The sequence below is a fragment of the Leptinotarsa decemlineata genome, unplaced genomic scaffold (genome assembly GCF_025532065.1).
Source record: "Leptinotarsa decemlineata unplaced genomic scaffold, Ldec_3_MD MMD2_tig00001621_RagTag_RagTag, whole genome shotgun sequence".
Classification (NCBI taxonomy): Eukaryota; Metazoa; Arthropoda; class Insecta; order Coleoptera; family Chrysomelidae; genus Leptinotarsa; species Leptinotarsa decemlineata.
Window position 1 is genome coordinate 816,119 of NW_027412566.1, and position 103,716 is coordinate 919,834.

Below are 103,716 nucleotides of genomic sequence, written 5' to 3' on the forward strand. Positions count from 1 at the left end.
AACTGGAAATATTGTGCTTTAACATGGAACGCCATCACTTACCATTGGCTGAGATGATTAGAGCTTCTTCAAGGTGGCATGCGACAAAATGATGTAGCTCTTCGTTTGGGGGTCTCCCAAAGTGTTATCAGTCGATTGTGGCGGCGTTTCCGTGAAACTGGCAGTCCAGCCGAACAACATCCAGGGCGAGGACGCTCTACAACTGCAGTTCAAGACCGATTTTTGATCTTAACCGCAAGAAGACAACCGACAATAACAGCACCTGAGTTGGTTAACGTGTTGCAGCAGACGCACCAGGTAACCATTGGTCGTGATACTGTCAGAAATCGACTGCATGAAGCAGATCTCCACAACAGAAGGCCACTTAGATGTCCACCTTTGTCGAGAGGCAATCGCGGTAGAAGATTAGAGTGGTGTCAAGAACATCAAAACTGGGATGCAAATGATTGGGCCACAGTTTTGTTTACAGACGAATCCAGATTTGGATTTCATCCAGATTCTCGTCGAGTAAGACTGTGGAGATGACCTGGAAATAATGAACGTTTGAGACACGTCCAGGAAGTCCACATATACAGAGGTGGTACAGTAATGCTATGGGGCGGAATCATGATCGGCGGCAGAACCGATCTCGTTTTTCCAAATCGCTCCCTCATAGCTCGACAGTACCTCGACACCATTCTTCTACCTATCGTCCGACCGTTTGCTGGTGCTGTTGGTGAAAACTTCCACCTAATGCACGATAATGCTCGTCCACATGTCGCGCGTCTAGTGACTGACTGGCTCACCAACGAAGGAGTTGATGTATTGCCATGGCCAGCACAATCACCGGACCTGAATCCCATCGAGCATGTATGGGACATGCTTCAACGAAGAATTACTCCGCATATGGGGAACATTCACACAACGTTTCAATTGAGAGAGCTTTTAATCGCTGAATGGGCAAATGTACCTCAACAAGACATTGACAATCTCATTTGGTCGATGCACGATAGATGTAGGGCCGTAATAAACCAGCGTGGAGGCCATACTTTGTACTGATTCCATTTTTTTTTGTAATATGATTTTTTTTCGGGGTGCCAAAGAAGAGCCATATTTTTTTTTTAGTTTTGCTTATATGCGCACTCAGGATTTTTGACCATTTAATAAATTTTGTTGTAAGTTACATTCGTTTAATAATCACCCGTCAACTTTTTTTCCCTAAAGCGATCGAAAAAAAATTATTGCCATTTTTAAAAATATCCCTAGACTTTTCCAAAGTGTGTATATATATATATATATATATATATATATATATATATATATATATATATATATATATATATGACTTCCATAAAATAATTGATCATTGCATAGTTCATCATCATGCAGATGACACTCAGTTATATTATTGATTTCCTCCAAGTAACTGGCAGGTGGCAATGGAAAATATTAACAGCGATCTACAAAAGTTACTGGATCTATCTATAGCCCATAACCTGAAATTAAATTCTGAAGAGTTTCAGCTGATACTTTTTGGGCCGAAATACAAAAGGTGAAAAATTGAAGAAAGAAAAATTTGGACAAGACTTACTACAAATAATTACAGAAAGCGAGAACTTGGGTTTGTGGCTAGATGCTGATCTGAGATTTCTCAAACATATAAATTCATTTTTTCGTAGCTCGTACAGTATCTTACGTCAACTCTATCAAAGTAGAGATATTATGACTTACAAATTGAAGTGGAAACTTTGTGAAACCCTCATATTGTCTAGATTAGCATATTGCGATATAATCTACGGGCCTGCTTTGATACAATTTGATGTAAATCGCTCACAAAAAATACAAAACAATTGCATTCGTCTTTCTTATGATGTCTGAAAATTCGACCATATATCCCCCAAGTTCGAGGAGGCAGGTTGGTTACCGATTGCTAAAACCTGGCAGTTCGACCTACTCGTCAATACACATAAGTTCCTCATTTACTAAAAGGCAAATTATATTTATGAAAGATATAAAACTTTCAAATCTCAGGTTAAGTTGTGAAACAAATTAGGCTGAATTTCGCCCTTTCATTGATTTTGTATCTACTTCTTCTTTATAAACAATGTATGTCAATGAATAAAGCTCATTCATGTTCACTATTATTATAAATATGCTCTGCGTTTTGAATTTATCCAGAATAACTTTATTTGCGCTAAACCAGCTCATAATACCATTCATCATTCTTTGTGATAAATGAGTTAGTGATTGAAGGTTTGAGTCATGGGCAATTAAACTGGCAAAGGGAGAAAAGGATAATTGGGAAAGTTCCACACAATATCGTTGAAGTTGATGGGAAATGACGTAGGACCAAGAAAAGAACCCTGCGGAACCCCTTCCTTCACATATGCCTTGCCTGAGTAATAATTCATTATACTATTATTTTGAATAGCTTTCAATTTAACTTGCATCCTTCTTTGGTCGAAATGAGTTTTTACCAATTTGAGAGAATCCCTAATGCCATGATAGCCAAGTTTGGTGAAGAGAATGGCAATCAAATGCCTTAGATAGATCGCAAACTATCGCCAGGAATTTCTACTGGTTTCTATCAACTTAGAGCAAATGTGGCATTCGTTTTGTTTCGATTCTGATGGAACCCAAACTACGAGTCTATGAGAATATTCCGTTCCATGAGACGCGTCAAAACTTGTTTATTTACGATCCATTCCAGGAGTTCTGAGGAACTGGGTAGTAGTAAGATGGCTTTCCAATAAAATTGTTGAGCTTTTTTTGTGAATAGGCGATACAATGGAAGTTTTAAATAAATCCAGGAACGTTCTTGTGGATAGAGATTTATTAAATAATGTTGTTGAAGTGTCCATATCATTTTTATGAGTGTCATTGGTATTTCATCAGTTCCGCTAGGTTTTTTGGGTTCGTGAGCAAATTTTCACATCGATTTCTGTTTCCGGTTCTGAGTAAAGAGAGTTAACAAAGTTAAGATTCATTTCTCTCAAAAAATAATGACTACTTCTTACATTATTAGAGTGTACATCAGTATCTAGAGTGACTGAAGAAAAGAAGTATTCAAATTCTCCAGATATTTGTTGAGGGTCTTCAATTAATATTTCATTTTCATTACCGAAAGTATATCTTACACATTACGATTGATTTATTAATGTTCGAAGACAATCAAAGATAGTACTTTCACCTTGCAATACTTCTCAACCCTGTGCCAAATGAACAGCTCGTTATCATATACTTAGACGAATTTTTCGCGAACCGAACTTCATGCAGCGAATTTGCGAAGTTTACGCTTTCATCCGATGAAAGACTTCCGTAAGTTATGAAAACCTTCTTGAATTAACGATTTCTCTCTTTCATATTTTCCCTCTCAGATATAATGGTCTACTTCCCGGCGGATTGAAATATACTTCAAGACATACTAAGACGTTTTCAAGGCAAATCATTATTATTTTTTAATTTAACCGACTTTCATATCACGAACACAATGAGGAAAGTGAATTCTGGCTATATATCCAAATTACGAACCAAAATTAGAATAAATATAAACAGAAGTTGAAACATTTCAATTGTTACATGGGAATGTCATCATGAATAATGAATCCAAACAGAATTGTTTCTCTGTATATAACTGGTAATGCAAAAAAGAGATCGCACGTCAGAAGGTGAGACATTGTTAATCTCTATCTCTCCAACTACCAGCTTTCATCTGTGGATGATGTTTGCATATGACGAACAATATTTTTTATCAATAAAAACCATCGAATGTGATAGGCTCAGTATAAAAATGATCTTATTGTGTTGTAATTTCATTCTTCCTTATTAAAGGCATCATCAAGTTTTGTGAAGACTTTTTCCGACTGTGTGGAAAGCAGCATTGGTAACTCCAATACCAAAAAATAATAATCCAGTTGAATTGAAAGATCTGCGGGCCATCAGCATACTTCCTGCTCACTCTAAAATAATAGTAAAAATCATAGAACAACAGCTTCCTGGAACATACGTCCTGGATGAATTCAAAACTAGAGTCCCCAAAAAGTATATAATAAGTTAATCTACATTTCAAAATAAATTCACATTCAGAATATTTCAATTTTCTTCCACTGTGTGAAAAACAGATACACTCAAAAGTATATCCTCTTCTATTGAGTCCACTTCGGATTTGCGTGAATCATGATTTTAACAGGGTTTCCGATGCGATCTCTGGCAGTTTCAAACGCTTTCACGGTATCTTCCAACCGGAAATGATGTGTGATAAGCGGTTTCACATTCACCCTGCCTGTTCTCACCATCTCTATCGCTTGCTGATAGTCGTTCGCGTACCTGAAAGATCCCTTGAGCTTAACCTCTTTGAACATCGCTGCTGTTAGTGGTAGAGTCATTTCCGTCTCACCCATACCGACAATAACTACTACACCGCCAGCTCTAGCAACATTCAGCGCGATGCGGCAACACATTTGATTGCCAGTACAGTCGAAGCAAGCGTGAGGTTCATCACCAAGGCATTGCTTGATTTTATCGCTGATGGAATCCTCGGACATGCCGGTGTCCACTTTGAGCGTAGAGTCAGCTCCCATCTGCTTGGCCAGCTGCAGTCTTTCCTCGCGAACATCTAAAATCATGACTTTGGAGGCTCCCATAGCTTTGGCTGTCACTAGAGTCGAGAGCCCAATGGGCCCCGACCCGAAAATCAAGCACACATCACCTATCTTCACCTCAGCCTGCTTACAAGCGTGTACGCCCACCGCTAGAGGCTCCATGAGCGTGCCTTCTTCCAAATCCATATTGCAAGGGAGTTTGAAACAAAAGTCTTCATCCTGGCAGTAAAACCTGCTGAGGTTTCCGTCAATTGGGGGAGTGGCGCAGAATTTCATGTCGGGGCATAGATGGTACTTTCCAATTTTGCAGAGATAACACTGGCGGCAGGGGACACCGGGTTCTATAGCGACTCTGTCTCCTGGTTTGAGAGTCTTCACGTTCTCGCCACATTTAACTACGGTTCCGGAAGCTTCGTGGCCGATCACCATGGGGTTCTCTACGACGAAGGGTCCGACTTTACCGTGTTCGTAGTAATGCACGTCGGAGCCACATATCCCGACAACTTCCATCTGTAGAAGGACTTGATTGCACTTTGGTTCGGGTATGGGTCTTTGCTCTAATCGTATGTCGTTGATTTTATATAGAACAGCGGTGAGATTATCCCCGGTAGTCATTTCGTCAGTTTTTCTAATATATACTTAGAGTATCACCATAGAAGATGTGGTATGTTAACTGGAATTTTGCTTGTAACCCAAAAATATTATTTGAGTCAATTTGACATTTCAGTGCTTGGATAATATACACTTCATTCTTGACACTTAGTATTGTCATATTTCAATTCTTGGTTAACCAATAGTTCATGATTCATAACTAATGCAGGACCATAGGTAGGTGCTGGACAGATGTGCCTCCTTCAAAAGAATTTTGACAAGGTTTTCCATATGAATATTTTTCAAAATTTAGGTTGAAAGAAGAGTATCCGAGTATCCGTCATTGAGACATATTAGGTTGCAAAACTTAGATAATAAGAAGGATAAAATGTAATATAATATATACCTTTTCATCGGTGGGGGAAGCAGCTATAGATTTTCAAATATGTAAAATAATACTGTTGCATGGGCATACTCATATGCGTCAGATATTGATAGCATCAATGTCCTAGATATTTTTAATAATGTTGGTATGTTAATCTGATCGTTTGCATAATTTAAGGGTTAAAAGTGAAAAGAAAAAAAATTTAATCGAGCACGTCAGATTTTCTAAGGGGGTGTTAAGTGGAACAAAAAAAAGGTCTCATTCAATGATCTGACGATTTCGATCTGACGCAAACACGCGGCCTTATTATAATGTGCAAAAAAAATCAACATTTTGAAATACTCAAGCGCGTCAGATTAAGATATGTATGGTTTATCTTTGTGTTTTAGACGTGCTGTTTCATAACCTGACGATTATCAAGAGGGATTCGCTTAATCTGACAAAATCAATATTTTTTTTTGATTTTTTTTTCAATTCATTGAACCTAATTATTTGAAAAGCTCAGGAAATAGCATGCAGATAAATAAGTGTATGTTTTTTTAAGTAGAATACTTGTATTTATGAAAAAATATTTTTTTTAAAATGCTCAAAAAATTCATAATCGATTGATTAATTAATGAAGAAAAGAGAAATGAAACTTCTTATGTTTTTAACCACTTTTATTTGTAACTAACGTAACTGCAATTTCATCCTATGACATTTTCAAACTTATATATTGTATAAGTTTGAAAATGTCCTAAATAGGACGAAATTTAAGTTACAAATAAAAGTGTTAAAAACATAATTTATCTTTTCTTCATTATGATTTCCTACCACGTAGTAACGGCTACATCCATCAATTAATTGATTAATTAATCATCATCTTCATCACGAACGAGTCTCTGTGATCAGCTGTGATGGCGTCATGGCAACAGAATTCAGAGTGGGGACGGCAGCCTCATATTTGGTGCAGGTACTCAACCGGGTACAAGGTATCCCCCTGTATATTAATCTGCCGTGCTTTAGTAAATCCTGAAATCCCGCTTGGGCTCCCCTGTTATTAAGGACGAAACACAAGCACTATTCTGTAAGGCGCTATTAGAGCAGTGCCTGTGCAAAAGTAACGATTCATATTGGATTTGAATCGCTGGAGAAAGTTTATTCCACATAAACGCAGTTCAAACGATGAGCAGCCACAGTCCGTCGCGTATTTCTGATATATACCGCTCTTGGTGGAATCAAATGTGCCAAGTCACTTGAACACCTCCCGTGAAAGAATTTATAAAAGAAACGCAATTATCCAACCTTTCTTCGATGTTCCAGGCTATCAAGGTTGCACGAGATGTTCGCGTGTCCAATCAGACGGATGGCTCTTTTCTGGATGGGATCCAGCAACTTCAGGGTGTGTTTGAGGGCAGAGCTCCATACATGAGAACAATACTGCAAAGAAAGTCTGATCTGAGCTTTATAAAGCATCAAAAGTTGCTGAGGTGTGTACAGATTTCTGGTTCGGAACAGTATTCCAAACTTTTGAGAAGCAGTCTTTGCAATTCCAGCGACATGATTGTGCTAACCCCCAACCCCCAACAAACCAACAAACCCCCAACAAACTTATCGAAGCAGAAAGCAGGATTGTCTGACCTGACATTATTATATCCGTTTCGGAGACATTTATCTTCTTGGGGAAAACCGATGCCTGGGTTTTTGTAGCATTGAATTGAACCTGGTTACTTTCACCCCAATTCGATCCTCATTAAGATATGCAACCTCCTGCTGCCGGTGAAGATGTGCCTCCGGGGCCAATGTCCTGGAATCAGCAAAGCAATATATTGTATTAATGGTTTTCTCCAATAAGTCGTTGATATACAATAAAAAGAGGGTTGGAGACAATATGGATCTCTCAGAAACACCAGTGTAGATGGTGAAAGAATTCGTGACTATAAAAGGACTTTAAAAGGATTCTTCACTATTATTTCTCTACCTCTTTCTCTCTCTCTTTCTGGTGATCTTCGATATCTTGAAATGTCAGTGGTTATTAAATCGATGATTGTTAAATTAGTGGTTCCTACAGAACCCTCTGTTTGTTCAAGACTATTTAATTTTTATTACATTCAATGTAGAAGATATGACTCAATCTGAATATGCATTTGAGAAGAATGCGTTAAGCACCGCTCCATCGAAATATACCTATTGATTTCGCTATTTTTTGCTGTCATTGACATCGACTACATTGTTCATTAGCATCGATGTCCTGAATAGGCAATATTAATAATTTCCCGAGCCACCTAAGGAGCATCATGGCTATTAGCAGTCCATCAGCCATATAACGTTGCAGAATTATCCCAGCTTCAATTAGACAAATTCTCTCGAGAAAAATATCTGGTCGTGGTTGGGATCGAACTCACGACCTTCCGGTCGTGAGTCGGGCGCACTACCCCAATTTACCGCTGGTTTCTCTATGTTGATGACACTTTTGTTATTTGGAGTCACGTGGAACAAGAATTAGAACAGTTTCTACAACACATCAACTCCGTTCATCCTAGCTTCCAGTTTATCATGGAAAAGGCAAACAAAGAAAAGATACCATTTTTGGGTGTACTGATCAACAGAAAAACTGACGAAAAACTAGGTCACAAGTTCATCGCAAACCCACTCATACTGATCGATATCTCAGTAAGAACTCAAATGCTCAAATTTGTGAGCCACATCTTCTTGTTGAAGAAGAACTTCGTCATCTAGATCAAGCTCTACAGATATATGGTTTCGAGAAATCAAACGTGCTCTACATCTTAAAAGAAAAGATATTTCAACTTTGACCACGACACGGTCTCCAGTGATTTTTCCTTACGGAAACAAAGCCACGGACTACATCGAGAAATTGGTTGAGAGCCACAACCTCAAGACCATTGACAAACCAACTAATGAACTACGAACACTATTAGAGTCGCCAAGGACAAAAGAGAGCATCTTGCATCCGCTAGTGTTTACAGAATTCATTGTTCCTGTAGCTCAGTTAACATCGGAACTACCAAACACAGCATCAACACCAGGATACAAGAACACAGGGGTAACCGCCGCTCCACACAACCCTAATTGGAGAATATTTCCTTGTAGAAACTAGTCACGTGGTGGAATTCGAAGAAACTTCCCAATCAAAAAATATCCTAGTATCGGTGCAGACCAATCACAATGACCCAGCAAAGGTACGGACCAATCAGGAGTGAAAAGTTAGCTCGCTAGTCTGTCGTTGCTGAAACTTCGATAAATAATCTTTGTCCTCGCAGTCAACGCGCATACCACTGATGGTGTCTGAAGCAGTAGCAGAAGAAACGTTCGTTACTTCAGATTCCATTCGACCACGGACTGACAGCACGAAATCGAATCAGTTATGTTTTTATTTCGGAATTCTCTAAAGGATTGCAAACAAAAAGTCGTAATTGAGTGTTTTTTCTTATAATGTTATCCGTATTTGCTACCGTATGTTTGGAATAGAGAAAAGTGTTTTTAGAACAATTCAATCCTAACTCTGCTAACTTGCTGTAGTTCATCCCGTGTTAGGAATCACACTCAAAAGGTAAGACCTCGTTAGCCCTCAGCTCACACAAGTTTCGACTTCTGAGGGTTATCGTTCGTAGGGGTGCGACAGCTGGTTAACGAAAAAACATATTTTGAACCTAATATTCAAACATATTCAAGGTAAAAAAGATTATAATAATAAAAATAGCGTTTATAAGCCAACAGTTTCCCAGCAAATGTTAGCAATTCAATTATACATATCAGAACACTATTTCTGTCAGATACAAAAGAAAATGAATATCATATAAAACAAAAAATAAAATGAAAATGAAGTATAAATCATCAATAATTTTCCATAACTCACAAATGTGCACGATATTTATTTTTCAGCTCGCATATACTTCAATAAAAGATATAACATGTTGTAGACAGCTGATTTGCAGTACTGCACTTCAAATTCACTGATGATTTCAACAATAAATTGGTTTAAGCTCTTTTGCACAAAAAAGTGGTATAATTTCTTAATGTTGCTCTTGGTACAAGAAAATCTATTGCAAAAAGTTATTCTGGAGAATCAATTCTACCATTAAATTAAAAAAAGAGAGGCTTATTTTTTCTTTTTTCAAGAGACACGAGATTAAATATTCGCAATAGTTCAGTTCTGGTACAGTTATCTTAATCGCTAACAGAGGGGTATAACTTCAAATCATCTGCAACATTAATCTAATGCAATATAATGTGTTACATAAATCATTTATCAAAAGTACGGAGAGTAATGGTCCAAGAATAGATCCTTGAGGGACTCCAACATTGGCAAAATGAATATTTGAAGTGAAACCATCATAGTAAACAAAATGCTTCCTTTGATCAAGATATGATTCCAAAAGATGAATATACATTTTATTGAAACCCACACTGCAAAAATAAAAGTGTCAAATTACATAAAAAAACGCTGAAAACGTTGTCAACGTTATATTATGTACGTTATATTATGTGTGATACAAACTTGATGTGAATTTTGTTACATGATAATTTATGTGAAAATACTCATCAAACTCGCAATATCATAAAATTACGTAAGTTTTCATGGGATTACACAAAAAATATGAATTTACGAATAGAATTTCATTGTAAGGGGTTGAATTTTGTATAAGTACATTATAAATGTTTGAATTTCAAAAATTTCAGTTTGATATGTAATTTTACTTTCTCCTACTGAAGTTCTATTAAACACAAAAGGAGTAAAATTTTCATAACTTTCATTGAGTGTCCATCAACTGGAGAAACTGATTCCTACTTCTCAACTTCTAAAATGAGATTTAATATAGAAATGCTATTAAAAAACCAACAGGATCTTCATTCCACTGTTTAATCGATAATGATAAAATATTCAACTAACCTTTAATAGAATTAACCTAGAAAAACAGCATGAAGTATATTACATCCAGTAAGGCAATATACATTTCAAAATGTATTTTGGAAGTTTTTATATTTTTATCGCTTTTCAATAAAAAAATCATTGGGCCGCAAAAAATCTTCATTATGGCATGAAAATATTTGCAAACTCAATAAATCACGAAGAATGTGTGAATTTACACAAAAAAAACATCATATATACAGATAGCATAAATAAGTACAATGTAAAATGAAAATATTGAGCGAAATTCTTTCTTCCTTTTTTCTATAAATATCAGAATAAAATCGGGAATTTCTAGTAATTCCGTAGATATACACATAATTTTTCATGTTCGATAATAAAAAAGTACATGAAATATCAGTGAATATAACATTATAAAATATGTAATGATTGTGTAATTTTAAACAATTTTTTTTCAGTGCATACCAGAAAGTTCATGAATGAGAATCGCATGACAGATCACATGATCCTTCTACAAAAACTCCACCATTTTGGTTTCTATAATTCAGCGGTGCTTTTCATTAAATCCTACTTACTTCAACGCGAACAGCTATAAGGGCTATGATTCTTTCTATTACAATCCGACATCTGGAGTACCTCAGGGGTCGAATCTCGGACCACTTCTGTTCTTATTATTCATTAATGACCTCAGTAATTATGTCCATTGTAATAAGTTATTTTTTGCAGATGATTTGAAAATATATTTACCTGTCGAAACTGTTGAATACTGTAATAAATTACAACGACAGTTAGAAAATATACAGACTTGGTTGAAGTAAACAAACTATATGCTTCCAAATGTAAAATAGTGTCTTATAGTAGAAAAATGTCAGTCATCGAGTACATTTATCGAGTAGATACCATTTCACTGTCACTGGTGTATATTTTGATCAAAATTTGTCTTTTTCCAACCATATTAGATCGAAAGTAAGTGGAGCTTTGAGAGTTGATGGCTTCATAGTTCGCAATTGTAGATCTTTTTCAAACATATCTGCTCTATTGACTCCTTAGGTAGCCTACGTAAGGTCAAAATTAGAATATGGCTCTGTTTTATGGTCTCCATTCTACAATTGCTATAATACATTAATTGAAAAAGTTCAACGTCGTTTCCTGAAGTACAAAAATTTTTTACAGTCGACTGGCCAGAAATAATTTGTATCTCAAGTCACCTATCTTTAGCATTCGCAATAATTTCAATTTAATTTCAAATGTGTGTGATATCAATTATGATTCCTTAGAATATATTGTTAACACTGCATCTCAGTATTTCATGGAGAATTTTTAATTTTCTGGTATAAGTAGTTTTTTTTTTCTATTTTATTTTATTATATTATAATATTCATTCATTTTCTCAAATTGTAACTTTGTAATTATAAGGATCGATATAATTCTTTTAACATACCTAGTTAAACCTGTAAATGGTTTTTAACTGTTGGGTAATAAATGCTATTATTATTATTATTATTATTATTATGACTAATTTCATCGAAAGCTTTGAAGAAGTATGTTCACCAGTTTCGCTCTGGCTGCGTAATCTACCACTTGTGGTGCTTTTAGTTATTGCCAATTCGAAAAATGGCTTTATGATTTCACGCGCTTTTCATCGGCAGCTGTTCCACGCCGCCGTCATGAATTTTTCATGAGAAGCACTCTGTTGCAGGAGTGTTTCTATTTTCCACTCAGGAAGCCAACGTGTTATTACTTCATAGCAAAGTTTGTACTAAGCTACTAATTCCCGGTTCATTTATCCATTTGCTGAATTATGAATATGTTTCGGCTCCCCGAAATATGTTATTCATGAAATGAAAATTCCTTCAAAATAAGCAGCTGAGCTGCAGAAATAACAGAACTATCACATGAGCTGAAAAGTCCCGGGATTAAGGAAGAAAACGCGGTTTTTTGTGGTTCAAAATTGGCTCAAATCTCCAACATGATCTCCACAAAGAGCCACACAGTCATTACAGGGCTGCTTTAACATTTCCATACCACTTTTGTAGAATGAAATTTCTTACCGGTGAGCATTTTCTTGAGGTCTGAGAATAGCAAAAAGTCGCTGAGAGGCAGATCTGGAGAATACGGTGGTTGCGGAAGCAATTCTAAGCTCAATTCATGCAATGAGCAGCCACAGTCCGTCGCGTATTGCTGATAGGTACCGTTCTTGGTGGAATCAAATGTGCCAAGTCACTTGAACACCTCTCGTGGAAGTATCAATAGAAGAGAGACAAATCTTCAACTTGTATTCGATGTTTCAGGCTATCAAGGATGCACGTTAAGTTCTCGTCTCCAATCAGGCTGATGCCTCTTTTCTGGATGGAATCCAACAGCTTCAGGACATGTGTGTCCAGTTTTCTGATTCGGAACAGTGTTTCAAGGTTTTGAGAAGCAGCTTTTGCAATTCCAGCGACATTGCGCCAAAACATATAATAATAATAATAATTCATTCACAGCAATATAGAGTACAGATTGTGAATAAAGTAACACCACGGAAGCAGTACTGCTTGTGTGTGGATATACATACATATATGAGACTAATTTAAAGTAATATAACAATATAAACATTCAGAGTAATATTAGAGGTCAAAATATAAAACAGAAAATCTAAAATTAAATCATATGTATAGAATGTATATACATGTTCAAGTAACAATATAAAAATAACCATTGAAATTCCAATCTGAAAATGTATATATAAATTGTAGGACTGGTAGAGAACTTGGTAATTATTGAAGGTATCATAAACCTATTTGAAGTTGATAATAACAATATACAATATGGCTGGTGAAGGATGAAGAACGAATATAAAAGAATTTATAATATTATTACGCTTAAATAAATGTGTACGTGTAAGAATAGTATCAGTATGTATTGAAAATGTGATTTTTTCATCATGGGAAATTATGATGAACAATCAATATAGTAATTTATGAAATTATTGTTTTTCAATTTTTTTTTAGTTTTCAATTAGTGCACGAGTCTCATATCGATCAGATTGTTTCGTGAAGAATCTTATTCCTTCCTTGAATCTGAATTTGGAAGTCTCGTTTTTCAATTCTTTAGTAAGTATATTAAATGCCTTTGGAGCTAGGACTCTGTAACAGTTTTGACCAATTGATTTGGATGCGAAGGGTATTGAGAAGTTACCAATTTGCCGCGTTGTATAAGCATGAGATGGTTTCTGGAGTTCATTTTCATTTAAGAACTGCGTTGTAGTTATGCTAATAAAAATTAATTGTCTCAGATCAAACATATTAGACTCTTCATAAAGACCGTCGCTTGAATATCTATTATTTCTGTCTAGAATCATTCCCAAAAAACGTTTTTGTGCCATTTCAAGATGTTTAAGGTGACTTTCAGAGATTCCTACCCATCCTATAATCCCGTAGTTCAAATGAGATTCTACTAAACTCATATACATATATAATTTCAAGTTGTTTTGTATCGAATATTCCTGAAAGTTTTTGGAATCTGTACAAAATGCATCGGAGTTTTTTTACCAGATATTCTACCTGCGAGTTCCATTGACGTTTTAAATCATTTATGTAATCGTTGATAAAATAAACGAATATTATTATTATTTTTATTATTATTGTCATATGACAGATCATACGGTGCGCATACGCTAATTCAATTTCCGTTTCCGCTTATTTATTGTTATTCTTCGTGAAAGAAGTGTTTGTGAACATAAATTGCTTCAATTATTACGATGTCATCCTCTGGAAGTGATAATGATCCAGAATGGAAGCCAGTGGAAGTGACAAGAAACGTTTCTCGTATATCAATCAGTTCATGTGAGCAGGTAAATTGGCATAAGATTGAACTTATTGCTCATGACACGAGAAAATGACATTCTTGGGCAAAGAGAAACCTACTTCATGGTTCATGGTTCAGGAACCATCGCGTTTTCACGAATTTTTTTATCAATAACAAATATTGTGGACAATTTAGATGCCCACGAGAGGAAAGAACTTCCACGCGTACTGGTTAGGTTATATACGGTTAGATAAGGTTAGGTTAGGTAAGGTTAGATGTGGTTAGGTTAGGTTAGGTTAGGTTACGTTAGGTTAGGTTACGTTAGGTTAGGTTAGGTTAGGTTAGGTTAGTTAGCACGGAGTTGTCAGGCGAATCCGGAGGAAATTGAAGCATACGAAGCCGAATACAAAAACAACCGAAAACAACTGAGGAAAGACATTGATAAATCGCAAAAGGAGGAATGGAGGACCATGTGCGACATGCTGGAGGAAAACCCATGGGGACAAAAGTACAAGATTTTGACCAAAGGAATCAAACATATGAGACCCTCATACGACCTTGGACAGGAAAGAAAAATAACAATCATCAAGGAACTTTTCCCTCCTCATAATGACAATAGTATTCGAACTCTTAACCTAGAGGAACCTTTGAATTCGCCGCCCCTATTCAACACAGAGGAGATGGGTAAAACCATCTCCAAATTAAAAAATGGAAAATCTCCAGGGCCTGATGGAATAATTCCCGAAGCTGTAAAACTGGCAGCCGAAATAATACCAGAAACAATGATTAGAATTATGAATGACCATTTGATAACACGATCCTTTCCTGAGACCTGGAAATCTGCCAAAGAAGTACTTATACCAAAAGGCGCCGCAGAAGATTTAGCTCTCAAAGCAAGACCGATCTGTCTCCTAGATGACTCAGGAAAGCTTTACGAGTATTTACTAAAACTCAGGCTGGAAGCGGAACTGAGCGAAAATGCTGGGATTTCAACTAGGCAATTCGGCTTCAGACCCAAAAAATCCACGGTCATGGCGATCAAATATGTCGTAGGCACGGCTACCAAGACACGGGAAACCTGGGGAACCGTTATATTGGTCGACATAAAAAATGCGTTCAATACAGCTAAATGGCATATTATAATCGACCGTCTACAAAATACTGGAATAAGTGCCTATCTAGTTCGAATCGTAAGAGACTAACTCTCGAACAGAAACCTGATATCTGGGAAGTACAAACAAGAAATGTCGCAAGGACTCCCACAAGGGTCTGTTCTAGGGCCCACCCTGTGGAACGTCCTATATAACGGTGTGCTGGAAGAACTAAAATTACCACCAAGCTGCGAATCAGTCGCCTATGCCGACGATCTGGCCCTGATTGTGAGGACAAATAAAAAAGAAGAACTGATACAAAAATGTAATGCCACCCTCGAACAAGTTGGGAGATGGGTAACAGAAAATGGCCTAGAGATCGCACCCAGTAAGACCGAGGCAATAATCCTCAAAGGGCCGAGGAAGAGAGAAGGCATAGCCTTCGAACTGGCGGGAACACAAATCAAGCGAAAAAAATATGTTAAATACCTCGCCGTCTGGCTCGACGACAAAATAATATTTAACGAGCATATAAAGAGAACTTGCCAAAGGGTTGATAGGCAGACGGCGGCCTTAACGAAGATCCTGCCAAACATACGAGGACCCACAACAGGCAAGCGTCGTATACTGTACGGAGTGGTGCAGTCAGTCCTTCTTTACACGGCACCGGTATGGGAGCGCGTGATGAGAGTGGACATGATGGCTGCGACACAAAGAAAAATGCTATTGAGAGTCGCGGCGGGATACGGGACGATTTCCGCTGCAGCTGTCAACGTCATAACGGGTGTCCCGCCGATAGAGATGTTAGTCAGGGAGAGAGGCAGACTGGATGCCCTTGACCAGGTAACGGAGACAGACAAGCGGCTACAGAGATGTAGGACAATTGAGGAATGGCAAACCTCATGGGAGGATAACACCAGAATGGCTCAGTGGACAAAAAAGCTTATCCCAAACCTGAGACCGTAGCTAGAGTGCGACTTTAAGTACACCAGCTATTGTATAACCCAGGCTTTGAGCGGACATGGCTCCTTTAAGACCTACACATGTAGAATTGGAAAGGCCGGTGATGAGGTGTGTCTATATTGCCAAGAAATAGATAGCCCAGAACACACATTGTTCTCGTGTAATAGATGGCAGCGTGAGAGAAACCGGTATGAGGCTGCAACAGGAGAAAAAATGTCCTCCGAAAATTTAATCAACAACATGATGAAGAGTAGAGAGAATTGGAAGTGGGTAGCAACCTTCATACATGATGTTATGGAACAAAAGGAGAACGAAGAGAGAGAACACCAACAGCTGGATAGAAATTGAGCTTGAAATGCGACTTGCATCCTGATGAAATGTCCACAAGATAGTTCCAGGTGCAAGAAGCGCCGAGGTGGTTTTTAGTGGGTAAAAGGTCACGACCGGAGTCCTACATACCCAGGGAAGGGAGGAATCTGTACCTGGCGATTCATAAAGAATTTTCCACCCGCCAAAAAAAAAAAAGTTTAGGTTAGGTTAGGTTAGGTTTCTAATGCTTTCCTAGCCATTTTATTAGTTTGTTATCAGGAACTTCCAAAAAAGAATTAACCCTTTCGCTCCTTCAGAACATTTTTTTTTGATTCATCAATCTGTATCATGGTTTGAACTAGTTTCGACCATGGTGTCACAAGGAACTTTTACCTTCGAAACACTTATTATTGATATTTAACACTCAACAACGTTCCAAAATTTTTCATTTGCCAGCCGTTGTAATTAACGATACGAAATTACAATTTTGAAGCTTAACCTCCGTACACGGATCCAACAGAAAAGATATTTGATAAGAAATGTGAAAGTGAGGCAGGAAGGAATTCCCGTTGCCGCCTCTCACAAATGGAGGGTTCGGTAGATGCCCAGAACGATGAATAGAGTTAAATATAGCAAACTAGGGCAAAGCAACAGATCGGTGAAGGTCTACAAACCTGATCCTGAGCAACCTGTAGCGTCTGCTCGCGACGTTGCCGTCTTGGGGAAATTTCCCCCGACGATTGTTTCACCACATTTCCAGGCGTTTTCCAATATAACTTCTTTCCCCAATTGAGTGTAGATATCAAAGTATGCCGTATGAAACTGACATACTGGGATGTAGTACAGGGAGCTCAGAAACGAAGCAGCAAACAACGTACGCGCCACAGTTGAACACAATGGATGATAATGGGAAAATCGATTGAGATATTTTCCCGAGGGCCTAGCTGAATCGGGCTCCGAAATTAATCAGATTGTTTTTATGAGAGTGCTGTTGCACAAACAGGGAAACAATGTTGAACTCGCAATTGTTAATTGATTTATTGTTTCAATCTGGAGAGATATTGACTCTATAAAGTTCTGAAACGTATCGTATTTTCGAAGGAAAATGTCATTACGAACGAATCACGGGAACAAGACAAACTGTATTGAAGAGAAAATCGGTGGAATATCAGTTGTGGAGAAAGAAATAATGAAGAGATGGATTGATTACTTATAAAACGAGTTGGTGTTGCAAAAATTTCAAGTTCTGACCATGCATCCAACCAAATATTTCGAAATCAATTTTGAAATATTAATCTCTCCCAACTATCTACACAGTAGGGTCTGGTAAACGTCTGTCGGAAAACAACTACTTCCCCGGCTAAAACCACGCTGGATACTGAATTATATCCGACAAACATTTATACAAGATTCCTCACAGAGGCTAGTCTTGTAGATGTTTCTCGTTTATCCAGCAGCAGGACCATAATGACCAGACCCTACTATGTAGGTAGTTGGGAGATATTAATATTTTGAAATTGATTTCGAAGTATTTATTTCCTGATACGTATGTATCTCTCCTCGATAGCTTTCACTTTTGATATCCCTCTCAATTTGAACGGTTGCCCTTTTCCCTTTATGATCCGTCTTCGGTCCGATCCTGTCATAAAAGCGTAGAAAATCAGTGTAGTGATATGCGAAAGCAATCAGCAATGTCCTATAAAGATTCGCTATCAAACAGGTCACCCACTTTACATATTCATGAAGGATAACCGCTTCAGCATATTCTAATCACAACATTCAGGTTATCGGATACTAAATACTACCCTTACAGCACCGCAACGCTGGTCAAAAATCTTATGGAAACCCTTAGGTGATTTTCCGACCATAAAGATTACGGGAATATTTCAAAACCGGGGTTTTCAGCAGACCGTATACAACGCTGAAGGGCTTAAAATGTGGGGAGAACAGAATACACTTCTCCACTGAGCGGAGTTGCCGTTGTGGAGGTAAATATTCCAACACGAATTTCTGTGAAAAAACAAAGATTATTTAGGAAAATAACTCTTGTCAATTTCTACTAGATTTTCAAATGGTACGAGCGTTGTCGTGGAGCAGAATTGGACCTCTTCTGTTGACCAGTGCCGACTGCTGCTGACGGAATTTACGGCAACCTGAACGGGCTCTACGTAGCCCGTTCAGGGCTCTCCGTTCTTCATTGCTGATGTTAGATGTTGGAACTGGTTCTCGATCTAGCTGTTCTCTGATTTTCCATCTGAATTCTACTGCCTCGATCTGATCGATGAGGGAACTGAAGGATTCCACTGCAGTTATTATTTCCAAAGTGGGCACAGATGTTGGTGCAATGGCAAAATTTAGACCTTTCCTCAACAAGGAACTCATGTCGATGACGTTGGCGACTTCAAAGTTGTCCTGTTTTCGGTCTGCATTTGGGCATTGTTTCCTCACCAACTTTCCCCATTTCCTGTTGTGGGTATTCTCTATATCTTACCGGATCTACAAGGAGGTGCTTTCAATCTTGGCAAAGATTGGTCCATGATCCTCGTTCAAGGTCTGTCTTCCTATTTCTTCAAATTGTTCTGTGGCATCCTGCATCAGAGTTGACCTCTTTCAACGGTGGTAACTAATTTGAGACCTTATCTTTTTGATTTTTTGGTTGTTCTTGTATTTCATTTCATTGTAATTTCAGTTTTTTCACTCAATATAATTGTTATTTTTCAGCTAATCTCTTTTTTAATTCTTTACAAATTCTTTCAGGTATTTCAAATTAATTTATATCATATTAGGCAATGGAAATCTGAACTAATGAAAGGACTATGCTATGATGGATTGGCCCGGTTACAGAAAGTTATGGAGAATCACACCAATCCAACATACAGTAACACAAAAGTGAGACAAAGAAAAAACCATATGAGCAAGGCATTACATGAATCTATTGACTATCCAGAAGACTTTAGATATGTTTTCAACTTTTTCTTGAAATTATATATGGAGTAGTGTCTAAATTCACTGGGCAGAGCGTTATATTGTTTGATAGAGTTGTAAATAAAACCACGAGAAAAGCAGACTGTCGAGTGTTTTGAAATAATAAAAGTGTGACGGTTTCGTGTCCTCAAATTATTCTGAGATTTGAAAGTTTTGTATCTTTCATATATATAATTTGGCTTTTTGTAAATGAGGAATTTATGTATATTGACGAGTAGGTGGAACTGCCAGGTTTCAGCAATCGGTAACCAACCTGACTCCTCGAACATGGGGGATATATGGTCGAATTTTCTCACACCATAAGAAAGACGAATTCAATTGTTTTGTATTTTTTGTAAGCGATTTACATTAATTTGTATCAAAGCAGGCCCGTAAATTATATTGAAATATGCTAATCTACAAAATATGATGGGTTTCGTAAAGTTTCAACTTCAATTTGAAAGTCATAATATCTCTACTTTGATAGAGTTGTCGTAAGATACTGTACGAGCTACGACAAAGTGAATTTATATGTTTGTGAAATCTCAGATCAGCTCTAGACACAAACCCAAGTTCTTGCTTTCTGTAATTATTTGTAGTAAATCTTGTCAAAGTTGGATTTCAATTCTTCCTTCAATTTCCCACCTTTTGTGTTTAGGGCCAAAAAGTATCAGCTGAGATTTTTTAGAATTCAATTTCAGTTTATGGGCTACAGATAGATCCAGTAACTTTTGTAGATCACTGTTAATTTTCTCCATTACCACCTGCCAGTCACTTGGATGAAATAAATAAAACTAAGTATCGTCTGTATAATGATGAACTGCGCAATGATTAATTATTTTATGAAAGTCAGAAATATATATATAGAGATAACAGAATGGGGCCAAGGATAGAGCCCTGAGGTACTCCATAATCAACAGGTAAAGCACTAGAACACTTTCCATAAAGACATACTGTCTAAGTCCGATTTCTAAGGTAACTTTTCAATAGATCTACAGTCCCTTCACTGTCCCTTCACAGTCCCAAATTCAGAAATGACATTTTCCTACACAGAATATTGTGGTCTTATGTATCGAATGCTTAACCGGCTCTGTATCAGCTGCAAAAATTATTTTTGAGTAGTTTAATGTGAGAAACATTATTCAAGTAGGTTCCGAATAAACTGTTTTCATCAGCTCCTCAGAAGGTCAGCTGTTATATTAGCATACTATCTTTTAGACATGACTTTCCCTAAAAAATTCAACAGAGATGTGGTTAATTAATAATTTGTTATAATACTTTTTTTTTCGTTTTCATAGATTATAATAACTCTAATTTAAAATGGTGAAAAAAAGTCCCTCTTCCAGTTATTTATTTACGATAAAATTGGCTTTCAACTGCCCATTCAGAGAATATTTCATAATTTTGATGGAGATTTTAGGGTACCTATGAGCACAGATCTCAGAAAAAAAAACATGAAACTTTGACTTCTGAAAAATGTTCGTTTTACGATGGTTTGAAAGGACCACCGAAGAGAAACGCACCATACTGACTCTCCCGGTACACTGACTGAGGGAGAGTTTTTGCCAGTCTCCTTCATATGCCCGAATACGTTTATTGAATTAGTCGTTTTCCTTTCGCAAACTCCATCTATACCTGAAATCAAGCGTCTCAGTTATCCTTTGATGAAAACTCGAAGGACGAACCGCTTTCAGTAGGAGTACCTCGCTTATTCTACATCACCTCTACTGTATTGAACAATTCAATTACCTGTATTTTGCTGGATGGAAATGATGTAGTAAAAATTGGAAGAAGGTGATAGACGGATAGTAAATTATGTTTTCCAATATCGAATACTACAATTTCAATACTGTATTCAATATAGTCTTTCCGAAAAATGGATACAGTAGAAACTACCATTTGTACAAAGAGAGCCACAACTGTCAATACCTATATTTTTCTCTGCAAATAGCTGCTTATATGAATTGCTCGGTCCTAGTTTGAACACATATCTAATGGCTCACTTTTGCAGTTTAAGTACTGAATCTAACAGACTAGAGTTACATACCCCCCAGAAAGGAATGGCATATCTCAGTTGAGATTCAAGTAATGCATAATATACGTTCATAGCCGTGGCAGTACCAAGTTCCCTTGAAATAATTCTCATTGCATAGCACCCTGAGGAGATTTTATTCTTCAATTGGTTGACGTGTGCTTCAAACTTCAATTTACTATCAATATGAAGGCCCAAAAATGTTGTGCAATCTTCATTTTCAATCTTCGCATTTTCTAGAGGCATATCTTCTAGAGTACATTTGAAAGTTACTATATTTGTTTTTTTATATTAAAATAGAGAAGATTCGAGTCGCACCAAGACTTGATTACATTTATGTCTCTGATTATCTTATTATTCAGATCTTCAACAGTTTTACTATGCCATAAAATGGTTGTGTCGTCTGCAAATAAGGTAATTTTTCGAGAAGTGTTTATACACAGTAAATCATTTACCTATATCATTTTATTAAAATTTCTTACCTCCTAAAACAAAAACGGAGTCAAATAGTCATATTAGAAATTTTTCACCCAGAAAACACTTGAAATTCAATAACAAAATAAAGAGGCAATAAGGCAAGTCCACCATTGAGGATGACAGTGTTCCATGTAAATGAAACTTTACTTCTTTCATATAGTATATTTTGCAGAAATCCTGTGAATGATATCTGATTCAATTCCATAACAAATCTTTGAAGCACAAACTGAATAGGAAAAAGTGTTTTTTATATAATTCAATGTTCGCATAAATATATACCCCTTTCAATTTAAAAAACAAGTTAAAACCTTCCATGGTCGATAGTCTCGGTTAGACTGTGACAATCATCGCAAATCTCCATTTTACGCGCGGCGTGTGTCACAGTCTCATTACCTACTCATAAGTCTCGAAAGTAAATCGACTACAGACATATAAAACAAAACCGAGTAACATTTGTCTGGGCGCTTGTTACCTGCATATTGATTTGCGGAAAAGGTTCGTTGTGGATTCGCACCGTTTAATAATCTGACTCAGTTTCGTACATTGTGCGTCCAGGGGTTCCAGATAATTGTGAATTAAAACGCCACGGTGCAAAATATGTAGATATACAGGTGTTTCCTAAATGTCATATAAATATCTGGATGACTGTAAGATGCCACACAATGTTTTCGAAAATTTTGTGGCAGTGAATTTCGTTCCAAAATTGCTGAATTTTGACCAAAAAAAACCGTCGCATAAGCATCGCTCATAACTCAGCCACCGTAATCACCAGACTTGCACCCCAGCGACTTTTTCCTGTTCCCAAGACTGAAGAGACCCATGGAAGAATGGCGTTTTACGACGATCGAGAAACTAAAAACCGATACTACTCAGATACCTTACACATACCTCAAGGAGTTCCGCAAGGGTCGATCCTGGGACCATTTCTCTATGTAGTTTATGCAAATGACCTCATAAGATATCTCAACATGACTAACAACTTTAATATACATATGGTGTGTTATGCCGATGATACTAATGAATTAGTAGCCCAGAACAATCTGAATGATTGAAAATTGTAGCCGAAAATACTCTGGCACATGTGCTGAAGTGGTCGAAAGTGGTTTAAAACCATCAAAGACTAATGCTATGTTAATTACTCTGCGTGGGCACAATCTAAACTGCAGACTTTTTGATGGTACCCCCAGTGAAATAGAAATGTCAACATCGGTTTGACGCAAACTTAATCTGGACCCCACATATTGAAAATCTATGTACAAAACTGAGAAAATCATTGTAGTGAAGAGATGCTGCTGATCCTGTATCATGCTAATTTCTACTCCCACCTGAAATATGGCATTTTAAACTGGGGAAATTGCTCCTCTGTAAATAGAGTGTTTACTCTACAGCAATATGCCATACGAATACAGGCAAAACTAGGCTCTAGAAATTCGTACAGACATTTTTTTAAAGAATTAAACATTTTTAAAGTGGCAGGGAGCTATATCCTAGAAGCCTGTGTGTACGTTTTTAAACAAAGATCTCGCAATATGGCTGAACGTTTACATAACTATAACAATAGAGGAAAACAGTTGCTACCACCAGTACGCCATCGTACTGCCCTCTTTCTCAAAAGTTATGAAGTGAATGGATGCATTTTTTTTATATTTTACCCGAGACTGAAAAATTGTAAAAACATATATGTGTTTAAAAAAATGACAAAACAATTCATATTACACTTTTTAAGAATTCCTCAACTAGAACTTTTCAATCTGTGTGACTGTTTATAAATCATTTATTTATTACTTATTGTGTATATACAGCTATATACAGTGTCATCATTAAAGTGCGCACCATATGGTAAACTTTTTTTTCGAAAAGTTTCAATGAAGTTTAACTTCGGCACTTGTTTGTGCTTTAAATTTAACTCAAAATGCGACCCACTGACGTTCAGTGTTTGTTAAATTCAATTTTTTTTTTGAAAAATATTGAAAAAGTGCATTTCTAGATCGAATTTAACAAAAAGTTACTTGAAAAAGTTGTGTCTACGGCAAATAGGATAAAGTTAACGCTTTGCTTATTTTTGACAGATATCCCCTTTATTTTAAAAAACAAGTTCGGTTAATTGTCATCAATTCATCTATACATAACAAACTCATCACGGAGTTTAACTTTTCTGATACATTTTACTTATACGAACATTTTTAGAGAGAAATTAAAAATGTGCTAGAATAATTTTGACATGACTGGTGCAAAGTTTCAATCACTTGGCTATTTTTTCAAACAAACCTTTGATTTTGAAAGAGCAGAGGCAACTAAAAAAAAATACAAATAATTTCGATAGAACTATTATTATTATTATAAATTTTAAACAACACTAATATTATAGAAAATACAAATGGGTACAAAAAATAACTTATTGATCTAAATGTGGTTGTCAAACACTTATAGCCTACATTTCAGTATGTCGTCCTCCACGTTCAATACAAATTATGGTCCTTCTACTGACATCTGTAACTGGATTTTTAATAAATCGTGTTTTTATATTTGCACAGCACTCGCGAATGCTATTTTCCAGATGTTGTATGTCAGTAAATGGTCTACTTCGATACACTTTTTGTTTCAGGTAACCCCACAAGAAAAAGTCTAAAGGCGTCAAGCCGGGTGATCTAGGTGGCCAATAATGTTCCCAGTTACGTCCAATAACTTTGCCTCTGAACATTTGTTGAAGGAACTGTTTTACAGCAACCGTGTGATGTATTGGTGCGCCATCAAGCTGATACCATAGGTCGTATTTAATATTTAAGGGCATATTATCTAAAACTTCACTAAACTCATTATTCAAAAGGGTGAAATAACTGACGGATGATAAATTTTTCCTAAAAAAAATGTCCTAATTATTCGGTCGTTAAGTATCCCACACCATAGATTAGTTTTAAAGGAATACTGATCACCACATTCAACTGTGAAATTGGAATTTTCTTGGGCCCACCATCGGCAATTTTGAGAACTTACCGTTCCATTTGAAGAGAACGTTATTAAATTTTATACGGTAACTTTACATTTTCTTCTCTCTCTCCTTGAAACCAGAATGAAAACCCCAAACGGACATCAAAATCTCGTTCTTTTAATGTGTTGATCAATTTTGGCTTGTAAGGCCAAAATTTATTCTTTAATAAAATTTTTCTAACACTTTTTCTCTTGTAATCGGTATTTTTTATAATATCGGTTATGCTCGTTTGCCCGTGTTCAATAACTTTCAAACGAATGTTAAGTTGGGCCTCCTCATCATATTTACTTGGAGTGTGCTTTTTCTAAAATTAATTTGCTACGGATCCTGTTTCTCTGAATTTCAACATTATCCTTGACACAGTAGTATATTGAACATTTTTTCCTGGATGCCGTTCATTAAAAATGTTAGCTACTTGCCTGTATGGTGTTTTCTAACCACATATTAAAACTATTTCTATTCTTTCCTGAAGAGACAACATTATTGCAACAATAACTGTTAAAAATTTGACAAGTAAATCAACAACTTGACACTACCATAGCATGCATTTTGTTTGTCAAGACCTACTTAAAAATTTTATTCAACGTGATTAAGCATCCTTACCGCCCTAGTTAGTGTTTATAAATAATCTGTAAATACTGAATATTGAAATTTTAATGTAATTTCAACTCTAGTAATTTTATTAATACTTATTGCAGTTTTCGAATTGTGTCTGCTTTTTCAAAATTGAAGGTACTGACGTTTGTTCAAGAAAATAGCCAAGTGATTGAAACTTTGCACCAGTCATGTTAAAATTTTTATAGCACATTTTCAATTTCTCTCTAAAAATATCCGTATGAGTAAAATTTTATCAGAAAAGTTAAACTCCATGATGAGTTTGTTATGTATACATGAATTGATGACAATTAACCGAACTTGTTTTTTAAAATAAGGGAATATCTGTCAAAAATAAGCAAAACGTTAACTTTATCCTAGTTGCATAAAATTTGGCATATGGATATAAAATTGCCGTAGACACAACTTTTTCAAGTAACTTTTTGTTAAATTCGATCTAGAAATGCACTTCTTCAGTTTTTTTCAAAATAAAGTTGAATTTGACAAACACTGAACGTCAGTGGGTCGCAGTTGGCCGCATCATTTTAAGTTAAATTTAAAGCACAAACAAGTGCCGAAGTTAAACTTCATTGAAACTTTTCGAAAAAATAGTTTCCCATATGGTGCGCACTTTAATGGTGACACTGTATAATATATTATGTAATGCGCCCATTGATGTCTTTCACAATAATTTTGTGTACACAATAATTTTGTGTACATTTAACCCATTTGTATCATTGTATACAACCTTATTGATTGAAATAAACTGGTTTTATTTTTTTTTTTTCACCGTAGTGTGCGCTGGTCAGGCCCTATCCTCCGAAGCCCCGATATATTCGGAAGGGCGCGCCAGCATTATCAACCAATGACCACCCCCCACACCGTGGGGTAAGTGATCATTGGGTCCGGGAATCATGTGCCGTGAGCAAGCGCAGAGAGCCAAGAATGACAGCCTTCTGCATCTGTGCGGCTAAGATTTCTGCCATAGTGCGGCAAGCCGGTATCATTTTGAGATTCGAGAGTAGAGAAGGCATCATTCCATGAAGGACTCCAATAATCAGAACAACCATCTTGACAGAGTGATCTGGATAGAGTCTGCGGAGTTCGAAGAGAAAATCTCAATATTTTATCCGTTTTTCCTCCTCTGTTCTGGCGATATTTGTCTCGCCAGGAGCTGAAAACTCCACGAAAAATATCGTTTTGCTCTGGTGGTCGAGAAGGATTACATCAGGCTTATTATTATTATTAATCGCTGAGAAAGTTCAAGAACATACCAAAAAGTGCATATCAGAACTGTTTAGAGGATTGGAAAAACCGCTGGCGGAAGCGTATTATATCTGAGGGAGACTACTTTGATGGGAACAAAATACGAATTGATGAATGGATGAATATTTTTCGAGAAAAATTAAAATTCACCTTATTTTTAGAACAGATAGCGTACGTTTCCCGTTGTTTCTTGAGCTCTGAAGAAGCAAAAAATATAATCGCGAAACGTTAACAAAGACGTTGCTTGTCCAATATTCAGCAATTTCTCTACAAAGTGGGCTATGAAGTTGAAGCAAAGTAACCAAATCACAACTAATTTACGGAAACACGTATGCGGTTGATAACTACCACAAAAATCTAAAATTCAAATCAGCTCATTTGCTAACGGGGCAAGAGTGCGAAGCATTTGTCGATTATATCGTTAGAATTGCAACGTGATGAAGATAATGGTTTGTGGCGTGGAAAAGACGAGTAGTTTGGAAACCTAATTGGAGTTATGTGATGAAACAAAGTTTATGGTCTGCTACAATGCTACAAATAAAGACAGTTTGAAAGAGAACTTGAAAATTTTACAATTTTTGCAAGTAAAGTGAGGAAATATACATAATTTATTAAGCGCTTTCTACCTCTAAATTTAAATTAAACAATGTGGGTGTGAGATAACATCGACATTTTTTTATTCATTTTGAAAACCTATTGGTGTCATCATGGTGGAATATAACATCTTTCAAATTTCCGCCACAGCTTCCCTGGGAGGAGCGCATCCGAAACGTCCAATTTTCCATGGCTAAATTTGACTGATGACTAGGATTATGTTGACTTTGAGAACCGCTGTCGTTTGTGGTATATTCGCATACAACTTCAACTTAGGAAAACACTACAAAAAAAGTCTGCGATAACACTGAACACTGTTAGATCCCATATGAATTGGTATCGTCCCAGATTTGTCCATTTTTTTTGTTCACGTACCCATTCAGAAATGGCTGAAGATGCTTCTTCGTTGAAAATTAGGGTCCGTCACCAACTGCTCCACACGTCGTTGTCTACGATCGTTTACCTTCAGTTCCTAATGTAATAACTGCCATTGCGATGGTTAACGTAAAATATTATTTCATTCATAGAGATCGAGGTCGATCACCCGGTTCTTCGGTGTCGATATTTTTCCAGTTGAAAAAAGCGCTTGAACTACTTTATGACTGTCGGACCTTCGAGCGTCATTGTGGTCATATTCAAGTTGGGCTAGACTAAACAAATGAATAACTATATTACATCCTGCCGATGATAATACGCTTGGGAAGGTTGAAAAATGCTGAGATGAGATGTTTGTGGCTAGCGTTGCTGACGCGAGGGCTTGGGAGTTTTTAGGTGAGTCAGAAAAAGTCAGTCACCGGATGCCGTCGAGACGAGATCGGGGGGCTCATCCTTCAGCCTTCGAGGCTGAGAGAGGTGGCCTAAATAGGGGAGGTATTTTATTTGTAAGCGCATGGTGCGAAATTTAAGGAAAATCTGTAGTGAAATCATAAACCGGTAATGGGTACAATGGAGTTTGAAATAAAAGTGTTGGTATTGAAGACACAGAGGTTCAACAGAATCTATGGTTTACCATGAACCACCCAAAGAGGCCACTTCTTCTACAGTACGAAGTCTGAGTTCGTACTCTTCGTAGAGTGGAACACAGCAAACATAGAACTAGTAACGAGACTTGGGGACAAGGGTGATTACGACCTTGTCCTCTTTCGTTTGATCGACGTAGGGGTGTTGGTCGATATTTTACTGAACCAGTGGATTAAAATTCATCCACCGCATTGCGAATAGTACTCTCGTTAGGACGATTATGGCGACCGTGAAATTAGCGAAGCGCACAGAAAACGTGTTGTGTTGTTGTTGAATGCAATATCCATCCATGGTAAGTTGGCCAAACAGACTGAACAAATGATAATCAATTGTTATCAATCATCAAAGATCGTGAATCCCTGTTGGAAGACCCTTCACCTTGGCCTTATATACTTGTTCCTCTCGTGGAATCTAGGGTGGTCCCTATTCAGAGCATCATGAAGATCACGCAGCGCTGGATTAAAGTGTGTTTGGAGATGTTCTCAGCGTGGTTTCTCAGGATGGCATCCACTACTGGGTACTAAGATCCAGGTTTCGGTAGATGTAGCCGTCGGGTATCTAGGAGCGTTCACGGCCATTCCCAAGCAGACGTTCATAAACATTTGGATCTGGAGTCTCTATATTTCTGCACACTGAAGGCATATATGATGATATGGAGTTGGATATTCTTAATTACAAACAGTTTCACTAGGAGATCCATTTTACTTCCGCGTACGATGATGGGGTTGTGTCTAGCTTTTGGCCCACCCAGCCTTTGTGTGATATGGGAACTGAATTTTACTTTCCTATCGAGAGTGACTCCCGGGTATCTTGCTGCGTTTTCCAAGGAATCCTCCGTTCGTTGAAAACACCGTTTTGGGTGTTCCTTCCTCCGCTTGAATAGTATCGACTCAGATTTCACAAATTATTGGCCCATTCCTCTAATCTGTCCCCTTTTGTTAAAGGTATTCTGTAACTAGCCCTTGGCCAATGGACCTTGAAGGCAGATCTGTGTCTTCCGCGTAGAAAACCGAATTGTAGAGGAAGGACTGCGAATTGTGGGACTCCTACTTCTAGAACTCGCCTGGTTGAGAATTCCGCGCTGAAATGAAAAGTTACAGTGTCAAGCGACATTTATGGATGAAATAACTTTCTCATGATGTGTCACATTATTTTCCATGTTTGGTATTCCAAAGGTGATAGTCACCAAGGGGCGGGGAAGGAGGTATAGCAGGTGAGTTTGAGAAATGTCCCAACAAATGTGTCGATATGTTTCGTTTTCGGGACCGCATACTGTATCTACATCATTTATTATTAAGAAACTTTGAAATTTCTGAACCCTGGCGTCAGTAATCAGGACATAAGATTTACTATTCATTGTGAATGAAACCTCGAAGAATGAAGAATGTCAATAAATTCAAATAATTCACCCATTTATGGTAAAACCACTCCGGCACTGGTAATTGTTTGGAGACATTTGCCTCACTTGAGTGGCCCATTATTTCAACTGATAGCAGTCGTTTGATAATTCCCACCATTTCGAAAACAAGAAATAACCGAGTGTTCCTCACATTGTTGATGACTCTAAAACGTTGGTGAATTGTTTTGTGATAGGCTGCCATCAAGAATGTAAGTGTTTTTTCTCAAACAAAAATTTTGCATCGCGCTGACGGATATTATTTCAAGGCGAGTACCAACGAAATGTGTTTTCATTTATATGAATTTGTGTCATGAATGTAAGAACTCATTGTGTGATTTCAAAATGGTATATTTTTTTCGAATATTCAATGAGAAATATGTTTTTTACACTTGTTTATAACTTTAAAATGTTTTCATAATTTGGCCTATCTTTGAATAATGAGAAAGTGGTTTTATAAACTGTGAATATTGTTATTGCTTAATCTTCTTCCTGAAGATGATCACTTGGTGATCGAAACAAATGTCAAGGTTTAAAATAACGGTTTGGTGTTGGGAAAAAACTTCAGTAATATTCATTACTTCACAAATTGTTAACCCAGTTCAACCAAAGTGTCAGTTGAATCATCTGAGCTATTTTCAGTTATAAACCGATTGAAGTATATCAAAAACTCAATGTTAAAGTGAGCCTTACCACAATGCATTAGTGGAAACTACACCCAAATCGGTTAGGCCGTTTTTGAGATTACCGCTCATAAATGCATAGAGAAACAGGCAGACAAAAGGTTAAAAAATATTGGTTTCGGATTTTATTGAATGTTTGTAATAAACCGTCTCAATTTTTTCAGATAAACCGGTAACATAGGTAACAAAGTATGACGTTAGCTGTAATAAGGTATATGTATATGTAACGTATTCTAAAAACACTTTATTGTGTGATTCTCACTAGATAGTTTTACAAAAACGCAACACGTGTTTCGCCATACAATGGCTTCCTCGGGCGTGTCTTAATAACTAATTCTACACATTAAATGCTATATATACCTTATTCTACAATTTGAGGTACCTGAATTTCAAGTACCTGATTTTTTACCTAAGTTTGTAATGAATTTAATTACCTGAGCTTATGTTCCATTTTCCACATTTGAAAAAATATTCAGTAACGGAGAGTTATTTAATTCTAATTGATCATTCAGTAAATTACCCGAATTCCTGAATCTATTGATTTCTAAACATTCTAGAAGATTGAGTTTCAAACTCTTCTCTTCTAAATGTAACACATCGTATTCCTGATTGAAATCATGTCTTGCTGCTAATAGGTGGTTTGGTCTTTCTATTTATGAAACTGCTTCTATGCTCTTTAATTCTTTGGGAAAATGTTCTTCCAGTTTGGCCAATATACATATACAATATATATAATTCCATCATATATATGTATCCATCATATATATGTATCTATCTACCTATTTGATAGATAGATAGATAGATAGATATACAAAAATATGGCACAAAGTGCCCAAACTTTTCTCACAATAATCGTTATTGTTTTAAGCTTATATATTTTTTAATATTTTCAACTTTTTTGTTCGATGTTCTTTAAAAGCGTGTTTTTCAGTTTTTTTGAACTATATTTATTTATTTAAATTTTCTTTTGAACAACCTCAAGGAGGATAGGTACAGCGCCATCTGCCAGCGAATAGATCAAGAAATATCAAGGAACTTACGTACAGCGCCATCTGCCTGCGAATAGATCAAGCAATAATGCCAATAATTATGTCAATACAGATCCCAATAAATCCTTAGACAATGTTGAAAGTTACAAACAAACATACATACAAACAAACATACATACAGTTGAAGCTATTATAAAGCGTGTAAAAACTAACTTCATCGAGAGCTCTTTCTACAAACTGTTCTGGATACGCGTTTTCTTCCAAAACCGTTTGAATAATAGTTATTTTCTCATCAAAATACGACTGATTTTCAAACTGTCTGTTATGTATTCAAAGAGCAGATAGCTTCCTGATAATCCTTTATTTTATGATTCCACAAGATATTCTTCACATTTTACTCTCGACAACTACAAACTACTCTCTAGCTACCATTCCATATACAAAGCTACCATAATACATTATTTATATCTGTCAAATGTCTCTTTTGACAATTGACTGGGTTTGGGTTCGGATATCCACTTGCTCGGTCAATACTCCACACTGTCTTAGCCCTGTAATATAAATATCTGAATACCTTTTTTCACACCAAAAAGAAACATTGACTACTCCCCAAAACATGTCTTTTAAAGAACATTTTTTTGGTGATTTTGATACCGGAGAAAATGGGTCATTCGCTGTAAATAATACTGTTGCATATTCAAAATACATCTGAATCCTAGTATATAAATTATGTTATTGCTGCATATGTTGTTGGCGATACAATTGCATGATAAATTATGTTTTCATTTATCACAACAAACGAAGTGTTATCATAAACTTCGATAAATTTTCGGTTCCCAATCAAATATTGATTCTGATGTGTTACAACTATGTCCTATTAGTGGGAGTATATTGATTTATGTTGAAGGGGCTATAATTGAAGTGATTGCTTGTTTATGTTCATAAACAACGTTCACAAAGAGCTTCTAGAATATACAATAATAGTAACCATGGGTAATATTAAATTAGTGAGGGTAAATTTACGAATACCACACTGAGTGGAGTGGACAAACACGCCTCGTGTTCCTTTTTTTTTGAGAAAGCACACATATTTCCTTGAGAAAAACAAGCCTACAAAATGATATAAATGTATTAATATTAAACATAAATATTGATCCAATGCCAAAATTTCCAAGTTTATTTAAATATTCTCAGTTCAGCAGCTTCCTCGTGTTTTATAAATTCGTAACCAGAGTGGAAATCTTGTTGGTATGGTCATATCTTATGAGAACAAAAATCAGTTGTATATCCACCAGTTATAAAAATCTATCTCGAGTAAGGTCGACAGATTTCCGAACACTTACCAGTAATATCTGATGACAAATGAGACTTTGTCGAAACGTCGGTGAGATTGAACATAATATATATATATATATATATATATATATATATATATATATATATATATATATATATATATATATATATATATATATATATATATATATATATTATTTCATTCTTGATTTGTATCATACACACTCGATAAAATATCTATATATATATATATATATATATATATATATATATATATATATATATATATATATATATATATATATATATATATATGTGTGTGTCACCATTAAAGTGCGCACCATATGGGAAACTTTTTTTTCGAAAAGTTTCAATGAAGTTTAACCTCGGCACTTGTTTGTGCTTTACATTTAACTTAAAATGATTTGTCAAATTCAACTTTTTTTTTTGAAAAAAATTGAAAAAGTGCATTTCTAGAACGAATTTAACAAAAAGTTACTTGAAAAAGCTGTGTCTACGGCAATTTTATATCCATATGCCAAATTTTATGCAACTAGGATAAAGTTAACGTTTTGCTTATTTTTGACAGATATTTTAAAAAACAAGTTCGGTTAATTGTCATCAATTCATCTATACATAACAAACTCATCATGGAGTTTAACTTTTCTGATAAATTTTTACTTATACGGACATTTTTAGAGAGAAATTAAAAATGTGCTATAAAAATTTTAACATGACTGGTGCAAAGTTTCAATCACTTGACTATTTTCTTAAACAAACGTCAGTATCTTCAATTTTGAAAAAGCAGACACAACTCAAAAACTGTAATAAGTATTAATAAAATGACCAGAGTTGAAATTACATTAAAATTTCAATATTCAGTATTTACAGATTATTTATAAACACTAACTAGGGCGGTAAGGATGCTTAATCACGTTGAATAAAATTTTTAAGTAGGTCTTGACAAACAAAATGCATGCTATGGTGGTGTCAAGTTGTTGATTTACTTGTCAAATTTTTAACAGTTATTGTTGCAATAATGTTGTCTCTTCAGGAAAGAATAGAAATAGTTTTAATATGTGGTGAGAATACACCATACCGGCAAGTAACTAACATTTTTAATGAGCGGCATCCAGGAAAAAATGTTCAACATACTACTGTGTCAATGATAATGTCGAAATTCAGAGAAACAGGATCCGTAGCAAATCAATTTAAGAAAAAGCACACTCCAAGTAAATATGATGCGGACGCCCAACTTAACATTTGTTTAACGAGCATAACCGATATTATAAAAAATACCGATTACAAGAGAAAAAGTGATTGAAACTTCGCACCAGTCATGTTTAAATTTTTATAGCACATTTTTAATTTCTCTCTAAAAATGTCCGTATAAGTAAAATGTATCAGAAAAGTTAAACTCCGTGATGAGTTTGTTATGTATAGATGAATTGATGACAATTAACCGAACTTGTTTTTTAAAATAAAGGGGATATCTGTCAAAAATAAGCAAAATGTTAACTTTATCCTAGTTGCATAAAATTTGGCATTTGGATATAAAATTGCCGTAGACACAGCTTTTTCAAGTAACTTTTTGTTAAATTCGATCTAGAAATACACTTTTTCAATTTTTTTCAGAAGAAAAGTTGAATTTGACAAATACTGAACGTCAGTGGGTCGCAGTTAGCCGCATCATTTTAAGTTAAATTTAAAGCACAAACAAGTGCCGAAGTTAAACTTCATTGAAACTTTTCGAAAAAAAAGTTTCCCATATGGTGCGCACTTTAATGGTGTCACTGTATATATCGGGTGTCCCACATTTTATGTGACAGGCAATATCTGGTTTGTTGAAGGAGATACACAATAATGTTTCATACAAAAGTTTTAGGAGTTCATGAGAGCTATATTTTGATATAATTTTTAAATATACAGGGTGTTTGGCGTAGGTGCTACAGACCAAAATTCCATTTTTTAAAATAGAACGCCCTGTATATCATTACATATTCAGATGCTAACGTTAAATTCTGATATCATTTCATGTTTGGTTTTTGAAATTCGGTTACGGCGTTGTTGAGTTATTGCTTAAAATGTAAAGTCTTGAGAACGACTATTATTTTTAAAAATATCTCATACAATTATTCTCTCTGCATCAGATCACATGAAAATTAGTCAAAATTTTGGGTGTTCGAAGTAATGGTTTCAATTTTGAATTGTGGAATTCAGTCAGGAATCATTTTGAATATGAAACAATTGCGAAATTGAAAGAGGTGTATTCGAAAACAAATCTTTAATTAATAACAATGTAAATAATTTAACTTGATAAATCATTTCATAAGAATGGTAGGTACCTAGAAATGAGTCATAAAAATTGTTCAAAGTGATGCCCATTAGATATTATACAGGCTTCGAAACGTCGAATCACTTCTCTCGTACAAGTCGCTCTTATAATATCAGGCGTAATATCACTGCACGCTAGTCGAATTTTCATTTTCAGATCATCCACATTCAAAGGGGGAGTAGTGAAAACAATATCTTTTAAATAACCCCATAGGAAAAAATCAAGCGATGATAAATCTGAGGAACGAGCCGGCCACCGAATTGGACCCTTATTACCAATCCATCTATTTGGGTACGTTCTATCCAGATATTCAGTAACAACCTGTGAATTGTGAGGAGGAGCACCATCTTGTTGCCACCAAATTCCTTGTCGTTCTGCTATGGGAATATCTTCCATCAACTGGATCAAATCATTTTCTAAAAAATGTAAATATCGCAATCCATTGAGATTTTCATTGAAAAAGTAAGGTCCTATGATGCGGCCATTGAACAATCCACACCATACATTAATACCCCAAGTAGTTTGAAAATTACTTTCGCGGACCCAGTGGGGATTTTCTTGAGACCAATAGTGACTGTTATGTCGATTCACAACTCCATTAATGTGGAATCGCGATTCATCGCTCCACAAAATTTGACTGAATATGTTAGGACTTTCATGTAATATTACCTGAATATAAGCAATGAATTCAAGTCGTTCAAAGTCCATGGGTTTCAAACCTTGTACCAACTGAATTTTGAATGGGTGGTATTTATTTTCTTTCAGAATTCTCTGTACATTAGATTTACTCACACCGACTTCTTCTGCAAGAGTACGGATAGAAACCTGTGGATGAATAATAATATAAGCCAACACATTGATCTCTAAATCTTCAGTTCTAACAGATCTCGTATGATGACGATGCTTTATAGTAGAAGGAAATGACCCAGTTCGCAATTTTTCTACATCTCTCGAAAAAGTCATTCGTGACGGAATGGGTCTGTCTGGAAAACGTTCTTGGTATAGACGTTGTGCTTGACGGCAGTTTTTCTGACATTCCCCAAAAATTAATAACATATCAATGCAATCACTTGGACTAAACGCGAAAGGCATACTGGAGTTTTCGCACAAAGAACACAGTTACTGTTTTGCAAAGAATCACTGAATCGAACTGACAAGTAGATACAATTCAACAACATTTGTTACTATGGCATCAACAAGCATAAGCTACTTGATGAAATTGTGCAATATCAAGCAATTCACCCCCAAGTTAGTCACATTCTCAAGAATTTCAATATTATATTCAACTGATATCGATATCGTATCGTAGAGGTGAGAATAATGGTTTGTATTCAGTAGTAGTCTAGTTCAATTTAATAAAAGATATAGTATATTTAAGGAAAATATCACTCAACAACGCCGTAACTGAATTTCAAAAACCAAACATGAAATGATATCAGAATTTAACGTAGCATCTGAATATGTAATGATATACAGGGCGTTCTATTTTAAAAAATGGAATTTTGGTCTGTAGCACCTACACCAAACACCCTGTATATTTAAAAATTATATCAAAATATAGCTCTCGTGTACTCCTAAAACTTTTGTATGAAACATTTTTGTGTATCGCCTTCAACAAACCAGATAATGCCTGTCACATAAAATGTGTAACATGTTACACATAAAATGTGTAACATGCTCACAATTGCCTCTTTCCTCTCATGCAGACCTACGACTTTGTAGGTACGTGTGGTTGATTCCCATCAGAAAAACAACAACTAACCCAGCTAATGAGCTAATGCTGCGCAGAGAGTTGAAGTAAAACCATCAGGTACAACTCGGAAGATTCGTCACAAGTTATTTCCCACTATGAAAAGCGAAAATCAATTTCGTTCGTTCGATCCGACCAACCGATAGACCGGTTTCGGGGTTCAGAATGTACTAAGGATAACTAAACCGGGTTCAACTGAATGTTCACGTTTTTAAAGAATAGCAACTGAATTTGACTAATCATGTGAGAGGATTTAAAAAATACAAAAATTATTACAGTGAATTTTGAGTTGCAGACAATGAAAAAATCAACAATGTTGACAAATGTGCATATATATTTACATATCTGATTAAGTCTTCGCATAACAAGTTTCATGTATGATGATGCCTACATAAATATACATGTGGAAAACTTGAAATGCGATTAACAACGAACTTTAATAGTCTCTAGGCCAGGTTAATTGAAATACAGTTTTTGTTTCAGATTCAGTATGGCATTGAATGAAATTATATTCGTTGTTTCATTCTTGTTGGCAACATGTCGTCTAGAGACTACCCCTGCAAGACCTAATATTGTTTTCATCTTAGCAGATGATCTGGTAAGAGCTTTTTTCTTAGTCGTGACTTCCTCTCAGGATTTTTTCATAGATTACAAAGTAGCAGCATCATTACTGGATATATGTCAGCTGGTCTCGGCTTCCAAAATAGCTGAACTGAGTTTACCGTCCATTTATTTATCTTCAAATCTACCACTCAGTTTGTAGACTGCCAATATTTCCCGGACATTCTTTTGGAGGAATTAAGCTCTGGATTTTTCAGGATTCTAGGAGAGCACAAGCGGAGAAGCTCTCTTATGCTGTCTCTCCCTTGCTTTCCGATGTCCTAAAACATTTAATACTTTTGTTAATAGGTCTGTGAAGATTTCTTCAACTATTTTCAGGGATGGAATGACGTCGGATACCACGGTTCCAATCAAATACCGACCCCAAACATCGACGCACTGGCATATGCTGGCTTGATACTGAACAATTACTATGTATCAGCAATTTGCACTCCTTCTAGAAGTGCTCTCATGACGGGGAAACACCCCATACACACTGGGATGCAGCACACCGTATTGTATGGAGCAGAAGCCAGGGGTCTGCCGCTATCTGAAAAACTGTTACCCCAGTATCTCGAGGAGCTGGGGTATGTGAATCACATCGTCGGTAAATGGCATTTGGGATGTTACACGAAAGATTATACACCTTTGTACAGAGGATTCAAGTCCCATTTAGGTAATTAGTGAAAATATAGTGCAGCTTCTCATCTCATCAAATCATATATGCATTCAACAGCAACAATTTTAAGGTCTCAATCTTCGGCTTATCCAGTTTCTGCAGTGTGAAATAATTTTATTTCTGAAAAATCAAAAGTGTGTGAGAGAACGGACGAAAAATGTTCAAGATGTGACTTTAATTTTCATTACACCTAGTATACAGACAGGCCCAGACTAGTATTAGGATCCAAAATAAACAGAAATGAGTATTCCAAATATTCGAGTGATTTTTTGTGTCCAATGGAAAGTCCAAATTGAAAGGGGCATATGTTTAGGAGAGATTGATCTTTGAGAAAAAAAATTTTTGGCTTTCTGTATCAAAATAAACTCTATATAAAAGTGGTAGTTCATGCAAAGAAGTAACTTTCAGATACAAACTGGAAAAAAAATCCATTTCGAAACAACTACTTTTATTAAATGATATAGATATAGAAATGAATTACTTTGTCTAATTTCCACCCACTTAATGTATTGATATTAATACGACCAAGGTTTCGGTTTTTACACCATTCTCAAGTATTCTAACACTACTGACCTAAGAGAAATATCGGAGTATATATATCCAAGAGTAGGTAATGAGATATATACTTAAATTCATTAATACCAACTACATAAACTTCCAACTGTGATTAATTGCGTTGTCATCTTTATAAATTCAAAAGTGGAGACCTACACAAATCTGTTTGTTTGTTAAGGGGTCTAAATTTTGAGTTTTCAATTGATTTATTGATTTCCATGGCTTCCAACAAATTCATTTTCCTTCCTTTACTACATTTATGTAAGATTTTGAAATTTTCCTTACTTATTTTGTGGTTTTTTTCTTGTAGATGTTCGTACATAGAAGATTTTTTGTCGAAATCAACGTGTTCTCGCAGTCTTACTTTGAAATTTCTCCCGGTCTGGCCTGTATATACTGCAGAACATTCACTACATTCTATTCTATATATGCACTGCAGTATATACAGGCCAGACCTCCACTTCTGAATTTATAAAGATGACAACGCAATTAATCACAGTTGAAAGTTTATGTAGTTGGTATTAATGTATGTAGGTATATATTTCATTACCTACTCTCGGATATATATACACTTCGATATTTCTCTTAAGTCAGTAGAATACTTGAGAATGGTGTGAAAACCGAAACATTGGTCGTATCAATATCAATACATTTAGTAAGTGGAAAATAGACAAAGTATTTTATTTCTATATCTATATCATTTAATTGAAGATGAATTTCAACAAAATAAATAAGTGATCAATATCACAAACTACTTTTATGTAAACATTGAATTACAGGAAAGGAAATATACGTTTATAAGAACATTAAATCATACAAAAAAACTTTTTCTCGTGCAGTTCATACTCCAAAAATTCGATATTGAATTTTACCAGATATAATTCGCAGGATTGCTACACAACATAGTATATACACCAGGAATATTAGGAGTTTCACCTCAGAATGAGAGACAGTCAGCTATAAACTTGTATTAACCTTCATTATGACTCCCTCAAACTTGTCCCTAAACCTATTTATCGTAGGTCTGAAATTCGATTTTTTACACATTTATTACAAATATCTCGTTCAAATCATCTAAATGAACAATTCGTTCAAGACAGTCTCAACTCCCTACACTGTTGGTTAGTAAACAGACACCTATCAGAAAAATCTACTCCCTTGGCTAATACCACGAAAGACATTGGATTATATCCGGCATGTGACAGTGCACGTTCCTCACTGAAGTTATTCCTACATATGCTGTTAGCAATACAATTGCCGCTATAGATTTTCAGTTATTGAAACACACTTGCAGACCGATTTCGGACTGTTTAGCCATTCGTCAGTGCAAGGTAGTGTCTATCATCAGCATAAAGATAGATAATTGAAAATCGAATTCCTTCAGGGTATCATTTCTCGAACTAGGCTGAAGCGGACAACAGAAAACAGGTTTATCATCGACCCATCTGCCTGTGAACGAGGTAACCAACCGCATATGAGAAAAGAAAACTTTCCACATATAGTCAATGGGCATACTTGAAGACTAGCTATAAATCAAAGCATCTAAAGGAACAATTCTTTCAGGCCAGTCCATCAATCTACAGTGTAGGGAGTTGAGATTTTTTTATTTGATTTATAGCCAGTCTTCAAGTATGCCCACTGACTATATGTGAAAAATATCTCGTTTCCTATGGGTTTCATGCTATTTGCGTTCTTTATAAATATTGTAGAGGATTGAATTCCCTTCAACTTTTTTAATTTCATTTACATCTTGAACTATTTTCAAAATAGAGGTAGAGCACGCGCGGTGAGTATTAAGAGTATCATTCGAGGTCAATTTGTAGTCCAGATTGAAAACACGCCGTATAAAATTCATAAATTATTAATAAATATGTAATTCTTAATTATTTACATTTTTCATCAACTACTACGTAATAGTTGATAATTTTTTCAATAGTTCAGTATCTAATAATTTAATAACACCTGTTGATGTAATTTTAAAGTCATTAAAGGAAATTATTCAATGATTTATCATTTGTAATTTTATTTTTACTAATTACTTCCTAAGTAAATAAAAAGAAGAGAAATGAATCTTTGATGAATGTATTCATTGAAATATACCATTTCATACATGTATAACCGTTGAAATTCGAAAAATGTAATGAAAAATAAAAACTGCAAATTCTAATTTCAATTTTCTTCTCTTCATCATCGTCTTCCAGTCGCTATAAAATTTAAAATTCGTATGTGTTCTTGTCGGGGTCACAAGTACCTACCGTCTTTATTGATATCACTCTGGGGCGAAGCATTAAGACAAGCTTGCCCATTATACTGGCCTCAAGCTAAAAAGCACTGTAACCCCAATTTTCTGCATCCACATCGCGAACCACAACCATTCTGGCAGTTGCAGAATATTGTGTTAAGCAATTCATTCGGAACTGGTGGATTCATTATCATAACAGGTGCCAGAAATTCATCACGCATTATCCAAGCCCAATTATGGGGTTCCAAACCTAACCTAAACTAACCTAACCTAACCTAACCTAACCTCACCTAAACTAACCTAACCTAACCTTTTTTTTTAGTAGGGGGAGAAAGACCTTCGAATAACCGAGGACCGCCTCCTACGGTCAACTGGTGCATCGTTAGCCAGTAAAACTGCCCCCTCTTCGCCACGTATGGTTGACCTGGAATCGTCTTGAAAGGACATAGCATCGGGTCAACCAAGGCAAGTCTTAAATTCTTCCTTGAGCTTGGAAAATTCTTTCTTCTCTCTCTTTCTGACTCATAATATTCACAAGTATACGTGAGGCCCTCTTCCATATGTTTTCGTCTGATGTCATCAAACGTTTGAGGTTTTCCGGGGTGACTTCTCCGAGCAATATTTCTAGGTCCGCTCGGTCGGTGTTCCATCTAGGGCATCGGAAGATGGTAACCTAACCTAACCTAACATAACCTAACCTAACATAACATAACCTAACCAGATCTGAACTTGATAATAAACACGGTTGAAACGTTGGTGAGCTCCTACACTCGCTGGTGGAAGATTTGATTACTGCACAGGTTTATTCAATTTTGTTAACTTGATGAATTGTACACAGCAAAGACGATCGATATACTCCTCAGATTTTGGAGCATTATAGATGACCAATGCGCTCTGCCCTCTATCTCAAAAATGGTTCAAAATATAGAAAAAATGTTTAAACAGAAGTTGTAGAGACTTTAATCCTCTGCAATGTTCATAATTCATAAAATAAATTGAGTGATTCATATGTCCAGTGTTCGACAAGTAGAAAGACACGTCTAGTGGTGTAGAATAAAACTGTATTCTTTAGAAACATATCCAGATAAATAAAGAAGATCGTACATAGAAAATAGGGCAGTTCTGCTCTCCTCTCTCAATGCCTTGAGCTCAGTTAACTCCAAAGGTACCTGCAACCGACAGCAATCGAAAACATAGAGGGTGGTCAGTACATCACTCTCAAGTACAGACTTTTTTGCGCAGACGGTATCTCCTAACAACAAGTTTTCCATTGGTTAAAGCAAACAAACGACACAAAGCAACGACTGAGCTTTCGCAGATGATCCTGGGATATACCGGCTATATGGAGATGTAGCTAGGTTACTTTAAGTTCATCCATTCAGTATGAGAAAAATAATTCCCACTTGTTTCCCCCACATTATCTGCTAGTTATACTGTGAACTGAAGCAATTTCATACAAAGCGACTTCGTCATCTTAGGTTACTGGACGGGCCACCACGACTACTACGATCACACTGCGGTTGAAAATCCAGGCTGGGGACTTGATATGAGAAGGAACTTGGATGTAGCGTACGATCTTCATGGGCAATACTCCACTGACATTTTCACGGCAGAATCTGTCAAGTTGATCAACGAGCACAACAAGAGTCAGCCTTTGTTCCTCTATCTTGCTCACGCAGCGGTACACTCTGCAAACCCGTATACTCCTCTACCAGCATCCGATGAGGTGGTCGAGCAATTTTCCTACATCAGTGACTATAAGAGGAGACGTTTTGCAGGTATGTGTCCACATCAAAAATTGGGTTGTTGTTACAAAAGTTTCATCCATTTTCATGATTCTACTTTAAAGTAAAATATAATAATAATGAACACCATTTGTTTTGTATGGATGATCTCAAACTTTATACCTCTGGATAGAAGGATCTCCATCAGTCCTTGAGGGTGGTGGATGAGTACACGCATGTATACTCCTCAAAACATTAAAGGATCACCACTTTGTAATGATCGTGTACAAGAATAAGTTTTATGATAAATATAATAATGTTACCTTTGAGAGTGGAAAACATTGATAAGAAACAACAGAGGTTGTATGTACGTATGTATATAGTAGGGGGGGTATTGAGTGTATACAGCTCTTAAGCCACATGTGACCCATCGTACATCCTCCCTAGGAGTTGTCCTCCTAAGTCACTACGAAACATCTCCTTTATATTGGCAGGTGTAGTCCAAGACTCGCCTAACACACACTCTCTTTGTCAACCTTGAGGTATCTCATGGCGGCCTCCGCGAACGTTTTGAAAGGTGCAGCGACATTACTGTCGTTGCGCGGCTGCTTCAACCTTCCTGGGGTAACCCTTAAGGAGGTGTTCAAGTGAGGGCGCTTTCCTGTAAGGGTAGCCGGTTCCTTGCCTTTATTCAAGGCGGAAATCTTGGCGCCCGCCGCAGGAAGTGTCCTTGCTGTTGGAGGTAGAGTGGGGGAGGAGGAGGGTGCGCTTATAGTTGTTGCCACTCCTACTTCTTTCGCTCTCTTTCTCCTTTTGGCCTCGGCGCCGCTAATGCGCCGCCTTTGTATCACATCACGGGGTGATTTGCTTTGTCCAGCCATATTCCGAGCGGTAGATTGGGGTGGACATTTCTGTTCATCCCCAGCCACCGCCATAGATTGAGGTGAGCACTTCTGTCCAGCCTCTGGATTAGTTTTTGTTGTGTCTGCTTATTTGTTTCATATATGTGTGTTTCCACGAGTAGCAAGGGAAGAGTTTGTCACCTCTGGCAGAGCCCCGCTTTACCAGAGGAAGGCTGATCACAATGAGGTTTCGCCCGGATCCCCAACGAGATGGTTCGTAACCGCATATCATCCTGCGGCCATTCAGCTGTCGGCACGATTCCCTACACCTTAGCTTGGGTAGGCTGGTCCACGGTGGCATGTTTCGCAAAGGCTTTTGGATAGTTTCAGTTCCCCTCGCCCTACTTATTTCTGCCACTGGCCAGGAGTCCGGCGATTCCGTCCGTAAGGCCACATATTGGCTTCCCGGACAGGGCCCCCAGTCCCCTAGCCATTTCCCTATCCGCCACCTGGTGACGCGCCAGATAGATAGCCCATCCCACGGGAACAACAGAGGTTGTTTTAGTCCCTTGGCTCTGGATTAGTATAGATAATTTTTATCTTTCGCAAGAGAAATGGAAAAGAGCATGGTTCCAAGTACTAACCATCGAACTCACAAGGTGCATTTTACTCATTTTCTATTCGGTGCCTCCTGTTTACGTACCATGGCAGGTGTTAGAAAGTTTCTTTCTAACAATGATGTCACTAGGGCTGTCACATGGATTGAAAGTGGTGTTTCTCAACGTCAGGTGGATGGAAGATTAGGTAAGATTAGGTGTAAGATAATCAGTGGTTTCAAGACTTTGGAACCGCTACCAACAACTAGATACTGTTCACAAAAGGCCAGGTCAAGGCCGGCGGAGGTCCACTTCAGTTCAAGAGGACAGGTATTTATATCCAAGTGCCCTCAGACGCAGATTTTCAACAGCCAGGGAGCTACAAAATGAGCTGAGTCGAGCAACGGGGACCCAAATCGACTTCTGGAAGGTAGATTGAGATCTAGATGACTACTCCAGATACCTCTGTTTACAGCACGTCACAAAAGAGAATGTTGTTCGCTTGGAACTAAGGCATTGATGCCTTAGCTCTGCCAACGTCTGATGAGTCTAAAGTTACTCTTAGGTAATTACCAGGCCAGGGTATATAGAATAAGAAATGAACGTTTCATTTCCTGCTGCTCATCTTCAAGAGTCCCATTTGGAGTTGGATCAATAATAGTGTGAGGTGAATCAACACTCACTGATAGTACATACTTTGTAGTCATCCGCAACGGATTCCAGACCGCCCTAAGGTACGTTGATGAAGTGTTGTATGTCCAGATATGTCACAGAGCAGAAACAGAAGGATACAATTTAATTTTCATGAACGATGGGTCCGTCCCTACTCTACAAGAATCGTGCATTAGTACCTACAAGCCCTCCACTTTATTGTAGCCCGCTTGTAGTCCGGACCTAAATCCCATCAAACATGTCTGGGATCAACTGGGAAGAATCATCCGAACCCGTCAAAATCAACCCACCACTTTGGATGAGCTGGAAATCGCTCTTCGAGAAGAGTAGAAGCTTTTGCCTAAAGAAAACCTCAGGAGGCTCATAAGAACCATGCACCGGCGAATCCGTGCTGTGATTTCTGTCCGAGGAAGAAACACAAAATACTGAGCCATTGATTTCAACACAAAAACAACTTTTTGTTCGTTTTTGAGTTCAATAATCGAAGGGTTTTCATTTTGATAATGGCAGTTCTTTAATTTTCTTGCGTATATCGAATACCCAAAAAAAATTATTCAATAATACAGCATGGATTTGGTAGCCATCTGCATAGCCTTTTAATATAATATAACATATAATGAGTTTTTTAACTGTTAAAAAATTACAAGCTCATAAAGAAGTGATCCTTTGATTGTTTTGAGGAGTGTATATAATACAGTCCAAAAGTGTCTGATGAGGTAACTGTTTGCTAAACTGACAATTTTTCAAAAAAATCTTGATATACATTAATTTTTATCGAAATGAAATGACCTTGTTCAACATAAAAATGTAAACCCCTCATCAATCTCCTCGGAGTGACAGCTATTCCCCAAACAAAATGTATAAACCGATTGGCGAGCTGTAAAATATTTCGTTTGAAAGGTGTTCCTATTCCTCATACAGTCTCATAAGTTTTTGATTATTCAATCGAGAAAATGTATTAACAAATTTCAAAACCGCACTTCATCCTATATACACTCTTTGATATTTCCTCTCATCTTTGGAAAAGAGTCCAATGTATACGAGAAACATTTTATTGTGGGATTTTCACTAAACAGTTTCACAAAAAACGCAACAAAATGCACTTGAAACAGATATCATTCATACAAACGCTACTCAACGTTATTAATGAAAGAACATTAATATAAAATATCACACAGATGGAACACTGTTCATTACAGAACAATCATCATCAATGGTGTACTTCGAAGTTTCGGGACAAGACATTTGTGTTATCTCCGTTTTACAAAACGGGGCACCGATTTCTTTCACAGCATTTAAACTTTGTCGGAAGAGCCAACTCTGCTTTTGTCACGATGGCAGTTCGTTCAAACATTCATTCGATAAGTTAATTTCAGCCCAGCCATAGGAATTTCATTCAAATTGAAAAAGGAATTGAAATAAGTCTAAGACTGTATTGAGGAGAGATGCATACGTATAAGGTTGAGGCCTGCCGAAAAACAACCAACTTCTTCGGCTCATATCACGATGGACATTGAATTATATCCGACAGAAATGTATACCTCACAAAGATTAGTCTCGCAAATGTCTGCGAGATAAAGATTGTTGTGGCTTATTTGCATACACCTGCGACTTAAGAAAACCCCACAAAAAAGTTTAGAGGGGTCAAATCACGCGATCTCGGTGGCCAGTTCACATCACCAACACGTGAGATGACTATGCCCTCATGCTTCATTAGTTAGGGAAGCGATAGAATATGCTGTATACGACCCCTCCCGATACAGAAGGGCCCGACACTCTGTCGAATGAGGCCCTCATGTCCCCCGTTTTGTTAACAGAACAATTTTGCCATCCACTCACCCCAGCCAGGCAGGTATTCACCGTGAAGGGTGGCACCGATTTCTGAGGACATTTATGCCGCCATCCCAAACTCAGTTGTGAACCATTTGTCCCTCTAACGAACGTCAGCTAGGCTAGGCTCCATCCTGTCCTAACTTAAGATGATCGAAGAGATGTAGCTTCAACAAAATGATCGTTATCAATCGTCAGAGTTCAGAAGCCCCCGTTGGAAGATCCGTTGTTAGTTATCATTCCATTTTCCTTTTTACTCCACAGCAATGCTCAGCAGGTTAGACCATTCCGTTGGAGAGGTTACAAAAGCTTTGCAAGAAAACAACATGTTAGAGAATACCATAATAATATTCAGCACGGATAACGGAGGACCCGCATCAGGATTCAATCTCAACGCCGCCTCAAACTATCCTTTAAGGGGAGTGAAGAATACGCTATGGGAAGGGGGAGTGAGGGGAGCTGCCCTGATATGGAGTGCTCTCATAAATAAATCTCAGAGGGTCGCTGATCAGATGATGCACGTGTCCGATTGGTTGCCAACTCTGATAGAAGCTGCAGGAGGAGACGTCAGGTAAGAACAGAATCAGAAATAGACAGATCTTTATTTCCACCACTTTGAAAAACTTCTTTATTTGCAATAATTATTATTCAAAAAATGAAGGAAGAGGGAAAAAAACTTTCACATTCAATGGGTTGTGAAGTCGGTATCCAAAGGGTGTTGAATGACATTTGAATATTCTGGTCTTTCTCGGTCTTTTTCTGATGTAAATCATATGTTCTTTGGAACGAAATTTCATTCGTTTGGTCTGACCAATGTATCTTCAGTTTTTTCATAAATTCCAAACTTTTTCTGACCAACAAGATGTCTCAACTATAAAAAATGTCCAGGTTCGAGAATTTGATGTCAACAGGAAAAATTAAATATTCCTACTTTCAGATATATTTTTGGCAGTTCTCACCATTGTCTACAACAAAATTACACAAAAAGATACGATAATATAAAAAATGTTATCAAGGATATAGCTGGAAGAGAGGTTTCCTTCAAATATAATATATAAGGCAATTAGGATGCGAATTTAAAATTCTCGACTTTTCAAGAAGACAGTGAGCCGAATTTCATTTCTGTTCCAAGGCTACAACAGATTGAATTCATTTTTATAAAATTCGTAAAATTAGCTTCCAAATCAGCTGTTCACTTCTATAAATGTTAGATTACCTCAACAAAGTTGAAAAGTCTCATATTGATGAAATAAACTATGAGGGCTGCTACGAAAAGTATATTGTCCCAACTAAACGAGCTATTGAAATTCATTTCAAAGAACACACGGTTCATATCCGACTTTGGTAATTCGAAAAGTCTTGTGTTGCTCGATGTCTTGAGAAACGGTCATGGAATAAAGATACGCTACTATATTTGCACTTCCTTCGTGACAAACTCATATTTAAAAAGACAAGATAAATAGGTATATTAGAACGGACATTCAACAATTGAAACAAAATATTAACATATAACAACATATCCAGATTTCCGTGTTAGTACTTCAATATTATCAAATAACTGAGTTCTCAGCTGTTTTGCAGAGCAAGGAGCCCGAGAAGTGGGGATCACGTGATGTTTGTACGCGCAAAGAAGTTGCGCAGAAGCCTAATCATGACTGAGAAAATACATTTTTTTTACTAACAAACCGATTATTATTAAAAATACAAGATACGTAAAAATCATAAAAAATAGAGCACATTCAGTACTTTCATAAATATATTCGTGATTTAGGCACTCGAAAACATAAAAATTTGCAAAAATATCCAGGGCAAAAAAAAATTTTTTTTGTAGAGCTGTGTTATACGTTCAAGTACTTTTTGACTGTTATTCTGAATGGGGTGCACAGACTGAATAATATATTTTCGACCCTCAACGTCATGATAATGGAATGAATGATGAGGTTGAGTGTTCTAAAATATCAGATTTCTTAAACATCGGGCAGTTAATTTGAACGACTTTTCCTTTGAATGGCTTAGCTCTAGTTGACCTAAAATCATTACTGAAAGGTGATAAAGGTTCCCTTTTTCTACGAAAACCCATCTGTTTTGGTAGTCAATATTTAACGAAAAATAATATGTCCAACTTATTACACCTGCTCACTCGTCATTAATTGTTGGTGATTTTTTGGCCAAAAACAACACCGTAATCATGCCTCGGCCAACGTATTTACCAGATTTGGTCCCCAGTGTCTTTTCCCTATTCCCAAGATTGAAGAGACTTATAAATGGATAGCGTTTGGCGACGATTGAGAAGATAAAAACGGAATCGCTGAGAGCTCGAGGGCATATCAAAAAGTGCATATCAGGACGCCTTCGAAGATTAGAAAAACGTTGAGAGGGACAAAATAGAAATTGAAAATTCACCTCATTTTTTGAACAGTCCTCGTAAATAATTCCGTAGAATCGTTCAATAATGAAAACATTTCAATTTTCAGCAGCATATCTGATATTGACGGAATTTCAACGTGGACCGCTTTGTCCAATGATGAAAAATCCAATAGAACTGACGTCCTCCACAACATAGATGACATTTATGGAAATGCCGCTCTAACTGTAGGCCCGTGGAAACTGATCAAAGGTATTATTCGAAATTGAAATGCTTTGGGAAGAGAAACAATCACGAGTGGTGCTATTTTTAGACTCGGAACAACAAACAAAAATATTCGTTACTGAAAATTGTTTAATTGTAACGAAATTATTCACCGTATTGCTAGGAAATTATTGAAATTTGGAAATGAAGAATAGTGGAATGTGATCTTCTTCTTTCACAAAAAAGTATGTTTTGTGCAGGAGTCACTGTTTCTTAAACTATTTGGGATGTTCAACCTTCCACAATACGAGAAATTAATGATTCTAGATCATGAGTTAACCTGCTGAATCATGAATTTGGCACATCAAGTAATGAAGTAATGAAAAAATTTAATGTTATAGGAAAAATATAATTTGTAAACACTTCCAAAATACAAATCATGAAATTATAAAACAACAACAAAAATTAATTGGCGCTCCGGGGCGACTTCATCGATTCCAGTGGCGCATTTGCTTTTTCAGCTGAGGGAAAAATTAATTTAGCTTTTTTTATAACATAATAGAAATCAATCTCTTGTCTTTACCAAATTCAAATTCAACACCGAGAAGGTTTATAAGTGCAATTTATAATAACATATTAACGTTAATTAAGGATTGTGCCTAGTTGTGTCAATAACCAATGACAACTCCACGCTTTGAATTAGTGATCATTGGGTCCAAGAATTATGCGTCCTGGGAATACACAATGAGCAGCCTTCTCTCCTTCGTCAGTAGGGATGATATCGAACCACCAAGGACTCCAACAATTATATAGAACAATCATCTCAACAGTGGTCATGAGTAGAGAGAATCTGAATATTTCATTTGTTCTCTATCTTTTTCCAAATGAGACTCGTCTTATCCGGAGCTGAAAACTCTATCTTACTTTGATGGTCGAGGAGAATTACATCAGACCTATTAGGTAGCTTGTATCAGCCTGATAGCATGGAATTACTAGTTCCGTCATCGGTTTTCTTCAACCGGTCTCCGAACCGGATATAATATGTCAGGACAGATAATTCCACTTTCTGCTTCGATAAGTTTGTTGGGGGTTAACGTGGACACCAATATGTCTTGGCACAATCATGTTGCTGGAATTGCAAAGCCTGCTTCTCAAAAGCTTGGTATATTGTTCCGTACCAGAAAACTTTACACACCTCAGCAACGTTTGATGCTGTATAAAGTTCAGCCAATTTACAAAAACATATTTAACAAACTGTGAGGAACTACAAATTATTTTTGAATTCTCATGTCTGATGTCTATATTACAATTTACAATTTCACAAAACATTTAGCAAAGTGTGAAATACAAAATATTAATAAAACCTTATGTCTAGTGACTATATTACTAAAAGATGAAACAATTCTGGTACTTACAAGAAAACAGATGTAACAAATCTGGTACTCACAAAGAAAATTGTAAGGTTAAGAAAAGCTTCAAAAACGCTATAGCCTTTTCAATTGATTTTTAAAGACCTGAAGTGATACATTTAACAGATCTAAGTTATTATGATATTGATTTCCCAGCTTCAAAATACGAGATCGGTCTGTTCAAAGCATAATTGGTATGGAAAAAATTTATATGAAAAATGTATCTTTTTGTTTGATATGAAAAGTTATTAGTTGAAATAGTTCTGGGCAGTTTATCTCACTATTTATTAATTTGAAGAGGAAACTCAAGTTCATAGAAATTCTCCTATCTTCCAATGATTTTGTATTTAACTTGGTTAAGAGTTGACTGTACTGTTAGGTTAGGTTAGTTTAGTTTAGGTTAGGTTAGGTTAGGTTAGGTTAGGTTAGGTTAGGTTAGGTTAGGTTTGGTTAGGTTAGGTTAGGTTATATTAGGTTAGGTTGGGTTAGGTTAGGTTAGGATAGGTTTCATCAATTCAGCTGAACATTTCCGTTTCAATTTTTTTCATTTACCCACTATACTTTTCAAAATATATCCAACCCTCTAAAATCACAATCCCAAATGTTTAGGAACGACATACGATGGCACGTGGGACAGTTGGTACGGCCCAAGCGGCAGAGATTATAACTACAGCCTATCTCTGATTGAAAACTCGGCAGCAGGACAGGCCCTAAGGGCCATCAATAAATCAGCGTCTCGTTTGAAAATGGAAGCGTTACGAGGGGAGGCGACGATCGACTGTACGCCGCCAGTGAATTCCACCGGAAATTGCTACCCTCTGGAATCATCGTGTCTTTTCAATATTCTCACGGACCCATGTGAAACAAACAATTTGGCTAATGAGTAAGTTTTCGCCGCATATTATTCTTTGATGGGTACCTGTCTGAAAGCTGTCTCATGTCTATTTAAACCAGAAAAAAGCTTTCGTTTCGCTTAATACTTACTAGTCTGAGCTAGTCTAATATTATGAACAAGGTCGTAGCCAGAAAACAATTTCGGAGGGGGTTTGGTTTGGTGGAACAGTAGAAAAACATGAAATATAAAAATAACGAAAGAAAGAAAATGGTGTTACATGAAAATATATATTTATCAGAAAACCATTACAGAAATATTATTAACATCTATTTACAAAATCATATTTAGTTTTGTAGCTTTGTTTGCAGCAAACAAATCAAAATTACCTCCTCGGTGTCGATGTCAATTCTACGGTGGATTGACATTAACGCCAAACCGTATAGTCGTTCCTGGCTTGTGGAGTTTCTTAAATTAAATAAGTTTTGTGGTGTTTCAGAGAAGAGAAAATCATTTTAGGGGTATGTGGAAACAGGTAGTGTCGCCAAGATTTTTAAAAGTTTGTAGCACATTCTCGTAAGGTTTTCTCATTGTGTTTCGGAGATTTTTTTTCAATATTCTCTTTCAAGCACTTGGTTCGTTTTGCCAAGGACTTGATAAAATTTCTAACGGATTTTATAATTCCAATAGTATCTGTAGAGTAGGAAGGTTGAATAGGGGCCCACAGCACTTAGGCCACATGTGACCCATTGTACATCCTCCCAAGGAGTTGTCCTCCTAGGTCATCGTCCATCCTTTCTTTTCCAGGAAGGTGGACAGGTCAGTAGGATACATTTCCTTTATATCGGCAGGTGTAGGCCAAGACTCGCCGAACACACACTCTCTTATTGACGATAACTCCGGACACTCGTATAGGACAATCCTGACAGTTTCATCTTCCTGTTCACACATCCTGCATAGAGGTGTGTTCACTAGCCCCATATTGTGGAGGTGTTTCGTTAGTTGACAGTAGCCAGTCAGAAATCCTACTGTTGAGCATAGATTTTTTCTGTTCATCGCTAGATATTTTTCGGCGCCAGTTTCCCGGGGTCGCCCAGGGTGATCCTGGCAAGATAACATCCTTTGATTCCATCCCATCTCTTTAGGGATTGGTGTAACATTTGGCTACTTCCGCAATTGTTGAAGTCATCAGGCCGTATGTGCCACTGGGTCCTAAAATTCTTAGTCCAGCCGCTTCCTTGGCTAAAGAGTCGGCAATGCGATTACCTTTACTCATGTCATGCCCTTTAGTCCACCTCAGGATAATGTTATTATCTACCGAGGCTTTGGCTAAATCTTGGTGGCACTCTATTACTAGCCCAGAGGTAACACGTTGTCTGTTCAAGGCTAATAGGGCTTGTCTGCTATCAGTGCAGATTGTTATGTTTTTGTGGTAATTGAGATATCGCCAATTATATTTGAACCACGCTGGTATTCTTCCCCATTCCCCACTTAATCCTTAGGCTTAATGATCTGGAGTACACTTCACATCCTGAGCCTTATTTGGTTTTTGAGCCGTCTGTATACATGCGTGTTGCATATGTAGTATCTGACTTTGTGTTTTGTTTTATTTGAATTTTGTAATGTTTATCAAACACAAACCAGGGTTCAATTGCATCACTGGTTGCCTGCAGCAGAGGTTGCGCAGGCAACCAGTGATGCCTACTTCGAGGTTTACACCAGCCGTGCGCAATCGTAACATGGCCATTATCGCAACCTCCTTAACGTACAGGTCCAGAGGGGACAGACCAGTAATTACTTCCATTGCCACGGTTGGTGTTGTTCTCATGGCTCCTGTAACGTTTAAACAAGCCAATCGTCGTATTCGATATAATTTTAGGATGGCCGTTGCGTTGCTTGTAGAACTTTCGGACGGATCAATCCCCCTTGATCCCCCCCTGGCTACGGCCTTGATTATTAACTAGCGACCTGTCCCGACCCTGCACAGGTGCAGTGATGATACTAAATATACCTACTTATAAACGCGTGCGATCGCTGCTCATCATAAAATGCTCTAGGGCGAAGTGCGGCCTTCGACGCGCTATTTATAGCGCGTCGGCCAAAATTTAAAGGACTATTCCTTGGACTATTGACGGTTCTGTCCTTTGATGATTTTCTCTAGGGCGCTTTGTTTCGAAGATACGGGGCGAAAAAAAATTCGGCAATAACAATTTATTACCAAAAATTAAATGTGATGTTTCTTATTCTACAAAAACTGTTGAAAATGACTACCCCCTGCTCGGATGTAGGAATCCAATCTCCCCATCATTGACTCCTGAACTCTTTCAAAACACCAGGATCGTTTCTGATTGCCATACACCCAGCAATTATCCGATTTCTCAAATCTTCCACTGAAATCGGAATGTTGTTGATAGTTACCAACGGAATTGTTTGATTTTTTATTACTTGGTAGGTCCAGTGTAGTACACTATATTTTTATTTCGGCTACGTTAATAAATTTAAAATAACCAAATTTGTTATTGTCGAAATTATTTTTCACCCCGTATCTTCGAAACAAAGCATCCTATCAGGCGTCAGTGCAGTGCAGTGCAGGCGTCATAACTGTTTCTTTTCTGTAATAATAAACTTTCCTTCCCTATTTTTATTTGATACCCGTATCTCAATTTGTTACCTGTTTTCATTTTTAGATATCCCCATATTCTCCAAAGTATGGAAGGGGTTCTAGAACGATACAACAAAACAGCAGTACCACCAGGAAATCTACCTTTGGACCCGAGAGGAGATCCTAAAAATTGGGATTATGTTTGGACTAACTTTGGAGACTACACTGAATCAACAACAATGATAGATATATGAAGCATTGAAGATCATCAAAATTTTTATGAATATGTACTGAAAACAAATGTGTCAAAATCAAAGTAATAAGAACATTTTTAGGGGTGGGGTTCCAATGATGTCAGTAGTACTGATCTTAACCTTCATTCTTAAAGACAGAAAGTACCTATAGACTGATCCACTGGTAACTTTGCTATTACTGGAGTGCATTAATTAATTTATGTATCAAGGGAATTAGGAGGGCCTTAATTACCGATGGCAAAGTTTGCGTCCCGAGGGCCTCTGGCCCGAGGGACAGCAATTGCCTGAGGTTATTAAGGCTCATTAATTCCCGTGGTACATAGATAATTTTATTTCTGACCGATTTCAATAAAATTTTGTTCATTTTTGAAACGGAAAAATGTACCAATTCATTACCTTCCCGGTATATTTGAATCAGGTACCGTTGATTATAGTAGAGTTTTCTTGTTGCTAGGTTGTTGCTATGTTACTTGTTTATAAACAGAACTTTGTTATCAAGCTGTGTTTGCGGTGAAAACGTGTTTTCTACCCCAAATATAATGGAGGATATTTTGAAAAAAGCTGAACAAGCATTAATTCCATCGAAAAGTGAAGCCGTATACCAAAAAGAATACAAGATATATCTGGACTGGCTGACACGGAAAAATGTTATGCCAAAAGATGTCACTGAAACTGTATTTCTGGCATATTTTCAAGAACTGTTAAGGAATTTTCTATGTTTTTCGGTAGATTTGGTAGTAATTGTGTTTATTCGTTTCAGTCAGAAACGTATAGTCCGAATTCTTTATGGACTAAATGGTCAATGCTAAGTAGAGGGAATTATAAAATCTATAATGTCCCAAGGGAGTTATGACCCTCTTTATTGATAGCGTAACTATGACGATATAAGCTTATAATATCCCGATCAGAAATAAATAACTATTATTTCTTATATCGTCATAGTTACGCTATCAATAAAGAGGGTCATAACTCCCTTGGGACATTATAGATTTTATAATTCCCTCTACCTTTCACAAGTAAAAATAAATAGAAATGAAAACTGGAAAACAATTTCTTCTTTTGTATGGCTGGAGCTTCTGTTCACTACAGTCGAGGTACCTGCCTCTTCTGATGACAAAGTAGACAACATACCTTACCAGTTCTTGAAAATATGCCAGAAATACAGTTTCAGTGATATCCTTTGGCATAACATTTTTCCGTGTCAGCCAGTCCAGATATATCTTGTATTCTTTTTGGTATACGGCTTCACTTTTCGATGGAATTAGTGATTCTCTTGCTTGTTCAGCTTTTTTCAAAATATCCTCCATTATATTTGGGGTAGAAAACACGTTTTCACCGCAAACACAGCTTGATAACAAAGTTCTGTTTATAAACAAGTAACATAGCAACAACCTAGCAACAAGAAAACTCTACTATAATCAACGGTACCTGATTCAAATATACCGGGAAGGTAATGAATTGGTACATTTTTTCGTTTCAAAAATGAACAAAATTTTATTGAAATCGGTCAGAAATAAAATTATCTATGTACCACGGGAATTAATGAGCCTTAATAACCTCAGGCAATTGCTGTCGCTCGGGCCAGAGGCCCTCTGGACGCAAACTTTGCCATCGGTAATTAAGGCCCTCCTAATTCCCTTGATACATAAATAACTATAAGACGCAAAAACCAACAAACAGTAATCGCATTTTTACGACTGTATGCAACATTTTCTCTGGTTGAAAATTATATCTATTTCTATTTTCTATTAATTTGTTTATAAACTCTACAGATCATGGCCCAGTTACAGAGTAGGAAAGGTAAATATCACAAATGGATTTGTACATACAACAAAATGACAAAAAAGTTATTAAAAAATATTCAACAAGATTTATACAATTTCATACAACCTATTTCTAAAACTAGTAAGATTTTGGAAGAAGATATCACAGTCATTTTGTACATTATTATAGGCATTGCACATAGCATTTAATGGGGCATTTTGATAATAATTTGTTCTTGCAGATTCAATATAAAATGTGCGACAGGATCTAATTTCATAAGCAGGTACATTGAAATTGATTTTTGATAGAAGACAGGGATCGTCCACTTCACTATGTATCATCTTGTACAAGTATATTAAGTATGCAAATACTCTTGTTTTCTCGAGGGTTTGTAGGTATGTTGTACTTTTCAAGTAGCAATACTTTGGAAATATCAAGGTCATAGTTACCTGTTTCTATGAAGTGAAGATATCTCAGGAACAAGTGTATAGCATTGAACTCCTTCAATGCTATACTTGTGACAATTACATTGAAGACACCAGATAATGGAAGCATATTCCAAAATGCTTCTGATAAGAGTGATATACAAATGTTTGATGCAGGTAATACTGTTGAATTGCCTAGAGTTGCGAACTACAAACCCATACATCTTTGATGCCTTGTTTGTTATATTCAGTAAACAATGTGTCAATTTTAAAACTTACAATGGGCTATATCTCAATGCTATACTTGTGACAATTACATTGAAGACACCAGATAATGGAAGCATATTCCAAAATGCTTCTGATAAGAGTGATATACAAATGTTTGATGCAGTTAATACTGTTAAATTGCCTAGAGTTGCGAACTACAAACCCATACATCTTTGATGCCTTATTTGTTATATTCAGTAAACAGTGTGTCAATTTTAAAACTTACAATGGGTTATATCTCAATGCTATACTTGTGACAATTACATTGAAGACACCAGATAATGGAAGCATATTCCAAAATGCTTCTGATAAGAGTGATATACAAATGTTTGATTCAGGTAATACTGTTGAATTGCCTAGAGTTGCGAACTACAAACCCATACATCTTTGATGCCTTGTTTGTTATATTCAGTAAACAGTGTGTCAATTTTAAAACTTACAATGGGCTATATCTCACGAACGAAAGCTGATATCGAATCCCCGATCAACCCCCTAGGCCCCAAAACACAATAAGTTTAAATTCCAAACCCCTACTTGTGATACATCATTGAAAAGGCTATAAAAATGCTATCCAATGGTATAAATAATCATTTTAGAGGGTGAAGCAATAATTGTGAAACTTTGGCTTGAATGGAATATTTAATGAGGTTTTTGTTGAACTGCAAATTTATTAAAAATGTCAATTAAGTAAATGTTCAAAGTGGGTTCCGTTGTTTTGTAAACAATAATACAGCCTATATTCAAATATTTCACGAACTTTGGCAAATGTTCTAGTAATGGCGCGACATGCTTGCGTAATTCTTTCTCGCAATTCCCCAAGTGACGCAGCTTGAGTTTTATAAACAACTGACTTGAGGTGAGCCCACAGAAAAAAGTCAGGTGGCGCCAAGTCTGGTGACCTCGGTGGCCACTCAATGGGACATCTCCTTCCAATCCATTTGTTCGAATAATTAGTATCCAACCAGTGCTTAACTGGAGCTCCATAGTGAGGAGGTGCTCCATCTTGTTGGAAGTGCAGCAAATCTTCGTCTACAGCTAGGTTGCCTTGGTCGTCCATTTGGTTCTCTAATTCATGCACAATTAAAGGTTCGATGGTGTTTTCCAGCATATCGAGATAATTCTCGCCACTTAAATTTCCTGGTATGAACAAGGGACTAATTATAGCATCGCCTAATATTCCTGCCCAAACATTCAGTTTTTCAGGATATTGGGTACTTTGAGATCTACAAATTTGAACGTGGTGTTATGCTGAGCTACAAAATTCTTCACATCCGCCCATATTAACTCGATGGGATTGAGCTCGCAGTGGTATGGAGGCAGACAAAAGACAATTTTGTTTTGGCCTGCTGCCATCTCATCGACTATATATTTTTGATATTCAAGCTTGCGCTCCTTGACAATTTTTAGTAGCTGTACTCTTAGCATTGAGTCTTCAAAGCTAATATTCTTTGATCGCGGCCAATTTTGGATTTCAACCTTCTTTGAAGACGTTGTCGGAATCTTCTCTAACCGTCGCGAATGATAAGGTGCATTGTCCATTACAATCACAGCATTATCCTCCAGATGGGGTAGAACTTTGGAAAACCACTGTTCGAAAGATTCACCGTTCATTTCTTCGTGATAATCTCCAGTTTTCTTCGACTCGAAACACCACAGCCCTTCAGCAACAAACCCTTTCTCATTGCCGATGTGACAAATAATAAAACGTTTTCCTTTACCTGAAATTATGAAGAGGTAAGAACTAAATGAAACAAATACGAGGGTTACTTTTTATATATTGAGATTGAGGCAGGTCTTAATATAAATATAAGTTTACCTGATGGATTTGTTAATCCGGTGGATAGTCCATCTAGAAAGGCCCTCCTAGTTGAGGTCACAGTTTCATCGACCCATACTTTAGGGGTAGTGTGACCATCATTAACCCAGGTTTCATCCATATAATAAATTGTTCTCTGTTGTTCCCTATAATATTTAATTTTGGTGAAATACTCTCTCCTCCATAACACAATTTCCTCTCTATCCAATAATAAACTATTGCGTCCTCGTTTTTTCCATACAAAATTCAAATATTTCAATACTTTATGGAATGTTGACTGCTTGAAACTTGGCAATAAAACATCTTCATTTATTTCTGTGAGTACTTTGTCTATCTGGGTATTTCATTTCTGAAAAAATACTCATGCACTTTCCTCCTGATTGCATGTTTATCAGTATCATCTATTGATTTTATAATGGTATGACGATTTTGATTTGTATTCAGTTTGGAAAATGTATGATTTTGTTCATATTCCCGTAAAACATTGTAAATCGAAGCGCAACACACTCCAATTTTATCGGAAACTTTCGATACGACTTCGTCGACAATAGATGTCTCAATTTCTTCCATCTCTTTCTTGAACACATTTAAAATCACTTCTTTTATCTCAACACTCAAATGTCTTTTTTTTTATCGTTTCCTGGCTGGACTCATCATCTATTGATTTTATAATGGTATGACGATTTTGATTTGTATTCAGTTTGGAAAATGTATGATTTTGTTCATATTCCCGTAAAACATTGTAAATCGAAGCGCAACACACTCCAATTTTATCGGAAACTTTCGATACGACTTCGTCGACAATCGATGTCTCAATTTCTTCCATCTCTTTCTTGAACACATTTAAAATCACTTCTTTCATCTCAACACTCAAATGTCTTTTTTTATCGTTTCCTGGCTGGACTCAGAGGATAGCTCACAGTGTCATCAGCAGTGTCTGTACTAGACATCTTGGAAAACAATTTTAAACAATATACTACCCACGCCACACAAACACGCAAACGACTGATTACAACCGTGTGCTGGTATCGAACTCGTACCAAGAAGGCGAATTCACCAATAAACGCTGCCCTTTCCCTCTGACACTGGGCGATCACGTGAACATTACGCTTCGGCTTTGTTTTGTTTTACTCTATCTTGGATTGGATAGACTTTAGTTCTTGAAGAATTTGTGTTTTGTACGGGTGAAATTTATGTAATTTCAACACATTTCTAACCGACTCATGTGAAAGTCCTTTCACTGCAGATACTTGACGTGTTGATACAGTAGCTCCATTGCAAAATTTCCAAGGACCTCAATTTGGGTTGCTTCATTCAGTAAGTAATCTTTGGGCATTCCTTTTTTTATTTTGCACTGATCCCGTTTCTCTAAACTTTTCAACTAAATCGCGGACGCACACGTGACTTACATTTTTGTCCGGATGCCTTTCATGAAATATTTGAGCTGTTTTTAAATAACACTGGTTCTGGGAAATGAAAATTATCTCCACGCCCTCAGGTATAGTGTTAACCATCGTGACAACTACAGCTGAATGACAGTACAGATCGTACAAATGATGAAAACTAATGACATTTAAAAGTCTTAAACAAACCAAAAATTATTGACTCTGACAGAATCCAAATATCAGATCTTTCCAACTTGTTTTGCAAAAACGGCAAATTAAGTTTTTATTTAACAAAAAAGTATCGACAGACACCTATTATTCAAAATAATAGTCCGGAAGGTAGCATTACAAATAAAAGTCATAGTAAGCCGGCTGATATTAAAGTTCGGTGCAGACTTTGACAATAGGCTGTATTATTGTTTACAAAACAACGGAACCCACTTTGAACATTTACTTGACATTTTTAATAAATTTGTAGTTCAACAAAAAACTCATTAAATCTTCCATTTAAGCCAAAGTTTCACAATTATTGCTTCACCCTGTACAATTATTATTTATATCATTGGATAGCATTTTTTATAGTCTTTTCAATGATGTATCACAAGTAGGGGTTTGCAATTTAAACTTTTTGAGTTTTGGTGGGTGGGGCCTAGGGGGTTGATGGGGGTGAGTTCTTTTTCAAGTCACTTTAGTTCCCCCTTAGTATCCTAGAAACGGTTTCAAGAATTTTTCGATATCAGCTTTTGTTCGTGAGATATAGCCCATTGTAAGATTTAAAATACACTGTATGAGATCTAAATGAAGGAACTCACACAAGTAAATATTTTTTAATGTTTATGCATTTCATTCATTCAAGTGAAGAGATGCCAAGTCAGGAGACCTAAGAGCCCACTCTTTCTGTCGATTTCTCATTGAACAAAAACAAATTTTCCCTACAAATATGAGCAGGCACTGCATCTTTCTAGAAAAACACACTGTCGCTACTTATGAGGCAATTTCATAAAAAATGTTGTTTGAAATGACTTTTCAAGGAGCCATTCAAAATACACTATTTTTTCCAGCATCAACAGTAATTATCGACCAATGTTCGATAATCAGATATCTGGGAATATCTTTAAAAAAAAAATTTTAGACATCAATAATGAAAAACTCTATGATTTCATAATTGATGTGTTAATGTTTTTATTGGAAAGCAAGTGTCTTACCTTTTAATATAGTTGTTGAATGTTTTGAAGTACTTGAAATGAAACACAAAACAATTTTTGATGGGTATATAATAACTGAAATATTAAACTCAGATCAGATGAGAATTCTGATAATCAAATAGGGTATTACCACACAAATCTTTTTCTCATAAAAATAAATTTAAAATCGAAATACCCTTTTGAGAGCTATAACAAATGTAACAATCCTTATATTGATAAATCTATCCCATACTATCCTTAAATTATATCACAAACATCAAATAATAATTAAAAATAGATTATATGTATATATAAACATAACTTGTCATTGTATTTACAATAAATTACGTATTATTGACATCAGTTCACTATATACAATTTCATCCTGCAGAATTATTTGGCCGATATAAAGTTATTTTGTTCGGAGTGTTCATGTTCGTTATGTCCAATCTGAAATATAAAAAATTCAATCAAACCTGTACTGTATTCACACAAAAGCCACGAATAATTCATTATTAAGTAGAAAAAAAATTATTTATGGTTGAAAGTAATCAACATCATCCGCTATCTTTCGATAATGAAAAATCACAGCTCAAAAGTTTTTGGGTGTTGTCTACCAACTTAATCTCCCAACTTAACCTAATACCCAAAACGAGTAGATTCAACTGTTATAATGGGGAATGTTCCTCCTGACGAAAATCAAGTAGTTTTCATAAAAAAACTCTAAAACAACGCATTTCAAACTTATCATTTCAACCTTTTTCTTTAAAAAATTATTTAAATACTTAAATGCATTCAAAATTTAAAGGGATTCGTTTCTATTTCACCATTTGGCAACATCGGTTATAGCTAATAAAGGACAATGAATCTGTTATCTGTATGAGACAAACAAAGATGACATATTTCAGAGGCGTGCTGTTCTGTTTACTTATGTTCTGAGTTCCGAGACATTCTGTGATATATGACATTTTGTGCACCTAACCTTTCTTCCTCTATATAAATAAATAACAAAACAACTGTTGTTTATGTGGCTTGTGGAGGTGGTATTGAACTATAATTTATATTTTGCCTCAATTGTTGATTTATAAAGATAATTTTCCTTTTTTAAAGTAGAATATCTAGGTACGTATAAATTATTTCAACTTGATATAGGCGCTGTTGCCAATATGTGAATTATAAACAAATCCCTTTAGAAATCAAAACCCAACATTTGAAACATCAATTTGAATACTTTTCGAAGTGAATTTGAAAAACTCATGAATTAAACTCAACTTTATTTTGATCAAACTTGCATTTGCTGTAATAACCCAAATTGAGGAACATTCCCCATTGGTGGCAATGAATGCATAAAAATATTTCGATAGGCAAGCCTAAGCAAAATATTATAAAAAATCGCAAGAGTAAACTACCCTTTGAAAGGGATATATCCAACTTTTCTCATCGGTGGCAATAACGACATTATATTCTGATGAGAATGCCTACGTCAACAAATTATTACGAACAATAACAAAAATGAATTTCCCCATATAAGGGTGGATTACATTCTTATGTATGGTGGCATCAATTTCAAGTAAAATTCAAGTTAGTTGTTGAATATGGGCGTTTTATTCAGATAAAAAATTTAATTTTTCGGCAGTCTTTTTCTGATCGGCAAAGTATTTTTTCCCTTCAAGAACTCGCTGCTGTGTTGTTAAATGAGTCTATATTCAAAATAAGAACTTTCCATGGAGTTCTCTAGAAAAAAAGTTCATTTACTACAAGGCAAGTTCAGACTAAAATATTGTGATGAAAAGAAAGAATGGCATAAATGAATGGTGGTCACAGCATTTCTGCAATCAATTATTATTATTCTCTTGAACTGTACATATTTTGAACGATCAATATTCTGTGATGAGATTATAAAAATATATTTACTTGCAAAGTTTGTCAACGGAAGTTAACTCACCTGATATTTTGTGGTAGTATCGATACATCCAACTTGTACCGTTCAACAGCCAAAATACATAGTGTTTTCAAAGACGGCTTGAAGTCTAGCACATACATATCGCTGTGATCCACCAACCTATCATCCATACTTTGCCCACGAAAGTCAACAAGTCCTGGAGCTTCTGGGCTGCAACACAAATACCATTCTTTTATAGTCTTTTCAAGCAAGAGAAACAATGTTAAGTTCTTTATAAAATATAATGCAAACAGGACCTTAGGGATCGTACGTTAAAATGTAAGACCTTGTTAATCCTGCGAGCTTCGACTTTTAAGAGTTGTCACTCATATGGAAAAACTCATTTTTCTTCAATTTCAGATTTTCAACTTCCATTACCTTGTTCCGCCGAAAAGAAACAATCTGTCTCCAACGACAACGCACGCTTGCCTCCTCCGCTCACTAGGAATCTCTCCCTCAAAATGCAATTTTCTCCAAACCATCGTTTTCGGATCAAATTCGTACATGTGGTTATAGTGTCTTTCTCTTAAAGAATTGTAACCGCCGAAAATGTACATTTTATCGTTGTACACGACTGAAAAGAGAAAAGTATGCTGATTAATTAATAGTTTCGAACATATTTCTGACTTGAAATCATCTCTTTACTTAATAATAATAATAATGAATGCTTTTATTGAAAGGTTACTCAGTACAAGAGATACTAACCCAACCTAACAAATATCAGAATTCAACATCTGCACATAATGAATGGCGAATGTTGCTCCTGACGAAAATCAAGTGGTTTGCTTAAAAGAGCTCTAAAACAACGCATTTTAAACTTATCATTTCAACCTTTTTCTTTAAAAAATTATTTAAATACTTAAAAAAGAGGAATGAAATAATGCATTCAACATTTAAAGGGATTCGTATCTATTTCACCATTTGGCAACATCGGTTATAGCTAATAAAGGACAATGAATCTGTTACCTGGCATGCTGTTCTGTTTACTTATGTTCCGAGACATTGTGTGACATATGACATTTTGTGCACCTAACCTATCTTCCTCTATATAAATAAATAACAAAACAACTGTTGTTTATGTGGCTTGTGGAGGTGGTATTGAACTATAATTTATATTTTGCCTTAGTTGTTGATTTATAAAGATAATTTTTCTTTTTTTAAGTAGATTATCTAGGTAACCTGAACTCCGATGTAGCATTCTAGGCGATGTTGCCAATATGTGAATTAGAAACAAATCCCTTTAAAAATCAAAACCCAACACTTGAAAAATCAACTTGAATATTTTTCGAAGTGAACTCATGAATTAAACTCAACTTCATTTTGTTCAAATTGCATTTGCAGCAATAATCCAAATTGAGGAATATTCCCCATTGAGGCAGAAATTGCTCTTCCATCCAACCAGCAACAGCTAACGCATATTATTAGAAAATATTCTGCAGTCAAGATTGAAGAAAAGAAAAGCAGGAAAGAGAGGCGAGAAACAAAATTGATATCATTAAAAAAAAATTATAGAAGAGCTCGTATCTGTATGTATTGGAAAAAAAGAACTTTACTAAATTATTAATCAAACAATAAGAAAATAACTTACAAGATGAATGGCTACGTCGACCAACCGGTTTGTCACCTGTAACTTTGCATTGTCGCCAACAATAAAAGGTACTGGGTTGAAGATCCAAACACCAAACGCTGTTGCAGTACACCAACCTTCTTCCGTTATTCATGTGAGGTTCGCTCTCCACTCCTCTTCCTCCAAACAAATATATCCGATCATCTATCACAACCGTGGTATGAAAATCACGTAAAGTTGGTTCGGGACCTGATGGGGGAAAAATCAAAGAGTCAATATTACAATAAAACTCGATGGCAATGTCCGACTTCGCTATGGCCATGAAAAAAAAAAAGAAGAACGTTCCTAATTTTGCTCTGTTCCCAGTGAATTTTGTCCATAATTTTTACTTTTACTCATACAAGTCTCAAAATCGCTGTATAAATAACCAAATCTTCAACATAACTTTATAGAGAAGATTATAGAAAAATTTTACAATAACAGAACATAGAGATATTATAAAAATAACAGTTGAACAGAAAAAAACATTTCGTCTATGATTTAGATTTAGAATTCTTATTGATGATTTACTACATATTTTTCCTATATACAATGTGGACTTACATAGTTCCTCTCCCTTCTCAACTTTTGGGGCACCAAAGTCAAACAAAATTCACGTGAAAAGGTATCATTTTTAGTACTTTTTGGTAAGAGAGACAATAATTTTTCTGAGAAAGGTTGGCTGGTAAAAGGATCAATTTTTTCTTAAAAAAAAAAATTTTTCATTTTTGGAAATCGGTTGTGCCGTTCCTAAGAGATTAGCAGTTTTATTATCGTTTGGTGGATTTCCACAAGTTTGGAACTGCGACTGTGTATCGTACCCCTCATAAACATCTGAAGGCATCATATCAGGTCGTCTAGTAGGCTCTTCTAAGGGACTAAATCTGCCTGTCTACCGATTTGAATAATTGACAAACTCAAATGAGTTTTAAACTGGCAAGACAAGGTACCTCTTCATTATGACTGGCTGGTTAGATGACAATTGTCCAAAAACGTTGAAAGGCAAACAAGGTCCCTTTGAATGACTCACTAGATTACCTGAAATGACGCACTTAGATTTTTTTGTGAGGATTCGTGAAATCTAAATATACATTACACTGCTAAGGTCTACTTCAGAGCTCACGGTTAGAATAAGAGGTGCTCCTAACGAAATAACCCAATAAACATTCCACAATGCACGAAATTAATTTGTAAACAAACTTCATTACTGTCTGTAATTAAATGGTGCATCGAAATATCTGTCAAACAAGGTATCACAAGACTATCCTTGGATCTGGGAAGAGTTTGTGCTAAGTAGATGATTTCTGCTACAGTGCAGCAAACTGATATGTTCTTAAGATTCGAGAGTAGACAAGACTCAACAGAATGAACTGAATAGAGTGTACAGAGAGAAGACGATCCCAATATTTTTCTTCCGCTTTTTGGACGATATTCACTTCACCTGGAGCCGAGAACTCCACGACAAATATCATCTTACTTTGAGGGTCGAGGAGGACTACATCAGACCAATCACCTTGTATCAACATGAAAGTAGGTAATGAATAGTTTCAAATTATTTGGCTCTTCTCATTCCCGACAACGGATTCAATCTCCGCTGAATATATTTATTATTATCATGAAATTCTCTCAAAGTGATTTTCTCATAAAGGTAACGAAAAAATTTGAATGTAGCCCAAGTACACTTACAATAAACTCAAATAAATTTTGAGTATTCTTTACTTTTTTGGGTACCTCTTTTTACTTAATATTAATCTTGATTTTCCTGGGATAATTAAGAACTTTCCTGTCTTTCACTTCAAGGGCCAGAGAAGTCGGATACGTCCATTAAAAGTTTACCATCTATTTGCATATAACTCCAATGCATCTTTTCCAAATCCAAAGAATAGACGGAGCCAGCGAAAGAATCGGAATCTTCTTCATAGCCACCAAAAATAATCATATTGTTTTTCCACAAACACGCGCTGTGGCCATCCCTGGCTAGAGGTGGATTTCCAGTAGTCTTTGGAGCTGTCCAACAGTGCCAAGTTGTATCGAAACAAAATAATGTTGAACAAGATTCTCGGTCGTTCCTACCACCCCAGATATAAACTTTATCTCCGTAGACAATAGCGGTGTGTCCATACCTAGAAACATATAATATTTTATTCAACTAACGGATTATTGTTAGACTTTCGCTAGACAAAATCTTCCTCAAGAATTTCCATACTGAATGATTTCTACCAAATTTGTGCTTTATATAATAACAATTTGAATCATATGACCTTCTACGAAATTATTGACTTATATTCTTAAATCTTTCAATTGCTAAGCGTTCTGAAAGATTGAGTTTCATGCCTTCTATACTTATGTAAAACTTCATAATCATAGTTGAACTCATGTCCCTCTGTCAAAAGATGGTAGTAACAGTAGTAATAATTATTTATTTAGGTTACCCTAATTTACAGACGTTCAATGAAAATATACTAATTAATGTTTGCAAATGTGGAATTGGTATCCACATTCAACAAACTACTACTATGTTCTCTTATTCTCTGGGAAAAGGTTTACCCAGTTTAGCCAATAGAAAGTTTTGGGCAGGAACCACAAGTCAATTTATATACTACTGATTTATCCGACACAGATGTTTTGTTTTTTCTTTTTCCTGATTCTGATTGATTTGGCCGTTACTTGATGAAGATCCATAGTAATTTCAAAAACTACACCTCACGATTTGATGTCCACAAACTTTATTGGAAAAATATAATCACAACATGTTTCGCAAATGTATACACTTGAGCTAGCGAAAATAGTGAAAGAAAATAGTGGTCCATATGAATATATTTTATTTTATTTGGTGTAAGTTATTATCTACTGTGTTGCTTTGGCTTTGCTTACAATAAGATTACCAAATGAAATTGAAAAAGTTTCATCAAAGAAGATTAAGAGCATAAGACAAAATATTAGTTACTATTCTAAAAAAACTTTCAAAACTACTAATAAAACTAGAGAAACGTGGAGAATAATAAATAGGGAACAGAAGAAGCAATCACATTTTGGAACCAAGGACAGGGAACATTGCTTTCAGATGTAACTCCAACATAGTTGAGATTTCACAATACATAGAAGAGATAGCTAAGTCTATTTAGACAGAACTTAGCACTCCCTTTTTATTAGTATTATGAATGTCTTTGAAAATAGTTGTATACCACAAACTAAAATACATGACACACTCAAATCATGACTTTAGCAAATTATTTCATTAGCACAGCTTCTGATAACTTTCTCTACGGCATACATGTTAATACAAGATAGATGTCAATGATTTTGATGTCTTTTCTAACTTTTCTAAGGCACTTGATACACTGTCATTAGAATTCCTCTGCAATACATTTATAGTACTTGTTAGCTGAGATGGTTGAGTACTTATATGAAAGGACGTTGATGAAATATATGATCAGAGAAGTTTGTGATGTTGAAAACTAGGTTTCCTCAGAGTTCAGGACCACTATTGTTCGTTTATTAGTAATTTGCTGAAGTACATGCAAGACTTGTGAATAACGATGTAGGCAAATGACACCACAGTTACAGTCATAGTGCAAACGAGTTGTTTTCAGAATAAACCAAATCTCAACTCTTACCTTTTGTATGGCAAAATATCATCATTTTCGAAGTATGGTAAGTCGCTAACTGGATGACGGGTCCATCGAAAAGTTGCAGTATTGAGAACGTGAACGTCCATCGAAGTGTACTCTCTTGAATTTTCTCCTGTACAATAACCTCCAAATGAGTAAATTTTGTGTCTCACGGCAACTGCTGCATGATTGACCCGTTTTGGGCCACCTTCCAGAACTGATATCCAACGCATATTTCGAATGGTTTATCTCCAGATTGAGGGACTACTAGGGGATACTGCACTCCTAACAATGTTTCTATATTTGAATTTCAGAGTGAAATTCAATTTGTATGTTCAATTGTATGGTGATTTTCTAATGTAAACACGATCAATTAAGAGTACAAGAAATTTGCACATTATTTTCTTTAGATTGGGAGAAAGTAGTCTCCCTTATAAACACATAAATAAATGAGAACAGTATACCACAGTGACGTACAGTGGGGTAGGTTTTCAAGGTTACCAACATATCTATCACAATATTCCGTGGAATACTGTAGGCAGATGTATTCGAGTTCGCAATTCGAACGAATCTAGGACGGTTCAAAATAGTTATACAGCTGATTATTGAAAGTGGATTCGGGCAAAATTTCGTAAGGCTTTACTGTGCGACTGCTTTTGACTATTCGAAACCACGAAATCAGTTTTACCTCCGACACAACGTAATAATTAAATTACCTAAAAGAACAATTTGTTCAGGCCAGTCTAGACTTACCTACACTGTAGGTTAATGGACAGATGTTGGTGCAGGAATCTTTGCAGAAGTATTTCCTGCATATTGGCGATGGAATCGATTTTCATTTATAAGAACGGATGCACTTGCAGGCCGGTTTTGCGCTATTTGGCCTCTCATCAGTGCAAAGAATGGCCATCATCAACCTAAAGTTGACCTACAGTGTAGGTAAGTCAAGACTGGCCTGAAGAAATTGTTCTTTCAGGTAATTTGGTTCACAGCCAGTGTTCAAGAATGTCAACTGAATATATGTGAAGGTTTTTATCCTTATACGAGAAATTGTGCAAATTTTGGATATGCGGTTGGTTAGTACCTTTTGTTTACCAGATGGAGCGATGACAAATTTGTTGTTTGTCTTTCGCTTCAGCTTGTTTAGAGGAATGATACTGATACCGTTCTGCAATTGGCCCGTTGGATATAATCCAATCCTCTTCGTGGTATTAGCCAGGGGAAAAGTTGTTTTCTAATAGGTGTTAGTTCATTTTAGACTGGCCTGAACGAATTGTTCTTTCAGATCATTTAATTTACAGCCAATCTTCAAGTATGCTTACTGAATACATGTGAAAACCTAATAATAAATTCATAATTGTTTCATTTCTCTTATAATAAATCTCTCCCTCTCTATTTTTATTTGATCATCATATCTCAGTTTTTTGACTCATTCAATCACTGAAACGACTACAATAATGGATATAGGATGCATGCATTATCAAAATTTATATGAATAAAACTGAATATAGTCGACGCCAACTGAAATGAGTCAGCGCAGAAACATAAAATCGTTCTGTGTTAAAAGACTCCACCCACTTAAGTCATATTTCGCCAATGTACTATTGACATCAGTTTATATGACTATTAGCTGTCTTCCGGAGCCGATACAATTTGATTTTAAATGCGCATCAAAATCTCATTTTAGTTAGCGCATACTTTACAAATATGTCAAAACCAAAGTAATGAGAAATTTTCAGTTGGGGTTCAATGATGTCAGTAGTACTGATCTTAACTTTCATTCTTAAAGACAGAAAATATACATAGACTGATCCAAAGTAGACGTGCACCACTGGTAGCTTTGTTATTATTGCAGTTTATTGACATTCATTACATTAATAAAGATGCAAAAACCGACAAACAATAATCGCATTTTGGACTCAGTATGCTATATTTTCTCTGATAGAAAATTATATTAACGAAGGAACTTATACCAGTAAATATTTTCAAAATGTTCATGAATTCATTCCATTCAAGTGAAAGAGACCTGAGAGGCCACTCTTTTTATCCATTTGTCATTGAACAGAAACAAATGTTCCTCTACAATAATGAGCAGGAGCTGCATGCTTCTAGAAAAACACACTGTGGCTACCCATGAGGTCAATTTCATACAAAATATTGAAGCAAAATTTTTTCAATGACTTCAATATCAATTTATTTGTTAGTGTTTCTATTGGAAAATAGCTGTCTTACCTTTTAATATAGTTGTTGAATGTATTGAGGTACGTGAAATAAAACACAAAACAATGTTTGATAGGTATATAATAACTGAAATATTTAAACTCAGATCGGATGAGAATTCTAATAATCAAACAGGGTATTCCCACACAAGTCTCCTACATATAAAAATAAATTTAAAATCGAAATACCCTTTTGAACGCTGTAACAATCTTTATATTAATGAATCTATTTCATACTATCCTTAAATTATATCACAAACATCGAATGATGATCATATGTATATAATGAGTAATTTTTTTGCTGGTATCTTTTTGGCAACACAGTTTTCGACAGATCACGCGTGAATCGTGTTTTGTGTCATTATCAAACTTGTTCAGTTTGGTCTATAATTTAACCATGAATCGACTTATGAATGAACAATGCTTACAAATTATTGAACGTCATTATCAAAATTCATACTCGGTGAAGAAAGTGCATAGTGCACTTCTTCCAATTTATGGGCAGTTTCATCGGTCTATTGAGGGAGCTATTCAGAAGCTTGTGACTAAATTTCGAACCCAGTTTACATTACTAGACATTAAACCACCAACACCCATACGTAGAGTGAGGACCGAAGAAAATATTGCAGCTGTATCCGCCAGTGTTCGTGATGACTGTGAAATGTAGATTCGCGCCCATTCGCAGCAATTGGGCCTCTGTTACTCCACTACGTGGAAAATTTTGCGAAAGGATTTGGGTGTAAAACCTTATAAGATACAGCTGGTGCAAGAATTGAAGCCACACGACCTCCCACAACGTCTAACATTCGGTGAATGGGCGCTGGAAAACTTGAAGGAAGATCCACATTTTTATCGAAAAATTGTGTTTAGCGACGAGGCTCATTTCTAGTTGAATGGATACGTTAACAAGTAAAATTGCCGCATCTGGCACGCGAAACAATGGCCCAATTAAGAGGCGCCTTCGGTGAACAGTTTATCTCATGTTTGAGGCCGTCACTTGTCTGCCTACATCGTGTGATTTAACGCCTTTGGATTATTTCTTGTTAAAGGCTCATCTATAGGGATAAACCAGCAACGACTGACGCTTTACGCTTTGGAAGTCAATATTGAAGCATTTATATATGCAATACCGGTCGATATGTTAGAGAGAGTGTGCTAAAATTGGACCTTGCGCATAGGCTATCTAAAGAGGAGCTGCGGACAACATTTGCATGAAATCATCTTCAAACATTAAATTATATTGATCGTTCTACCGATTCCAATAAAGATTTTATCAATTTTTTCAAATTTTTCGTTTGAAAATCAAATCCTATACCTATTAAAAATCACCCGTTATAAACATGTGGCTTGAAATTATATTTACAATAAATGCATATTAATGACATCAGTTCACTGTAAACAATTTCATCAAGTCAAGATTTATTCATAATTTTTTATACATGAATGTATATATGACGCGTCACATTTTACAAAATATTTTTGTTATAATATCACTTATATCATTTTACAACACGTTACACAAAAATATTATTTTCACACTCTTTCGTGGAGGAAAAACAACAAAGTTTTTGACTTTTTTCCCGAATTTGACAATTGTTTGGCCGATATAAGAAGGAGAAGGCGACCCAATAAATATATATGCGAAAAAATCAAAAGGTCTCCTGAGCAGGAGGCGACAGTAAAAAGCATATCGTTTTTTATTATAAAAAGTTCGACAAAAAAGGGGTGGCAGCATTGCTTCGAGCAAGACCGTTGCGACCCCCGACGAAGCTTCTGTCGATTTGATAGGAGGAGCCTGGACAAATGCGCCCGAGTGGGAGACAACGTCCAACAAATTTAGAGAGAGAGAGAGAAAGTTATTTTGTTCGGGGTGTACATGCTAGTTATGTCCAATCTGAAATTTAAAAATATCAATCAAACATGTACGGTATTGACACAAAATGAAGATCCGAGTAAACCCGGAAAAGACTCAGGCGATAACCATGGGAAGATTACTATCTTCTCCAGCCAGAAAAGTGAGAATCTCTGGAAGGGAGATTGACTGGCAAGCGCGGGTAAAGTACCTCGGCCTTTTGATAGACCGTAGGCTCACTTGGAACCCGCACATTATGTACGTCAAATCTAAGATCGAGGGTCGGATAGCCAGTCTGTACCCTCTGATCAATAGAAAATCAAAGATGAGTTTGAAAAACAAAATCACGATCTATAACACGATGTTCAAGCCTGTCATCATGTACGCTTCAGGCGTCTGGGGACAAGCGACTCCGTCCAACATTTCCATTCTGGAAAGGTTGCAAAATAAGATAATTAGGATGATTGTGAATGCTCCTTGGTTCGTGCGGAATGAAGCCACCCGCAGAGATTTGCAGCTGCCTTCCATTCGGCAGTCCATTCAGTCGAGGAATGAGAGAGTTTTCGAAAAAACGGAAACTCATGAAAACCCGTTAGTTAGGGAAGCCACAGAATATGCTGTAGACAACCCCTCCCGCTATAGAAGGCCCCGACACTCTGTCGAATGAGGCCCTCATGTTCCCCGTTAACGGATGAATAACTTTTTCATCCATCCCACCCCAGCCAGGTAGGGGTATCCCGTGAAGGGCGGCACTGATGTCTAAGGACTTCATGCCGTCACCAATTCAGTCATGAACCCATTGGTCCCTCTCAAGACCAACAATCAGCCAAAAGGGTAGGGGAGCTGGTCTCCAAACCTGGATGAAATGACGATGACATTCTGGTATTGACACAAATGTCAGGAGTATTGTACTGTTAAGTAGGAAAAAAATATTCATGGTTGAATTGAATAATTTTTTCAACTTGTCACTGTGTCTGTACATTCATTCTTCAAGCTAAACTTTAGGACTAAAATATCTTTTTCTTTTCAAGAAATCAGTTTGAAATTCTCATGGTTTTTAAGTCAGAAATACCTACGTGCTGTTCAAAAAATAAGGTGAATGTTTAAAATTCACGGGTTACGCGTATAACACCGTAATCCTGTCTCAGCCAGCGAATTCACCAGTTTTGCACTCCTGCGACTTTTTTCTGTTCCTAAGATTGAAGATACTCATGAAAGGTCGGCGTTTTGCGATGGTTTAGGAGATAAAAATTGAATGGCTGAGCTCATGCAAGGGCATCCCAAAAGTGGTTCGAGGATTGGAAAAACACTGGCACAAGTGTTTTATATCTTAGGGAGACACTTTGAAGGGAACAAAATATAAATTAATGAGTAAATATTTTTTGAGAAAAATAAAAATTCGCCTTATTTCTTCAACAGACTTCGTATTCTTTCGTTGTGAATTTTGCCGTTTGGTAATCTTAGATTCTCTTGTATCAAGTCATGGTAATCAATCTTTCAAACGACCTGATTGACATTTTACCAAACGTAAATGATGTAAAAGAAGCTTAAAGAAAATATAAATTTCCAGAAATGTTTTGAGCAGTCGAGGCAACTTTGAAACAGCAAATATTGGTGTCAACAGTACATGTTCCCAGATGTCAGTTGGGATCAAATCATCCTTCAACCAATCAATCAATCAAGAAATGCTTTATTATCGGAAGAACAATGTTCTCATACATAAAGTTAATATGATAGAATCATTCTTGGTGTTAGGGATTGTTCCAGATAACCTTTAAATTGTGGACTTTAACCCACATAATCCAAGATGGTAAGATCCTCGATTATATTGAAGACCTTGTGCATCAGTGAATTCTTATTGGGTAACCGCACATGAAAGAAAGAAATGTATTCATTCATGGACCAACTACATGGTATCCAACATGTTAATTTATACCTATAAAATGATTATCCAAAGTGAACATACAATTTGAACTGTTAATGCAGATTTGATAATGAATATGTGAAAAGAGAGTGTAAACTTTTCAGGTTTATTGGTCTGCACATTTTTATATTTGATAATTTGTCTACTAAAGCGGTTGAGATTATCAAAGGCGTTGGTAACGGATGAAGTGGATCACCTCTTTGAAAGAGGTACATATCAGGTTTTCGAAAAAATCACTCTTGTGAGACGGCACTCCAGTATACAGTATAACAAAGTGAACACATGTTGATGAAGGGAATTATGCAGTATCAGTCTTCCTAAATTTCAAAATGGCTTTCGAGACCATCGATAGAAATATTCTATTGGAAAAATTGACGTACTATGGAATTGAATGGCATACTGCTTTGGTTTGAAAGTTATTTGAAAAGTAGAAAGCTGACTACAAAAGTTTTAAATCATCAACTTCAACAGAATCTGTGGATGATTTAGGGGTCCCGTGAGGTAGTGTACTGGGTCTACTCTTATTTATTGAATATCTAAATGATATTTACTATTTAACAGGTAGACAACCAACTGAGCTATTTGCAGATGGCACCTCATCATACATATCAAATAATAACTCAAATAATGCAATAGAGGAGCTACAAGATGTAATGGATCGAACTGTTGAATATTCACTGACCAATAAACTTGTCCTAAATGTAAGTAAAAGCGAAATAATGAAAATGGATTTAAAGTTGAATGAAATTGACCATGATACAGTGAACATCCAAATAGGAAATGAATATTTTGAAATTGTTAGTAAGATGAAATATCTAGGCTTCATGATTGATAGACCACTGTCACTTAATAGTCATGCTGATTATATCTTCATTTTCAAGAGTGGCCCCACATCATAGTATCATCTGAAAGGTCACATTTACAACTGTATAATTCAGCCACATTTAGACTTGGGTGCCACAAAGGTTGTATTTTTTGACTCAAAATAAGTTGGTCGACTACAAAAAATGCAAAACAGAGGTATGCATATAATTCTGAAATGCAACCGACTTACCCCTATAAAGACTATGCTTAATTCTCTTCAGTGGTAATCAATCTCAAACAGATCTTATTATCTAAGTATGGTTTTTATATTCCCAATAGGGCTTTGAGTGTATTGGCGGAGGGAATAAATTTCTCATTTTCTAAAGGTATGTCCCCATTGTGTCTGAAAATTACCACAATCATTTCTCTACATAAAAGAGGCGTTCTTGACAACCCAGCTAATGTTAGACCGATTGCTTTGCTAGGCGTGTTGTCCAAAGTTATAAAAAAACTAGTAAAGAAACGAGTAATATCCTTCCTCGAGAAAAACAATATAATAAATTTATTCCAGTTTGGCTTTCACTCTTCAAAAGGTACACAAGACGCCATATTTTCACTCCTGAAAAAACTGTACACCAATCTTAATGAAATAGAATCTGCGGCGGCTATGTTTTGTGACCTAACCAAGGCCTTCGATTATGTAGACAACAGGCTACTTCTTCGCAAGCTAGAAGTTTACTGATTTAGAGGATCTGTTTTACTTTGGTTTGAGACGTACCTTTCTCATCGGCGCCGGCGGCAGAATGTTCTACTGAATGGAATTTCATCAGAGGAACGTTTCATTGGCTGTGGGGTCCCACAAGGTTCCGTTTTGGGACCGGTGTTGTTTCTCATTTATGTCAATGAGGCGAATATATAATGAAAAGAATCAGAAAGTAAGTAAAAAAATTCCTTGTTGGGAGGCCCCTATTACAGTGTGGAAGAAATCTACCTAGGCTCTATTGAGTAATTGGCATGTTATTGAAATGGCTATCAATGTTCATTATTTTGTAGTTTATATTTGTTAATTTAATGCCCATATACACGTTTTACTTTACTAGACTCTGCCAATAAGATTTTCAGATCTTGGGTAACAAAGCATATTTTGATTTGATTCCAAATAATAAAGGGTATTGACCTTAGCTATTTCAATAATTTAATTAAAGTCAACAATGGCACTAGAACCAATATAAGCTCCCATATATCCAGGACAAACTCAAGGTCAGCAATGAATGGTCTGTTTTGCAGAGGAAATTTAACAATTTGCCTGGTTCTTCCAAAAACAACAAAAGTATTCACACTTTCAAACAAGCTTTATTGCAGCATATCAAAAAAGATAATTAATTTTAATAAATGTATATGAGTGCATCTGTATTTATAATTATTTATTTTGACATCCATATACTTCTCATTTTTAATGATTTTATTAAAACAACTATAAAAATAAAATAAAAACATTATTTAACTTTTATAAATCATTGATGTTATCATATTGACTTTTCAAAATAACTATATATTATTTTTTATTTATTAGTTTATTATTATTTCGTACTTACACTTACATTGTGTATTATATTTTTAATGAACGTTTGTACATTAGGGTAACCTAAATACTAATATTCTGATGAGATAACCTTGGTCAACAAATTATTATGAACAATCATAAGAGTGAACTTCCCCCTTATAAGGGTGGATTATGGTGGCATCAATATCAAGTAAAATTCATGCGAGTTTTCGAATACGGGCGTTTCATTTGGATTTTGGGCAGTCTTTTTCTGATCGGCAGAGTATTTTCCCCCTTCAAGAACTCCTCGCTGTGTTGCAAATGAGTCTATATTCAAATTAAGACGTTTTCGTGGAGTTCTCTGAAAAAAAAAAAGATAATTTACTGTATGTGATGAAAAGAAAGAATGGCATAAACGAATGATGGTAACATTATTTCTGCAAACAATTATTATAATTCACTTATTCTTTTACTTGTAGTATTTGTCAAGGGAAGTTAACTCACCTGATATTTTCTGGTAGTATCGATACATCCAATTTGTACCGTTTAACAGCCAAAATACAAAGTGTTTTCAAAGACGGCTTGAAGTCCAGCACAAACGTATCACCGTAATCCACAAACGTATTATCCATCAATTGCTCACGGAAGTCATAAACTCCTGCTACTTCTGGGCTGCAACACAAATATCATTCTTATATAGTCTTCTCAAGCAACAAAAAGAATAACTAAATAAATATTTCGAAATATTAATCTCCCCCAACTACCTACGCAGTAGGGTCTGTTAAACGTCTGTCGGAAAACAACTACTTCCCTGGCTAATACCATGCTGGATATTGAATTATATCCGACAGCAGTAGAACCATGCTGAAATTGTTCAAGTAGGTCACCTGCAGACAACTGGTTAACAAAAAAACTAATTTTCAACTTTCATTACCCTGATCCGCCAAAAAGAAACAATCTGTCTCCAACGACAACGCATGTTTGCTCTTTTCGCTCTCCAGGAATCTCTCCCTCAAAATGCAATTCTCTCCATACCATCGTTTTCGGATCAAATTCGTGCATGTCGTTATAATGTCTTCCTCTCGTACAATTATAACCCCCAAAAATGTACATTTTATTATTGTACACGACTGAAAAGAAAAAAGTATGCCAATCAATTAATAGTATCAAACATATTCATGACTTGAAACTATCCCTTTATTTAATAATAATAAATTTTTTTATTGAAAGGTTACTAAGTAGAAGAGATACTAACAAATAGCAGAATTCAACATCTTCACGTGATAAATCAAGGGAGAAATTGCTCCAATCTAACCAGCTACAGCTAACTCATATTATAGATAGATAACTATATAATTTATTGTCCAAGAAAATACTATCTTATTGACAAAGCCTGTTAAAAAATCTGGTATGTATAGCACTTCAAACAATAAAAGAAAAAACAATTTGAAATCCCAAATACTCAAACACAATTTGAGCAAAACTAAGTTCACTAAGTCCCTTTCAAAAATGTAAAAAAAAACAACTACACACAATTTGAACATAAATTCACATGTCGTGGCAATAAAATATGATATATCACAGTATAAAATATGATTTAAAGTGTAGGTGTCAATATAAACAACAACCAAAAAAAACATATATTAAATCACAGCAAAGTTTCATTGTAATATTAATCAAAATTGTAGTACGCTTTTGTTGCAAGGGCATCTTTAACAAGTTTTCTGAACGTTCTATAGCTTTGTAGCAGAATCATCCTGTATTTGGTCATTCCTACCCGCTATCATTAAGAATGTAAGGTTTCTACTTCAAAAGGTTGATAAGTATACGACTAGATGCCTCTACCTGACCGTTCATCATTTTAATAGTTTTTGCTAAATGTTCGGACGCAACAAAATAAAATTCTTTTCTTCAAGTCTGTAAGCGATAGACGTAGAAATCGAAAGAAAATTATAATCCTCTGGGAAAAAACTATCAGAATTTGTTATAGAAGTTACGAATAGTGTGCTTGGTTTTACGTAAGTTTCAGATACCATAATAAATTATTGTTGGTTCTCTTATTCATTGTTTAAGTGTATTTTTAATCAGTTTTTCATGGTTTTAGTTTTTTCAATTCGACAAAACGCTGATAGCTGACAGCAGCAAATTCAATAGAGATTGAATAAAATTAGTTTTCTCTCATTCTACCATTATTATCGAACCAATCCTATTACAGCTTTTCTCCTTCCTAATTTCGTAAGGTATGTGATTATACAGCTTTCTACATTCATAAATTAAAAAATATTTCGTCTGAATTGTTTTTGGAACAGAAAGGTGTATTTTATTTTCTGTTAATTGCAAGGTTATGTAATTTATATGTTCCGGAGTACCAACCATATTATGTTTTTTGTAAATCAGGCAGTTTCCAGAATGAAAATACAACTTTCATTTTTAAGATACAAATTCATTAGAGCTGAAAGAAATATTGAAGGAAAGAAAAACAAAAATGCACCGTGCATTGACGAAATTTCAGTTAAAATTCTAAATAACCTTTCCGATTCTGCGTTGAATACATTAGTAATGGCTGTAAATAAATTTTTTTCCCTTGGAAAATTCCCTGCGAGTCTAAAAACAACTCTTGTAATTCCTCTATTCAAAGGCGGTAATGCAGAAGACCCAAATAACTTTAGATTTTTCTCAACAAAATAATTCGCAGTCAAACTTGAAAAAAGGAAAGGAGAATAAGCAGGAAAGGAGAAAAAGCAGGAAAGGAGAAAAAGCAGGAAAGAGAGACGAGAAACAAATTGATATCATTAAAAGAAAATAATAGATGAGCTCATATGTTATCTTTTAGAAAAAAAGAACTTCATTCAAATTATCAATCAAACAATAAGGAAATAACTTACAAGATGAATGGCTGCGTCGACCAATCGGTTTGTCACCTGTAACTTTGCATTCTTGCCAACAAAGAGAAGTACTGGCCTGAGGATCTAAGCACCAAACAGTATTGCAGTACACCAAACGTAATCTCCCAATAAATACTGGAGATTGCATTTCAACTTTTCTTCCTCCAAACATGTATATTTTATCATCTATCACAACGGTGGTATGATAATCACGTAAATTTGGTTGGGGACCTGATAAGAGAAAAATCAAAAAGTCAATATTACAATAATTCTCAATGGAGATGTCTGATTTCAACATGCCCATGAAAAAAGAGACAAAGGTTCTTAATTTCGCTCTATTCCCATTGAATTTCGTCCATAATTTTTACTTTTCCTGATCTCAAAATTACTGTATAAATAACGAAGTCATCAACATAATTTTATAAAAAATTTCCCAATAACAGAACACATAATTTAAAAAAATTACATTACATTACATTACATAAAAACGAATGTTTTTTTTTTCAACTAAATTGAACTCTGAATATTCTTTACTTTTTCAGGTACCTCATTTTAGTGAATATTTATCTTGGTTTTCCTGATAACCAAGATGAAATAACTAAGAACTTTCCTGTCATTTACTTCAAAGTCAGAAACATCCATTAAAAAGTTACCATTTATTTGCATGCAACTCCAGTGCATCCTTTCCAAATCCAAAGAATAGATGGAGCCAGTGAAATTATTGAATTCTTCTTCAAAGCCACCAAAAATAATCATATGGTTTTTCCACAAAGACGCACTGTGACCATCCCTGGGTCTAGGATGATTTCCGGTAGTCTTTGGAGTTGTCCAACAGTGCAAATTGGTATCAAAACAAAATAACTTGGAACAAGACGCTTGGTTGTTCCTACCACCCCAGATATAAACTTTATCTCCGTAAACAATAGCGGTGTGTCTATACCTACAAACATATAATTTCATATTCAAATAACATATTATTGTTAGATTTTCACTGGACAGTTTACAAAACTGAAGTACGTGTTTCGTTCTACAATAGCTTCTTCAAGCATTCCCATACTGAATAATTTCTACCTTATTCATGCTTTATATAATAATAATTTGAATCATATAACCTTCTACCTAATTATTGACTTATTATTTTACCTGATTCTAGGTGAAGCTTCTTATCAGTAAACAACATATAACATATATGTTAATACAAGATAGTTGTTGATAATTTTGCAGTTTTTTCAACTTGTCTAAGGCGCTTGATACAGTGTCCTCTGCAATACATTTAAAGTACTTGTTACTTGGATAATTTACTGAGATGGTTGAGTTCCTATATGAAAGGACGTTGATCAGAGTTATATATAGAATCAGAGAAATATGAGATGTTAAAAACTAGGTTTCCTCAGGGTTCAGTGTTAGGACCACTATTATTTGTTAATGATTTGCTAGAGAACTGGCAAGTTGATGAAACTGTGGTTTCCTATAATTTGTAACTAAAACCGTACTTTGAATGAAATACATTTTTAGCTAATATGTTTACAATCTCTTATTTATAAGTCAGTGTAGGGAAGTTAAGTTTCTTTACTGCATTTTAAGAAATTTAATTTATTTATTTCTGGAGTTAATCTTCATAGTAAATCAAATCTCAACTATTACCTATTGTATGGGAAAATATTATTTTCGAAGTATGGTAAGTCGCTAACTGGATGACGGGTCCATCGTAAAGTTTCAGTATCCATAACACTAATGTCCATCGAGTACTGTTCTGAAAATTCTCCTGTACGAATACCTCCAAATGTGTAAATTTTGTTTCCGACGGCAACTGATGCATGATTGACCTTCATTGGGCCAATGTCCAGAGCTAATGTCCAACGCATATTCGAAAGGCTTATCTTCAGATGGACTAAGGTATACTGCTTTCAGTGTTCTCCTAACAATGTTTTTATTTGAATTTCAGAGTGAAATTCAATTTCCAAAAAAATACATATACTTATTCTTTGTTGAATGTTGATTTTCTAGTATAAATAAAATCTGTTAAAATAAAAAAAAATGTACATTATTTTTATCACATTGGGAAAAGACAGTTTACCTTATAAACCCATAAATGAATAAGCACAGCACATGGCGTCCGAATGCACCGTATAGAAATAAACACAAGTAAGTTCACTCTCCGCCATATTTGGGTCAAGATTCCCCACCTCGAATTTTATGCTCAGTCGGCCTACAGGGCAACAACCCCATTGAAGTAAGTTTACTTATGTACAGTGGCGCAACCAACTGAATCTGATGCATTTACTAAGCGAGCCAAGTTGAGGCATGGACTATTATTACAGAGTGAGTCGTTGTTTTGTATTTGTGGAAAATTTGTGTCTACTTTCAAAATGAACAAGTGTCGAGCTGTGGTTTGCTGTAATTTGCAGGGTGATGACGGCATTCATTTTTTTCGATTTCTAATTGACGAAAAAAAGGATGTTTTTCTATTATTTATTATAATAAGATTGAAGTATTGAACATATAACGAAAATCATAAAATAAATTTTTATAGACCATATTATAATGGAGTCATTAATATGCAGACTTTTTATTAGGAGTTTAATTTGATGAAATTGAACTTTACGAATAGTATATGCCTCCAGTTCCACTAGACATCTACAAAGGAAAATAATTGTTGAGAATTATAAAATTTATGAAAGCTATTGGGCTATACTCAAAAATTTGAAGAAGAAATCAAATGTTGAACAAACAAATAGTAGAAGGCCAATTACCTCGTAGTCGACGCCTTTAAACAAACAACAACAAAAAAATTGTTGAACCACATCAAGTTTTGATTTTTATCTGTAGGAAAACAATTACTTCCACTGAAATCTTTGCAAAATCAAAGTATCAAATGTACATTCAAATAACCTTTTTGGAGCCTACTTTTCATTCATATGTTCCAGACAATCTACCATAAATAGTAAATATGTCTTTTCTTAGATTATATCATCAATAACGAAAAACATTAGAATTTCATTCGATTTATACACTTCATAATTAGCAAACTAGGCAACCCAAAACTAAGAAATCTGTATTTTATACTGTAGTTTTGATTTACAACAATCAACCCAATAATATAAAAAAAAATCTGGAAAACGATTCAAAACAAAATGAAATAAGCGTTTGCTAAACTACCTCTTTTTGTCTCTCATCAAATTCTGTGATGAATACCTATGGCAGTTTCATCAGATACCATCAGCAGCAATAGGAACGGTTACATTCATTGAAAAAATGGATTAAGGCCCACTTGTATAGGTTAAGTTTAAACCACAAGTTTTAGTTAAACTTTGGTTTAACGAATAAAGTTCATTGTATAGGTGTTTGTGACTGCCATTCAAGAGTTTAACTGTCAACTGATGGATGGAGGGACAGTTAAACTACAAAGCGTCAGTTAAACACATGTTCTGATTGAATACTGATGTGTCAACTATTTGTGGTTACTTTATGTATTATAACCTATAAATATTTGACGCGTCCAGATATTTTCATGTTTTCATAATGGACATATTTGAAGATGTATTATTTGAAGAGAAAGATGAGATAGATGTTATAAATATTGTGGAAAACCCAAGAAGACTGCGACTTTTTCTACCGCGAATCGACACCATGAACATTTGGATAGATCAGGAATTTATTAGTAGGTTCAGGATGTCGAAAGCATCTGTAGGGGTATTTATTCTAAAAATCGGCCTAAATTTGCATAGGAATACGCCACAGTGACTTTTGTGAGTTTTTTTTTTCATCTGTTAGTGTGGCTCTCGCATTCCATTTTATTACAGAGTCAGATTATGAACTTATGAACAAATTGCATATGGCATTTACGACATTTACGTCAATGTCCGACGGCAGGTCAATTTCAATTCACTTGTCAATGTTGTCGTGTCTACGAGTTTTTAACTGGAATATATATAAAATATATTTTAGCATTTTATCGGTTTAAACCTAAGTTTAAATATAAGATTGAACCCAAGTTTAAACTAAACTATAAACGAGACCTATACAACTGGCCCTAAGTGTTTGATATTTTGAATTCAAATAGATTTGACGATGCGAAAGATTTCAATAAACCTTTTTTTTGGAACATCAGACCAAATTGATTTTCTGATACAAACGAAAATATTTTTCAGCAAATTAAAAAAGGAAAAAACACGACTGGACAAATGAGATTCATTGAGGGGTGGCAGATAACAATTTCTGCATTTCTGTAACTTTGGGAAAACCTACATAGTGAAGGACACTCCTACATATTGACGATGAATATAAATCAGGACTGTGTGGAAAATTGAAAACCAACTCATATTCAAGTTACCAGAGCTTTCAAAAACACATTTACTCTTCAGTATTTCACACAGGCAGAAGGAACTAACTGTCTAGAAGATACTAGTGAGATTCTTTCTAGTATTACAGATACAGACATAAATAGAATGAAGATTCTTGTGGAAGTTCCAAAAAATCCCTATAAACCTTTGAGAGTAGAGACAAATGATTATAGAACTCTAGCCACTCCAGAAGGCAACAGCTTGGGCTATGTTTGTGGATATCTTTTTAAGAAAATGTTTAAGAAAACATTCATGTGAAGTATGTAAAAATTTTGCCACGGCGGCTAGTACCACACTGAATGAAACAAATGTATATAGTCATTTCAAGGTATATAGCAATACAGTAGCCAAACAGTTTGGAAGTTTATATATGCCTCCAGATTCATTTTTACAATGTATCATTCATCTAGAGACAGAATTTCTTGATCATTTCAATAATTTATGTGCCACTGATTGCATAGGCAACCAGCTCAAAACAATGTTTTCAAAAATCAACATTTCTCACCCTAGTGATAATTTTCCTTTGGATTATTTTTTTTTTCACAAGGGTACGAGTTTATTATACTTTGAAATTTGTAAATAGAAATTTGATAACAAATGTTAAAAAAAAAATCAAAAATTCATCATTATAAAAAACCTTTAAAATATATTAGCATAAGTTTTTAACCTAAATTGTATAATCTTACTATATGAAATATACGTTTATTTCACTACCTTGTTTTATTTTTTATGAATTCCTAAACAGTTCACAATCATATGAGACATTTATTGGGAGCTCCTCGTAGCAATGATGAAGTCAGATCATGGTCATATATTTTTTGATCGAACCTCGTGCAGAGATGCACAACAGCTCTTAGGCAACACCCTCCTGCCCCGCCACATGCCAACATAAAAATAAAATCTCGACCTGAAACACCAAAGATACCGACTGGAGTGAATTTACTTATGTACGGTGCCGAATGGAACCAACAAGAAATTAAATTGACCCAACTTTGTATACATATTGATAGGTGGTTCAAGAATAGGAAACTGTCAAGCGTGTTTTGTTCAAATCTTTAATTTATGGACCATATTGTAAAAAAAAGTATTTCACCTGAACAGTTCATTCCCAAATGTAAACAATATCGAAAAATGAAGATGAGCCAACTTAACATTGTCAAGCTTTGCTAAATGTGCCGTACGGGTACAGAAGCAAAAGTCAAGAAAACTCAAAGAGAGAGAGAGAGAGAGAGACATTGCCAAGCTATGTCACTCGAGTTGTACTTTTAGCACCTCTGTGAATGAAATGTTGATAACTATTGGACCTCTTTATTATTTTTTTGTCAAGAGTGTCGTAGGTCAAGAGTTTTTGAAAAAACACTTGATCACATTAGAAATATTCTATTCATCTTGATAAGGACGATATTTACCATCCGATACGGATCCGTATGAAACGGTCGTGAACGAAAAATTCAATAATAACCTCATTCAAATTTCATTATAGATAATTTCAAGAATAGCAGCCACTGATAAGTATCTCTACTGTGAGTTATTCTGTAGTTGAATGCTCAACCAAATTGTAATAGATCTACTAATACTCATGAACCATAATCATAAGATACATTTACAAGTTTTGTGCAATCGACAAATGGATTGTCCGTCACTGTCAAAGACTGTCATTTCTTCTGCAATCTGTCAGTTCAGGGCGAAGAGTTTGCCAGTTTTAACACAAGTCACTAATTTTAAGGTTTGTTTGTTTTGTTTTGTGAAAGTGGTAGTTTGATGTTTACTTTCTGCTTTTTTTTGTATAATCCTTCGAAAACTGCATCTCTCACTCAGAAATTTCTAGGATAACCACTTTCAAACTCCAACTCACTTTTTGATGTAGGAAGATATTGGCACTTGAACAGACGGAAAGTATCTACACTTGACAAGTGATAAATGGTTTTATTAGTCATCAACGTATGTTGATACTTCAATGATAAAAGGAAATATTTGAATAACCCTTGGAAAATATGTCAAAGAATTCCCAAGAAATTGTGTTTGAGGGTTGGTTAACAAAGTCTCCTCCAACAAAGAGGATATGGAGAGCAGTAAGTAATTTATCTAACCAATCAAAATTTTTTATGTCACTGATCTGACTAATTACACCAAATCAATGATTCACAATCTGAAATATATACAGTGATGATACTGTTTCAGAGATGGAGAAGGAGATGGTTTTTGTTGACACATTCTGGTCAACTCCCTGGTCAATATATTTTAACATATTACACTGACAGAAACTACAGAAAATTGAAGGGAGTTATTAATTTAGATCAATGTGAACAAGTGGATTTGGGCTTGAAAGTGGATGAAAGGAAATTGAAATTTGACCATGTTTTCGATATAAAAACACCTTCTAGGACATATTACTTAGCTGCAGATACAGAAAATGAAATGCGGTCCTGGGTAACGTGTATCTGCAAAGTGTGTGGTTTGAAGTCAACAAACGAAGATGATGATAGTAAGTTGCTTTTATAAGTGTTATCCAAAAAGGGAAATAAATTGATAGCAGGTTTTAAGCTGTGGAGTTTCGTGGATAAACTCAATATAAATGATATATGTAAAAATACTTTCCATTTAAAACACCGAACACTTTAAAACATCGAAAACAAGCTTGGATATAAGAAAAAAACGTTTTTAGATGCTGTCTCAGCTTCTTTGTAGTCAGTCTTAAAATTTTAAAGCTTCTGAAGATGGTCATTTTACGGAGTTTTGAATCCTACCTAAACTTGCCCAGATATAAGTATTTGAAAATGTAAAATGGCAGAAATTTCTAATATTTATCATTTCATCAAAATCACACTTATAGGGCTGACATTTTTATGCATATATGTATTGTTAAAGTTGACGTGATGCTTCCCGTTTGTCCAGCAGAAGAACTTCAGTTAAACTAATCAGTGGAGTACCCGACGGGCCTGCTGTCTTGTTTATATATGTCCTGCACTGATGAGGAGTAATAGCCCAAAATTTGTTTATGTTCTTCAGTGAACTGTTGTGAATGTCCTCCTTTTTTTCAGGCAAGGTACTTGGGTAGTTCAGTACCCAAGATCCCGTTAACAAGACAGGCATTGTGAACGAAACGTGTTTCATCCAATTTCAAAAGTTGCAATTTCCTAATATGGGGGGTGATATGTGCTATTATAAAACAAATGCCTTGATTTTGCATTTTTTCCAATCTTGCACGCCTTTCATGTGATAAACTATGTCAACACTGTTAGTATGTGAGGGGACGAGATTTTTTTTGTTTTTTTTTTAAGGAAAAGTATTTTTTAGTAGTAGTGTCCAGATCCCGTTTGACAGGGAATAGTTTTTGAAGGCTTAGGTAGGTTCTCTTTGTAATGACACTTAATTGCTAGGAGAATTTTTGCCGCTGGTCAAAAATACACCAAGACATTCAGTTTCAGAGACAGAAAGAATTAATTTATTGTCAATACATACAGAAAACTCTTCAAAATGGCTTGAGTTGAAGGATGATCCAATGAGAATATTTTGTATTTTCTTGGGGTTTAGTAGTAAGAGTTTTTCTCGGTCCACCTCTTTATGGTTGTAAGATTGTTGTTCATCTTTGTCAGCGTATCAAATTTTTTACAAAGATAAAACAAGTAGAAAGATTATTGAGAATATTACACTAGAATTTCAAAGCATGTTTGTTAAGCCTTTGTGTAACATATTCAATTCGATGATTATTGTGTTTTTCAATACCTAGTTCCTACAAGAATCCCCATCAATTGCCCAGATGTGGAGATTACCGAAGAACCATCCGAAAGTCAGAGAATGACATTATTAAATGGCATAAGTGTACCTCTTCCTGCATCACCAGTCAGCTCTAGTCCTTACATACCTGTATCTGAATGTATCACTGGAAAATCTCCGATCCTGGACCCCAAGGTGAGTCCCTTCCTGAAAATGTTTACAAAATAAAATTCTAAAAACGTGTTTTTCTTCTAACCGATACCTCCCTCTTCCAGGACTTCAAAACACTTCTGGAGTATAACATGAGGAACTCGGTTTTAAGATCAGAAATACCAAACACACATACCAATGAAAGTTACGAATTTCCACAAAGAAACTACATGAATTACATGAACATTCAGGATCCGAGGTTCTACGATTGTCCTAGGAAATTGGCAACGCCATTTCAGAAGCGTGATGCAGAAGGTGAAAAGAACCATTCTCCTTTACAGAGCCCTACAGATTCTGACAGTGTGTTCAATGATGATGATTGGACTGCAAATTCATCCAGCGATTTCAGTAAGTACAGTAAGTTTCAGTTTCTGTACGATTGAGAGAAATGAAAAGTACCTCATCAACGATTGAGATGTTTGTTTCTATAGTAACGATTTATTTTCTCAAGAAACATACGATGTTTATAGCAGGAGAAAAAACATTACTTAAAAAACTATCTATAACATGACTAAGTATGAACAGGGCACCAAAAAAAAAAGATAAATCATAACTGAAATCATGACTGAATATGACTATGACTTTCAAAATACATATAAATGCACTCGTCAAAGAATATATCTATACAAACAATTGATATTTCTCAAATTAATTTGGAATTTTCGTTTATTAAAATAAAATTATAATAAATCAAATTTTGCCCAATATTTGTTTTCATTTTCATTAACTTTAAATTGCCTGAATATCTTGTCAAATAGCTGTGTTGGTCACTATTGATTTTGATAGTCAAATTTGAATGTTTGAGCTTATTTTTGGCCCAATGAATGAAGGTACATAATTTGAATTTATGTAAGGATGACAAATCTAATAGTTTTTTTGGTTCATACAAGTTGACTGTAGGCTTCTTGTAGTTTTTCTTGAATATACACAATTTCGTTCTGAAGTTTTTTAACTGTTTTCAATAAAGAATTTGTTGCCATTCCACATACTGATATTAGATATTACATTTCGGAATATATTGATGAAAAATAAATCAATTCAAGGTAGGTATTTCAGTGGTACAACATTTCTTATTTTGAATAAAGTTTCAATTATCTTGGCTATTTTTCTTCTTATTGTTTCAATATGTTGCCTCCGTGATATATTTTCATCTAGAATAAGACTAGGGGAGTATTTATTATTTTCACTATTGAATTTAATTGGATCTTTTGAATCAATTGGTATAGACCTTTTTGATGTAGTGTGTAAAACTTGGAAACACCCTGTATCATTGCCGTGAAAGCTACGTTAGGATCCCTATTTCACATATTGAGGTTTACACGTTGAAAGCAAACGTCACGTTATCAAGTAAACCAGGTCTGTGAGATGGGGTTCCTCAGGGATCTCTCATTGGACTCTTGTATTCATTGAATGCATCTGTAATTGTAGACACTTCAAGAAATACCAGACCCTCTGATAGTTCAAATGATGGTGATATAATTGCAACAAAGAAGTTCGTCAAAACCTCGGGAAATGAATCAGCTCCTCCAAGACCACCCAAACCAGTACAAACGGTAGCTGCTCCATGCTATCTGAACCTCAATCCTTCAAAAATTGGGTATGTATCTGTATGTATCAAATTGATTTTTTTAAAGGAAGCAACTCTCGCCCTATAAGAGATTTTTTGTAAATAATCATTTTCGACAATGGTATCAATGAAGCCCAAAAAAACAGGTAAAAACATATGATAGCAACAAGCTGATAGGATTTAAAGTTTCTAAAATTTAGCTGGCCATTCAGGATAGCCTTTTTGAGATTTGTCTTCAGAGTAGAGCAGATTAATTACGATACTCTGAGGGCATATTATTCAGCAGATAAGGTAAGAAATGAGTAAGTTGGCCTTGATATTGGTTTGACGTCGTGTTTCTTTCAGATTCTCCCAAACCAGTTTGTTACATTTTTAACATTCAACAGACCGGATTGGGAAAATCTTAGAGAAATATGACTTGAAACCAATATTTGGCCAACAAAAACCACGAGAAAAAGTCTAAGGTTACCTAAAGACTCCAGAAAACCTATAGCAAAACCCGGGGGACGCCGGATTCAGTCTACTTTGAAACCACGAAAAGAAGTATAGGTAATCGCCTCTCTGAACACAATAGAAATTGTGTCATCCTGCAGACCATGGATGTCAAACCCAGAAAATGGCTTTCACGTGGTTTTAAACTGTTAATTTATTGCCAATTCTGGAATGGCGAATTTGACAGGGAAATACTGAAGAGGACAATTTTGACTTCATTTTCAAATCAAATCAAAATATGCTTCATTACCCAAGATCTGTACATCTTATTGGCAAAGTCTGGTAAAGTAAAACGTGTATATGGGACAATAAAGAAATATAAACTATAAAAAAATGCTTAGAGACAAGAGCAGAGTACATGGACAGAACAATATTAAGCCCAGCTGAACAGATATAAATATAAGTACATGAATATTGAGTAAATGTAAATATATAATGCTACATAATGAACATTAATAGGCATTTCGTGTTGATTTCAATAACTTGTTTACACAAAGCTACATGCCAATTACTCGATAAAGCCTTGGTAGAATTTGTCCACACTTTAATAGGGCCTCCCAACAAGGAATTCTTTTACTTTCTTTCTGAATTTCTTTTCCTTATATATTCGCTTTAAATTAATGGGAAGGTTATTAAATAACTTCTTGCTATTGAAAATAATAGAATTTTGTGTAAGGGCTAGAGTAGGTTTTGGAAGGGAAATGAAGTAAGACTGTTGTATATTATAAGTTGAGGTGGTATTAAATTGATTTTTATATTTTTTGTGGCTAAGAGACACTGTTTCCAAAATAAAAAGACATACCAAGGTCAGAATTTTTTGCTTCACAAATAATGGGCGGCATGAATCCCTGTAGCTAGCCTTGCATAAATATCTGATGGATCTTTTTTGTAGAGAGAATACCACATTGAAACGAAATTGTGCAAAATTTCCCAAGAAACAAATTCCATATCGTGAATATGACTCAATTTGTGCACAATAAACTGATTTTGTAATAGTAGTGTCTAACTCTGTTGCAACAACTCTCACTGCATGTCATCCTGCTGCTAATCTTTTACATAAGTAGTCGACATGGGAATCAAATTTCAGATTTTCATCAATGAAGAGCCCTAAAAATTTGTTTTCCTGCAAATTTTCATTTTTTACATTTTCTAAGTGTACCTCCCCTATATTAATGATCTAACAAATAAATTAAGCACAATTTGCTTCATCATCAGGCAATTGAAAGGTACAAGAAACCCTTAAACTGGCTTATTTTGGAATAGTGCAATCGACAATAAGTTATGGAATAATGTTTTGGGGTAACTCTGTACATATGAATAGAGTTTTTGTTATGCAAAAAAGAATTATCAGATGTATGGCAGGAGTGCACTCCAAAACATCATGTAGAAAATGGTTCAATCAACTAGGAAAAAGATGAAAATTATTTGAGGAAAAAAAAAAGATATACATAATTACTGTACAAGAAACAGTGAAAGATTATACCAGCCATACTCACGATTAGGAGTTGGTCAAGACTCCCATGTATATCAAGGTATTAAATGTTATAACAAACTCATGGCTATTCATCCTGAGTTAAGTTTAATGAGTAGGAATGAACTAAAATGTTGGTTGAATGAATTTTTAAAAAACAAGGTGTTCTACTCTCTTCAAGAATTTTTGAATTGTTGATGTTCATTGTATATTTTAATATTTTACTTATCAAAAATGTATATGTATAATCTTGTAAATTTTAATTACTTTCAAGCTCTCCTTGTGAGTAGTCCAATAAGTTTCATGTATTCACACTTTTTTTATGTTGTACATGTGAACTTTAGTGATGAATAAACTTCTATTCTATTCTATTGTTACATCTAAACGTGACCACATTTATTTTGTCGATGTTTAATGATAAAAGATTGGAATGACACCACTCATTCACCCTTCTTATGTCGACGATGATTTGATCAAATTAATTTGAGGGGGTATTGCTGTGCCAGAGGATAGTGGTGTCATCAGCGAAACAACATTGACTAAGTCATTGACATGAATGAGAAACAACACCGGGTGTATATGTTTTACAGGAGCGAAAAGCTGGCAAACAAGTATTTGCTACTTCATCTCATCTATTGTCTATACTGTGTATCATTCAGTATTTGTTTAGTGTGATGGTGCATTTAGATTATTTACTTCTTTTCAAATATACTGGCAGTATTCCTCTGTCTCATATTCACTTACTTGTTGAAAATATAATGATAATGTCTAATTTTTAGCATTGAGGCTGAAGAAAACGATCAAAAGTCAAATAAAGAAAATCAGCAGAAAGTGTTAACAGATGACATGTATGACTTTCCCCGTTCACACCATATTGAAAACGAAGCTTCCTTGAAAAGGAAACACTGCTATAACAATGCTGCGCCGGTGGTTTGCCCTGAAGGAACTATTTTCAGATATGATATTTCTCCACGAGCGGGGACCAGCACGTCGGTAAGTTTCACATATAGATTGTAGGTTCTGTCTGATAAAATATTATTTTTGTGCATGATTAATAAAAGGATTATTGCGGTTAGGTTTTTGAGTGAACAAGCTCATGTATTTCTCTCGGAAACCTTGAATATACATTCTTCTTACAAGTAAATATAAAATGTGACTACAAAATGTGAAATTGTCAGTGTCTAAAACTTAAAAAACATTCTTCATTATTGTCATTCCAGGTGTTCAGGTATGATTTAGAAGACACCCAGGACGCACCTCCTTCGCCTGCTTTATCTCATTCATCATCAACTCCTGCCTATTCGAATCTTCCTAGCCCATCGTACACCCAGCTGATGGCCCCGCCGATGGTTAACAGGGAGTTGAAACCGAAGAGGAAGCTCTCCGATTCACACTCGATTACCTCCAATCCCGAACCACCTTCTCCGAGAAACGCTCCATCTGTTGACAGAAAGCTTAAGCCTCCAACACCCTTACAGGTTAGTATTGATGTCTTGATGTTTTGAAAAATGTTTCGCTACTAAGGTTCCCAATGAAAAGAAAATGATAGGGGTCGGATTCAGATTCATCTGTTCTCCTTTTTGACATAATTGATATTTGAACTAGTATTCAACTATAGGATTTCATATGTGATATAACTTTTCCAGTTATTAAAAGAAGAAAAAGATTGTATTAATCTAGGTCGGAGGTTCTCAAACTTATTTTGTCTAGCGCCCACTTCGGGAATTAATTATTTTCTAGCCCCCCCAAATTTTTTCATTTTACTACATCTTAAGATCACAATCGCAGTCATTATTTTAATAATTAAATTTCATGTGTCATGTGAAAATAAGACTTTCTGATGAGGGTAATGTAAAGCACCATTTTGTAATATTAGGAAAACTTTTATTCATGTTATTGAAACAGTGTTACGGTTTGGATGGTCCACCCCGTAACTTCAAAAACTAAATTGGTCCGATAAGCCGTTCGCCGTTCGCTCGCAGCTCGTTCAAGTGGAGAATTCGTTCCTTGAAAAGAAAAGGGAAAAAAAAGCGAACAGCTGATCTAGGTTTTGATAAACAAGTTCTCTTCTGGTCGTGTGTATGTGTTGGTATTTTCGAAATTGTACCTTTTTCTCTATTGTGCAATAAGATTTGGAGTAATGTAAACTTATTTACTTGATTTACAAGAATAGGGAAGGGCACTGAAGTGAGAACTCGAGTAGGAACGTTATGTAGGAGTAGAATGTGGCTTATTATAGTTAGTTGAGTGTTTCAACGTTAAGAAGAAATTAATTATCATCGTTGTCTCTGCTCCTGGTTGTGGAAGAGTCTAATATCTGTGTAGTGAAGCATTTCAAAGCGATATTAGGAAGAACTTTTCGCCAATAATATTCACTACAAGGTGGATAAGATACTGTGTAAGCAGTTGGGGCTTTTCCTTTGTTACTCATTTTGGATACGAGAGGTTTTGTGGACGTAAGGACCCTCAAGAGGGTTCTAGTGAGGGGGCCACTATTCCTGATTGAACTTGTTGTGGAAGTTAATGAAGTAGCCATTTGCTTCTACATGCAATATTGCTGTCTTTGGCAAGCGAAATTAGTAGCTCTCAACTCAATTTCCCGTCTGAATTCTCCGGAGAAAACTGTAGAACTTGTAGTTGTTAGGAGTGCTGACTTATTCAAATTGCAAGTTTTGAAATGGTCTTCCAGCTCTATTGAATTATTAGTCGATACCATACGATACCTGATCCGTTAATTTAAGCAAGAACAATACAAATAAAATAGGGATTTTGAAGAGAATTTCAACGACGTTCTTATTTAAAAAGAAATTGTATTATGTGTTTTGGTCCTAAGGTAACGTGTAAGCGACAACGTGACGTCACTGCGGCGCGTTAACTGAGTTTGTTTTGCCTTTTTGTTGTTGTTATGAGTAAAAATATATTAGATGTTAAGGGGCAGTCCTTCCTTTGTGTGAATTGATTATTTAGTAATTTGTACCGATACGCGTAATCCTGATTATTATTGTAATATAATTGTTAATCATCTTTACATCGTTCCGATTTGTCTGTTCATACCCAGTCACCCTGGGCAGTCTACTAGTTAAGACTGGCTCATTGATAACTAGTGGCGCCCATTAAAATCAACTCAGAAAAATCTAATAAAATTGATCTCGTGGACCCACCCCGACCGACACTTGAGCTTGGGTACGAGTTCACGCACCTCAGCTATTGGACAGATGAACAAGGGTACATAATATTATTTGAGTAGTGCGTAACAACATTTCAATTTGAATTTTAAAACCAATCTAATGTGAAGGATGAATTTGATGATTTTTAACAAGTTTTTTAATATCAGGCTCGAATTTAATCAAAAACAGCCTGATATTAAGTCACCGCGTTCGGTAATCTGCAACCGATTTCTCTTTTTAGTTAGCAACGTTGCCACAGCACTAAATCCACGTTCACACAAATACGATGATGGGAATAAGATAGATCACAATCCAGGGTACAATTGAGGGATTGGCTTTTGTAGCAAAAATTCTTGGTATCCATTTTTGAATTTAATTTTCTCGTTTGTTATCAGTTCTATGAGTTCTTCTTCCACCTGGGGTGTGATCCTGCTGTGTTGACATTTGACAAAGGATCCAACACCTAGTCCGGTATTTTCAATTTTAAAACAAGCAAGTATTCGTTGTTGTAGGATACTGCTAACAAATTAGGTAAATTGCGAAACTCACGTCTGCCGATATTATTCTTGTATAAGATCAATTTGGCTACAAAAGCAGCAATAACATTTTTTGTTTTAATCAAATTCAAGTCGTCGCCTTGAAGTTGGAGATTAACATCATTAAATAATTTATACAGGTCTGTCAAGTACGCAATATCATTTTTTGAAGTGATGAGGTTGTCGTGCAATTCTTTGTCTTTGTTTTCCAAGAACTCTACTACAGAGTTGAATAGATTGTAAAATCGAGTTTTTATACAGTTGGCTGAGCTGAGTGTTTCTTTTCCAGTTCTTGAAAATAAGTCACACTTGTTTTTTTTATCTGAATGCATTTTATTCAAATGATCTTGTAACCTTGAGGGTTTCATCGCTTCATTCGAAAATGTTTTTTAACATAAAAGGCACATAGGCGAAGATGGATTTGTGGGATTTTCAATAAATCCATATTTTATATATTCCGCGCTATACTGCCGTTTCTTCTTTTTTGCTTCTGACATAATTTTGTCGTCAAAAAGGCTGAAGTAAAGAATCGAGTAATAAAAACTTGCTAATGACACCACTCACAGTATTCAACCGCACGTACAGCACTTTACCTAGCTAGTCGCTAACCAAATTCACTTGTTTTCGTAATATCGTCGAATGACATTACTGGCTGGATGGCGCGCGCGCTTTAATATGAGGCAGCGGGCGAGCCTAGTACTTTCGATAATGAAGACTAGAAACTTCTCGCTTCGCATTGAAGCTTACCGCCATCTATTGTACAGTTTGACAACTATCGGACAGGAAATAGTTACTGTCTAGTCCCCTAGATGGCGTTACACGAGGAAACCCACGTTAAGCGTAAAGGGGCGGTAGAGTTTGTGTTGAAAGTAAAAAAACATTTTTAAAGTAGCCATCGCCCCCCCCCCTAAACCGCTTCAGCGCCCCCCAATTTTGTCTGTGCCCTTTACTGCCCCCCTATAGGCTTCCAGCGCTCACAAGGGGGCGTTATCGCCCACTTTGAGAAAGACTAATCTAGGTCATCCTGATAAACAGTCAATAATACATATCTGTGGCATAAAGATGCCATATGAGTATAGAGTACAAAATTTTTCATTGATATGTGTAGTAGTAATTTCAAATTTTATTTTTTTACAGATTAGAATTTCCTATTTGAAATAAACTATGTTATTTCTGAAATGTATCCTAATGAATACTTTTTGTACTATCCATTTAAAAAATTTTGGGCACATTGCCTCCATAAATGACTGAAAATTCTGAAATTGAATAATTGTTGGATATTTTTTGCTTCAGGAGGCTCACATGAGGAAGAATTTCAACGTCGAGGAAGACCAGCGTAAAATTAGAGCAGCCCCGAGCCCCACCCCTCCTAGCTTGGGGCGGTCCCATGACAGCTTACTCGCAACGCCGGACGAGCAAGTTTACCATTACCTAACGGGCAAAATGCAATACTTGGACCTAGACCTGGAAGGATCCAGTTTATCGAATAGTACAAAAACTGCGACGCCTAAACCGCAGGAAGATACCGTTTACAAAAAGGTGGATTTCATGAAAACGCAGGCCTTCAACATTACGAGGAACATCTTGGAGAAGGAGAGGCAAGAACCGGTTTCGTTTACAAAAAAATAGAAGAGTATTCTCGGACAGGTATTCTAATTGACAAAGTCACAAAGTTTTTATATCTTGGACGAATGCGATGATTTGCTTTGGCTCTTGTACTGAATGTATGTTACAATTGTTTCATTTTGTGGAGCTGTTAAAGTACAGGGTGTTTAATTGTGGCGCCAAAGCTCTAAATCTTTAATGCCCCCTAAGGTAGCAAAACTTTTGTTTAGGAGAGTTATTGAGTGTTGAGAAATATTAACTATTATTTTCCTTTAAAAGAAAATTCACATCATGTCCAGGTTAGTCATTTTTCATTTTATTTCTTGCACCTTGATAAAAGTAGAATATGCTACTATATTGATATGTTCAGCAATTTCTTATCTCCTATAATGACAAAATTACCACTGGTATTCGCTTAGTTTGGATCACCCTATATCGGGAGCAGTCGAAAGAGCGTCAAATTGATGTTAAGAAGTATTGAAAAAAATGTAATGACTTGAGTTTTTTAACGACAGTTACATCAATTTGAACTTATTAAAAACTTATTGAAAAAATGAATTATTAATACAGCTGCCGGACTAAGTCATGACTGGTGAGAAGCCCCTCCTTCAAGATGTGCAGTAGATGTGTAGAAATCTGTTCACTCTCTTAGATTATTCGAGCCGTAAAAGTAAAATTGCAAACAAAAGTTTCTATTCCTTTTTTCCTAATTCTTTCTTTGTCATACACCGAACCAAACCTTACACAGATACGATTTCTCCCACCGGCCCTGACTCAGTCGGTAGCTGTAGTTATGACCAAGCCATTGTTTGTCTGTTTGAAAAAGTTGAGTTAACTCCTTTGTCATAATGTGGGTAGTAAAAAAACTGATTGATTGATTGATTAATGTTCACCGCAGTTGTAGACGAAATTTCAGGTATGTAAATCTGCAGACTACCATAAACAAACCTGAAAAACAGCAGTGACATACCAGTGAAAGTTTGCATTCCTTGAATTAACTAAAATGGAACAAATATATCAGGAACAGTAGCAGTAACAAAATATAACAATATTTACACAATTGCAAATATGAATTTCAAAAATAAGTTATTTCAACTAAAAAATAAATATTTGGAAATGAAATCTTGAAATATGCGTCTCCCCCAACAACCTACACGGTAGGTTCTGGTGAATACCTCTCGGGAAATAATTACTTTCCCGGCTAATACCACGCTTGATATTGAATCATATCCGGCAGACATACTTCAACAAGGTTAGTCTCGTTGAAGTATCTTGCCTCGTTCATCCAGCTGCAGGACCTTGCTGAGATAATTTGAGTTGATCACCTACGGACCGGTTTCGAGGTGTTATCTTTCATCAGTGCAGGAAAGATCCGATCCAAACGGCAAAGTACCTGGGACTCGATTGATTTTGACGCGACTCAACTGCATGTATGAAACCTTCGTCTAAAAGAAAGACTGTTAACTAGTAACAGCTCTATCTTGTGAACAAAGCCCCAAGTGACAAATTAATTTAAATTCAAAATGATGATATAGCATGAAGAGAAATGAAAGTAAGTTTTGAAAAATTGTTCAACACATTCATTGCAACAATGAATCTTATTTGAAAATATTCAAGGATTATCCATAATATTTGACATTTCACTAAACAAATTACTTGAGTATAATAATTTGATAAAATCCTGAAACTATAGGTAAAGAGATTTCAGTTTTACAAGCTTTAAATATAGTTTACCAAAGGTTCAGCAAAATCAAGGGTATTTACGAAGTATTTTTTTTTCAAATAAATGTTTGACATGATTTTTGAAATCTACATAATTTTTTCATTTATGAACCGACTGAAATCATTCAAACACTGAATGTTTGGAGAAGCTTATAACAATACATTAGTGAAAACCTGACCAAAATTAGTTATAAGACGCCGTTTTTTAGAATAGCATTCACAAATGAACAGACATAAAGTATATTAATCATTGTTTTGGGCTTTACTGCTTTAATAAAGAACCTCAATAATGGTTTTTCTCAAATATCTTCCATGTACAGAAAACAGGACTTTTATGATATGTATAGATTTTCCTTTAGTTTTGTGATGGTGCTAGTGCCACCTGGTGGCAATGGATCCCTCAAATTGAGATCATTTTGTTCAAATTTTACTGTTGAAAGTATTTGCAAGCAATGCAGTTACTGAATTAAAAAAAATGGAGGGCTTTTTCATGAAACAGAAAAGTGTATTCAAAAACAAAAAATTATAATGTCATGTGCAAATATAATAGTTCATAATCGAGGCAGAGGTTCAATCGATATTTTATTAAAACATCCTTAAACAAGTTGGAAACATTACTAAGGATGTAAACCAAAATGGATAAACCTGGATTTGAAATGAAGAGTAGCAACTGGATGAAGAATCAAACAGCAATGGCCATTTCGAAATTGAAATCGTAGTGATGAACCAGCTAATGTTTACTTTGAAAAATGAATGTAGAGTTGAAATGAAACTTGAAGTAACACGCCATTGAAGTGGAAAGTTTTAATTTTGTTGCACGATTCTTGACTTTTGCAAAAATTTGTTCCTGTCTTAATATTGGCATGGAGAGTTTTCAAGAAGACAAAATTTTTAGAAAGTTATACCATGAGACCTCGAAATTCAATCGATAAATTACCATTTTTTTGCAAGAAAGCTTTGTTGTTTAGCAAATCAATGAAAGCAACCACATGATAAAGCCACGAGTCCGTAGAATGAATGGTTTCATTAATTCCTGGTTACGCAATTGTTATTGCTCAAAAATATGATGTTAGCATGACTAAATTGACATTTATCTGAGAAAAAATTTTAGATCAAGTTGTATTCGTGAAGATTATTTCCTGAAATATTCTCAGCTGAATACATTTAATAATCAAATCAATTTTGTCGACATATAAATGTGGATTTCATGGATGCCATATTTTTGAAGAGCTCATCAAAACTTAATTTGTGTCACGTTTTCTGATGAATATGAATTGAAAAAAAAAATCTCAAGCACTCGATAACTCTTCTGAAATTGTTCCTTCAGCTTTAGGGTTATAGAAGATGAGTTTTTTCGTACAAATGGCCAACCTGTACATATGAATGTGCACAATTTGTCACTGTGATGTTGCATTCTTCTGATATCTGACTAATATTCTTAAACGATAACGAATGAGCATGTTTTTTCCGCGATTTTTTTCTCATTTTGTGAACGATCACTTTAAAGAATTTATTTTCAACATGATTACAGCTGTTATGAATTTTTATATTTTTTTTTTGTGAAGTATATGAAAGAATTGGAAAATTATTCAGAGCTTTAAATATCCATTTGTGGCCATTTAACGAATAGGAATTCATATCAAATATAGTTAGATTAAATAATATTTTATATTCTCTGTATTAATGCATTGTTTACTCCTTTTATAAATTTTTTAATGATGTTATACAGTCACATAGGTGGTTTACAAATATATTGTCACTGTACCGTGTCTTGTATTATTCTATCCTTTCTTGAATTATGGTAATTCATACTCTCTCTTTTTTGAATGCTTCCCACTCGGGCGCATTTGGCCAGACTCCTCCTATTAATAATCACCTGAACCTACATCAAGAGGGCGCGGCGTCTTGATCTACGCAATGCTGTCTCCCTATTAACTTTTTCATACATTTTTATTATAAATAAAAATAATGTGAAGTTCGGCTCCTTTTCGGGAGACTATTTGTTTTTTTTTTTCACAAATACCCCACTTCACATTTGTTAAAATTATTGAACAACTGAGAACCACTACTCTCAATTCGTCTTCCACTTCAATATTTATACGACCGTAACGTTATTTTAAACTACACCTCGTTTCTGGACTCGTATCCATCCACATGTCATCTTTGAGGGCGTCGTTATCAGCATAACCGTCCTCTGTCGCGGTAAATCAAATCAAAATAATCTTTATTACCTAAGATCTGAACATCTTATTGGTAAAGTCTAGTAAAGTAAAACGTGTATATGGGATGTTAAATTAACAACTATAAACTATAAAATAACGCGTATTAGGAATCACACGTTAAAAGGTAAGACCTCGTTAATCCTTAGCTCACACAAGTTTCGACTTCTGAGGGTTGTCGATTGTAGGGGTGCGACAGCTGGTTAACGGAAAAACAGATTTTTTTTAACAGACGAGTATGTGGACAGAACAATATTAGGCCCATCTGAACAGATACAAATATAAGTACATGAATATTGAGTAAATGTAAATATATAATGGTACGAAATGAACATTGACAGCCATTTCGTGTTGATTTCAATAACTTGTTTACACAAAGCTACATCACATCACTCGATAGAGCTTTGGCAGAACTCGTCCACAATATAGTAGGGCCTCCCAACAAGGAATTCTTTTTTGTTCTGAATTTCTTTTCATTTTTCATTATATATTTGCCTTAAATTAATGGGAAGGCGAATAAATAATTTCTTGCTATTGGAAAAAAATAGAATATTGTGTAAGGGCTAGAGTAGGTGTTGGAAGGGAAATGAAGTAAGCCTGACTTGCACTATAAGTTGAGTGGTATTAAATTGATTTTTATATTTTTTGTGGATAAAACACACTGTTTCCAAAATAAAAAGACAAACTAAGGTCAGAATTTTTTGCTTCACAAATAATGGGCGGCATGAATCCCTGTAGCTAGCCTTGCATAAATATCTAATGGATCTTTTTTGTATAGAGAATATCATATTGAAACGAAATTGTGCACAATTTCCCCAGAAACAAATTCCATAACGTAAATATGACTCAATTTGTGCAAAATAAACTGATCTTATATTAGTAGTGTCTAACTCTCACTGCACGACATCCTGCTGCTAGTCTTTACATATGTAGTCGACATGAGAATCACATTTTAGATTATCATCAATGAAGAACCCTAAAAATTTATTTTCCTCCAAATTTTCAATTTTTACATTTTCCAAGTGTCCTTCCTCTATGTTACATCTAATCGTGATGTTTTGTCGATGTTGAATGATGAAAGATTGGAATCACACCACTCTTTCACCCTTCTTATGTCGAAAATGATTTGATCAAGTAAATTTGAGGCGGAATTGCTATGCCAGGGGATGGTGGTGTCGTCAGCAAAACATGTGAATTCACCATGTCAACATGGACTAAGTCATTAACATAAATGAGAAATAACACCGGTCCCAAAACGGAACCTTGTGGGACTCCACTACCAATGAAACGTTCCTCTGATGGGAGAGGAAGTCAATTTACGAGGTTTGTTCAAAAAGTAAGATGAATGATCAAATTTCCTGGGCTATGTACATTCGATTGGCGATTTTTTTATACTCGTCTCAAACATATTATGATCATAGTTTCAGGTGTTTAGCATGTTTAGTTTGTTGGTGAGAAGCATAAAAGTTTGAGAAGTGTTTTGCGTGTTCGTCGATTTTCTGCTATCGAAAAAAATGGATTTGAGTTTTGTTTAAAAAATGGAAGAAAACGTCTGGTATTGTGGAAAAACAATTCACATCTTTTGCATCACTCGTAGTGATTTTTTTGGCCAAAAACAACACCATCATCATGCCTACTTTCAAGAGGAAAAAATAGAAATTGATGAATAAATGAATGTTTTTTGAGATAAATGAAAATTCACCCTATTTTCTGAACAGACCTCGTATAGATGAATTGTGTATATTTGTTCAGATGAGTATGTTGCTTTCAAAGCTAAACTCTTCTGGTTTGGTTAGGATGAAGTTACCCCCAGTTCACTAGAAAAAAAAAGTAAAAATTTCATCAGTTCGGACTTCCATTGTCTAATATAGTATAAATTGATTTGAAATCCCTGAAAGAATCTGTAAAAAAAAAGATTAACCGAAAAATTAACAATTTTATTAAACAAAAAACTGAAATTACAAAGAAATAACATACAAGCAACAACCAAAAAAATTAAAATTGAAATATTAATACAAGCTGAAAATTGAAAAAATTAAAGATATTATTAACAAAAAATTAAAAGATTCCAAACCAAGTTACGCCATTATTTGTAAAATTAAAGTAATTAAAGATATTATTAACAAAAAATTAAAAGATTCCAAACCAAGTTACGCCATTATTTGTAAAATTAAAGTAATTAAAGATATTATTAACAAAAAATTAAAAGATTCCAAACCAAGTTACGTCACGACGTTTCGATTGTTAGTATCCACAATCGTCTTCGGGTGATAACTGGACTTATTCCTCCGAGATCTGACTATTTATAGATCATTCGAGTGCTTTCACCTATCCCCTCTTCCCTTTCTCCGCTTCATTGGTTTTAGCGGGAGATGACAGTTTGGCGGGAGTTGGTCGTTTTCCGCTTGATTAGAGGTTTCCATATGTTACGTATCTCTACGCTAGCTTGGCTAAATGCGTTGTTGGACAACATATACGCAGCTTCTTTGAATTTTCTCCTAAACCAGTGTTCCTTCCTTGTGGATGATTTCAGCTTGAGCCCATTTGATGTTATGTTGAGCCCAAACGTGCTCTACTATTCCGGATTTGCTGGTTTCTCATCGCTGTGTGTGTTTCTAGTGCTCAACAATGCGAACTTTCAATGGCCTCTTAGTTTCACCGATGTATGATTCTCCGCACTCGCAGGGTATCCAGTAAATGCAATTCTTGGAATTGCAGTCCGCGTTTGGTGGCTTGGTTTTTGTAAGGCTGCTACGGATAGTGTTCTCAGATCTGAAGCAGGTCCTGATGTTGTACTTGGACCCAATTCTTATTATCCTTTCCGATGATCCTCTGATGTAGGGAAGTACAAGTACTGGTTGTGGCGGCTTTTCTTCCTTGTGGAGCTCTTGCTGTTTTCCAGCTAAAGCCTGTTCTACCATCACTCTGGAGTAACCATTCCGATGAAGATCATTTTTGATGATGCCTAGTTCTTTTCGAGACCTTCCTTTGTATTGCAGAGCCCGAAAGCACGGTCTAGTAGAGTCTTGATGATTCCTCTCTTAGTCGATTGATGGTGGTTGGAATCC

General features: G+C 35.6%; 6 protein-coding genes and 1 long non-coding RNA gene across 13 annotated transcripts; 3 read left to right on the top strand and 4 right to left on the bottom strand.

The window, feature by feature from the left end:
* Positions 1-4,010: 4,010 nt before the first annotated feature.
* On the bottom strand, positions 4,011-5,343 carry LOC111505809 (sorbitol dehydrogenase). The gene has a single exon (XM_023160682.2). It carries the CDS (start codon positions 5,193-5,195, stop codon positions 4,125-4,127), a length of 1,071 nt encoding a protein of 356 aa, XP_023016450.2. The 5' UTR covers positions 5,196-5,343; the 3' UTR covers positions 4,011-4,124.
* A 24,316-nt stretch (positions 5,344-29,659) lies between these two features.
* LOC111504774 (arylsulfatase B) lies at positions 29,660-56,242 on the top strand. Of its 4 annotated transcripts, none has more exons than XM_074176131.1 (8): positions 29,660-29,730; positions 37,450-37,564; positions 37,906-38,242; positions 42,521-42,820; positions 46,971-47,277; positions 49,181-49,323; positions 51,294-51,567; positions 54,204-56,242. In XM_074176131.1, exons 1-8 carry the CDS (start codon positions 29,675-29,677, stop codon positions 54,370-54,372), a joined length of 1,701 nt encoding a protein of 566 aa, XP_074032232.1. In that variant the 5' UTR covers positions 29,660-29,674; the 3' UTR covers positions 54,373-56,242. The 4 variants fall into 4 exon arrangements, with proteins under 4 accessions (XP_074032232.1, XP_074032233.1, XP_074032235.1 ...); XM_074176132.1 differs by lacking the exon at positions 29,660-29,730 and adding an exon at positions 29,971-30,125; XM_074176134.1 differs by lacking the exon at positions 29,660-29,730 and adding an exon at positions 29,990-30,125 and having other exon boundaries at positions 37,438-37,564.
* A 1,157-nt stretch (positions 56,243-57,399) lies between these two features.
* LOC141482602 (uncharacterized) lies at positions 57,400-59,033 on the bottom strand. The gene is made up of 2 exons (XM_074176136.1): positions 58,645-59,033; positions 57,400-58,546 (listed from the first exon to the last, which is right to left on the bottom strand). The coding sequence occupies exons 1-2, from the start codon at positions 58,763-58,765 to the stop codon at positions 58,020-58,022; spliced, it is 648 nt and encodes a 215-aa protein (XP_074032237.1). The 5' UTR covers positions 58,766-59,033; the 3' UTR covers positions 57,400-58,019.
* A 2,253-nt stretch (positions 59,034-61,286) lies between these two features.
* On the bottom strand, positions 61,287-68,861 carry LOC111504764 (kelch domain-containing protein 3). The gene is made up of 6 exons (XM_074176135.1): positions 68,379-68,861; positions 66,598-66,884; positions 64,744-64,971; positions 63,534-63,729; positions 63,159-63,326; positions 61,287-61,663 (listed from the first exon to the last, which is right to left on the bottom strand). Exons 1-6 carry the CDS (start codon positions 68,603-68,605, stop codon positions 61,594-61,596), a joined length of 1,176 nt encoding a protein of 391 aa, XP_074032236.1. The 5' UTR covers positions 68,606-68,861; the 3' UTR covers positions 61,287-61,593.
* A 5,164-nt stretch (positions 68,862-74,025) lies between these two features.
* LOC111504765 (uncharacterized) lies at positions 74,026-80,440 on the top strand. Its single transcript, XR_002722042.2, has 4 exons — positions 74,026-74,253; positions 74,472-74,868; positions 74,929-75,068; positions 80,142-80,440. It is a non-coding gene; the product is annotated as an uncharacterized lncRNA (long non-coding RNA).
* LOC141482603 (kelch domain-containing protein 3-like) lies at positions 76,725-81,464 on the bottom strand. The gene is made up of 6 exons (XM_074176141.1): positions 81,244-81,464; positions 80,253-80,539; positions 79,600-79,830; positions 77,649-77,844; positions 77,219-77,386; positions 76,725-77,075 (listed from the first exon to the last, which is right to left on the bottom strand). Exons 1-6 carry the CDS (start codon positions 81,462-81,464, stop codon positions 77,048-77,050), a joined length of 1,131 nt encoding a protein of 376 aa, XP_074032242.1. The 3' UTR covers positions 76,725-77,047.
* Positions 81,465-85,532: 4,068 nt separating this feature from the next.
* On the top strand, positions 85,533-100,194 carry dos (daughter of sevenless). 4 transcript variants are annotated; one of them, XM_074176140.1, is made up of 9 exons: positions 85,533-85,668; positions 85,771-86,014; positions 86,107-86,427; positions 87,673-87,854; positions 87,935-88,226; positions 89,298-89,466; positions 92,179-92,392; positions 92,620-92,877; positions 96,396-100,194. In XM_074176140.1, the coding sequence occupies exons 2-9, from the start codon at positions 86,005-86,007 to the stop codon at positions 96,729-96,731; spliced, it is 1,782 nt and encodes a 593-aa protein (XP_074032241.1). In that variant the 5' UTR covers positions 85,533-85,668; positions 85,771-86,004; the 3' UTR covers positions 96,732-100,194. The 4 variants fall into 4 exon arrangements, with proteins under 4 accessions (XP_074032241.1, XP_074032238.1, XP_074032240.1 ...); XM_074176137.1 differs by having other exon boundaries at positions 86,124-86,427; XM_074176139.1 differs by having other exon boundaries at positions 86,124-86,427; positions 87,935-88,217.
* Positions 100,195-103,716: the final 3,522 nt, after the last annotated feature.

Excerpts from the sequence above, each read along its gene's own strand:
- LOC111505809 (XM_023160682.2), bottom strand. The coding sequence starts at position 5,195 with ATGACTACCGGGGATAATCTCACCGCTGTTCTATATAAAATCAACGAC.
- LOC111504774 (XM_074176131.1), top strand. The coding sequence starts at position 29,675 with ATGTTTGGTATTCCAAAGGTGATAGTCACCAAGGGGCGGGGAAGGAGG. Across the intron at positions 29,731-37,449 it reads CGGGGAAGGAGGTATAGCAG|ATTCAGTATGGCATTGAATG; the intron begins GTGAGTTTGAGA and ends TTTTTGTTTCAG. Across the intron at positions 51,568-54,203 it reads ACAAACAATTTGGCTAATGA|ATATCCCCATATTCTCCAAA; the intron begins GTAAGTTTTCGC and ends TTTCATTTTTAG.
- LOC141482602 (XM_074176136.1), bottom strand. The coding sequence starts at position 58,765 with ATGGATGAAACCTGGGTTAATGATGGTCACACTACCCCTAAAGTATGG. Across the intron at positions 58,547-58,644 it reads CGGATTAACAAATCCATCAG|GTAAAGGAAAACGTTTTATT; the intron begins GTAAACTTATAT and ends TCATAATTTCAG.
- LOC111504764 (XM_074176135.1), bottom strand. The coding sequence starts at position 68,605 with ATGCGTTGGATATCAGTTCTGGAAGGTGGCCCAAAACGGGTCAATCAT. Across the intron at positions 66,885-68,378 it reads GATATTTTGCCATACAAAAG|GTATGGACACACCGCTATTG; the intron begins GTAAGAGTTGAG and ends ATATGTTTCTAG. Across the intron at positions 63,327-63,533 it reads TTTCTTTTCGGCGGAACAAG|CCCAGAAGCTCCAGGACTTG; the intron begins GTAATGGAAGTT and ends TTTGTGTTGCAG.
- LOC141482603 (XM_074176141.1), bottom strand. The coding sequence starts at position 81,464 with ATGCGTTGGACATTAGCTCTGGACATTGGCCCAATGAAGGTCAATCAT. Across the intron at positions 77,387-77,648 it reads TTTCTTTTTGGCGGATCAGG|CCCAGAAGTAGCAGGAGTTT; the intron begins GTAATGAAAGTT and ends TTTGTGTTGCAG. Across the intron at positions 77,076-77,218 it reads ATACTACCAGAAAATATCAG|AGAACTCCACGAAAACGTCT; the intron begins GTGAGTTAACTT and ends TTTTTTTTTCAG.
- dos (XM_074176137.1), top strand. The coding sequence starts at position 85,937 with ATGTCAAAGAATTCCCAAGAAATTGTGTTTGAGGGTTGGTTAACAAAG. Across the intron at positions 86,015-86,123 it reads CAAAGAGGATATGGAGAGCA|AGATGGAGAAGGAGATGGTT; the intron begins GTAAGTAATTTA and ends ATACTGTTTCAG. Across the intron at positions 89,467-92,178 it reads CTCAATCCTTCAAAAATTGG|CATTGAGGCTGAAGAAAACG; the intron begins GTATGTATCTGT and ends TCTAATTTTTAG.